Source organism: Sorex fumeus, unplaced genomic scaffold (assembly GCF_029834395.1).
Source record: "Sorex fumeus unplaced genomic scaffold, SorFum_2.1 ptg000061l, whole genome shotgun sequence".
Lineage (NCBI taxonomy): Eukaryota > Metazoa > Chordata > Mammalia > Eulipotyphla > Soricidae > Sorex > Sorex fumeus.
In genome coordinates this window covers 5,863,834-6,005,500 of record NW_026606118.1, presented here as the reverse complement: position 1 = coordinate 6,005,500, position 141,667 = coordinate 5,863,834, and the positions used below count along the sequence as shown (strand labels likewise).

The 141,667-nt window shown below is 53.3% G+C and overlaps 1 protein-coding gene across 2 annotated transcripts; it reads left to right on the top strand.

The window, feature by feature from the left end:
- The first annotated feature begins 66,008 nt into the window (after positions 1–66,008).
- Positions 66,009–141,330, top strand: SNX9 (sorting nexin 9). 2 transcript variants are annotated; one of them, XM_056125920.1, is made up of 18 exons: positions 66,009–66,108; positions 100,089–100,175; positions 100,889–100,963; positions 101,964–102,089; positions 110,919–111,072; positions 112,569–112,719; positions 116,577–116,661; positions 118,832–118,957; positions 119,050–119,167; positions 126,561–126,691; positions 129,893–129,996; positions 131,669–131,772; positions 133,801–133,878; positions 135,067–135,143; positions 136,776–136,865; positions 137,602–137,716; positions 138,575–138,666; positions 139,674–141,330. In XM_056125920.1, the coding sequence occupies exons 1-18, from the start codon at positions 66,097–66,099 to the stop codon at positions 139,719–139,721; spliced, it is 1,773 nt and encodes a 590-aa protein (XP_055981895.1). In that variant the 5' UTR covers positions 66,009–66,096; the 3' UTR covers positions 139,722–141,330. The 2 variants fall into 2 exon arrangements, with proteins under 2 accessions (XP_055981895.1, XP_055981894.1); XM_056125919.1 differs by having other exon boundaries at positions 110,916–111,072.
- Positions 141,331–141,667: the final 337 nt, after the last annotated feature.

Genomic DNA, 141,667 nt, shown 5'->3' with positions numbered 1-141,667 from the left:
AAGGGCCAGTCAAATGTGCCCATTGTTGGAGATGAAACGAATTTTGCTTTTCTATATTCATTTCCAAATGGCTGGAAGGAAAATTCACCGTCGCTTGGGGAGGAATAAAGGGTGGTAAACCATTCCCTCTTCTGGAGAAAAATATCCTGATGCATCCCTGTTGTACATGTTTTTGCTCTGGGCCTTTCCACAACCCTCACCCGCTCCCCACTCCTGGGCTGGGCTGCAGTGAGTCGGCTGTTGTCCTCTGCTGCCCCATGAGTCAGCCTTCTCCTCGCTGCCCCGGTTACTTCATTGCAAAACGAGGCAACAATAATACTTCCCACCCTCCACAGGATGCTGGGGCCATTAGCAAGTGAATAATTTTAGAGCACACTCACATATAAAGCTCCATGTTACACTGACAGGAGCTCCCCAAAGGAAGATTCTTTTATGAGCATCAGCCCACTGACTCTGGTGACTTAGAAACACCCTGTCTGGGTATGACTCTGCTGTCCCCGGAGTGGGAACTCCTTCCCAGCCAGAGGCTTGTCTTCCTGCACGCGTGAGCTTCCAGATAATATTCTTTTTTGTTTTCTTTGTTTTGGGCCATACCCAGCAATGCTCGCGACTTCCTCCTGGCTCCGTACTCAGGGATCACTGCTGGTGGTGCTCAGGGGACCAGAGCTTGTGCCAGGAATCTAACTGGGATCAGTGGGAACAGACACGAGCCATCCCCTCCCTATAATTGCTATATCTTTGGCGCCCAGGGCCTACTCGGTCCTCTGTGGCACCACGGCACTGAGACCATGGAGTTGCCAACTGATCTGAGTTTGATCCCCAGCACCCCCTAGGGTCCTTCAAGCACCGTCAAGAGTGATCCTTGAGTACAGATCCAGGAGTAAGTCCTGAGTACCATGTGTGTCCCCCAGACCAGACAAAAATAATTCCACTAGGGTACTCTGCTTCCAGTGATTCATGTGGTTTTGCTAACACTGGTTAGCCTGGGGTGGGCAGCATTTTAGGATCACCGCTTTAGGACTGTCAGCACCTTCTGCCCCGAAGGCAGAGCTGTTCATGCTGGGTGGAATGTCTCCCCAGTGGCAATCCTGCTGCAGGGACACCCTCGGGACACCGAGTCCTCAGTCACAACTCACAGTCAAGCAGGGTTCTCCCATCTCTGTGTCTGTATAGACCGACTGAGAGTAAAGCTGAGGAAACAGATGCTGGAGGAGTAGCACCCACGCTTTCTTTCTAAGACGGGAGCTCTTACAACAGTCATCTTTCGAAGATCAAGAAGATGGTTCAAAGTGACCTTTCCACGTGGCTCAGTCTAGACATCTGGTCTACCACTGAAAAAGAAGTGCCCGGGGGGGTTCTGCTGCCAGCTCCCAGCAGCAACCTACTTGGGGACACTTCGAGGTGACCATGCAGTCTCCTCTCTGTGAGGGCATTTGTCTGTTGCCCTCTCCACATCTCTGCTGAAGCCGGCACTACCCAGAGCAGGGAGTACGTGCCGCTGGACTTCAGAGCTGGCCTTCAGTAATCTCTGGAATGGGAGCACTGTGGACCTTAGCCGCTCATGATGACAAAGTCATTTCCTGGTCTCCACTCAACCCCAGGTATGCCAGGGGACAAACGTTTTTTCATAATGAGAGCAGTGCTGAGAAATCCTAAGTGGGCCGGAACAGGGAGGCGGTGCCTTGACAGGGGCTTGCTACTTCCTTTGTTTTTCTTTTCCTTGCAACTTCCTGATTCTTCCTGTCCCTTCAAGGCAGATGACGTCAGCCTTTCTGGCTGGAGCAAGATGGAAGGCACAAGGACATCAGAACACGTGTGTGTGTGTGTGTGTGTGTGTGTGTGTGTGGTGTATAGCATGTGGAACTAGTCTTTGGAGGTAGATGATGCAGTACAGGGTTACCTGTAAGTGGAGTATGATACATTAAAAACACAGATCTGGAGAGATAACACCTGAGTGAAGGCCCTTGCCTTGAACATGACCGAGCCCAGTTTTATCCCTGGCACCAATCCCCTGAGCACCACCAGTAGTGATCTCTGAGCACAGAGCGAAGAGTAAAACCAGAGCACTGCCTGGTGTGGCCCTCTCTCACCTAAAAACAAGACAAAACATATTATAGTCACAGAGAACTGCTTAAAAATTGCAAGAAGATTGAACTAAAGAAATGAAAGGAGGAGCTGGAGCAATAGCAAAGCAGGTAGGGTGTTTGCCTTGCACGCGGCCAACTTGGGTTCGATTCCCAGCATCCCATATGGTCCCCTGAGCACCGCCAGGAGTAATTCCTGAGTGCATGAGCCAGGAATAACCCCTGTGCATCGCCAGGTGTGACACAAAAAGCAAAAAAAAAAAAAAAGGAAATGAAAGGTGAGATTAGTTCAGCAGGTAAGGCAAGGCACTTGCCTTGTATATGGCTAACCAGGGTTCGATCCCCAGCACCACATTGCTCTCCTAAGCACTGCCAGGAGTGATCCCTGAGCACAGAGTCAGGAGTAAACCCTGAGCACCACTAGATGTGCCCTCCCCACCCCAAGAAAGGAAAGAGAAAAAAAAAAGGAAACAGGAGGATGGAGCGATAGCACAGCAGGTAGGGCGTTTGCCTTGCACACGGCCGACCTGGGTTTGATTCCCAACATCCCATATGGTCCCCTGAGCACTGCCAGGAGTGATTGCTGAGTGCATGAGCCAGGAGGAACCCCTGAGCATCGCCAGGTGTTACCCAAAAAGAAAAAGAAAAAGAAAAAAGAAACAGTGAACGATTTCGCATGGAATATTACTTATTTATTATTTACTGCAAAGTAAGGCAGTGGGGAGGAAAGGGGGGGGAAATGCAACTGTTGAAAAACAAACAAGAAGCTACTCCACAAGTGAGCCTAATTATATGCTGCCTTGGACAGAGGGAGCAGAGAAACAAAGGGGAGAGGCGAGAGATGCCGGAGCCACCAGGCCTGTGCCTAGCAGGGGTGGGGCCATAGACTGTGTTCCCCCATACACTGGATGTGGCACTGGTAAGAGGAAAGTTTCCTATGTAAACACAAAGGCATCTGAGGTGCATTAGTTTTTGATAAAATAGACTCATATTAGAGTTCAAGGCACAGAGTATTGTTAAGGAGAAAGGAATGTTTGTCATCACCAAAGGATAAGTCTAACACAGATGGCACCACACAGAGAGCTTCCTCCTGCATGCGGCAAAAGGACAAAAGAAAGCAAGGCAGAAGCAGACGGATCCCCTCCTGTCAGGGACCGAGAGAACCAGAGAGCTTGCCCATCAGCTATGAAGGGTGTGGACTGGAACGACACTGTGACCTCATAGACACCTGTGAAGTGCCACGCCCATGGAACCAGAGCTCCTGAACCCGACTCCCAGCCTTCAACATTCACCAAGAGTGACCACAGGCAGAGACATAACACCTCTCCGTATGTTTCAGAAGATTGAAATTGTAAAGTAAGTTTCTTTATGAATGAGTCCAATTAAAGATCAGCCACAGTGAGACCTAGGAAAGCCCCGAATATTTAGGAACTTAAAAAATTCTAAGTAACTGCCAAGTCAAAGAAAGAATTTTAATATCAACGAGAAAAATTCCAAACTGAATGATAATGTAAATGTGACATATTAAATTGTGGGTGCTTGTGATTTCCGAAAGAAAGTATGGGGGCACGCATGGGGACTCGAGCGTTTGATAGCTGAGAGCCACCTCCCCAGGCCGGACGACAGCAACGGATGGATGATGTACCGGGGAACCGAGAAACAGGGCCTCAGGCTGGTCGATAGTCAGTTAATTTCTCTCTCCTCCTGAATGTAGTCCGATCTCTCCCCTTATAGCACAGTTGTGGTTGTAGTTTTGGTCATAGTGCCAATCATCATAGTTCCATCATCCTAGTCTCCTCGTAGACCTGAGTCCTCTAACCCTCTTCCCCCTTACGACACAGTTATATAGAAAACTATCAAGGGTGGGGTACACACAGGTGGGGTTGAACACTGTCACAACAACAAACAGAGGTAAAGCCTCTCCTTCAGAGGAAGTTCTAGGAGATTAACTCAAGGACCAAATCTCATCTGAGGGTTCAGCACTCCAGATTACTAGGATCCTGCTCAAGGGCAGGATTCCATCCAGGGTTTATTGCTTTCTCCTTTCCTCAGCTAGTAATTCATTTAAACATTCCTAGTGAATTTACTTCCAATATGCCAAACACAGTAACAAGTCTAACAATATTACTGGACACACTCGAGCAAATCGATGAACAATGGAAGGACTGACAGTGACAGTGGATATTTCTAGTCATTTTGTGTGAACACAGTAAGAGTAATCTTAAAGGTTGGCTCTTCCTGGAGACATCTCACTATATATCCCAGACCACAGTTCTCAGCCCAGTTTAATCTTTTCTAACCCCAGCAGGGTCCTTATTCAGTTACTTCTTTTTGAGACAGGACAGGGTTTGTTCCATGACCACGCTCTTAACTTATTACACTTACGGCACTTAGCTTGTCCCCTTCCAATGCCAGGGTAGTTGCCGCTTGCCCTGGGTCCATCCAGTCCCTTCGTTGGGACCCTGCTTTTGGAGTGCTAGGAACTAAGGGTAGCTGAGGTTTAAGTCAAGCAAATATGGATGGATGCCCAGGAGTAAATACTATTTGGAGTCAATTAAATCTGATGTTACAAAAGCATCAACTGTCTTCCTGTGACTATACATAAAAAACATTGCTAAACCATGCAAGTGACAAAAAGGAAAGAGAAAAGCAATATAGTATTATTGGTATTTGTGGGAATGCCTCAATAAACTTAAGCTCCCTTCGGGAGGAGCAAGGACAACCCAACGTTATCCAACAGGTGCGCTATCTAAATTAGTGATTAGATAGAATTGCAAAAAAAAAAAAAGTAAAACTTCAAAATCTTATGTTAGAAAAACATAATTAACTGTCCAAATATCAAGTATGTAAGAAACTAGAAAAAGTAAGATAAGTCAAAAGGAAAAACAAAAGAAGAAGAGTAATCAATAAAGTTGAAATAGAAGCCAGAGTGATTGCGCAGTGGGTATGGTGTTTGCCTTGCATGCAGCTGACCCAGGTTTGATCCCCAGGATCCCATATAGTCTCCTTAGTAGCATGGAAAATAATTCCTGCGAGAAGAACCAGGAGTAACTCCTGAGAGTTGCCGAGTGTGCCCCCTACCAAAAAAAAAAGTTTTTAAAGACAAAAAAATAAATAAAAGAAAGGAAAAGAAAAAAAACACAGCAAAGGACCAGAGAGATAGAACAAGGGTTGGGGTGCGTGGTCTCCCAACCTGGGTTCAATCCTTGTTCCATAAGCCCTCCTAAACAGTGGCCTTAAAGCATCACCATGTGGCCCTGCTTGTCCCCAGTACCACAGGACTCAATCAACACTGCACCTCTGAGTGGTTATCACGTATCACTGGAAGAGGCCCCAGGACCCCTGAAGGCTGGCTTGAGAGGCACCCTGTCAAAAAAGAGAAAAAATTTAATAAAACAAAATAAACTCAGAGAATATACACAGGATGAAATAGGAAACTAATAATCCTGGATCTATCAAAGAAATTAAATGTAACCTCAGGGTTCCTCAGGTTCACAGGGTTCCTCTTATATATTCAATAAGGAATAATTCTCATTTCACACAGACTCAGAAAACAGGTAAATAAAGCACACCCCACAATTGCTATGTGCTTGAAATAACCCAACATTAAAACCTGTCATAGAGCTTATAAAAATAAAAATTGTGGGGTCAAAGTTATGGCTCAATGGTCTGAAGGTAAACTTTGTACGCTGGAGGCCCAGATTCGAACTTCAGCACTGCATGGTTTCCAGGCACCAACGGGGTGATCTTGAAGCAGGGAACCGGAGAAATGGAATGAAGCATGGCTTCCCTGAGAATCTTAGCCCAGTGCTGGACATAAGTGGTGGCAATGGTGGCAGTGAGTCCCCATTAATTGGAACTGAATCTTGAGTTATAACATTAAAAAGCTAGGGAGAGGGGGGTGGAATAATAGCACAGCTCCTAGAGCGTTTGCCTTGCACGCAGCCGACCTGAGTTCGATTCCCAGCATCCCATATGGTCCCCCGAGGTCACACGGGCAGTGCTCCTCCTCCTCCTCCTGACCGCGCTCAGGAGTGAATCCTGGGGTGTGACCTCAAATTCAACAAAACAAAATAATAAAATTTGTGACTACAGATAAGAAGGTAATTGTGAGGAAATGAGTTTATCATCTTTCAATAAAAAATTTAGTTTTTTTTGGGGGGGTGGGGGTCACACCCGGCAATGCACAGGGGTCACTCCTGGCTCTGCACTCAGCAGTTACTCCTGGCGGTGCTCAGAGGACCACATGGGATGCTGGGAATCAAACCCGGCAAGGCAAACACCCTACCCGCTATGCTATCTCTCCAGCCCCTAAATTTAGTTCTTTCTCTCCACCTGTCACTTTGTTTCTTGACTGGGTGACCCTGGAATAGCTGTGGACCAGAAGCGCCAAGGTCACACTTCCTAGGGTGGTTAATAAGGAGATAATACCCTAACATGCTGAAACATTGGTTGGAACAGAGTAAGCACTCAAGCCACCCTGGTAGTGAGTATTTTAACTTAGTGTAAGTCATACCTTTCATATAGTAGGGTTAGGGCAGAGTAACAGAAAATCCAAAATAATTGTCTTGAATCCACGAAAGTTGTGATTCTGCTCATTTCTGGGAAGACTCTGGGCCTTGTGTCAGCGAAAGCAGAGTTGCTATGCTGGGCAGACCCAGGCTCCTCCTGACTCTCAACTGGAAGGACGAAGTGCAAGACAAGGGAGAAACTCCATGCCCTCTCTCTTAAAACACACACACACACACACACACACACACACACACACACACACACACCCGTTGCTTTGCCATTGGGCAGATCTGAATCACATGACCATGTGCTGCAAGGAAGGCTGGGAGTTGTAGTCATTCTCTGACTCCCCTGGGCCTTCCCTTAAGAAACAGGAAAAACAGGTATGGGGGGTGGGGGTGGGGGTGGGGGTGGAGGTGTCAGTAATCTGGAACACTTGTTTCCTCAAACCTGGCTATTGAAGTCAAAGCCTTTCATCTAGCCCAGTCTGCTCAGGGCCAGTGTAAAGGAAGGTGGCTGGAGGAAGAGAGGCAAGCCGGACCGGGCAAGAGTGAAGGACAGGACAGGGTCGTGGGTTCTGTGAGGTTGGCAGGCGTCTCTGTTCTGTTCCCCTTTCCAGAGGATGTGACACACTCTCCTGTGTCCTCCCTGGCTGCAGTGGGCTGTAGTCCCCGAGCTCGGGGAATGGAGAGTGAAGTTGAGGGATCCTCGGCCTTCCTCTTGACCCCTTCGCTCTCCAGTGGCTGCCGAAACCTGCTGTTCCAAAGGGGGAAGTGGTGTACTAAAGTTTCTTTAGAGAAGGGAGCACCAAATAGAGGGTGTTGGGAGGATCCTCCCAGGGTGGGAGAAGCATGCTGAAAGTAGACTATAGACCGAACATGATTGCCACTCAATGCCTCTTTTGCAAACCACAACACCCAAAAGGGGAGAGAGAGAACAAAAGGGAATGTCCTGCCACAGAGGCAGGGTGGGAGGGGGGGGGAGGGGGGGAGGGATACTGGGACCCGTGGTGGTGGAAAATGGGCACTGGTGGAGGGATGGGTACTCAATCATTGTATAACTGAAACCCAAGCACAAAAATTTGTAAGTCTACAATTGTACCTCATGGTGTTTCGCTAATAAAAATTTTTAAAAACCCAAAAAAACAAAGGGGGAAGCGGTGCTTCCCATCCTGTCCCATCCTGGGTGTGTCTGACACCCAGCAGGGGTCAGGGCTTCCTCCTGGTCTGGGCTCAGGGCTGGCGGGTGAAGGGGATGAAATTTGGTGCCAGGGAGCAGCGCCAGTGCAAGACAAGTGCCCTGCCCCTCTACTACTTTTCTTTTTCTTTCTTTTAGATTTTGGGCAATACTCACTCATGCAGTGAGTCTAAATTCAGAGGTTACTCCTGGCTCTGCACTCAGGAATTACTCCGGACCGGGTTCGGGAAAACACTATGGGATACAGAAGATCAACCTGGGTTAGCTGTGTGCAAGGCAAACACCCTAGCTGCCACACTATTGCTCTGGCCCCCTGTGCTATTTCTCTGCCCCATCCTGATCCTTTGTTTGTGGGCAAGGGAGGTAGATCCTAGGAAAGGATCCACACTTCGGCCTCACCCACCTCGGCCACCGGTGCTCACGGAAATGCCTGGCCAGTTTCCGTCAGTCCCCACCTCAGTCCAGGCCGTCAGGGTCTGCTGCCTTTACCTCACAGAAAAGAATTTCAGGAGGAGGCAAACGAGTCACTCAAGGTAGTTTTTACTGAAACAAACTTGCTTAGAAAAATGTGAGAGGAAAGAAGGAGAGGAAATGTGTCCCAGAGAAGAGACAGGCTTCTTCAGGGTGGAAACAAGCTGGCAAAGAAACGCTGAGACAGCAATTGAAAGAGGGCAGGAGAGGGTTCAAGGGAGGACTCGGGCTTGAAGCATAAGCCTCGAACGGTTTTGGGAGAGAGCTTTTATATAATTCTTCCAAAAGTTTTTTGCGTACAAAAAATTAATCCAAGCACCATCCAGGAAAGCCTTGCACTGATGGTCTCACGTAGTCTCCTCCCCTGCATGGCTGATGGGCTCCTCATGACGTCATAGATTTGTCCTGTATCTTCTCCTTCCCGAGGGGTTCACCTTTATCTGGTGGCACCTTGGATTTCTGCATCCTTGGTGCCTCTGTTTCTCCTCTTCAAAGAGCTCAGGATTTGTGAGTTTTTATTTCATCCTCATGCCCTGGGCTACTTCAGAGGTCGGGGTTCTCTTTTTTTTTTTTGTGAGAGAGTAAAGGACAACTTTAATGTACATACATATTACCTTGATATCTTGTTCAAATGAAGATTTTGCTTCAATAGTTCTTGGACAGAGCCTGATCATTTGAATTTCTACCAAGATCTCAGATAATACCAATGCTTCATATCTGATCCATGTTATGTTTAACAAGAAGCTAGAACACACTGAATTATACCCCGGTAATATTTCACAATTAATTCATGAAAGCTGTTTCAAACCCATCATGCATATTATCATCCCCGCAACCGTGTGAAGTAGGTATCATTGTCCCCATGTCACGAAAATCAATGAGGTGACTCATTTGTACAAAATCAGAAATCATTTTGGGCTAGCCCCCAAATGTTTTAACTACAAAGCGCATGCTTTTTTGCCACTGGAAACAATGGCAAAATTTTGTTCTCACCTCTGGCAGAATTATTATAGTGATTTGAGGAGCTTGCTTTGAGGTTTGGGGTATGGACCACACCTGGAAGTACTACTCTTCGATTGTCGATTGTCGATTGTCGATTGTCGCTTAGGGTTGTTTACTGGTGGTGATTGGGGGACCATACCCTGCTGGAGACTGAATTCAGGGCTCTCAGATGCAAAGCAAGTATTTCAGTCCTTTATATACCTAGCCTAAGGAGTGGTTTTTATTTATTTTTTTAAACGTAGTAGTACTGCTATTTATTCAGCCACTGATTAGCTGATTGAATTGTGCATGGGGGTTCTCTTCTTAAATTGCATCATTCCCCAAAAATACATCCCCTCCCTCTCATCCCTACAGCAGTCATCATTCTCTGGATCTCTTTGGGAAATCCTGGAAGGAGAACAAATTTTCCTAGTGCCACTGTGACAGACACGCTTTGGGTTGTGACTCTGGGAGGTTTGGATTGGGTTTTGAAGTCAGTCACGTTAGTTTTGTTTCGATGCAGCCAGTGTTGAGTTTTTCGATGAGCCTCTCTGGGACTCCTGCAGCTCCAGCTATGCGGCTGAATTACTTCGACATCATCTATAATTCTTCACCTTTCCGAACTGCATCAGCAGGGCGGGTTCGTGCACTGAGTCTAAATTGCTGATGCTAATCTTCAGTCCTCCCCCAATTGCCTTCCGAAGAAATGTTTATAGTCTGAATACATCTTGTGGAAATTACTTTCCCTAACAGAGTAGCAAAGAGTGAATTTAGTGGCTGTCAGCAGCTGTCAACCCGTGCTTCTGGGACTGCAAACAGTCCCCTGTCAGATTGACAGCCTCCGAGATAACCAGAGGCTAATGTTGCAGGCAGATGGATAGAAGGAGCCTGGCAGTGCACTTTGGGGAAATAATCAAACTTGAGGAATCACCCAGCCCCACTGCCTGGTCAAAGGGCACTGCCAAAAGGTGTGAAGACCACATCCTCTCTCACGAAGATCCTGAGCTCTTTGGAGAGGAGAAATTGAGGCACCACCCCAAGGGATGAGATTAGGAGACCATCAACAAAGCAAAGCTTTCCTGTGACAATGCCCAGATTCTTTTTTTTTTTTATTAATTTTTCTTTTTATTTTTAGTGAAACACCATGAGGTACAGTTGTAGATTTACAATTTTTTGTGCTTGGGTTTGATTATACAATGATCAGATACCCATCCCTCCACCAGTGCTCGTTTTCCACCACCATGGATAATATCCCTCCCACCCCCATCCCTCCCATCTCACCCTGCCTCTGTGGCAGGGCAATCCCTTGTGTTCTCTCTCTCCTTTTGAGTGCTGTGGTCTGCAAAAGAGGCTTTGAGTGAATGCCCAGATTCTTTAAAAAAAATTTTTTTTAGGATTAATTTAGGATTTGATTTGTTGTTTCTTTGTTGGTTTTGGTTTTGTGGTGGGGTTTGGGTTTTTTTTTTTTTTTGGTTTTGCGTTCCTTTGGTTTTTGGTTTGGGGGGTTGCACCCATCAGTGCTCAGGACTTACTCCTGGCTCTGCACTCAGGGATGACTCTTGGTGGGGTTCGGGGGACCATATGGGATGTCAGTGATCAATCCCCAGTCAGTTGCGTGTAAGGCAAATGCCGTATCTGCCGTACTGTTGCTCCAACCCCAGATTCACTTCTGTGTGTGCAGAGAACTTCAGGGGGAAAAAAAATGGAGAACTTAATGTCTTTTTGCTTGCTTGCTTCCTTCTTGCTCGCCTTTTCCACTCTGGAAAGCCCATGTTCTCTCTTGAACACACATCTCTCTCTTTCCCTCTCCCTCACATCTTTCTAAATAAATTTCGGTCATTTAAAAACTAGTTTGCTTCACTGAATTGCCTCCTCGTGAAATTCTTTCCTGGGAGGGAAGGCGACAGGCCCTGCATTGGCTGTGCCAAGTCAGTTGAACCAAGGCAAGGACTTTCCTGGAAAGTCCAAGGGAAGGACTTTCCTGCAAATAAAGATTCCTCACTCCAGCCTGAGTCTCTTCCTCCTCCTCCTTCTCCTTCTCCTAATCCTCCTTCTCCTGCTCCTTCTTCCCCTCCCCGCCTCCTCCTCCCCCTCCTCCCCAGCACCCTGTCTGCTGTACTATCTCTTCCATACCTTGTATTCTTCTTTATTTGACGAGGAAATTTCTCTGGGGAATGAGTAACAAAGGTCTTAATACTGAGAGCTGGCTAGCCATAGCAACATAAAGATTTGTAGTAACAGGGAGTTGTTTTTTTTTTTTTTTAATTTTTGGGTCATACCCAACAGTGCTCAGGAATTCCTCCTGGCAGGGCTGAGGGACCTTATGCGGTGCCAGGAGTCAAACCCAGGTCGGCCACATGCAAGGTGAGAGCCCTCCCCACTGTACTGTTTCTCTGGCAACAGTATTTCTGACTCAGATGAATTTCATGAAGATGAAAAACATAAAGCTAACCTCGTGTCATCCAACAAAGTTTTTTTTTTATTATTCATTCACGGCAGAGTCTGGCAAACTCCCCGTGGCGTACCCAATATGCCAAAACCCAGTAACAATGATGGGTCTCATTCTCCTAACCCTGAAAGAGCCTTGAATATGGCACTTTAAAATTTCAGGGCTAGGGCGAAGGAGACGTTACTGGTGCCTGCTCGAGGCAATCAACGAACAACAGGTTGATCATGATCGTGACTGTGATTCATTCATTTAGGGAGCCATAGCAGCAGTGCTCAGGGGTTACTCCTGGTTCTGTGCTCCAGGGTCAGTCCTGGTGGTGCTCAGGGGATTGTGTGGTGCTGGGGACTGAGCGTGGGTCAGCCGTGCACCTAGCAAGCACCTTATCCCTGTACTATTGCTCCAGCCCTGTTCTTATTCTCGAGACCTCAGGGTTTAAGTGACTTCCTTTAGGAAAATAGTATCTGGCATATGTGTGTACATATATAGGTATATATAGATATTGCATTTATGTGGCATGTTTTGGCTGTAACGATAGCACAGCGGTAGGGCATTTGCCTTGAGTGAAGCTGGCCCGGCCGAGCCGGGTTTGATTCCTCCACCCCTCTCGGAGAGCCCGGCAAGCTACCGAGAGTATCTTGCCCGCACAGCAAAGCCTGGCAAGCTACCCGTGATGTATTCGATATGCCAAACACAGTAACAACAAGTCTCATGATGGAGACATTACTGGGCCCACTCGAGCAAATCGATGACCAACGGGAGGACAATGCTACAGTGCTGGTGAGATACTCTTGGTAGCTTGCCGGGCTCTCCGAGAGGAGCAGAGGAATCAAACTCAGGTCGGCCGCGTCGGTCACGTGTAAGGCAAATGCCCTACCACTCTGCTATCGCTAATTTTTTTTTAATATTGCATTTTTCAAGAAGCAGAATATTTTCTTTCTCAAACTTCCCTAACAAGGAAAACATAATAGTTTAAAAATTTTAAAAATAGTAACAAGATAAAAATTTGAAATAAGTCACTTAGCAGAGACTAGAAGCTGAACCTTCTGATGTAATCTGGTACCTAGTTTAGATCTCTAATCAAACACGTGGGTTGAGCCTGTGTGGAATGGCTCAGGGACGGCCTGGGACGCAGAGAGAACCAGGGAGTTTCCTGTATCCTTATTTTTTTCACACTGGTGCCTGAAACATTAGAGGATGAAATTCTGGGGACCAAAAAAGTTTCATGACTTGTCATTGACTTGAAAACAGTTCAGGGGCTGGAGCGATAGCACAGTGGGTAGGGCGTTTGTCTTGCATGTGGCCAACCCAGGTTCGATTCCCAGCATCCCATATGGTCCCCCGAGCACCGCCAGGAATAATTCCTGAGTGCAGAGCCAGGAGTAACCCCTGTGCATCGCCGGGTGTGACACAAAAAGAAAAAAAAAAGAAAAGAAAACAGTTCAGCCAAGGGAAGAAGGAAATGAAGCCCATAGGATAGGCCTTGTACTTGGGAGGCCCTGACATGAGGCCTGGAACCGCCAGACTCAGCAGCACTGGGGGTGACCACCCACCACCAGCACCACTGGGTATGACCCTGGTAATAGTGACCGTCATCATCAGCTCATTCATCATCATCATCATCATCATCTCCATCATCTTCATCATCATCATCTCAGGTCAGTGGTGCTGAGGTGCCTTTGGCGGTGCTGCTGACCCCATGCTGGCGGGGGCTTCACCCTCTCGAGTTGATGGCGGCCCTGCGGCTCTCACTTCCTGGCCGCGGAGCTTGCACACCTTCCTAGTTTGGTCCTTGCCAGGGCTGGCAACCCACTGTGGTGCTCACACACCTCCCGCTGTGGTGCAGCTAGAGATTGCGTGTCATGTCAGGGATGACTGATGGCCAGGCCGCCAGCATCATGCTCAGGACACAGGGCAATGGCAGGAATTAAACTCGTGACCTTAACTCGCAAGGCAGGTGCACCAAGCCACAGCGGTTTTAAATGTTTTAATTTTGATTGATCTCATAGACGAGTCAGGGAGGGGGAGGTGGGCAATGGCTATTCCTGGCCATCTGGACCGGTCTGCCGGTTCTGGGGCCCAGAGAGTTCACTCCGTGTTGGTAGGTGGGCCAGGCGTTGCCAGGCATTAAATCACAGCCTTGTGTGCATGCAGGTGGTACATCTGTGCTCTGCCACGCCCTGCCCCTATCCCAGGGCAATGTGAGCCATGCTTAGCAACAGACCTCACACTGGCCGAGTTCGAGGTAATGAGACTAAAAACATCCTGGTGGGGGAAAATGAGCAGCAAGCAAACAGTTCTACTGACACAATAAAATAACGTACATTTCCGGGGAGCAAAAAGAGCATTTCACAGAGAAATGCCAGGTGTTAAGCTTGTGCAGAATGACACAACTGGAGAACTTGATTGTGACTAGGCAGCCAAGTAGGAATCCACACCGCCGGCCGCCCTGACTGGATGCTGGGACCACGTGTGGAAATCTGGCGGAGACTGAAGTCTTGACCTGCTCTCCACCTAGCTCCCTTAGGACTCTGTACTGAGTTCCAGAACAAGAAAGGTTCGCCTTCCAGCGGAAGCAGCTGGGATGCAAACATTCCCGCAAAGGATGCAAACTTAAGGAACCAGGGTCCTCCCCACCGTGATGCAGTCAGTTGATCTCCCTGACGATATGAGAGAGAGCCGGAGTTGGCGGCAGATCCCCGGCTATCCCCCTGCTAAACCTTACCTGAGTCTAACTGCAAGACGCCAGAAAACCCACGTGGATGGACCTTCTAGAAAATCACCCTCCTGCAATCTTGGACAGTGCTGTGGTCCTCAGAGTTAGGGGTAAACTGAGTCAAGGCCCTGATGTCAAAGGAGAGGCGGCCTTCCAGACACCAAGCGCGAGGAGTGCCTGGCATGCCAGGGGCTCCCTCTGGGCGCCCTGCAGACCCTCCACACAGACATCTCACGGCAGGATGTCGCTTCATCACTGGGTCCTGAGGAGCGTTGGTGGTCACTGATCCTGTGAATTTCCTGGTTTCCTTGTCACTCTGGTGAGTTAGGAGGTGCCCCTGATCCTAGCAATTTCGCACAAAAGTATTCAGGAAGCACAAGGTATTCCAGCAGGAAAATGTCCTTTGTGCTACTTTTAGAGTCTTCCTCTGCACTTGATAAATGTCACATGTATAAAAGCAAGGGGTGGGGGTGGGTCGGCAGACAAGGGGACTGTTTCATGCTGCCGCACTGCACGCTGAAGGATCACAGGTTTGCAGGTTGCACTCTTTTTTTAAAAGCTTGGAAATAAGGAAGAGAAGCAGCTCGGGAAATGCCCCGGAGGCGTTTGTCCTCTGCCTGAGAAGCGTCTGAGCCTGAGGACCCTCTGTCCCAAAGCGGGAATTAAGTCAATTATTCCTGCGTGGTGCAGGCAACTGGGAATTTTTTTTTTTTTTTAGTTTTTGGGCCACACCCAGAGATAAGGGTTACCCCCGACTTTTCACTCAGAAATGACTCCTGGCAGGCTCAGGGGACCATATAGGATGCCGGGGATCAAAACCTAGGTCAGTCGTGTGCAAGGCAAACGCTCTGCCTGCTGTCCCCTGCTCCAGCCCAGTACAACGGGGCATTTGCGGAGACACTTTCCTATTGTCCACCTGAGTGAGGGCCAGTGTCATACTGGAATTGGGCAGGTGAGGGGAAGAAAGGTGGGACTTTCTCTGGTGCTACCCAGTGACAATTACCCTTGGAGCCACCAAACCGCACCTTTGTCAGTCTCTGAACAGAACTCCAGGTCATTCACACATACTCATTTTGCTTTTGTTTGGGGGACACACTTGGCAGTGCTCAGGGCTTCCTCCTGGATCTGTGCTCAGGGGTCACTCCTGGCACTGCTCTGGGATCCTGTGGGGGGCTGGGGATCGAACCCAGGTCAGCTGCGTGAAAGCAAGTGCCTTACGGGCCATGCTGTGTCTCCAGCCACTCAAAATCCTTTTGCTGGCCAGACTGTCCACACTCACCAAATTCCCCAGGAATGTCTCCCTGTGAACTGAAGGAGACAGCCTGTTTGGTTTGAAACTTCACCAAGAAGCTGCTCACAATTTCAGAAAAACGAGGTCGCCGTGAGCTCGCATTCGGCCCCCGTTTTGAACAGCCGACACACACCCCTTCACGGCTCACCTTTGCCATTCTTCTGTGCCACCAACGCAGAGTGATTTGAATCGCCTCTCATCTGCCTTACAACCCAAACTCTAGCAGCTGAGCAGAGAGACGAGATGGGACTACAAAGTTCAGAGCAGCTCTTTCGCCGACAGGGGTAAGCGGCACCCACAGGACTCTGAGAATGTTTCCTCTCGGATTGTCAATATTTCCTCTCCCTGTCAGAGGCATTAGAGACTATGAAAACCAGATCTCGAAAGAGAAGAGTGCAGTCTTCTGCCCCCGCGCCTGACTGTCCTCGCTCACCGGGACCCCTTGGAGGGGAGCGGGTTGAGCTTTCCTCCCCGCCCCGACCAGGGCTCCGGCAGCCAAAGACCTCCAGGACCAGCCACCACCATGCTGAGACCACTCTCCGCACACATGAAGGTACTGGCAGAGGGACAAAGTCACGCGGGTTCCGGGGCCAAGATCTCCAAGCCTATCCGGATTTGGGCCGAGCATCCTCCACCCAGATCCTCCAAATTCCAGTAGGCGGGGGTCACACCCACCAACTGGCCCCCTGGCGCCGTGTAATCCCATCAGTGGCCAAGACTCAGAGACTATAAAAACCAGACCTCTGAACCGCACGGCCGCATTTGCAGCCGCGCGACATTTTATTATGACATCTTATTATCTCATTCCTAATTTGGACAAACTGGCAGGCTACCAAATGTAGCCTGCCCACACGGCAGAGAGTGGCAAACTCCCTGTGGCGTACCCAATATGCCAAATACCAGTAACAATGATGGGTCTCATTCTCCTAAAGAGCCTTGAATATAATCTCAGGGCTAGGATGAAGGAGACATTACTGGGGCCTGCTCGAGGCAATCGACGACTAACAGGATGATTTGTGATTTGTGATTTGTGTCAGAGGCATCTTTGTTTTGTCTCTCAATCATAGGACACTGTGAAATTGCAGGTGGAAATCGTTTGCTGTGGTTTACGATTAATTCTATCTTCCCTCTGTCCATCTCTGCCCTCTGTGGGCTCCACTCACCCATCTCAGAGCTCAGGCTCCAGAGTGAGTTTAGAAAGATTGTTCCAAGGGCTGGAGCAATAGCACAGCAGGTAAGGCGTTTACCTTGCACGCGGCCAACCTGGGTTCAATCCCTGGCATCCCATATGGAACCTCAAGCACCGCCAGGAGTAATTCCTGAGTGCAAAGCCTGGAGTAACCCCTGAGCATCGCAGGGTGTGAACCAAAAAGCAAAAAAAAAAAAAAAAAAAAAAAAAAAAAACCAGAAAGATTGTTCTGGAATTCTCTGTGCACATCCAAATGCTCCTGACAGCACAGTCCCTCTGCTGAGCTCAGCCTCTCCTGGACGCGGACACCAGACACCCTTTCACTTCAGCAGAGCCTGCTTTGGTGCAACATTTCCCAGGTCTGGGAGATGCTACAGCAGTTCACCTCACGCACCAGAGGACCACGGGGTGTGGCCCTGGAGGTCCCCAGTAGTGCCAGGGGGATCCATGTACCCATAATTACTGCACCATCATACCCTCAGGCCCTCCAGTGCGCCGTGGTCTCCTGAGCCTCTCTAGGGAACCCCCACCCCTCTCAAAAAGAGATTTCCCCTTCTTCCTGTCATCATTTAGAAATCACTTTTGCCTCTAAGGGCTCCTAATACCCAGCCTCACTTTTTCCTTTATTGTGTTGTTTCTCCCAAGAGTCTGGTCTTGCTTCTTGTTCATCCATGGCATCTGCTCCTGGCTGGCTTTCCTTCGCCCCTCCTCCGTGTGGCAGCCAGGCCCTCTCTTTATTTTGAAGTCAGATGCGTGAGCCGTCAGAGATGTGTGAGGACATTCACGAGCCGGGGCAACTTCAGGAGGACGCGTTAGGGGTATCTGCTGTGAGAAGCAGGTAGGGGTTGGGGCTGTCGCCGGTGAGACTCTGCATTCCCACACATCAGCCAGCATCAGAGGGAACCCCCGCCGTAGGAAGACAGGACCCCTTCAGAGCCTGGTACAGCTGCAGGCACTGAGGACAGATGCACAGAGTCGCCACAGTGCTCAGTCTTCAAGCACGTGACCAGCCGCCTTACAAGAGGAGTTGCTGGGCTCAGGGGGGACCGTGAAACGTGGGGGTGCAAAGCCGGCCTGCTAGGACATTTTCAGGGCATCGCCCTAGAACTCAGGAAGGGGACAGTGCCCTTGGAAGGCTGCTGAAAGAGGACTTGCCCAGCTGCCTGGGAAGAGAGCAAAGGAGATGCTGCCCAATTCAGACCCTCGTGCCCCTTTGGTGGGGTTTAGGGGTTACCAGCTCCAGAAACAGGATGTGAAGTCCAAGTGTCCAACCAAAGCATCCCAGCGGAGATGCAGGGGCCGGCCTTGCTCCCATCCCAGTGTCTGGGTGGGCTGCACCTTTCCCCAGGGCAGCCCCGGAGGTGACACTGAGTTTTGTCCAAATCTGAAGACCTGCAGAGAACAGAGCCCCAAGAACATTCCACTTCCTTATTACAACCCAGGTACTTTTCTTCGACTCTTGGAGTCCGTGAAACTTTCCTGACTTTCAGTTGCTCTTTTGTTAATGCCAAATCAGTTGGAGTCAGATACCTGAAAGCGAAAACATTAGTTGTTTTTTTTAAAACTTTTTTTTAGTGAGACACCATGAGGTACAGTTGTAGACTTACAAATTTTTGTGCTTGGGTTTCGATTATCCAATGATCAATACCCATTCCTCCACCAGTGCCCATTCTCCATCATTTACATTTTTAAAAAAATTTTTGTTAGTGAAACACCATGAGGTATAGTTGTAGATTTACAAATTTTTGTGCTTGGGTTTCAATTGTACAATGATCAAACACCTATCCCTCCACCAGTGCCCATTTTCCACCACCACGGGTCCCAGTATCCCTCCCACCCCCATCCCCTCATCCCACCCTGCCTCTGTGGCAGGGTATTCCCTTTTGTTCTCTCTCTCCTTTTGGGTGTTGTGGTTTGCAAAAAAAGAGGCATTGAGTGGCCATCATGTTTGGTCTATAGTCTACTTTCAGCATGCTTCTCCCATCCTGGGAGGATCCTCCGGTGCTGGCACGGATGTGGCGAGAAAGGGACCCTCCTTCACTGCTGGTGGGAATGCCGACTGGTTTAGCCCTTCTGGAAAACAGTATGGACGATTCTCAAAAAATTAGAAATCGAGCTCCCATTTGACCCAGCAATAGCACTCCTGGGAATATATCCCAGAGAGGCAAAAAAGTATAACCGAAGTGACATCTGCACTTGTTTGTTCATTGCAGCACTCTTTACAGTAGCCAGAATCTGGAAAAAACCTGAGTGCCCGAGAACAGAAGATGTTATTTTTTGAGTGAAATTAACTGACTATCTTAAAATCTGCCGCAAATAAGGCTGAGAGAGGAGGAGGTGACTAACCCAGGTCCATCTGAGCGCTAATACAGAGGACAGTCCCTGCACTTCCTTTGGAACCCGACTCTGAATCTCCACTAGAGTATCTTTGAGTCTCCCCTGAAACATATGAACTTGCGACACAGCTAGATATAAGCGAGGAGGGGAAGCTGTGGGTGTGGGAGTTTCCAGTCTCTTCAGAGTCAATGCGTTGGGTTGAAAACTACCTTTTGAGTCATGCCCGTTGGACCTTTAAGTCAGCTCAGTTACAATGTAAGGGCTTCTGACTCCAGGAGTCCCGGTTAATAGTTGAGGACCCCCACAGTGATGAGGAAACAGCCCCTGCCCACATTTCAAGCAGGCTAGCACAGGGAATCATGGGCATGACATAACCCTGACGGGCATTCTGGAAGGCCTTGAGGTAGTCCCAGTCTTGCTTTGTAACCTTGGTAACATGGGAGTGTTCTCTAAAATGTACTCATAGAACAAAAGGGAATGCCCTGCCATAGAGGTAGGGTGGGGTGGGGGAATGGGGGGTGGGAAGGATACTGGGACTGGTGATGGTGGAGAATGGGCACTGGTGGAGGGATGGGTACTCGATCATTGTATAACTGAAACCCAAGGACAAAAAATTGTAAATCTACAACTGTACCTCATGGGGTTTCACTAATAAAAATTTAAGAAAAAAACTGTACTCGTGTCCTTGAGGTGGTCTAGAACCTGCTTTGCAAAAAAAAAAAAAAAATGCTTTGGAATTTCTTCTTCTGCACTCTTCCCCATCAGATATTCTATAGACTGCACACTACTTGCCTTTGTTTGGGATCCAGTCCTTGGAGCCTGCGCTCAATTGTGTCCATTGATGAAATAAACAGTGCTCTCACACTTCAAGGTATGCCACTTGCCTTTTCACTGGCTTTGGGTAGAAATTTCTACAACACTCAGAGCAAGCCAGCTTGTTGCTCATGCGTGAGAGTTCAAAAAGTGCCTCAAATAGGGACGAGCTTAAAAAAAGAAAGAAAGAAAAGAAAACAGCGTCAAACCTATCGTATGGCTTTCCACAAATGTCATTCAAACAGTAGGAGAATCATCCAATCAGGAGGAAAAACAACCTAACACGTACATAATTTTGTGGACATGGTTTCAAAACTAAGCAAAATCTATTTTCTTTGAAAAACAATTTTAAAAAGGTTTCTGGCTGGGGAGCTAGTACCAGAAGTTCAGAGCAGAGAGATGGCCTCGCGTGTGTGAGACCCCCACATTCCGTGAGACCCCCACATTCCATCCTGATACACCTACCACACTAAGCACCAGGGTTAGTTCTGGTGGCCCCTAGCATCACACTGAGACTCATACTCCTGGACGGAGAATATTCTAGAGTAGCCTCTGCTTCCTCCCCCCACCGCCCAGCATTGCATTTGACCCCCATAAAATATCAGATGGGGCTTGGGGGATGTGATTGCAGTGGTAGGGCACACGTATGAGGATCTGGGCTAGACCCCCTTCACTGCATGGCCCCTGAGAACTATCACAACAAGAACCTTAATTAGATGCTTAATTTTCTTTTTTTTATTAGTGAAACACCATGAGGTACAGTTGTAGATTTACAATTTACCCATCCCCCCACCAGTGCCCATTTTCCACCACCATGGATAATATCCCTCCCACCCCCATCCCTCCCATCCCACCCCACCTCTGTGACAGGGCAATCCCTTGTGTTCTCTCTCTCCTTTTGGGTGTTGTAGTCTGCAAAAGAGGCATTGAGTGGCAAACATGTTCAGTCCATAGTCTACTTTCAACATGCATCTCCCCTCCTGGGAGGATCCTCCAAACACCCTTTATTTGGTGCTCCCTTCTCTATCTGAACTGCCCTTTCCTCTAGGATACCCGGCTGGCCTCTAAGTTATGGAGTAATCCTCCTGGTGCTGATCTCAGCTATTCTTGGGTATTAATCTCATATTTTGTTACTTTATATCCCCCAGATGGATGCAATCTTTCTATGTCTATCCCTCTCTTTCTGACTCATTTCGCTTAGATGCTTAATTTTCAAACTTAAAAAAAAAACTGTAGTAGGGCTGGGGAGATATACAGAGATTAAGCCAGGTGCCTTGCCTGTGGTCTACTCTGGTTAGATCCCTGGTACCACAGAGCCCCCCAGTATCACTGGGTGCAGCCACGGAGCCTCCCAAGAACTGCTGAGGGGACCCTCGTGTTCCCTAGCACTGCAGCACCACATTCTCAGGCCTGAGCATTGAACCGTCAGCCCAGTTACCTGAGAATTGCGGGGCCTGGCCCCTGAGAACCACTTAGAGGCCCCAAAGACAGCAACGGGCTTTGAGAGATGAATGAAAGATCACCTGAGCCCTAAGTGGCGAGATGGGAAGGAAATGGCAGGGTATATGCTGAAGGACACACTCAGGGGCCCTGAACTGGTAGCATCCACAAGGTCATCAGAAAGCGAAAGACACACCTTCCTGTGCTTAGTGAGCAGGCCTGTGACTGCAATGGTGCAAGCCACAGAGAAGAATCTGGAAGAAAAGTTGGGGTGAACCTTGGTGCTTTGTCTCAGGAGCCCTGTGAGTTTCTTCTCTTTCTTTGTCCTTTTCTGGTGTGTGGGATCTGTTGACAATGAACAGGTATCGTGTTGAAGGCGGGGCTCATTCAGGCAGCCAGGAAGCTTCCGGCTGCCTCTGGTTTACAAGGCAGGTGGGCAGGTGGGCCACCCGGGAAGAAAGGAGGCTGCAGGTGGTGGAGTGTCCCCGCTCCAGAAGGGCCATCCTCTCTCTTGAGGCCTGCAACTGGTTCTCTGAGGCACCACCTACACTGTGGGGAAGGCAGGAGAGATTCCACTTTTCCCTTTAAGCATCACCATCCTAAATCTATGACTCAAGGCCCCCCTGTGTTGGGGGTGGGGGGCAGAGTGCATTGTAACTATTGCTGAAACCTGCATGGCCTTGTAAAAACACAAGTCTGATCATTAATCTTGGTGGAGCCAAGAAGTGTACTCTGAGGTTTCAACAATCGGAATTCTTGCACAAACCTGGCCCTAGTAAGCAAAGACACTTTCCGGGTGAATGCTAAGAAGCCCAGTCTAAGGGAGTGGTTTTGATTTCTCAGAGCCAATAGATCTTTCCACCAGCCCCAGCACCAAGACCTCTTGTATGTAAATGACCTTCAAAACCTGTCTACAGTAACCCCATGGACATACCTGCTTCTTTGTTGGAACTCCATCTAACTTCTCCCTTTGGGGGAACCTGTTGGTTCTCACAGTCTTGCTCAGAAACACCTGACCTTGGTGTTGGTCTCCTCAATGACACCTCCACAGCTGTTTCCAGACGGGAGTTTGACCTGATGTCTAGGAACTGCATCCAGGTCAATGAAGGATTCTCCAACACAGTGGAGAATTGGTTGGAGGCCGGTCACGCACTTGGTTCCTGGAAAAACCCTTGTGAAAATCTACCACAATAAAGCCAATATGGGCCAGAGAGATAGTACAATGGGTAGAGTGCTTACCTTGCACGTGGCCAACCCAGGTTCAATCCCCAGCATCCCATCTGGTCCCCAAGCATCTCCAGGAGGAATTCCTGAGTGCAGGTCCCGAAGAAACCACTGAGTATCATCACTGAGTATAGCAAAAATTAAATAAATAAAATAAAGTCAATCAGATGAGCACCTTCAACCTCTTTGGAGCAGGGTTGGTAGCAGAGAATGAGACAAACACACAAGGACTTTTCAACAAGGACTGGGTCTCCATGGGAGTGCTCATGGGCTCGCCTTATATAATACAGTATTGCTCCCTTCCCTGCCTCCTTCCACGTGGGCTGGTGTTTCAGAGACGAAGACCTTTAGGGTAGTAAGTCAGCACATCAACACTCAGTGTGTACGTCAAGGCTGGGGTGTTTCATGCGTCTTATCAGCAGGCACCCTTTAAGTACAAAGAGAAGTCGCGACAACTTCCTCTTCTATTTCTGCCTGTGTTTCCTCTCCGTCTGAAAGGTCCTAGACCTTCATTCTGTCCTTTCCTGGACACACATCTGCTGCCTGTCATTTATTCTGGTCTTACCTGGGAGCACACCCACTGTCCATATCTATTCTAAAAACCCCCACTGTGTTGTCCAGGGGACTCTCCTGACCTTGGGGTTTGAGTTAGGGAATGTTTTTCACACCCCCTCCACTCCCCCAGTTAGAAAGAGCACCCCACTCTGACAATACACACAAGGACTGCCGGAAGCAATAGGGGAGTGACACAGACTCAAAGAAAGACAGACATGGGGTTCAGTTATTCTCAGCAGCACAGGGATTGCCATGTCGGCAGCAGCCAGGGAGGTGGAGGCTGGAGACCACCTGGACCCGTCACTTTTGTGCCTTCTGTGGCTCCAGCCAGTCCTCTCAGGCCCCCAGTGCTTTCCACTCCCTGCCTCCTCTGTGCAGGGGTGGGTGACTGTGCCAAGTCCTCCTGGCGCCCAAACCAAGTTTCACCCACGACCCTCCCAGGGCCTACATCTTATCCACCACCAAGTCCCAGCTGGGGTTCCCGTCCCCTCTTCCCTGGACTGTGTCTTAAGCTCCAGTCATACTTGTCCCTCCATTCTCCTCCTCCATCTCGGACCATCTTTGATGCGCTCCCAGAGGTGGCCTTCTCACTCACAATGCCTCCCCTGAGTCACACCCTTCGCCCACTTTCCTGGGGGCCACGGGGGATCCTCTGTGGAGACAGGCAGTGCTTGCTCAGAATGGCCAGAGGGGACTCTGGGCAAAACTTGGTGGCATTTGGCTTCAGAGAGAGATACTAAGAGCCCTCACATTGGCGCCAGCACAGGAGGCCAATTATGAGTTGGAAGCTATAGGGTTTCTTTGTTTGGTCTGGAGTCGCGCCTGGCGGTGCTCAGGGGTTACTCCAGACATGTCTGGGGGAAATGTCTGGGGCAATGGGATAGATCAGGGGCCACGGCCCAAGCCACATGCTAGGCAAGTGTGAGGCATCCTTTGTTCTAGTTCTCTAGCGGCTTAAATAAAGCAACTCCTCCCACACAAAGAGGCAAAATAAAGCTTCGACTGACTTTATTTTTCTCTGTGTTCTACTGGGTAAGATGTTCACTGAAGGCTGGAGAGATAGTACTGAGGGGAGGGCACTTGCCTTACAAATGGCCCGGCCGGGTTCGATCCCCAGCACTCCATATGGTCAATCAGGAGTGATCTCTGAGCACAGAGCTAGGAATAGGCTCTGAGCACCACCAGATATGACCCAAATGGAAAGAAAGAAAGAAAGAAAGAAAGAAAGAAAGAAAGAAAGAAAGAAAGGAAGGAAGGAAGGAAGGGAAAAGAAAAAGATTTTTACTCAAGTGACAACTCCAATTATCAAAGTCAATCTTAATATTCCCTTAGCCTGTCTTTGTATGTGCATCTTGCATGGGCATTAACCACTCATGAAACTTTCCTGGGTCTGCCCGTATTCAGGCAGCTGAGCAGTGTATGGAATACCCAGGTGTGGAGGGGAAAGGCAGACGACCATAGCAGAGTCCAGACATACATCAGCTTTTCCTGGCCAGAAGCTTGGAATTCCGGTGAAATTCTGAAGTGCCTTTCCCCAAGACACAGACCCAAGCACTGGGTCATCTGTGGGCTGAAAGTCACTGCTGGAACGTTTGACGGGAATAAGCATCAGAGGATGTGGGTCTCTTTTGTCAGACCTGAAATAAGGAAGGACAAACAGGCAACATAGTGCTGCCTATAGTTGTAATTATTCATTTCAAAAAAGAAAGCTAAAAGTACCCCCCTCCTCCCCCCTCTCCCCTCCCCCCCCCCCCCATCGGCTTTTCTCTGTTATGTATGGTAAACCCATCAGGTGGGTTTTTTTTTCTACCCTTGCTTTCATTCCTCCATCTCCTCTCACACCGCGAGTCACTGACTCACTGCTCTTCAACAGATGTCACAGTTACTCAAACGCTCCAAAATATTTATAAATCAGGAGGAGAACCACATTTGTGCAATGCTATTCCTTGAGTTTACTTTTAGTTCTGCCCCTTTCAGGGGAAACTGTGAAGAAAATGCCAATAAGTCTCTCTCAAAACACCCAACAGAGCTCATTACCCCCTCCCCTTTTTTCGGGCGGGGGCACACCCAGCGATGCTCAGGGGTTGCTCCTGGCTCTGTACTCAGGAATTACTCCTGGCGGTGCTCAGGGGACCATATGGGATGCTGGGAATTGAACCTGGGTTGGCCACATGCAAGGCAAACGCCCTACCCACTGTGCTATCGCTCCAGCCCCGAGAGCTCATTTTTCAAAAATCAAAAACAGATCAGCCCCCCTTCCACCCCCAAATATTCCCACTTCCTCCAGCCATCTCACAGACAAGTCAAAAATGGCGGCCACACAGCCACGTTGAACTGAGTCGGAAGTGGATGGTTCAAGTCAAATGCAAACTACTTTCCAACTATTTTCTCTTTGGAATGGAAACTCAGATTGCCCTGGCAACAGAACATTTGGATGGCCTGGAAATTGGGACCGCTGAGCATTTGGGGGCCCAACTTTCTTCATAGAACAATCCAAACATAATTTGTCTTTGGCTCATGTGCTTACAAAACTCCGCAGGGCATTATTTTTTAACACAGTTAATAATCACCAAGCAGGAGAATGTTGATGAGAGGCTAAATGGCCTTCTCCTCTGCCCCACAGTTTGGCCAAGTTCTGCCCCCACTTCCTCATGCCTTCCTATTCCCCAAACCTTTACAAAGCCACGTAACTCCCTACTGTCTTCTGTAGCCTTGTCCACAGTAAAACACTCTTCTAGGTTCTCTCAACTTAAGTCGTTCCTCAAAGACAAGAGTGATCATCTCCTCTTGGAGGTCTTTGCTGATTGGAAAGCGTGCAGTCTTCCCACCTTGATTAAAGGACATGAAAGCACAGGCATCTCCTTGACTGGGGAAAGGGCAGGGCTATCCTAAAATTCCTGTTTAGTTTGGGTTTGGATTCACACCTTGCAGTGCTCGCTTGCTTGGAAGTTACTTCCAGCTCTCTGTGCAGGCCTACTTCCAGGAGTGTTTAGAGGAAAATATGATGCCGGGGATTGAAACTGAGGCTCCCCCATGCAAAGTTCTTGCTCTACTCTGAGTCGTCTCAAATGAAGGTTGTGTCATTCCCCCCAGGCCCAGTATCTGTAAATCTTAGCTACTGCAAGGCCACTCTAACTTATCTCGAATTCCTTCTAACCTTCATGCTGAGCTGTCATTGTAAAATAAACTTGATTATGTTCCTCTCCTGTTTAAAATCTTTTATTGTTGTGCCGGAGCAATAGCACAGCGGGTAGGGCGTTTGCCTTGCACGTGGCCGACCCGGGTTTGATTCCCAGCATCCCATATGGTCCCCTGAGCACCGCCAGGGGTAATTCCTGAGTGCAGAGCCAGGACTAACCCCTGTGCATAGCCAGGTGTGACCCAAAAGGCCAAAAAAAAAAAAAAATCTTTTATTGTTAATCTAGAATGATGGAAGGACCAAAGCTCAATTTTCAGAAGCAGGGCACACTGAGCTGATGCGGATTCTAGCCCTCCTTGTAATTTCAGAAATTACGTGTCCATTTTTTATTGTTTCCTTTTAGGGCCACACCCGGCAGTGCTCGAGGCTTAGTCCTGGCTCTTCATTCAGGGATCACTCCTGGCAGTGCTTGGGGGCCTTTTGCACTAGCAGGGATTGAAGACAAGCGCCTCACAGAGCTGGAGAGACAGTACGGCAAGTAGGGTGCACATGGTCAATCCCAGTTGGATCTCTGGCAATGAATAGGGGTCCCTGAGTACCGTGTTCCTTGAGTCCAGAGTCAGGTGTAACCCCTGAGCATCGCTGAGTGTGCTTCATCCTTCCCGTCTGAGGGGAAAAAAAAAGAGTGCATGTACAATAAACTTTACAAGGTACAGACACCTTGAGGAGAATGCTGGCCCACTGCAGGATTTCATAGACCCAGCACCTCTCCCACAGTCAGCATCCCCCCTCCCCCTCTCTCAAGTCTCCAACTTGCTAAAGGTGATAAGGAGGAGAGAGAATCTCCCTAAAGATCTTACAGACACTGCAAGAACCACCCGAAAATGTGCTGAACAAGTTTGTGCTGAGTAAGCTGACAGCTTCCGTGGAAGGGGAAATCCCTGTAAAGACACTGAGGCCCACTTTGCTCAGAGAAACCAACTGAGCTTCTGTCAATGGAAGCGGTTGTCTTTGTTAGTGTCCACCAGGGGCAACCCCAGTGGAGACTTTATGAATATTTCAATCAAACCTTTAAGGACAGAGGGCTGGAGAGATAGCACAGCGGGTAGGGCGTTTGCCTTGTTCGTGGCCGACACGGGTTCGATTCCCAGCATCCCATATGGTCCCCTGAGCACCGCCAGGAGTAACTCCTGAGTGCGGAGCCAGGAGTAACCCCTGTGCATCGCCAGGTGTGACCCAAAAACCAAAAAATAAATGAATAAATAAATAAATAAATAAATACCTTTAAGGACAGAGTGATATCAACCTTACATGAGCTCCTCCAGAAACTCAAGATAGAGAGAACGCATGCTAACTCGGGCTGAGCTCAGCACTGCCACCTGGGAAGGAGGCTGAGTGGTACGGAACGTGAACACGTGTGCTTCCTGCAAGACTGATGAAGAATAGGGGCCCTGAGTCCAATAGTACAGCAGGGAGGGTTGTTTGTGTTACACACAGCTGTCCCGGTTTTGATTCCCAGCATCCCATATGCTCCCCCCGAGCCCACCAGAACTAATTCCTGAGCACAGAACCAGGAGTAAGCCCTGAGCATCACCTGCTGTGGCCACAAAACAAAAATTTTAAATGATTGACAGAGAATAATAGAGGTATAAAACAGCGGGATGCTTGTTTTATGTTTGGTTTCATGATTAAAAATGAATATAATTCACCAGATCAAGAGACTAAAAAACTAAATAGTAGTCACGATCACGATCATCCTGTTGTTCTTCGATTGCCTCAAGCAGGCACCAGTAACGTCTCCTTCGTCCTAGCCCTGAGATTTTAAAAAGTGCCATATTCAAGGTTTTTTCAGGGTTAAGAGAATGAGACACATCATTGTTACTGGTATTTGGCATATTGGGTATGCCACGGGGAGTTTGCTAGACTCTGCCGTGTAAATAGTAATACAGGCCTAAAAATATTAGTCTGAACAACCAAGAATAGCTAAGATAAGTAACAGGAGGTTCACTCCATGGCTTGGAGGCCAGCCACACACTCTAGGGGTAAAGGCAGCTCAGATAGAGAAGGGAGCACCAAATAAAGGGTGTTGGGAAGATCCGCCCAGGACGGGAGATGCATGTTGAAAGTAGACTCTAGACCGAACATGATTGCCACCCAATGCCTCTTTTGCAAACCACAGCACCCCAAAAGGAGAAAGAGAGAACAAATGGGAATGCCCTGCCACAGAGGCAGGGTGGGATAGGGGGATGGGGTAGTGGGAGGGATACTGGGAGCATTGGAGGTGGAGAAAGGGCACTGGTAGGACTGGTACTCGATCACTGTATAACTGAAACCCAAGCACAAAAGCTTGTAAGTCTACAACTGTACCTCATAGTGTTTCACTAATAAAAATTAGAAAATAATTTAAAAAATTAGTCTGAATTCAGTACCTATGTATGATTTAAAAAAATAACCCTTGGGGCTGGAGCTATAGTACAGCAGATAGGGTGTTTGCCTTGCACATGGCTGACCCGGGTTCTATCCCCATATGGTTCCCTGAGCACTGCCAGGACTAATTCCTGAGTACAGAGCCAGGAGTAAGCCCTGTGCATCGCCAGGTGTGACCCAAAAAGAAAAAAAAAATCAAAAAACCTAAAACCAACCTTTGATAAATGAGAGCTAGAAGGGACCTCCCTCCAATTAATAAGGTGCAAGAGTGGAAAGCTTTTGGCTGACATCCTATTTAATGTTGGCAGAAAGAACGTGTTAAGGGGTCTGGGATTGCGAGGGCCCAGTATGTGCACCTACATTCATTATGTCCAGTCATCGTTCTGGGGGTCCTGGTCAGTATGAGAATGTAAGAGAAGGAACAAAAGACACATATTAGGATGGAGCAAATAAAACTCCTTATTCACAGACATGATTGTCGGTGTAGAAAATATTGACAAGTCTTTAAAACAGCCTTGGGGGCTGGAGCAATAGAACAGCAGGGAGGGTGTTTGCCTTGCAGGCAGCCAACTCAGGTTTGATCCTTGGCCCCCCTTGTGGTCTCCTGAGCACCACCAGGAGTGATTCCTGAGTGCAGAACTAGGAGTAACTCCTGAGTCTTGCCAGGTGTGGTCCAAAACCCAAAATAAATAAATTTATGAAAATTTATTTTAAAAAAATAAAAGCAACCTGGGACATAGAAGTCTCTTCAGCAGGTCTATAAAAGTATAAGGTCAGGAAGCAAAGATCAATTCTATTTCAATATAGGCTCAGTAAATATTTGACAGATAAAATTTTAAAAAAAACTATTATTTGCAAGGAAGTTTTAAAAGGGAGAAAAACCAAATAAGTATAATGGCCAATGTGTAAAACCAAAAAAAAAAAAAATGAGAATAAGCATTTCTGAGAAAAATAAAAGAAACTCTATTTAGAGTTCTCACCTGGTCTAAAATTAGAATATTTGAAATTAAGATTTCACCCTCCTGAATCGATCTGTAGATTGTAATAGGCCCAGTAACAATTTCGGAAGGTTTGTTTGGTTGGCTGTTTGGTTGGTATTTTTTTTAGAAATCTACTAGCTAACTTTCAAATTTATATGAAAGTGTAAAAAATTTAGATTTAAGAAAACCGTTTTTAGGTAGGAAAAGTTACACAGTGGCAATATTTACAGTCCTTGGCAACCTTTAGGGCAATGTACTGTTGGCAGATGATCAGACATACTGACCAATGGGATAGAGCAGAGTACAAAAATAGGCCACAACATATGTTCCATTGATCTACAACAAAGTTGCTGAAGCAATTCAATGAGGTTTGGAAAAGAATACATTCAGCAGGATCCTTGCATGCAGCCAATTCAGGTTCAATCCCCAGCCCCACTGACCTCTGAACCCTCAGGAGTAATCCCTGAGCACAGATCTAGGAGTAAGCCCTGAGAACTCCCAGGTGTGGCCCCAATACAACCCCCCAAAAAGATATCTGGGGATAGAATCTCTGCATTTCTGCTGGAGCCACAATTTGGGGACCAGCCCAAAATGGTATCTAGTATCAACATATGAAATCCTTCATATTTTCTGATAGGAATTAGTAAAGCAAAAGGCATTTGGCAGGGCCAGAAAGTGACAGTATTAGAGTAGGACACTTCCCTTGCATGTTGCTGACTTGGGTTCAATCCCCAGCAACTACACGGTCCCCTGAGCCCTGCCAGGAATAATCTTTGAGTACAGAGCCAGGAGTAATCCCTGAGCAATTCCGGGTGTGGCCCTGAAACAACTGCACTGTCACTGTCCTCCCGTTGTTCATCGATTTGCTCGAGCGGGCACCAGTAACATCTCACAACAAATTGTGAGACTTGCTGTTACTGTTTTTTGGCATATTGAATACGTCACAGAGAGCTTGCCAGGCTCTCCGAGAGGGGCAGAGGAATCGAACCAGGGTCAGCCATGTCGGCTGCATGCAAGGCAAATGCCTTACCCGCTGTGCTATCGCTCCAGCACAACAAACAAACAAACAAACAAAGCATTTGGGGAGATAGCACAGCAGATAAGACACTTGTCTTGCACTCCAACCTGGGTTCAGTCGGTGGCGTCTCATATGGTCTCCTGAGCCCCACCAGGAGTGACCTTTGAGACCACATCCCTGAGCAACATCAGTGTGGTCTCAAAATAACACCAAACAGAAAGGCATTATTGGAATAACTAGAACCTAAGCAGGACAAAGGCAGTGTAAGGTGATGTACCATGATTAGAGAAGGCATAGCAGGGTCTACCTCGGAAGTTAGAGATAGGGGCTCAGCCAGGACTATGGGCGCTGGGACTCCCCAGCATACCTGCTCTTTTTTAAAGGAAAAAAATCAAAGACGATGGGGCTGGAGTGATAGCACAGCGGGTAGGGTGTTTGCCTTGCACGCGGCCAACCCAGGTTCGATTCCCAGCATCCCATATGGTCCCCTGAGCACCGCCAGGAGTAACTCCTGAGTGCAGAGCCACGAGTAACCCCTGTGCATCGCCAGGTGTGACCCAAAAAGAAAAAAAAAAAAAGAAAAAAAATCAAAGACGATCCCACAGATTTCACTCTTGGGAGTCACCAGTGAACAGTGATGCATTGACCAGTAGGTACTTTGCCAACTACTTGTCTCCAAAATGTTATTGGCTCTCTTTTGCTATCGATAAGTCACCCTACTCTTTAGCAGCTTAAAGCAGTAGACACTTATGGGGGGCACGAGCTCACTGGGTGCTCCTGGTTGAGGGTCTTCTGCAATTGCAGTGGAGCTGCCAGACGGAACAGCAACACCCAAGGGCTCCTCCACGGCTGGAGGATTCACATGAAGACCCTCTCACTAGTGTGGCCGACTTCGAAAGACCCTGCTGCCATGGGAACATGTCGGTGCCTGGCCACGTGGAACCCTCTGAGGGCTGCATGGATAATCCTCTGACAGCACCGCACATGGAAACCACAGTTTTTTTATGTCATCCTGGGTCACATCCATCCAGTTAAATGCAGTTCAATAGGCTCAGCCTTTGTGGAATATAAAATAACATAATATGAGACTAACATCCAAGGACAGTAGAGACAAGAGCCAGGAAGATTGCTCCACGGTTGGAAGCCTGCCTCATGAGCTAGGGGGAGAAGGCAGCTGGGTTAGAGAAGGGATCACTAAGTCAATGATGGTTGGAGGGATCACTCGGGATGGGAGATGTGCGCTGAAAGTCGATAAAGAACCAAACATGATGGCCTCTCATTATCTGTTTTACAAATCATAATGTCCATAAGTAGAGAGAGAGAGAGTAAGAGGGAAATTGTCTGCCATGGAGGCAGGGGGAGGAGTGGGACAGGGTTTGGGAGGGATACTGGGGACAATTGTGGTAGAAAATGTACACTGGTAGACAGATGGGTATTCAATCATCGTATGACTGAAACTCAAACATGAAAGCTTTGTGACTGTATCTCATGAGGATTCAAAAAAAAAAAAAAAGGTGGGGGGTGGAAATAGGTTTGGCCCAACTCAAGAGGCCGGTGACAGAGAGGAGTGAATTTTCCAAGAGATTGAAACTAGGAACAGGAAGGAGGGGTTTAGCCTGACAATCCCGGAAGGATAGTGGATGGTCCATGAATATGTAAGTGACCAATGAGTGAAAGGGACAGGAACAGAGAAAGAGAAGTGAAAATGGGAGGAAATTCTGAGCTGGGTGACACATGTCACTGGGGCGTCTCCTCCCCTGGCCCCTGTGTGCCATCAGTGAGATGGTGGGCCCACTCCCTTTCCCCTGAAGTTTACAGCTAGACTGTGTCCCCGGCTCTGCAGGCGACCAGGCGAGGCTAGGAGTCTCTAAACATAAGTGCCTGAGCCCAGAAGGACAATGTCCAACAAGACCTTTCCCATCCTCCTAGTGGCCTCATAGCATTGAGTGACTGAGTGTGGAATGTGTGGAATGTGAATTGGGTTATATCACTGAGTTTGGTGGTTAATTGCTCCAATAGATAAGAAGATCTCACAGTCCAAGTGATTAGGACCACTTGGCCTTGCCACCAGTAGAATGGAATAGAGTAGCCAGGAGCGTAGCCATGGGGTAGGGGAACACTTTGTAGAGCTGAGAGAGGACAAGGGCTTCCTTAAAGAACAGCGTGAAGGGTGTTTGAAAGTGAATCCCACCCCTAGGCGCATAAGCAAGCCCACAACAACCTCCTGTTAACAAAGCAGTTAACTGTGTCAGAATACAATGACCTGTGTTCTCCTTTACTTCCCAAGAATCCTTTGCGGGTTAGGTTGGCCCTATGACTGCTTCTGGCCAACCTGGCCTGCATAGAAGCGATACATCACTTCCGGATTGAGGTTGTAATGCAGTTAGTGGCATCCCAGACATTTTCCCTCCCATCAGTTGGGCTCGAATGATCTCAAAGAGACAAGATGGTAGGTCAGAGAGAGAGCACAGTGGGTAAGGTGCTTACCTTGTACGTGTCCAACCCAGGTTCAATCCTTGGCACCACATAGGATCCTCCAAACTCTACCAGGATTGATCCCTGAGCACTGTGCCAGGAATAAGCCATGATGAAGATGAAGTTGGTGTTGCCCCATGGGTAGCTTATGTGAGGGGGGGGCAGAGAGACGGTCACTTTCTCCTGATCCGCCTCTGTCACTTCACGACAGGCTGAGAAGGCCAGGACTGATCAAGTCTGGGCACAAGCAGCACATGGACTTGGGCAGCATATGTGCGCGTTTCCTTTGCTCAAGGTGGCTTTGGCAGGGTTTTCCCAGGTTACTCACCTGGGGCTTTCTGGCTAGGCACGAATCCGTTGCCAGGGAGGTTGCCAAGGGGGTGGTTGGGAGTGGCCATGGTCCTCTTTGAAAGTCCTCTCCTGGCCTTCTGTTCACCCTGGAGCTTCTCTCAGAGTGGGGTCCGGTCTTCTCTGGGTCTGTGTTAGTGCCAGGGAGATCTTATCAGGCTTAGACCTTAGTTCTTGCAGCTTCAGGACTGTTGGATTTATTACTTCTCAGAAATTTCATTACCCTGGGGGCCTTTCCTTGTCTACTTGCCTAGTCAAAGCCACAACTAAAAGGACCCTGGGTCCGCAAGTTACAATGGGCACAGACACACTTGGGAGATCTGCCCTGTAAGACTTACTTGTATTAGGCTGTGGGTAGTGAATCATTTTTTCTTGTGGTAAATGCCTAAAATATTAGCATTTAATTGTAATGGAACCTAGGTTCTGAGAACAACACTGGGAGGCAAAACATTTAGGAGAAAAAAAAAAAAGGTGACCTTAGAGTAAGAATTGTTTAAACAAGGAACAAAATTAGATACGATAAGCAGAAAAAAAAAATAGATCAATGAGTTCACTATAAATAAGAAATTCTATTACCTATGGATAATAATAGCATGGGAGGCAAGCCGACCTTGAAAAAAATCATTTGTCACCTGTCCCATATAATTGACAAAGAAGTGGATAAAAAGACTTCCTGTGAGTCCATAAGAAAAAGACAAGCAGAGAAAAGGACCAGGAGAACAGGAAATGCACAGACAAGAGCTCCTGAATAACCCATAAGAAAGCAACAAAAACTCTTACACAATTCTTTTAGCAGGGAGAAAAGAGACTTCCTGGCAAAACCGAGAGCATGCATATTTTGTTACCCAACAGTTCCCAGCCGGAGTCTATACCGCAAATCCTCCAACAACAGGATTTCATTCAACGCCGCCTTTGGTTAGAATGTTAAGAGGAAAAGCGAACTTGATTCCCAGCTGGAGGCTGGTGAGTACAGGCGGCACATTCTCCCCAAGTCTGCGTGGCATCCGCCCACACCCCAAAGACGCGTACATGGGCTTCACTGGCAGGCCTTCATCCCATGGAGTGGGGGGTGGGGGAACTGTGCTCTCTATGGGAGGATGGCGGGTACCCACCTGATGTTCTGAACTGTGGGGGCTGGCCCCAGCCACCCCCAACCGGAGCTGGAATAAACACACTGAGAAATTAATCAGTGAATACAAAGGACCGTTGACTCTTGGGAGCATTTGGAGTGCTCCACTTAGGAACTCGGTGATATTTTTGTGCCCAGAAATACACCGCGGGAGCTGGGTTCCTACTTCTGTTTGCTCACAGTCCGAGACGTTTGCTTTGACCTGGTTTCACTTAAAATCTCACTGTCCAAGAACAATTGACAGTTAAATCAGGACAGACAGGACATGGGCAAGAAAGTACAAATGAGTCCTGTTCAGTTCACTCACCCGCTGACAGCAAAGCCATTTGACAGCATTGTGGGACACTCACTGGAATAGCATATTATAGTGCAAACGAATAAAAAAAAATGGCCACAAATCAATCTCAAAAACATAACAGAGGTCTGGGAGTGCGGCCCAGGAGCAGAGCACATTTCACACGTGTTCCTCCCCCCTGCACCACAAAAACAACCAACATTTGAAAATTAAGTAAATCTCACTATAGGGGGGTGTGGGTGGGTGGACAAAACTTGGGGACACTGGTGAAGGGAAATGTCCACTGGTGGAGGGATGGGTGTTGGAACACTGGATGACTGAAACCTAACCATGAACAGCTTTGTAAGGGTCTCCCTCACAGTGATTCAATAAAAAAAAATTGAAAAAAGAAAATCTTATTTTAAGATATAAGAGAGGCGAGAGCACTAAAATATGGGATTTAGGTGCTTGTCTCGAGCACAGCTGACCTCGGTTCAATCCCCACACTGCAATAGGTCCTCAGGAGGGATTCCTGAGCACAGAGCTGAGTTCAAGTTCTAAACACCATGAGATGTGGCCCAAAAACAAAACAAAACAAACAAAAACAAACAAAAAACAGGCGGCAATCAATGCAATAGCACAACTAACTTGAAAGCTTCACTAAGTAAAACAAGTAAAAGGCAAGAAGACAGCCTGATGGGGGCTGGAGCGATAGCACAGTGGGTAGGGCATTTGCCTTGCACGCGGCCGACCTGGGTTCGATCCATAGCATCCCCTATGGTCCGCTGAGCACTGCCAGGAGTAATTCCTGAGTGCAGAGTCAGGGAATAACCTCGGAGCACTGCTGGGTGTAACCCAAAAAGAAAATAAAAATAGAAAGAAAAGACTGCCTAATGCTGGGCATGAAATGTCTCGAATAGGCAGTTGTTAGAAACAGGAAGGAGAGTTTCTGGGCTGGAGCAGAGAGGGGTGTCCCCCCCATCTGGAGCTGAGCCTCCGTCGGGGTGATGAAACAGACTTGTGTCCCGAAGGCACGGATGGCTGCCCCAGTCCGTGGGTGAGTCCATGGCACTGGGTCAGAGAGACCAGGCACAGCCCCTACGGCAAGGGCCTGGTGTGGGTACCTCACCACTCTAAAGAAATGAGAGGATTTCTAGGAAGGGTGTGCTCAGAGCAGAGAGAGATGAAGAAATCATTCAGGCGGGGGAGGGAGTTAGCACAAGTGGCAGAGCACAGCCTAGATGCTGAGTTTATGCTTGGCACTGCACGGTCCCTGGAGCACTGCCAGGCCCGAGTTCCTTGGCTGAGGCTCCAAGCCCCTGCATTCCCCTGTGTGATCCCTATTTAAGAAGAAAAAAAGAAATCTGGAAGGGTACATGCCAAAATCCCAATGGCTGTTACTTGTCCTCATTTATTTATTCTAATAGCTCACAGTGTGTATATTCTTTTTTTTTTTTTGTAACTGCAATAGTGAAGCGATGTTTTGGCTAACCCGGGTTCTGTCGCCCACACCCCATAGGGTCCCCTGAATCCCACCAGGATTGATCCCTGAGCACAGAGCCAGAAGGCAGCCCTGAGCACCACTGGGTGTGGCCCCAAACAAAGAAGAAAACTGCATTATCCTTGTAACATCGGGCACAATCACGTTCTGTTCAGATGGCCGGTGGGCTTGGCATTGATCCTGTAGGATTTGGAAGAGGCTGAGACAGGGTCCACACACACAAGCCCCTTCCCCTGCCTTCCTGCTGGTTAGAAGTTCCTGCTGGGCATCTTGAGTTTTCTCTCTGTGATCTAAGGACCATGGAGAGCCCTTACAGACAAAAACCATCATATTTCAGTGGGGTAGAAAGGGCTCTCCTGACAGTGGCTCCCTATCACTTTCTGTGGCATTGAAGGATTCGGAATTCTGCATCTCAGGGGTCAGGGTTGGAGTGATAATACACTAGGTAGGGCATTTGCCGTGCATGCAGCTGACCCAGGTTCGATGCTTGACTGGTATAGTTCCCTGCACATTGCCAGCTATGACCCAAAAGCCAAAAAAAAAAGGTTAAAGAAATATATATAATGGAGCCAGGGAGACAGACACTGCCTCTTTCATTTGAACTGAGCTAAAGACATTTGTTTGTTTTATTCTTTGGTTTTCAGGCCACTCCCAGCAGTGCTCCGGGCTTATTCCCTGCTCTGCACTCAGGAAACACTCCTGGCAGTGCTCAGGGGGCCATATGGAATGTAGGGATCCAGCCCAGATTGGCCAAGTGCAGGGCAGGTGCCTCCCCGTTGTACAATCTCTCCCGCCCCTGATGGCTTATTTACAATTTTTATAATTTCTGGGTTTGAGACGGTCACACCCAGCTGTGTTCAGGGCTTACTCTAGGCTCTGGGTTTAGGAATCACTCCCTCGGTTAAGGGGATTAAGCCCCAAATCAGTCACGTGCTGGGCAAGGGCCTTGACCCCAAGACAATCTCCCAGGCGCCAGGGGCTCCAAGCCTTTGGAAGAAGGCAATAACGAGGGTTGGAAGAACGCGTCCAAGAGGAGAGTATCGAGAAGGCATCAGACAGGGCAAACGGAAGACTGGCATCCTCAGCCCAAGGACAGTTAGTTCTCTTTCATTCTTCCTGGAGAACCAGGAACTGCTGATGCAGAACCAGGAACTCTTGTAAACGTCTTACCTCAGCTTCCTCTTTCTTCCCACCGTACCCCTTGACCCCAATCCCTACTGGGAACACTTCTTTTAGGATTTCTACCAGAGCTGTAAATCCCAGATGGGTTTCACGTGGGCACCTTTGTAACGCGTCCCGGAGGCTCAGGCCCACAGAAACATGCTGTGAGTAGGCTTGCTGGCATCCAAGGCCAGGAGGGGAGGAGACCCCCAAGTACAGCGGGGAGGGGGTGGGCAGGTGCGTCTTAGCCTCTGGACTACTCCTCCTCTGCGCCTTCAAACCAAGCCTACACCCTCTGAGGAAAAGCATTTCCTTTCCTCAAATAGGTCAATAGCTTTCATCTAATTATTACTGATTCTTGTCTTCCCAGAGTCACTTTATTCTTTAAGAGATCTTTAGATATTTAATATTTTTAGCTGTTTTAGCTCTTATCAATGTTGCCTTGGTGTTTCAGTGTCCAATGACTGGGCTGGAGTGATAGTACTGCAGGGAGGGCGCTTGTCTTGCACAAGGTCAACCTGCATTCAATCCTTGGTATCTCATATTGTCCGAGGAGCCCCGCTGGGAGTGATCCCTGAGTGCAGAGCCAGGAATAAGTCTTATGCTCCACTGGGTATGACCCCCAAAACAAAGCAAAACAAAACAAGAATCCAGTGGCTGTATTCACACTCTGGGTCCCGGATTCCCTAGGAAGAGAGTGGAGATGGTGAGGTTCTAACCACTGCAATGAAAAATGAAGAAGTCATGGGCTCACCCCATGAAAGCCTTCCTCAAAAAAATAAAAGTCTTCCTATATATCTCAGAGAGCCCAGCAAGCTATCGAGAGTATCTCGCCCGCACAGCAAAGCCTGGCAAGCAACCCATGATGTATTCAATATGCCAAACACAGTAACTACAAGTCTCAAAAATAGAGACGTTACTGGACCCGCTCGAGCAAATCGATGAACAGGAGGACAACATATGTTTCCTACACACAACAGCTTGCAGAACATTCCCTAAGACTAATTTCTAATCACTTCCTTTGGACTCCCGGGTTATAATCTACCCCTTCTTTATGTTTCTAACTCCCCTGTGACAATTTCTGTGCTAGACTAGCTGACAGTAACCACAAAATCCAGGGGGAGCATTTAAAAAGACAAAGTCTGCGACAGTACAGAACAGCAACTGGTGGAACGCAGGTTCCTATGAGGAGCCCAAAGCCTGTGTGCAAGGAGGGGGGAAAGTCAGATTTGTTATAGGAAGTCATAGCATATCCACCACTGCAGAGCAGGGCACAGACTCTTGGCACCTCGGCAGGCTGTCCCGGGTCTCTCTGGCTCAGTCTCTGCTGGGCCGTTTTGTATCAAACAGCTCCTCATAAGGCAAACAAGGCTTCCTTTGCCTCCATGTCAAAAATGGCTCCACTCTGGGGGCTGGAGTGACAGCACAGCGGGGAGGGCGTTTGCCTTGCATGCAGCCGACCCAGGTTTGATTCCCCGCATCCCATATGGTCCCCTGAGCACCGCCAGGAGGTAATTCCTGAGTGCAAAGCCAGGAGTAACCCCTGTGCATCACTGGGTGTGACCCAAAAAGAAAAAAAAAATGGCTCCACTCCAGTTAGCTCCTCCCCTGACTTCAAGGGAATCAAGTCTGGGCTGTGTTCTTGCTAATGGCCTTGTTCCCCATGGCCATTCCCTTCACCCCGAGGAATGGAAGTTTCAACTGACTTTTAACATACAGCTCAAATGCCACCTTCCTTTTGAAGTTACCCAGTTATGCCAGTTCTAAGTGCTCACAATCTATTGTCAGGGCAGGCATCCTGGCTATATGGGCTGTCCAATTTCCCAGGACCTCTGAAGGGCAATGCCCTAGACCGCAGACCTCATGAGGAATGTCTCGTATATATTTTTTTCCAACAAGAGGATGAAAGGATTGGGAGAAGGCTGGTTGGCCTGGAGTCCTTGTCCATGGAGGCCCTGGGTCTGACCCTGTCACTTGGTGGTCCCCTGAGAACCTAGGAGTGATTATTGCCCTGGTGGCCACCAGTACTGCCAGGCAAGAAGCAATACGTTGCTGACCTGAGTTTGGAACTATCAGGCCTGCTCGGCCAGGCTGAGAGTTCCCAGGGTTGACCGCTGAGCCTTTGAGCATTGCTTGGGCCCTACCCGCACCAAAAGAATTCCCATTAGACTTGAGCATTCTAGGCTAACATTTGTATGATACAGCTGCTAAACAGAAATCAGTATTTGTGCATTTACATGTCACGTTATCATCGGTAAATTTAAGATGATCTCAGCCACCTTACTTTCCTTCCCCTTCTGTTGTTATCATTGAGGTCACGTAGTTCCTAGTAGTGTTAATGTTCATGCTTTTGGCATACGAAGGTACTGCACCTCCACCAACATCAAAGAATCCAAGACTGTCCACCACTGTCCTTGGACTGCAGCATGGTCCCTTCCCTCCCAGTGGTTCTGTGGTGAGAGTTCAAGAAATCATCTCCTCTGGCCATTGTCTCCTCCCTGTCTTTGCTTCAGATCCCACATAGGAGTGAGGTCATCCAGCATTCGTCCTTCCCCCCTGACCGATTTCACTTAACACCGTCTAGTTTCATCCAAGTGGTAGCAAAAGACCAGGCTCCACCGTTCCTTGGAACCAAGCAGTATTTCATTGTGCACATAGGCCACAACTTAGAAAGAAATTTCTGTGCACGTGGCTATTGTTTCCATGCCCTGGTTATGGTACTCAGAGCGACAAGGAACATAAGAGTCTGTGTATCTTTCTGAATTAATGCTTGAATGTGCTTGGGATCGACGCCAAGGAGGGAAATTACTGGATCATATGGGAGTTCTGTTTTTAATTTGTTCTGAAGTCTTCATGCTGTTTTCCACAAAGGATGAACCAGACACTGATCCCGCCCAGAGTGAAGGGTTTCCGGCCCCCGAGTCCCACCAACGTTGCCAGCCACCGCGTGCTTTGACCTCTTCTTAAAATGATTCCTTTAATCTTGACTTAATTTGAATCGAGTGCTTTATTAATCCTTCTTTCTTTTCATAAACTATTTAATTGTCACATGTACAAACCTTTATGTAGTTACATAAATAATTAAAATTCATGAATATGTTTATACAGTCTAAGAGTCTTATTTTTACACTTTAAAACGCTATTAATTCTGTTACCCTTATTGACTTTTGTACTACTCTGGCTGTGCATTTTCATTCTATAAATATTTGAATTTTTACGAGGCATTTTCCAGTATTGCTTCAAATAAATATTAATTTATTTTTTGTTAATTTTTTCATTCTGCCTTTCCATTTTTAAATCTGACGTTATTTCTATTTAAAGTTAAAGACCCGGGGCTGGAGAGATAGCACAGTGGGTAGGGCATTTGCCTTGCACGTGGCCGACCTGGGTTCGATTCCCAGCATCCCATATGGTCCCCTGAGCACCGCCAGGAGTAACTCCTGAGTGCAGAGTCAGGAGTAACCCCTGTGCATCGCCAGGTGTGACCCAAAAAGCAAAAAAAAAAAAACCCTTAAAGACCCTCTTCTTTCTTTCTTCCTTCCTTCCTTCCTTTTCTTTCTCTTTCTTCTTTCTTTCTTTCTTTCTTTCTTTCTTTCTTTCTTTCTTTCTTTCTTTCCTTCTTTCCTTCTTTCTTGTTCTTGGATCATAGTCATGCTCAAGGGTTACTCCAGGCTCTACACTCAGGGATTATTTCTGGCAGTATTTGGGGAACATATGGGATGCTGGGGACCGAATCTGGGTCGGCCACATGCAAGGCAAATGCGCTACCCACTGAACTACCTCCCCAGCTCCTACCTCTCGTCTCCTTCCTCTTCCTTTCCTTTCATTTACTTATTTTTGTTTGTTTGTTTCTGGGCCACACCTTGTTGTGCTCAGGGCTTACTCCTGGCTCTCAGGGACCAGGCCCCTAGCGGGCACCCCATATGTGGTGTGCCAGGTACTGAACCTGGGTCAGCTGTGTGCCAGGCCAGCACCCTACCATCTCTTAGCTCTTCCTTAGCATTTTTCTAACTCAAGGCTGCCAACAGCTTCATGTTTGAACTTAAGCTTTTCATTTTATTTATTTTCCTCCTTCAAATTCAGATATTTATTTCTGATTCGAACTCACTACACTGGTATTTTTTCTTAAAGCTTTTTTAAATGTAATGGTGTTTTACAAATTTGAGCACACTGCTGTTAGTAGTCTAATTATATTACCATCATTTGTAATCATTTAGTATTAATTGTTAATAATAGTAGCATTAATAGATATAAATGATTCTATATACTATATAGCATTAAAAGTAACGCATTGCTGCTAGTATATTCTTGTCACATTGATATTGATAATAATATTAATAGTAACATTTCAGGCATGCAGTTACTACACACACACACACACACCACCGTCAGAGTCCTCGTCCCTCCACTTAACATCGCTCATCCCCTCTCTGCTCCCTACCATTCCAAACTTAAATTTCTCTGAATAAATCTTAATTCTTCAACAACTTTGCTATTGAGTGTAGAATTCCGGTTGGTCTCTAGATTGTTTTTTTTAACCACTTTAAAAATGTGTTCTTGGGGCTGGAGTGATAGCACAGCGGGTAGGGCGTTTGCCTTGCACGCAGCCGACTCAGGTTCGATCCCCGGCATCCCATATGGTCCCCTGAGCACCACCAGGGGTGATTTCTGAGTGCAGAGCCAGGAGTAACCCCTGTGCATTGCTGGGTGTGACCCAAAAAGCAAAAAAAAAAAAATGTGTTCTTTTGTTACTTTATGTTGAGACCTCAGCTCTCAGCCATTTCTTGTGTATTTAGTTTCTGTTTTGGCTAAAACTCTTTTCATTATCTCCAAAGGTTAAACTCGTGGTTCATTGTTGTTTCCTGTGAACACTGTGAATGAATCACCACCATGAAATTAATGAACTCATTCATCACCTCATGTAGTTTGAGTCCATGTGTATGTGTGTTGAGAATATTTAGCATCCACTCTTTTTTTTAAGTTCAATTATCTTATTTTTTCATAGTTATGAAGTTGTTCATGATCAGGTTTCAGTCATACAATGTTCTAACACCCATCCCTTCACCAGTGTACATTTCTCACCACCAATGTCCCCAGTTTCCTTTCTGTTCACCCCACACCTCCCTGCCTCTACAGCTCTATGGCAGGCACCTCTCTCTCTCTCTCTCTCTCTCCCTCTCCCTCTCTCTCCCTGCCTCTCTCCTTCCCTTCCTCTCTTTTCTCCTCTCTCTCCCTATCTCCCTCCATCCCTCCTTCCCTCTCTCCCCATCCCTCCCTCCCTCTCTCTCCCTCTCTCTCCTCTCTCTCTGTCTCTCTCCCTCTCTCTGTCTGTCTCTCTCTCCACCCCTGCAAAGTTCAAACTGACAATACCTTCTTACTGACTACAGTCACCATACTATACATTGTACCCCCAGACTCACTCCTCTTCATGCTGAGAGTTTGACCACTCCCTCCCCTCCCCCAGCCCAGCAGCCCCTTTTCCACCCTTGGAATCTGTGGACTCGCTGTCAGATTCCACGTGGATGTGAGGAGGACGCTCTGTTTTGTTTTTCCCTGACTCTCTGTTTCCACTTAGCATGACATCCTCTGAACGCACCCCCATGCTTGCAGATACAAGGGCTTCCTTCTTCTTTCATGGCTATCTAATGTAGTAGGGTCCATCAGCCCCTCTGTCTTGAGACATTCATCTGTCAACCGGTTGTTTCCTATCTTGGTTATTTTACATCGGGCTGCAATGAGCATAGCAACATGGAACTCTCTGAGAGAACAATTTCATTTCTTCGGCTCTGTCCCCAGAAGTGGCAGTAGCACTGTAGCACTGTCCTCCTGTTGCTCATCGATTTACTTGAGCGGGCCCAGTAATGTCTCCATTGTGAGACTTCTTGTTACTGTGTTTGGCATATCGAATATGTCACGGGTAGCTTGCCAGGCTTTGCCGTGCGGGCGAGATACTCTCAGTAGTTTGCCGGGCTCTCCGAGAGGGGCGGAGGAATCGAACCTGGCTCAGCCAGGCTACCGCTGTGCGATAGCTCCAGCCCAGAAGTGGCAGTACTGGCTCATATTTCCTGCTGTCCTATTTGTTCAATAGTCCTATTCTATCGATAGTTCTATTCTATCAGTAGTCCTATTTGTTCAATAGTGCTATCAGTAGTTCTCTGGTTAATTTTTAAGGAACTTAAAATTTTTAAGGAACTTAAAATTTCCCGGACGAGAGCAGTGCAGTCTCTGCCCCCGCGCCTCGGTGTTCCTTCCCGGAGTCCCTTGGAGGGGAGCGGGTTGAGCTTTCCTCCCCGCCCCGGCCAGGGCTACAGCAGCCGGAGACCTCCAGGACCAGCCACCACCATGCTGAGACCACTCTCCGCACACCTGAAGGTACTGGCAGAGGGACAAAGCCACGCGGGTTCCGGGGCCGAGACCTCCAAGCCTACTCGAATTGGAGTCGAGCATCTTCCACCCAGATCCTCCAAATTCCAGTAGGCGGGGGTCACACCCACCACCTGGCCCCCTGGCGCCGTGTAATCCCATCAGCGGCCAAGACTCAGAGACTATAAAATCCAGATCCCGGACGAGAGCAGTGCAGTCTCTGCCCCCGCGCCTCGGTGTTCCTTCCCGGAGTCCCTTGGAGGGGAGCGGGTTGAGCTTTCCTCCCCGCCCCGGCCAGGGCTACAGCAGCCGGAGACCTCCAGGACCAGCCACCACCATGCTGAGACCACTCTCCGCACACCTGAAGGTAATGGCAGAGGGACAAAGCCACGCGGGTTCCGGGGCCGAGACCTCCAAGCCTACTCGAATTGGAGTCGAGCATCTTCCACCCAGATCCTCCAAATTCCAGTAGGCGGGGGTCACACCCACCACCTGGCCCCCTGGCGCCGTGTAATCCCATCAGCGGCCAAGACTCAGAGACTATAAAATCCAGATCCCGGACGAGAGCAGTGCAGTCTCTGCCCCCGCGCCTCGGTGTTCCTTCCCGGAGTCCCTTGGAGGGGAGCGGGTTGAGCTTTCCTCCCCGCCCCGGCCAGGGCTACAGCAGCCGGAGACCTCCAGGACCAGCCACCACCATGCTGAGACCACTCTCCGCACACCTGAAGGTACTGGCAGAGGGACAAAGCCACGCGGGTTCCGGGGCCGAGACCTCCAAGCCTACTCGAATTGGAGTCGAGCATCTTCCACCCAGATCCTCCAAATTCCAGTAGGCGGGGGTCACACCCACCACCTGGCCCCCTGGCGCCGTGTAATCCCATCAGCGGCCAAGACTCAGAGACTATAAAATCCAGATCCCGGACGAGAGCAGTGCAGTCTCTGCCCCCGCGCCTCGGTGTTCCTTCCCGGAGTCCCTTGGAGGGGAGCGGGTTGAGCTTTCCTCCCCGCCCCGGCCAGGGCTACAGCAGCCGGAGACCTCCAGGACCAGCCACCACCATGCTGAGACCACTCTCCGCACACCTGAAGGTACTGGCAGAGGGACAAAGCCACGCGGGTTCCGGGGCCGAGACCTCCAAGCCTACTCGAATTGGAGTCGAGCATCTTCCACCCAGATCCTCCAAATTCCAGTAGGCGGGGGTCACACCCACCACCTGGCCCCCTGGCGCCGTGTAATCCCATCAGCGGCCAAGACTCAGAGACTATAAAATCCAGATCCCGGACGAGAGCAGTGCAGTCTCTGCCCCCGCGCCTCGGTGTTCCTTCCCGGAGTCCCTTGGAGGGGAGCGGGTTGAGCTTTCCTCCCCGCCCCGGCCAGGGCTACAGCAGCCGGAGACCTCCAGGACCAGCCACCACCATGCTGAGACCACTCTCCGCACACCTGAAGGTACTGGCAGAGGGACAAAGCCACGCGGGTTCCGGGGCCGAGACCTCCAAGCCTACTCGAATTGGAGTCGAGCATCTTCCACCCAGATCCTCCAAATTCCAGTAGGCGGGGGTCACACCCACCACCTGGCCCCCTGGCGCCGTGTAATCCCATCAGCGGCCAAGACTCAGAGACTATAAAATCCAGATCCCGGACGAGAGCAGTGCAGTCTCTGCCCCCGCGCCTCGGTGTTCCTTCCCGGAGTCCCTTGGAGGGGAGCGGGTTGAGCTTTCCTCCCCGCCCCGGCCAGGGCTACAGCAGCCGGAGACCTCCAGGACCAGCCACCACCATGCTGAGACCACTCTCCGCACACCTGAAGGTACTGGCAGAGGGACAAAGCCACGCGGGTTCCGGGGCCGAGACCTCCAAGCCTACTCGAATTGGAGTCGAGCATCTTCCACCCAGATCCTCCAAATTCCAGTAGGCGGGGGTCACACCCACCACCTGGCCCCCTGGCGCCGTGTAATCCCATCAGCGGCCAAGACTCAGAGACTATAAAATCCAGATCCCGGACGAGAGCAGTGCAGTCTCTGCCCCCGCGCCTCGGTGTTCCTTCCCGGAGTCCCTTGGAGGGGAGCGGGTTGAGCTTTCCTCCCCGCCCCGGCCAGGGCTACAGCAGCCGGAGACCTCCAGGACCAGCCACCACCATGCTGAGACCACTCTCCGCACACCTGAAGGTACTGGCAGAGGGACAAAGCCACGCGGGTTCCGGGGCCGAGACCTCCAAGCCTACTCGAATTGGAGTCGAGCATCTTCCACCCAGATCCTCCAAATTCCAGTAGGCGGGGGTCACACCCACCACCTGGCCCCCTGGCGCCGTGTAATCCCATCAGCGGCCAAGACTCAGAGACTATAAAATCCAGATCCCGGACGAGAGCAGTGCAGTCTCTGCCCCCGCGCCTCGGTGTTCCTTCCCGGAGTCCCTTGGAGGGGAGCGGGTTGAGCTTTCCTCCCCGCCCCGGCCAGGGCTACAGCAGCCGGAGACCTCCAGGACCAGCCACCACCATGCTGAGACCACTCTCCGCACACCTGAAGGTACTGGCAGAGGGACAAAGCCACGCGGGTTCCGGGGCCGAGACCTCCAAGCCTACTCGAATTGGAGTCGAGCATCTTCCACCCAGATCCTCCAAATTCCAGTAGGCGGGGGTCACACCCACCACCTGGCCCCCTGGCGCCGTGTAATCCCATCAGCGGCCAAGACTCAGAGACTATAAAATCCAGATCCCGGACGAGAGCAGTGCAGTCTCTGCCCCCGCGCCTCGGTGTTCCTTCCCGGAGTCCCTTGGAGGGGAGCGGGTTGAGCTTTCCTCCCCGCCCCGGCCAGGGCTACAGCAGCCGGAGACCTCCAGGACCAGCCACCACCATGCTGAGACCACTCTCCGCACACCTGAAGGTACTGGCAGAGGGACAAAGCCACGCGGGTTCCGGGGCCGAGACCTCCAAGCCTACTCGAATTGGAGTCGAGCATCTTCCACCCAGATCCTCCAAATTCCAGTAGGCGGGGGTCACACCCACCACCTGGCCCCCTGGCGCCGTGTAATCCCATCAGCGGCCAAGACTCAGAGACTATAAAATCCAGATCCCGGACGAGAGCAGTGCAGTCTCTGCCCCCGCGCCTCGGTGTTCCTTCCCGGAGTCCCTTGGAGGGGAGCGGGTTGAGCTTTCCTCCCCGCCCCGGCCAGGGCTACAGCAGCCGGAGACCTCCAGGACCAGCCACCACCATGCTGAGACCACTCTCCGCACACCTGAAGGTACTGGCAGAGGGACAAAGCCACGCGGGTTCCGGGGCCGAGACCTCCAAGCCTACTCGAATTGGAGTCGAGCATCTTCCACCCAGATCCTCCAAATTCCAGTAGGCGGGGGTCACACCCACCACCTGGCCCCCTGGCGCCGTGTAATCCCATCAGCGGCCAAGACTCAGAGACTATAAAATCCAGATCCCGGACGAGAGCAGTGCAGTCTCTGCCCCCGCGCCTCGGTGTTCCTTCCCGGAGTCCCTTGGAGGGGAGCGGGTTGAGCTTTCCTCCCCGCCCCGGCCAGGGCTACAGCAGCCGGAGACCTCCAGGACCAGCCACCACCATGCTGAGACCACTCTCCGCACACCTGAAGGTACTGGCAGAGGGACAAAGCCACGCGGGTTCCGGGGCCGAGACCTCCAAGCCTACTCGAATTGGAGTCGAGCATCTTCCACCCAGATCCTCCAAATTCCAGTAGGCGGGGGTCACACCCACCACCTGGCCCCCTGGCGCCGTGTAATCCCATCAGCGGCCAAGACTCAGAGACTATAAAATCCAGATCCCGGACGAGAGCAGTGCAGTCTCTGCCCCCGCGCCTCGGTGTTCCTTCCCGGAGTCCCTTGGAGGGGAGCGGGTTGAGCTTTCCTCCCCGCCCCGGCCAGGGCTACAGCAGCCGGAGACCTCCAGGACCAGCCACCACCATGCTGAGACCACTCTCCGCACACCTGAAGGTACTGGCAGAGGGACAAAGCCACGCGGGTTCCGGGGCCGAGACCTCCAAGCCTACTCGAATTGGAGTCGAGCATCTTCCACCCAGATCCTCCAAATTCCAGTAGGCGGGGGTCACACCCACCACCTGGCCCCCTGGCGCCGTGTAATCCCATCAGCGGCCAAGACTCAGAGACTATAAAATACAGATCCCGGACGAGAGCAGTGCAGTCTCTGCCCCCGCGCCTCGGTGTTCCTTCCCGGAGTCCCTTGGAGGGGAGCGGGTTGAGCTTTCCTCCCCGCCCCGGCCAGGGCTACAGCAGCCGGAGACCTCCAGGACCAGCCACCACCATGCTGAGACCACTCTCCGCACACCTGAAGGTACTGGCAGAGGGACAAAGCCACGCGGGTTCCGGGGCCGAGACCTCCAAGCCTACTCGAATTGGAGTCGAGCATCTTCCACCCAGATCCTCCAAATTCCAGTAGGCGGGGGTCACACCCACCACCTGGCCCCCTGGCGCCGTGTAATCCCATCAGCGGCCAAGACTCAGAGACTATAAAATCCAGATCCCGGACGAGAGCAGTGCAGTCTCTGCCCCCGCGCCTCGGTGTTCCTTCCCGGAGTCCCTTGGAGGGGAGCGGGTTGAGCTTTCCTCCCCGCCCCGGCCAGGGCTACAGCAGCCGGAGACCTCCAGGACCAGCCACCACCATGCTGAGACCACTCTCCGCACACCTGAAGGTACTGGCAGAGGGACAAAGCCACGCGGGTTCCGGGGCCGAGACCTCCAAGCCTACTCGAATTGGAGTCGAGCATCTTCCACCCAGATCCTCCAAATTCCAGTAGGCGGGGGTCACACCCACCACCTGGCCCCCTGGCGCCGTGTAATCCCATCAGCGGCCAAGACTCAGAGACTATAAAATACAGATCCCGGACGAGAGCAGTGCAGTCTCTGCCCCCGCGCCTCGGTGTTCCTTCCCGGAGTCCCTTGGAGGGGAGCGGGTTGAGCTTTCCTCCCCGCCCCGGCCAGGGCTACAGCAGCCGGAGACCTCCAGGACCAGCCACCACCATGCTGAGACCACTCTCCGCACACCTGAAGGTACTGGCAGAGGGACAAAGCCACGCGGGTTCCGGGGCCGAGACCTCCAAGCCTACTCGAATTGGAGTCGAGCATCTTCCACCCAGATCCTCCAAATTCCAGTAGGCGGGGGTCACACCCACCACCTGGCCCCCTGGCGCCGTGTAATCCCATCAGCGGCCAAGACTCAGAGACTATAAAATACAGATCCCGGAACCGCGCGGCCGCATTCGCGGCCGCGCGACATCTTTTTATCTCATTCCTACTTTGGACAAACTTGCAGGCTGTCGAATGTAGCCTGCCCACAGGGCAGAGTCTGGCAAACTCCCCGTGGCCTACCAAATATGCCAAATACCAGTAACAATGATGGGTCTCATTCTCCTAAAGAGCCCTGAATATAATCTCAGGGCTAGGATGAAAGAGACGTTACTGGGGCCTGCTCGAGGCAATCGACGATTAACAGGATGATGAAATGAAATGAAATGAAAAATGCCTTTCCAAAAGGTTTACATTGCCATCAGGTATTCAGTTTTCTTTTTGATACCCTTACCAATAGCAATCGCTAAAACTCTTTTAGCAATAACACTGTTTTCTATCTACCAGGTACTATCCCAGCAGGTACTAAGTGTTAATTCACTGTGGCTTTGATGATCGACATTGAATACGCATTCATATATGTAATTGGACATTCGAACGTTTTCTTTGGGGGAACGTCTGTTCAGATCCTTTGCCTTTTCTTCAATGAAGTTATTGTCTGGTGTTTTCTATCTATAATGTCTTATATATTAATTCCTCATATATTTTGAATACTAATTCATCAGAAATAGGGTTTGCGAATATTTTCTCCCTTTCTGTAGGTTGCCTTTTCATTTTGTTGACTGTTTTCTTTGCTGTCCAGTCTTTTAGCTTGATGTAGTCACACTTACTTTTGTTTTTGTTTCCTGTGCTTTGGTGTCATATCTGGGCCACAAAAGTAGTCCAGGATTAGAGTGTATGACTTGCCTATGTCTGGGATCTAGGGTTTTGATCCCTGGCACCATAATAAATTACAATCATTTTTAAAAATTGAAAGGCCAGAGAAATAGTACAGAGATTCAAGGCCTTTGTCTTTTTTTTTTTTTTTGCTTTTTTTTTGGGCCACACCCAGCGATACACAGGGATTATTCCTGGCTCATGCACCCAGGAAGTACTCCTGGAGGTGTTCGGGGGACCATATGGGATGCTGGGAATCGAACCTGGGTCGGCTGCGTGCAAGGCAAACACCCTACCCATTGTACTATTGCTCCAGCCCATCACGGCCTTTGTCTTGAACATAACCAATCCCAGTTCAATTCCTGGTACCACATATGGTCCCCTGAGAACCACCAGGAGTGATTCATAAGCACAGAACCAGGAGTAAACCTCAAACTTCACAGGATGCGGCCCCAAAACAGAAAGAGAAAGTCATTGCCAAGACCAGTGTCAAAAAAGTTTTTGTCTCAATGTTTTCTTCTAGAAAGTTTATAGTTTCTGGTCTTCTATTATGGGGTAGGGGGAGGCTGTTTTTGTTTGGGGTCATGCCCACCAGAGGTCAGGGCGTATTCCTGGCTCTAAGCTCAGGAATCACGCCTGCCAGGAATCAGTCCCAGATTTGATATCAAAGCACAGGAAACAAAACAAAAACAAAATTAAGTGTGACTACATCATGCTAAAAGACTCTGTACAGCAAAGAAAACAGTCAACAAAATGAAATATGGGACCATATGGGATGCAGAGGATCAAACCCAGGTCAGACATGTGTAAGACAGGCGCCCTGCCCACTGTGCTATTCTCCGGTCTTTCTATTTAAGTCTTTAAGTCTTCATATAAATATTTGTATGTGCTGTAAGATAATGATCCAATTCCATTCTTTTAGATTCTTACTCATTTTTTAACCAAAATTCCTACATTTTGATGTTGCTGTAAGCCATCATGGTAGCAGGGTGTGCTAATAGTGCCCACTGACCCAAGAACTTAGGTTCTGTTGTGTGTGAGCTGGGCTGCTCAGAACGTAAGATATTTGATTTCTACCAAGGTCAAGAATCAGTTCATTTAACCTACTGAATTTATCAGGCTTGTTTCGTTCAGGGGATGAAGAACTCCTAACCACCACCCCACCCCCATAAGACACGTTTTCAAAAGGATGTGCTATGTTCATTTCTACTTCTCAGACTCCAGTGGGAGATGTTTGAAATATCTGAGGCCGACTCCCTCGTCCAGGGTGCAGTGGGGTCTGAGGTGTGGCCACGGGGTTTGACAGACTCTCCTCACATCCTCTGCCTCTCCCAACGTTCTGTTTCTCCTAGCTCTGACCCCCAGGTTCTCTGAGGACAGACGCTGCCCCTGCTTCTCAGGGCTACCCAGGGAATCCTGCATCCCAAGAAGAACAGGCGGCAGCCCGTGTGCAGATTGATGGCCAGCGGGACCAGTCAGAGGTCTGAGTGTGGGGGCAGGGTCGGTGGCTTCTTCTCCTGGTGATAGTTTTTATGCTAGGGACCAGGAGATAGCACAGAGGTTCAGACACCTTCCAGGCATGTGGGTTGGACCCTCAGAACCACAGGTACAGCTGTGAAGACCCCAGAGCAGGGCCTGAGCCAAGTCACATCCTCAGGTGCTTGCAGTGAACCGTTGGCCGGATTGGCAGAGTGGATGGAGCCAGCCTCTGAGTCACCTAAGCATGACCCCCGGACCTCCCTCCAAAAACAATTGCAGGAGGACACAGCATCTTGTCCATGGCTTTGAGCTCACCTGTCATTGCATCCTGAAGGCTCTCAGGAAATACCTTGTGAATAAAACAAGAACCAGCTAATTGGGCCCAACTTGCCACCAGAAGAGCCCAGTAGTTTCAGAGGCCCAGTGTGTCCCCAACAAAGCCTCGGGCACAGCCTCTGGTCAATGAGCACACGATGGGCAACTGGAGGTGGCGCTTCACTTTCCGAATGTGGACATGCCAGGTGGCCACTAGAGTCGGGCTGCAACGGAGAGCCACGTGTGTCTCCCATCTTTTAAAAATCCAGTTTGGAATCTCTGTGTTTCCACAGGGAAAACGTGTTCCTCATTTGAAATGGGCATTTGTCTTGCAAGCAGCCACCTCTGGATTTAATCCCAGCATCACAGACAGTCCCCCGAGCACTGGCAGGAGTGCAGAGCCAGGAGCAATCCCTGACTGAGCATGACTGGGTGTGGCCAAAAAGAAAAAAAAAGTGAGCTTTTATGCCTTTATTCATTTAAAAAGAAATTTGCATTTTGAAGTTTTCTGACTTTACTGAAAGGCTTATGAGGTGGAGAAGCACTCAGCACTGTAGCACTGTCCTCCCGTTGTTCATCGATTTGCTCGAGCGGGCCCAATAACATCTCCATTGTGAGACTTGTTGTTACTGTGTTTGGCATATTGAACACATCATGGGGAGCTTGCCAGGCTTTGCCGTGTGGGCGAGATACTCTCGGTAGCACTCCGAGCTCTCAAGAGGGGCGGAGGAATCGAACCCGGGTCAGCCAGGTCAGCGGCATGCAAGGCAAACGCCCTACCCGCTGTGCTATCGCTATCTGCTATATGTAAAATAAATAAAATATACAAATTATCTAAATCACATATTATGCCTGTTCAACAGAAACATCATGAAGCTATCAAAATTATAGCACTACTTAACTTGAAACTTTATAACATTGTAGAAGCAAAAGGAGTTTTAGTATGAAATGTAGCTCAGTAGAAAGAAGAAACTAAAAATTGCTCTCAGTTCTCTGATTAGAGGTAACTAACCAGCACTGGGTCGGTGCTTGATGTTTCAGATTTTTTTTGACTTTTTTCAGTACACACGCAGAAAAACGAGTACACATGAGTATGTTAACATTTTTTTTAAAATTTTTATTAGTGAGACACCATGAGGTACAGTTGTAGACTTACAAATTTTGTGCTTGGGTTTCAATTATCCAATGATCAAATACCCATCCCTCCACCAGTGCCCATTTTCCACCACCACAGATCCCAGTATCCCTCCCTCCCCCTGGCCCCCCATCCCACCCCGCCTCTGTGGCAGGGCATTCCCTTTTGTTCTCTCTCTCCTAGTGGGTGTTGTGGTTTGCAAAAGAGGCAATGGGTGGCAATCTTGTTTGGTCTATAGTCTACTTTCAGCATGCATCTCCCATCCTGGGAGGATCCTCCCAACACCCTTTATTTGGTGCTCCCTTCTCTATCTGAGCTGCCTTTTCCCCTAGCGTGTATGGCTGGCCTCCAAGCCATGGAGCAAAATTCCTAGAACTAATGTTGGCCTTTCTTCGGTGTTAGTCTCCAATATTGTTGTTAACATTTCTTTTGAACAGAAGAAGGCAAATGTACTTGTTATTCTTATTGCTTCTGGGAATTGGCTTATGTATTAGCCAGATCACTCTTTTGACTTATGATGGTCATTAGGAATTCTTCTGCGGAGAAATAAGCGTTGTTAAACAGTCAATTTTGTTTCACAAAATACCGCTTCGAATTGTTTTCAGTTAGTAATATATTATAGTCACCTTTCACTGCCAGTAGTATACTTTGGTGCTATAATTTTTTTTTGAACTTTTGGGTCATATCTGGCAGTGATTGGGGGTAACCAGTGATGGGACATACTCCGAGCTTTGTGCTCAGGGATCACTCCTGGCGGTGCTCGGGGGGCCTTTGGGGTGTTGTGGCTAGAGCTTGGGTCAGCTGCATGCAAGACAAGTGCTTTCCCCACTGTATTATTCCTCTGACCCCAGTGTTATAATTTTGATAGCTTCATGATGTTTCTGTGGTATAGGCGTAAAGAGGTGGAGAAGCAGGGGAAAAAAATCTGCTAGGAATTTTACTCCATGCCTTGGAGGCCAGCCACACATGCTAGGGGAAAAGGGAGCTCAGATAGAGAAGGGAGCACCAAATAAAGGGTGTTGGGAGGATCCTCCCAGGATGGGAGAAGCATGCTGAAAGTAGACTATAGACCGAACATGATTGCCACCCATTGCCTCTTTTGCAAATGACAACACCCAATAGGAGAGAGAGAACAAAAGGGAATGCCCTGCCACAGAGGCAGGGTGGAATGGGGGGGGGATGGGGGGTGGGAGGGATGCTGGGACCCGTGGTGGTGGATAATGGGCACTGGTGGAGGGATGGGTATTTGATCATTGTATAATTGAAACCCAAGCACAAAATTTGTAAGTCTACAACTGTACCTCATGGTGTCTCACTAATAAAAATTTAAAAAAAAATCTGCTAGGCCAAGGAGCAGGCTGCGAGGGCTCAGCATAGGGACTTTGCAGTGAGAGGGAGGGTTCCATTCCCGCCACCCCTCGGTGTCCTGAGCGCCTCTAGGAGCAATCTACCTCGTGCCACTCTGGGACACACAAGATTGCCAAGAGTCACCCCAACGAAAGCAAGGTAAAAAGGAAGCAGAAACATCGCAGAGGTGCCCAGTCGAATCCCGGAATGAGACAAAGAAAGAGAACGCGGAGGGAAGGGAAGGAAAGGAGAAGGCGAACCCTATGCCCCAGGGGAGAAACTCAGGTGCGCCCTGAAAAGTCTAAATTAGCCGTAATCACCTGGGGACGGCAAATTAGAAAACTGGCTACACGTCTGAGAACCACAATAACAAGCGAGAGTGAGTCCAGGTCCTAAGTGCTGATAACAATTAAGCTCCGTGAAAGTAGCAGCTGCTCCCATCCACAACATTTATAAATTAAATGGGGAAATACAATTTAGCTACTTTCCCATTTTGATGAAATTTTGTGAAACAATTGGGGGTGAATATATTGGAAAAAATGTATATCATTGTTCCTTATATGTAGGTTTGTTTCTTCAATTATACTCAATACAGATGAAAACAGTTTCTCTAAATTTCCCATTAATATTATGTTTCTGGCTCCTTCTAAGCCAAATCTCATTGGAAAAACATTCCCAGGAATTATAGGTACCAGTAAATACTGGCCATAGATGCACAATATAGAGGCTTCCACTTTAAAATATTCCTCTTACCATGCTGCCAGACCCCGCACCAGGCTGTTTTATCTGGGACACCTCAGAGAAGGGCAGGTGAGGCCCCTCCCTGCCCCAAGGGACCCAGCCCGACAGCCGAAAACCTCCAGAACTCAACTGCCACCAGGCTCACGGCTGCTACCCACACACTCGGGCCGAGCCTCACCCACGAGTGAATCTATTCTTGAACTGCATGGTCTCATACCTCACACCACTCATACTCCAAGAGTAGTGCACCACATTTGATGGGGTTTAAAGTAGGAGGCAACCAATCTTAGAGGGAAATGTATTTTTAAAGACATAGACAGGGGGCTGGAGAGATAGCACAGTGGGTAGGGCGTGTGCCTTGCACACGGCCGACCCAGGTTCGATTCCCAGCAATCCCATATGGTCCCCTGAGCACCACCAGAAGTAACTCCTGAGTGCAGAGCCAGGAGTAACCCCAGTGCACCGCTGGGTGTGACCCAAAAGGAAAAAAAAAAAAGACATAGATATAAGCACACAAGGCTCAAGCTTTAACACATTAGTAATCTCTTATAGATGGGCTTAATGATTCCGGAGTGAAATACAACAATTTTCACACACTTTCCCCTAAGGGAACATTTTTGGAGCATTTTCAGTGGTTTACTCATAGCACAGCGGTAGGGCATTTGCCTTGCATGCGGCCAGCCCAGCTGAGCCGGGTTCGATTCTTCCACCCCTCTCGGAGGGCCTGGCAAGCTACCGAGAATCTCACCCGCACGGCAAAGCCTGGCAAGCTACTCGTAATGTATTTGATATGCCAAACACAGTAACAATAAGTCTCGCAATGGAGATGTTACTGGGCCAGCTCGAGCAAATCGATGAACAACGGGAGGACATTGCTACAGTGCTACTCATTGCAAACAATACAAAACAAATTATTTTGGTTCTGCCTTGGGGTAGAGGTTGAGGTGTCCTGAGTGCCTCCAGGAGCAACCTACCTCATGAGATGGAAACATCCAAAATATGGTGGTGGGAAGGTGTTATGGTGGTGGGACTAGTGTTCGAATATTAAATGTAATCAAATATTGTGAACTGCTTTATAAAAATAAAACAAAATTTAAAAATGAATCACGATCACGATCATCCTCTTGTTCGTCGATTGCCTCGAGCAGGCACCAGTAACATCTGCTTCGTCCTAGCCCTGAGATTTTAAAAGAGCCGTTTCAATGCTCTTTCAGGGTTAGGAAAATGAGACCCGTCATTGTTACTGGTATTTGGCCTATTGGGTTTGCCACGGGGAGTTTGCCAGACTCTGCCGTGCGGGCAGGATACTTTTGGTAGCCTGCCAGGTTCTCCAAAGGAAAAATAAGATAATAAGATGTCGCGTGGAATGCGGCTGTGTGCTTCCAGGAGCTGGGTTTTGTAGTCTCTGCGTCTTGGCCGTTGATGGGAACAACCTGGTGCTGGCGGCAGCTGGTGGGTGTGACGCCTACCTACTGGAAGATGGAGGGTCTATGTGGAGAAGGCCCAGTTCCAATCCGAGTAGGCTTGGAGACCTCAGCCCCGGGGCACGCATTCCTGGGTTCCTCTGCCAGTTCTTTCATGCATGAGGCTCGTCTGGACGTGTGGAAAGTGGTCCCAGCATGGCTGTGGCTGGCTCCGGAGGTCCTCAGCTGCTGGGGCTCTGCTCGGGGTGGGAGGGGGGGAGAGAAACTCAACCTTCCCCCCTCCAAGGGGCCCCGGTGAGGACAGCCAGGAGCGGGGGCAGGAGATTCTGAATAAAATGAATAAATTTTTAAAATTTTTTAAATATCTCTCTTAGAAACTAAACTACGGAGATGTTTACTTTAGAGACGGGGATGCATTTGCCCGTAGCTTACAAAACCACCCATTTGTGAAATCTGTTTTTTCTCCACTGTCATCAAGGCCAGCATCTTGCAAACAAACCTTCGGGCAGTCTCGGGGCCCGGAAGAGAACCAGGATCCAGGTGAACTCACGCGCTGTGTGCAGCAAGAAGGAGATTGCAACCAAGGACAGTTCTCCTGCCACCCACCTCACACGGGGAGCCCTCGGTGGCAGCACTGACCTTTCTGATCAAAGCCTGGCTCAACAGGGCTGCCAGGGACGGAGGGACAGAGGCTGTAATTTACAGGGTCCTGCGGTAAACGGTGGTGACAAGAACAAATGACCTACACATGAACCTGGCTTTGAAGCGGAAGTTTCTCTCCTCTGTGGCTGCAGCCCATGGCACACAGACAAGCCAAATGTCCTTCATGGCCCAGGTGCTGCTGACCCCCGGCCCCTCACTCTCCGCTCCTTTCTCTGACTGAGTACATTTCTGAGGACTCACCCCACACCTGTCCATGACAGATCAGGAAATGGAAGAAAAATCCTAGGGGACAGTTTTAGGGGACATCAGCGATCCTGGAGGCTAGAGGCCTTCCCAGACTGGTCAGTGATCATTCCATCCCAGCCCTTCTCTGTGACGTCCGTGCTGCCCTCCTTCTGAGACACGGGCCACCCCCATCGAATAGGCCAGCACGGTGCCCACTGTAGCCTGGCCCAAGCTCGGCTCTCCCCACTGCCGTGCCTCCCTCCCCGACTGCTCGGATCCAGCCAAGTCCTGAGTCCAACATGCACGAAGCCACTGAATTGTGGCAGTCGGAGTGAGCCTTGGACTGTGCTTGTCCCAGTCAGCCAAGTGCCCGTTTCTGGGGGACTTTTGCGCTCTTGGCCAGTTCCGGGCTGCTAGCCTCGGGGGATGGCTGGGGGCAGGCTCCGACTCCTGGGGTGGACAGTTGGCCCAGCGTACGGCCCAGGGGCCTTGTCCTGTGTCAGCAGGGACTGTCTAGACCTGTCAGACTGCTTGAGGAATGGGGCCCCGTCTCTGCTCTAACTTCCTGCATGCTGGGGTGAGTCACTGAACGATCCCGATTTCCTTCCTGCCCCGGAAAACGGGGCTGTCAGCACTTCCTCAGCCCATGTCCTTGGGCCTGTCACGCAGGACAATGCCCGTCCAAGAGCGCAAAAGTCCCCCAGAAAAGGGCACTTGGCTGACTGGGACAAGCACAGTCCAAGGCTCACTCGCGGCCTCTGAATAATGTATAAAGTGCCACAGCGCAGCAAACAGTGCGGCATTGAGTGGGTTCACTCTTGGACATGCCACTATGTCAAGATCGACGAGACTTCATAAAATATTCTCTTGGAGTCAGGCCACTTCTGAGGAATATTTTCCAAAACCCAATATTATTGAAGAAGGAAACGTGCCAACAAACCACGTGTGGTGTTGTGTTTTGCGTCCAGTGGGATAACGAGGGCCGAACCAGGAAGCAGATGCTTAATTGGTTGGTTACAACAGCCCTGACGCGTTCCTGATTCTATCACAAAGAATTAGCAGGAGTGATAAAACACCCTAACCCTGTACCAGGCTGTCTTCACCAGGGCAACTCAGAGGGAGGCGGGTTGTGTTTCTGTCACCCCCCCCCCCCCCCCCCCCCCGCCCTGCCAACAGTGCCTCAGCAGCCAGAAACCTCCAGCACCCAAACGCTGCCAAGCTCACAGCCGCTCTCCATAGGCTTAGATAAGTCTCACCCTCGAGGAAATCTTCAGAAAAACTCAGGTATGCAGGACCCATGACTAAAATCTCCAAGCTGCTCAGAGCAGGACTGGGCCTCCTCCCTCCATCTCCCAAATTTACCAGCAGCTTGGCAGTCATGCCCACAAAATGTCCCATGGCACCATATAATCTCATCAACGGCCATGACCAAGAGACTCAGAAATAAAACTCCTGGAAGAGAGCAACATAGGGCCTCACCCATGGGTGAATCTGCTCTCTCATCTAGATTTTACAATTCCTGGAATGACCTCTCACACCCTTCACACCGACATACCAAGAGTAGCACACAACATTTGATGGGGATTAACAAACACGTTAGTGATCTCTTATGCAAGGGCTTAATGGCTCCAGGATGAAATACAACAATTGTCACACACTTTCCACGAAGGAAACTTGATTGGACCATTTTTAGTGGATGATTCATAACAAGCAACACAAAACTAATGGTTTCGATTCTGCCTTGGGGGGCACGTTTTGGGATTTGGGGTGGAAACATTTGGAATATGGTGGGAAGGTGCAGTGGTGATGAGATTGGTGTTTGAATATTGAATGTAAGGAATTATTGTGAACAACTTTATAAAAATAAAATTAAGCTAAAAAGAAAGAAAAGAATTAGCAGGAGCTTCTTTTGTGCCTTCTTTTGTGGTATGGCACGGGGAGCAGGGATGAGACCTGGGCACTGAGCCCCCTCTCCTTAACTGCCAGTCTAATGGGGGAGGCGAGCCAGTGGTCACCCTAACGAATGCAAATTGTGCTGTTTGCAGAAGCGAGCAGAGGAGCACTGGAGATTTCCATCAATAGGAAAAAGGTTCCTGAGGATTTCTACCGTGACACTGCGAGGAGCTCAGCTGGATGAACACACAGGAAAGGGTGCTGATGCGAGGGGCTGCTGGAGGTGGGGGAGGGAGATTGCAGGCGTTGGCGACGTCCCCTGCAGGGCTCAGGAAAATGAGACCAAAATCTAAGAAGTCCCTGATTGAGGACCATTGAGAAATTAAAGAGGGCGCCAAAGAGGGCCCCAACAGAGCCCTAAAGCACACGTAGGGTCCTGCGAAGCACAGGACAGCACAGCCGGTCCTGTCCACCCTGAGGAAGCAGAGCTCAGGGCACTAGGAGACAGGGAAGCCTGCAGGGCAGCGCCCGGACTGCATGTCCATGGTGACCGACTATGGAAAAGCTATAAAGCAGCGTGAGGGCTCCTTATGGGAGCGATTTCCCTTTGCTTGATTCCAACTAGGTAGGCTGGGCTGAGATAGAACAGGGCCAGACACTAACCCTGCACAAGGCAAACGAGTTCCATGCTGGCATCACACATGGTTTCTCGAGGCCAGCCCTGGGCACTGGGGAGTGGCTGGGAGAAAAGAAGGAAGGAAGAAAAAGGGAAGGAAGGAAGAGGGGAGGGAGAGAGAGAGGGAGAGAGAGAGAGAGAAAGATAGAGGAAGGAAGGAAGGAAGGAAGGAAGGAAGGAAGGAAGGAAGGAAGCAAGGGAGGGAGGGAGGGAGGGAGGGAGGGAGGGGAAAGAAGGGAAGAGGAAAGAAAGAGAGAGAAGGGAAGAATGAAAGCCCAGAGGTAGTGCAAAGGCTACAGTCCTTACTTGCCTTGTGTGTGGCTTGACCCACTTTCAATTCCCACACCGCACATAATCTCCTGAGCACCACCAGGAGTGACCCCTAAGCACAGCCAGGCATGTTTTCAAAAATAAAGGAGTAAAAATCAATAAAATTTACTGATTTGCTTTGGTCATCCTGAGTCAGGTGACCCCTCGGGATGGTGATTTCTGAAAATGGAACCAAGACCCTGGAGGTCTCTCAGCAGGAGGGGCTTGACCTCTCTGCCCTCTGGCTTTCTTGGTGCCAGTGTCCCGGTGACCTAGAACTTGGCCCTGCAGGTGTGCCAGGGCGTAGGTGGGAGGAGCGTCCCTGACTTTGTACCTTCCTATCAAGCTTGGCTTAACTGCCGTGGGGAGTTGCAGCTTCCCAGCTCACAGGGATCCAGCCAGCTCATCACTTAGAGGGTAACCCACGTTCCAACCCAGGTTCTTCACCTGCATTCAGGCGCTCTCAGTCAAGATCTGTAGTTAGTTATTAAGATATAAACTCATTTGTAAGATAGTTCAGATGAGACCAGGGTGTCACTCAGCAGGAAAGCACTTGCCTTGCGTTTGTGAGGCCCTGGATTTAAACTCCAGCATGAAAAATCATAACAAGAGGTTGGAGCATTAGAGCAGCGGGTAGGGCACTTGCCTTGCACATGGCTGACCTGAGTTCAATCCCAGGCACCCCATGTAGACCCTAAGCCCCACCAAGAGTGATCTCTGAGTACAGAGCTAGTGAGCACTGGGTGTGCCCCCAAAACCAAAAAAAAAAAAAATTCTATGATACATATAAGTAATACATGTAGATTTTTAATAAATCTGACAATAGCATCTGATGAATCTCAGGGATTTTCTAAACATAGCGAGATGTTCATATTTTTCCAGAAATAAATCACATGATTCGTCTTCTTTTCGCCTTTATTAATAACTGAAGATAATAACCACTTGATTTGTTTGTTTTGGGGCCACGCCTGGCAGTATTCAGCAGTGTTCAGTATTCAGGCAGTATTCAGGCTTACTCCTGGCTCTATGCTCAGAGATCTCTTCTGGAAGATTCTAGGGACCACAAGAGATAGAACCCAGGCCATCCACATGCAAGGCAAATACCTTATCCTCTGTATTATCTTTCTGGTCCAGATAGTACCCTTTTTTTTTCTTTACTTCTTTTTTTTATTAGGCTACTTGGTCTTGAATTTGTAAGATGGTTTCAGTGCCATATTTATTGAAATCGTCCTATTGCTAACATTGGTTGCCTCCAGTTCATGGATATTGCAGAGTAATGCATTACAGAGCATCTCACTCATGTGAATATGCCAGCAGAATACATTCCTGAAAGTCAAGATGCTAAGTCCAATAGTCATTTTCAATTTTGTTATAACCAGATTAGCCTGGCTATGGAAAGAAACCTTGATTTCCTCATGTCTGCAAACAGGACAGTAGCGAGTGTCTGCCGCTTCCTACAGGGGCTACAGGCTTCCTACAGGGATGCATCCAGGGAGCGGTATCCTCTTACTCAGAACAATAGGGTTCACAAATGTTTAGATGGCTCTGATTTTGCCATGAATTCAGCAAACACAAAGATTTACAGGAAGTTCTGAGGAACCATGTCCATTTTATTTATTTATTTATTTATTTATTTACTATGTCCATTTTAAATGGGAAATGGAACTCCACTGATGGATGTAACTAGTTGAATCTCTGGAGACCAAAGAGAAAATTTTTGAAGTAACTCACATTTGATATTAACTTCAATGTTTTCCTACCTGAATCAAGTTGATTTGTAGTGGTAGTTCACTTTTTAACATACACATTGCCGATAGTAAAATGAAAACATATGGAGCAGGAGATATCGTATAGGGTAAGAAGCTTGCCTTGCATGCTGCTGACCCCGTTTTATCCTGGTTCCAGAGATGGTTCCTTGAGCACTTCTAGGAGTAATCCCTGAGCACAGAGCCAGGAATAAACTCTGATCACTGTGTTTGGCCCCAAAATAAAATCAAGTAAACAAATACAGATAAGAGATACAGGAGAGTATCATGCTAAGTGAAATGAGTCAGAAAGAGAGGGACAGACATAGAATGACTGCACTCACTTGTGAAATGTGAAATATCATAATCTGAGACTAACACCCAAGGACAGTAGAGACAAGATCCAGGAAGATTGTTCTACATTTGGAAGCCTGCCTCATGAGCTGGGGGAGAAGGCAGCTGGGATAGAGAAGGGATCACTAAGTCAAGGATGGTTGGAGGGATCGCTCGGGATGGGAGACGTGTGCTGAAAGTAGGAAAAGGCCCAAGCATGATGGTCTCTTATTATCTGTATTGCAAACCATAATACTCATAAGTAAGGTAAGGTAAGGTAAAGGCCCTCCCGTTGATCGTCGATTTGCTCGAGCGGGCCCAGTAACATCTCCATTGGAGACTTTGTTGTTACTGTGTCTGGCATATCGAATACTCTTGGTAGCTTGCCGGGCTCTGCGAGAGGGGCGGAGGAATCGAACTCGGGTCGGCCATGTTGGCCGCGTGTAAGGCGAACGCCCTACCCGCTGTGCTATCGCTCCAGCCCTCATAAGTAGAAAGGGAAATTGTCTGCCATAGAGGGAGGGAGAGGGGAGTGGGGGGGGGGATACTGGGGACATTGGTGGTGGAAAATGTGCACTGGTGGAGGGATGGGTGTTCGATCATCGTATGACTGAATGATTGAAACTCAAATGAAACTTTTGTAACTAGCTCACAGTGATTAAAAAAAAAGACAGCTAGTAGGGATTTCATCTCATACCAATGAGAATGGCATATAGAAAAAAGACTGCAAACAACAGGTCTGGGCAGGGTTGTGGGGGAAAAGGAAGCCCCGTTCCCAGCTGTTGGGAAAGCCGCCTGGCTCAGTTTCTGTGGAAAACAAGTATGGCTGCTAGAGTCCCCATATGACCCAGCAACGACGTCTATCCTCCAAACGCAAAAACATTAAATTTGAAACTATACCTATGCACAGCCATGTTTGTTGCAGTGCTAGGCACAATAGCCAGGAGAGAGAACCAACCCACATGTCCAATGACAGATGAATGGAAAAAGACATGATGTATCTACACAACGGGAGATTACAGTTGTAAGAAAGAATGAGATCATGACATTTGCTGCAATGTGCATGGCACTGGAGGGCACTGTGTTAAGTAAAATAGGTCAGAGGGAGAACGAATACCAGATGATCTCATTCAACTGCAGCATCAAGAGAGAAAACAAGAGAAAGAATCAGATGAACATCAACCCTTGGCCTTTGATTGCCGGACTGAGATTGCTAGTCTCAGCAAGGGTGAGGAGGAGACTGGGGTGTGTGTGTGTGTGTGTGTGTGTGTGTGTGTGTGTGTGTGTAGGGCGAGGGGGAGGGGCCTGGGAAGGACACAAACCAGAAGTGACACAAGGACAGTGGGGGAAGGTCTTGGGAATTTGGGTGGTGGTGAAAAAAAGGTGCAGTGACCTCAAACATCAAAACCACAGATGTTAACGCTTTGTAGCCGTTACCTAAACTAGATTAACGTAATAGATGCTGGATTGATTTTTCAGTGAAGCACTGTCTTCCAAAGACGGGTGAGTAAGTAATCCCACTCCTGGGCCTTATCTGAGGAATCTGAAAAGACTCATTCAAAGGGCCATCTGGACCCCTCCTCCACGTTATTCACAGTGCCAAAACCTGGGGTCAACCTAAATACCCACCCTCAGAGGACCGGAGAAAGCAGCTGTGGTACCCACAAACTCAAAGGGTAACTGCTCTGCATTCAAAGGGATGAAATTGTGCTGTTCAGGAGGGGAAAGGGGATGGAACAAAGGTGCCGGGTGTTCAGAGGACTGTGTCAGGAAGTGAAAGACAATTACCAGACAGCTTCTCTTCTAGGTGGAACAGAAACAAACCAAAGCCCAATAAAAGCCTCCTGGTAAAACTAGGGGGGTTACCAGAGTCAAGGGGTGGGGGTGGGCAGAGCAGAGGGGTCTTTTTGGTGGAGCGATGACTCTGCCACCTTTGGGATTCTACTGTGTAAATGGGAACTGAGGATGAAGGAATAAAAGAGGTGGAGTGGGGTGAAGGAAGAAAGGGAGAGTAACAGTTAACAGGTAAACGAGGACAGAAAAAAAAAACACTAGGATTTGCAGAGGGAAGAGACTAAGTGACTGACATTGATTCATTTATTTAAAAGCATCATTTCATGGGAGATGCATGCCGAAAGTAGACTTCGGACCAAACATGATGGCAGAGAGAGAGCAAGAGGGAAGGAATGCATCCGCCATTGGGGGGGGTGGAGTGAGGGGATGGGATGGAGGTGGCGGGAGGGATGCTGGGATCATTGGTGGTGGAGAATGGGCACTGGTGGAGGGATGGGTACTCGATCGTTGTATGCCTGAAATGTAATCACAAAAGTTTTTAAGTCTGTAACTGTATCTCACTAGGATTCATTACAAATAAATCAATAAAATAAAAAGCATCATTTCATGGGAGATGCAGGCTGAAAGTAGACTATGGACAAACATGATGGCCGCTTAGTGCCTGTATTGCAAACCTGTATAACACCCAAAGGGAGAGAGAGAGGGAATGTGGGGGGGTGGTGGGGGCCGGGGGTGGGGGGAGAGATATTCGGGAACATTGGTGGTGGAGAATGGGCACCGCGGAGGGATGGGTATTAGATCATTCTATAACCGCAATGTAATCACGAAAGTTTGTAAGTCTGTAACTGTATCTCACAGTGATTCATTTTTTTAAAAAAAAGAAATCAAATAAAAAGCATCATTTCCAGCACGGTGATTTACAGTATCTAAAGACTCAAAGCCGGAGTTTCATATAAACCATGTTCCAACGCTACAACGGCTCAGCCCACTGATTCACTGATTTATGAAAATCACCAGGAAGGATGCTTCACCACGGGCAGGCTATGACATCAGCGGACAACGAGTCACTTCGCCACTATGTATTAATGAACCCAACGATCTGGGGGGCGGGGGAGGGGAAAGGAAGCGGCAGCTCGATCTTCCAAACACGTGGTTCATTTGTACTTGCGTGAAAATCTGAGAACCCTCCCGAAGTCGTCAAATTCATGTTTCCAACCCGGTCGGGGAAAACAGTTCTGTTTTTAAGCAGTGGCCCGTTTCAGACGTCCCCGTTCCCAGTCCGGACACCTGTTGTGTCTCTCCCAGGCCTCGGGGACCCGGAGGGATTTTTTAAAAAATATTTTTTTTTCTCTCTCTGTCCTCTCTGCTGCCTTTCGGGGCTTCGGGGCCAGCCGGGCCCAGGGCCCGGGAGCCGGCGCGCGGGGCCGTGTCCTCCACGCGGCCTCCGCGCGGCGCCCGGCGGCCCGGCCGAGGCCCCCGCGGGCCGGAGGGGTTGGGGGCGCGCCGCGCCACCCCCTCCGGGGCGCCCCCCGGGCTTGGAGGGCGCCGCGCGCGGGCGGAACAAAGGGCGCGGGCCGGGCGGGCCGGGCGGGCCGGGGGCGGGCCGGGCCGGGCGGGCCGGGCCGGGGCGCGCTTCCGCCGGCCGCCGCCAGCCGCGGTCCCTGGGCGGCCGGGCAGGGGCGGGGGCCGCCGCCGAGTTTCAGGAACTGCAGCCGCGCGCGGCGGCCACTCGGAGCCAGCGCGGGCCGGACCGCGGGGAGCGGCCGCAGCGGGCCGGGAGGGCCGAGACCGGGCCGCGAGGGGCCGCGGGGGGCCGACGGGGACCGAGAGGGACCGCGAGGACCGACCCCGGGCCGAGGCCGGGCCGACGCCGGGCCGAGACCGGGCCGAAGGCGCCGCCGCCGCCGCCGCCGGGCCCAGCGAGTCCAGCCGGGCCGAGCTCCGCGCGCGCGGCCGCGGGTCCAGCCGCCGACCATGGCCACCAAGGTGAGGGGCGCGCAGGCCGCGGGCGGGGAGGGCCCGCCGGACCCCCCGGCCGGACCCCGCGGCCACCCCCGCGGCCAGGCCTTGCGCGGGGCCGGGGGGCGCGGGGGGTGGACCTGGCACCGCCGCCTTCGTAGGTCGCTATTGGGGGCGGGGGCGGTCTTAGGGTTGGAGGGGGCGTCATTGATATTGGAGGGGGGGTTATTGGAGGGGACGGGATTGTTGGAAGGGGGGTTATTATTATCGGAGGGGGCGTTATTATTATCGGAGGGGGCGTTATTATTGTTGGAGGGGGCGGTATCGTTAGGACTGATTTATTATTGCATTGGCGGGGGGCGACCCTGGCAGCTTTCCCCCCCTGGCCGCTGCGGGACGCCGCCGAGCGCCCCCCGCATCCCCGGACCCCCGGTTGGGGGCCACCTTTTTGCCCGTGACTGGGGTGCCCGCTGGCGTCCGGCCCCGAGGACGTGGCGGGACCGGACTTGGACTCGGGCCGGGCCACGGACCCGGAGCGGGGCCCCAGCCCGGCGCCCCGCGGAGGGGGCCCCCCGCCCAGTGGCCAAGGGCCTGTGGGGTCTGCGCCGTCCCCCCTCCCCGGGTCTGCGCCCCTTCTCTCTGGGTGCCGGCCCCCTGAGACTCGCGTGGCCGTTGGGGTCCCGGGGACGCCCCTCGGACAGAATCAGGACACTCCAGTTCCGTGCCCCCGGTGTGCAGGTGGTTGTTAGTTTTTAAGAAATTGTGTGCGCGTGTGTGTTGGAGGGTCCACACCTGGGCGGTGCCGGGGCGTCCGACCCGACCCGGAGCAGCGGCGCGCGGCCAACCCTGCCGGCTCTGCCCCTCTTGGTCCTGATTGACTCTGGAGTGGCCCCCCTACCTCTCCAGGGCACGGGTGGCCTGTGGGGACGAAATGATGCCCCGGCTCAGGTCTCATTGGCCAGTGGATGCCACTAGCTGCCTTTTCCATGTGGGTTTCTTATTATTATTATTTTTTTTTACATTTTAGTATTATTTTTTGTTTTGATTTTGGACACCCAGCAATGCTGGGGGGTTAGTCCTGGCACGCAGGAATTGCTCCTGGCGGTGCCCCCGGGCGACCCAGTGGGATGCCAACAGTTGAACCTGCAAGGCAAGCCCTTCTGCACTCTCTCCAGCACCCTGTTGTTTTTTTTTTTCTTTTTCTTTTCTTTTTTCTGGTGGGGGACACACCCGGCAGTACTCTGGGCTAACTCCTGGCAGTGCTCAGGGGACCATTTGGGGGAGCCAGGGATTGAACCTGGGTCTGCAGCGCACAAAACAAAACACTGTGCTGTTGCTTGGCCCTGGCATGGATCTTTCTGAAGCAAAGGTCAAGCCCAGGGTCTCTGAGGAATATGACTTTGTGGTCCGTTGCCAAGCATGCCGGCAGTCACTCATCACAGGTCCTGGGCTACTCTCATCCTGCAACCTTAAAAGCTGCTTCTCCGGGCTTCTCTGCACTGGCCTTTTAAGCGGCTCTCCCTCCGCCCCTGGATGAAAATTGTATGTGACTGTGATGTAGAAGCGTGGTGGTGCTTCCCAGGTGCTTCAAATTTTCTTTCTTTCTTTTTATTATTATTATTATTTTTCTTTTTGGGTCGCACCTGGCTATGCTCTGGAGTTCCTCCTGGGCTCTGCTTTCAGGAATTACTCCTGGTGGTGCTCAGGGGACCCCATGGGATGTCGGGGATTGAACCTTGGTCAGCTGCGAGCAAGGCAAGTGCCCCCTCCGCTGTACTATTGCTCCGGTGCCAAGTTCTTCAGTATATTCAAGAATGAAAATACTCTTTCTTTGTTTTGGGGCCGTACCTGGCAGTGTTCGGGGCTTACTCCTGGCTCAGTGCTCAGGGATCACTCCTGGCAGGGGCGCAGATGAACACAGGGATGTTGGGGATGGAACCCAGGCCGGATCTGTGAGCCATGAGGGCCATAGCCACTGTACCATCTCTTTGGCCCCAAAGAAGCTCTTGTTGATAAAGGACCTTCCTAGGGGCTGGAGAGATAGCACAGCGGGTAAGGCGTTTGCCTTGCACGCGGCCAACCCGGGTTCGATTCCCAGCCTCCCATATGGTCCCCTGAGCACCGCCAGGAGTAACCCCTGTGCATCGCCAGGTGTGACCCAAAAAGCAAAAAATAAATAAATAAATTAAATAAAAAAGTACCTTCCTAGGTTCCTAGTCCCCTAGCTCCGTGAGCATTGTGTCAAAGTCCTCCTGCCCAGTTTCCCCATCAGACTCCCTCCTTGCCTGGACCAGCTTCTGAATGGTCTGAGTTTGGGCTGGGCAGATTGTAATGGGTGAGACGTGACCGCAGTGTCTGGTACCATCAGAGATGCCTCTTGTTGCCCAGCCGTCAAGAGCGGAGAAGCACCCATGGGGCTGGCTCTTAGCCGAGTGCCTCCCTCTGCACGGTCCAGAAGGTGGCTTAACCGTTTTCTACCAATTCCCTTAAATAAATAAATTAATTAATTAATTAATTAAATAAAAGCCCCCAAGAGCCAAAAATTCCACTGGTTGTTCACAGTAGGAACTGCTGGTTCCTTTTAGAAGGAAAGCCTTTCCTTTAATGGGACGGGCCTGCACTGCTCAAGAAAGTTAATCAGTAACTGCATATTTTACAAGAATCATCGGTTCCTCGCTGCTAATAATTACTCCGGAGACTGCTGAATTCAGCTGTAAGTGCAGACTCCCTCTGAGCCCTGCGCTCTCCCAGGCTATGGCGCATTGTCTTGGCTTCTATTAGCAACCTTGGAAGCTTGTATTTTACAGTCACACGGTGAACTTAGGCATAAATTTAATGTTAATTAAAGGATCAAGTCTTGGAAAAGAAACTCCTCCCCTCTCTCCATAGATTTCAAAAGGGACATGAAAAAAAAATAGTTAATGGAAGCTAATCCATCATATGTGCTTGGTTGCGGTTTCCATGTCAAAGTTAACACGACTTTGGGTCCTTTTGCGCTTACAGAGTCACTTCTAGGAGTCATTGTAATACGATTCTAGGTGCCCCTGATGGTTTATTTTGAAGCATATTTTTTTTTCTTTTCAGCTCCACTGTCTGAAGTTTCACACTTACATATGCATGTCAGTGTGTGTGTGGGCGTGTGTTCTCATGCTTGGCTGAATTCAGTAGTTGTGGAACATTCAAAATAGTTCAGAAATGAAAGAATTGCTGGACTATTCCATGATAAACATTAGTGCTTAGCGCAAGCACCTACCCAGCCCACTCCTGACCAGAGACCTCTGTTGAGGCCAGAGAGATAGCACAGCGGGTGGGGCACTTGCCTTTGCATGAAGCTGACCTGGGTTTGGCCCCGGCATCCCATATGCCCCTCTGAGCACCGCCAGGAGTGATTCCTGAGTGCGGAGCCAGGAGCCCTGCACATTGTGGGTGTGGCCCTAAAATAAACACACCAGAAAAAATAAATAAGTGAAAGATCTTTCTCAAGGTCCTTAGAGATTTTAACCTGTGGATCCTTAGAACTGATCTTACCTGGGGGTGGGAAGGCTCTTGGGGGCCTTGGTGGAGGGAAGTGCTCTGGGGGCTACGTATGCACGAAACTTCACTAGGGAGAACGATCAATATTCTCGAAGTGCCCAAAATAAGAGATTCGAGTTGCTTTTAAAGGCCGTGTGGAAAATGTTGATCATTCAGCTTTGCTTAACCGTAGTAGTAGTGCTTCTAAAAGTATCTTAGGACAGATGAAAAAGCATAAACATTTTGCCAAGTTTTCTGCCGTGCCATTTTTACATCAACCATCTGAAAATCACATCCCAGTTTTCTACATGACGTGCCTGCCCACAACTCCTCACGCACGCACGGGGAATTCCTGGCTTCTGGAATGCTCTCCCGGACGCCTCCCGGGCCTCCCCTGGGCCGGTTCTCCTGAGTCCCGGTGCCTCTGGTGCGTGGCTGTCCCGAGTGCACCCCAGTGGGCCACGCTGCGTGGCTCCCCTCACCAGCCAGGACAGGCACCCCGTGAGGCTTTATTACAGGAAAGAATGCTGGGTTTTCGAGCCTGTTCCTCCCTCTGGGGTTGGAAGAACAAAAAGATAGTCCAGTGAGATTAGTGACTCTTATCTCCAACTATAAACTGTTGTTCTTTTCCTTGTGGACTTTAAGTAAACATTTTCTGAGAAGTACACAGGCCGGGTGGAAAGCCACATGGCAGGGCAGGGGTTTGCAGGATTTCCAATCCTGGAAGAATTCAACCTTACTAAGGGTTCCGGGGAGAAACGAGGCTTCTGACTCGTTTTAAAGATGTTACAGATGTAAAGAGAGAATGGAGCACCAAATAAAGGGTGTTGGGAGGATCCTCCCAGGATGGGAGAAGCATGCTGAAAGTAGACTATGGACCAAACATGATTGCCACTCAATGCCTCTCTTGCAAACCACAGCACCCAAAAGGAGAGAGAGAGAACAAAAGGGAATGCCCTGCCACAGAGGCAGGGTGGGAGGGGGGAGATGGGGGGGGGGGGAGGGATGCTGGGACCCGTGGTGGTGGAGGATGGGCACTGGTGGAGGGATGGGTACTTGATCATTGTATAACTGAAACCCAAGCACAACAATTTGTAAGTCTACAACTGTACCTCATGGTGTTTCACTAATTAAAATAAATAAATAAATAAATAGAGTCTGGCAAACTCCCCGTGGCGTACCAAATATGCCAAATACCAGTAACAATGATGGGTCTCACTCTCCTAAATAGCCTTGAATATAATCTCAGGGCTAGGATGAAAGAGACGTTACTGGGGCCTGCTTGAGGCAATCGACGAATAACAGGATGATGAAATGAAAAAATGAAAAATAAATAAATAAAAATAAAGATGTTATAACAAATTCCCTGCTTCTGACACTTTCAAAAGGAGTGGTAGAAGTATGTTGATTTCCATAAATACAGGGTTTTTCTCTTGATTGGGGGCAGGGGGGCGTGGTGGAGAGGTTCACTGCCCATGATTAAATCCAGGGCACGGTTCAAGCAAGGCAGATATTCTGCCACTGAGCCCCAATGCCTCTCCCCCCACCCCACCCACTCTTCATATTTTGTAATGATTTCTGGCCTAATTGGAACCAGGGAAATCTAATCCTAACATACCTGGAGGCTGGAGAGACAGTACAGCAGGGAGGGCACTTGCCTTGCCTGGGGCCACCCAGTTTCAATCCCAACATCACCTCTGGCTCCTCAGTCCCTTCTAGGAGGGATCCAGCCCAGAGCCAGGAGTCAGCCTGAGCACGGCTGGGTGTGGCCCTCAACAGATACTCTACGTGAAATTTCGTGAAGTTTCTTTCGGCTAACTTCAGCACCCAGCACGGTCGGTTTTCAGCTACCCCAACCCCGCCTAGAGAGCAGAAGCCTGCCCTCATAGACGCATGCAGTTGCGTGGATGACCGTGGCAGTGAACCGATCCGTTGCACTTAACTGTTTCTTATTTAATGCTGCTTGCTGCCGCCACGTTGGAGGTGTGGAAATGGCGGGTTCTAGAAACATGTCTTGGACAGGGGAGAGGGCTCAAAGAGCTGGAGCTTCTCTGAAGTTTAGAATCAGCATTCTCTTTGGGTGCATTAAGCCTTTTTGATTCTCGTGAAGTGATCCCTCATTGTGCATTAAAAGACAACCTTGTCTAATGTGGTTTTCACCGGCTTCCTCTGGCTGAGCACTTGCCACTGTGTAAGTTGAATTTGACCATTTGATCTGTGTGGTCTGGCCAGGTGCTGTCATCTTGTTCACACAGAAGTTCTTGTTTCCGGCCACCACCTTAGGGATTGGCTGGGGGCTCTCTTCCTCTTCCTTCTCCATCTTTCCCGCCCCCTCCACCCCCAGCCTCAGCTTGTTTGTTTGTTTTTGTTTTTGTTTGGGGGCCACGCCTGAGTAACTCAGAGGTTCCTCCTGGCTCTGCACTCAGGAATCTCTCCTGGAGGTGCTCAGGCGGCCCATATGGGATGTCGGGGATCGAACCCAGGTCGGCCAGCGTGTTACCTGCAATACTGCTGCTCCAGCCCCAGCCCCTTTGCTCGACTCTCTGAAAGCTCCGTCTGTATCTCTCTTTCCTCAGTGGATGTCACGAACATGTACGTTAGTATGTCTAAGCCAAAGTCCAAAATCACTCTGTGTCATTGCCCTCCTGAATTACAGAAAGAACTTAAAACCTCAACTCTATAGTCATCTCCCCTAAGACTGTCACGTGTCACCCAGTGGTTAAGTTTACATTATCTTCCACTGATTTTCATTTTTCAATATCTAATATCTTATATGTAATCAGATTTGACCATGTCTTTGCTTATTATTGCTTTGTACATTTTATTATTTTTTTAATGTAGGAGTACTGCTATTTATTCAGCCATTGATTAAGCTGATTAAATTGGACATGAACTCCACATTACTTATTTTTTAAAAATTTTTTTAAGTTGAATGTCTGAGGTAGACCATCACAAAGCTGTTCATAATTGGGTTTCAGTCATTCAGTGATCCAGCACCCATCTGCCCACCGGTGTACATTTCCCATCACCATGTCCCCTGTTTCTCCACCACCATCCCCCAATACCCCACCTCCCTGCCCCCAGCCTCCCCCTATGGGAGGCACTTTCCTTCTTGCCTTCTCTCTCCTTTTCCTTTTGTGTGTTACGGTTTGCAATACAGGTGCTAACATGGTGTTTGTTTAGGGCATTCGGTATTTTTATGGGGACGGTAAGGCTGGAGTAGCTTTTCAATTGGGTGGCCGCGTTGGGGTTGTGGATGTGACTGTTGAGACTTCTGGAAGTACAGGAAGGTGAGGGAGGGTAGCCCATCCCGATCCCGAGAAAGCCTAGAGATTTCAGTCACAAAACTCTCATGCCCGAACTTTCAGCAGATTGTGTTTTGGTGAGGTCCGTCCTGAGATGGTGGAGTCAGGCCAGGGGTATGACTTTGGGTTGTGGGAGCAAGTGGCTGCAGGGGGCTCTGCTTGGGCGGGCACCAGGCTGACCCCGTCCCCTTCCATTAACCCTGGTCATTTCAGCCATGCACGGGTCCGAGATTAACTGCAGCGTTTGATCTCTTTTGAGGTTATTTATGGGTCTCTGAAGCAAGGCCAGTGGTAGTTCACATGGTAGCGCTGGAGTTGGTTCATGGGGGTGACTGCCAGTGCTTCCATGAGTATTGGGAAGTGGGGGGAGGTAGCCCATCCCGATTCTGAGAAAGCAAAGCCCAGAGATTTCAGTCACAGAGGTTTGTGCATTTTAGTCCTTTCTGGGAACATTCATTTCCGCTGGGGAAGATCTGTCGCCGATGAATCTCTCGCGTGAGAATTCTGTCCACCCCAGTAGGTGCGTTTCTGGCTGGGGACTTCCTGCGGTGGGCAGCGTTCGCGCTGCTTTTCTCCCAGCCGTGCCCCGTGCTGCTCAGTAGGCCACCCTCCCTTGCTGCGGATGGCCTGACTGCGCCTTGTCCACGTCCTGGGTGTTTCCCGGTTTCACCAGAGTTTCCACGTGTGGGCTTGGTTCCCCCGCGGGTGCACCGGGCTCGGCTCGGGACAGTGTTTTCAGGAGTCCAGCAGAACTTTCAGTGCTGAGGGGAGGCTCTGTGGCTGGCAGCACCCCCTTGGTAGGCGCCTCCCCCAGCTGGCTGTGGTTTGCAACTAAGGAGCCGTGTTTGTAATTTTCATTGAAATAGCTACGTGTGGCTGGTGGCCACTGAATTGCCCCGTGAAGTTCCCGAAAATTCCCCCCTGCTTAAGCATTTCGCGAATGCTGCCTCTTCTCCATTCTCTTGGAGGGTCCAGCGGACACCTGCTTTTCTGCCTCTCATGTTTTCTGTGTGTTGCGTCCTAGGCTTGTTTCCTTCAATTTTTTCGGCTCTCACCCAGCTGTGCTCTTGAGTCACTCCTGACCCTGTGCTCTGGGATTCCTCGTGGCAGTGCTTGCAGGGGAAGGGACCTACGTGGTGCGGGGGGAAGAGCGAAGGCCGACCTCTTTGGTCCAGCCTTTCACTCTGTCCTCAAGCCTCGTGCTCTTTTGTGCATGTGTTTGGTTTTATTTCAGATCTGCTTGGCCACTCTTGGTGGTTTCTCGTCATTTGCTCTTAAGTCTTTTTTCAGTCCCCTTAAGCGTATTCTACATTTAGTTTTTTGGTCAGTTTCACCGCTGCGTGGAATCTGGCTTGAAGCCTTGTTTTCTCTGTGACTGTGCTTTTATTTTTTCTCTGAGTTGCTCATTGGAACATTACGGGAGGGCATGTTGACGGAATACGTTGGTCGACGTTCCATTCGCCGGGAGAGTTGGTCTGGCTTCGGCCCTTCTCCCAGGACTCTGCATTCTCGGGAGCGTCGGCCCTCGCCTTCCTGCCCTCATGCCTCCTGGACGCGCTGGGAGCGAGCGCTGGCCGTGTGGCATACTAAGTGTTCTCTCTTTGACCCTCCGGGTCCCAGTCCAGCTGGACTGGAGTCTGTCTCCACGCTCCGGCTGGACTCAACCGCCTGGACTCTGGGTGCCCTGGCGTGGGACCCTGCCCGAGGGTATCCGCTCTCACTTCCCTTTCACCTCTGAGTCCGCGTGTCCCTCCGTGCCACCCTGCAGCCTGTGTGTCTCACTGCGGTCCCTGCTGCCTGCCACCTTACATCTGCACACCCGAGCGGGGCTGCGAGGGGACGCGGGGTCACGTCTGCACCAGGGACAGGAACAAGCTGCTGGAAGGGTCTGGTGGGAGCCAGGTGGGCACAACACACCCTTTCACTTCCAGCATGTGTCACAGACACACACACACACACACACACCCTTCCCATCCAGTGCGTGTCGCACACACACACACACACAGCCTTCCCATCCAGTGTGTGTCAGACACACACACCCCCTTCCTATCCCGTGCATGTCACACACACACACAAACACACACACACACACCCTTCCCTCCCAGTAGTGTCACTCACATATACACACACATACACCCTTCCCATTCAACACACATACACCCTTCCCATTCAGTGTGTCTTATACACACACACACACACACACACACACACACCCCTTTCCCATCCAGTGCGTGTCTCACACACACACTCCACTTCCCATCCGGTGTGTGTCTCTCTCTCTCACACACACACACACACCCTTCCCTCCCAGTACGTGTCACCATGTCATGTCACACACACACACACACACACCCCTTTCACATCCAGTGTGTGTCACACACCCCCTTCATTTCTCTTCCAGTGTGTGTGACACACACCCCCTTCCTTCATGAGAAACTGAAGACGGCGGATGTTACTCACTGTGACTTGCTTCTTGGAGCTATTTTTAGTGTCTGAACCCCCAGCCCTGGTCTCAGACCTGCAGAGGCGGCCTGGGAGGTGCTTCAGGGCCCAGCCCTGCCCTTGGGGGGAAGTTCAGAGGTTGGGGCATGCCCAGCGCTTCAGCCCGGATGGTGTCGGGGCTCAGTGCCTGACTCAGGGGCATGGGGGGGGTACTGCGCCTTAGGACACCCGTGTCCAGGCCTGGCCTGCGCCGGGAAGCAGGTGGTGGGTGGGAAAGGGGGGGAGTAGGGGAGACTTCCCAGTGCAGTGCTCCTGAGAGCCTGGCGAGCAGCGGGGCTGTCTGGGACGTGGATTTACTGGCGGAGCCTTAACGCATGTCCAGCCCTGCAGAGACAGCGTGTCCAGGCCAGTCTGGGGAGCCCAGCCTCCAGCTCATGGACACCAGCAGCTCCCCTGTGCAGCTGGACAGGACTGGGTCTGGGATGGGAGTGCTGGCCTGCAGGGGTGACCCCCCCCCCCCCAGAGACCCCACTAACAGTGCCCAGAACTTCTTGCTCATCTTTTACCCGGTTCTGTAGCCTCGAGATTTAGAGTACTGAGGATGTCCTTCTCTGGGGGTCAGGAAGGGAGCTGCCCTCCCACTCCCGCTCTTTTTTTTCCTGGTTAAAACATACGGGTCTTCAGCCAGTTCTCACCAAAAGGTGCCCACTCGTGACCACCCTCTTCTTTATTTTGTTTTGGGTCACAACCACTGATGCTCGGGGGTTACTCATGGCTCTGCACTCAGGAATTTCTTCCTGTGGTGCTTGGCGGACCATATGGGATGCTGGGAATCGAACCCATGGGATGGGCCGTGTGCAAGGCAAACGCCCTCCCCTCCCCGCTGTGCTATCGCTCCAGGCCAGGTCAAGTGTCTTGACCTCTGTACTATCTCTCTCTGCCTCGCCCCCTCCTGCTCTTGCCACCAATTCCTCTTTTTTTGCTCGGTGTGGGGGGGGGGAGGGGGAGCGGGGGAACACCTGGTGATGCTCGATGGTCATTCCTGGCTCTGCACACAGGAATCACCCCTAGTAGTGCTTGAGGGATCATATTGGATGCTGTGACTAAACCCGGATCGGCTGTGCATAAGGCAAGCCCCGCACCCACCGGACTCTCTCTGTCCCTCGTTCACATTCTTATGAGTGAGCACATCGCTTGTGCTGCTGCTTTGTGTCCCGTGAGAGTGATAGGTGCAGGTTCTCTAAATGCAAGGATTGTCCCCGTATTCTCCACGGGCAGGGCCCTTTAGGGATTTCTGCTGTGGAGTGGTCCAGGCCCCGGCAATGAGCACCCAGAATTGAGCTCTTTTTAAAGTGCCTCTGGACTTGTGGGTGACAGTTGTGTGTCCTGAGTTTTAAGCATCAGATGGGGAGACCCTAACTGTGCCAATCACCTGGAAGCTCATAGTCACCGACTGGGAAAGAGCCTGGGTCCAGTCCTCGGGTTACCCTGAAGCCTGTGGGCTGTCGAATGGGAGCATACCAGCATCGTAGGTACACACTTGTTTCTCATGTAAAAGTCTCACTGGTTCCGGGGTTGCGGAGGTCAGGAGCTCGGGCCGTGTTCTCAGGAGTGTCCAGATGCTGTCGGCTGGGGCCTTCCGAGGCTGCTCTCCGCCGGCCCTTTGGATTTTGCATGAAATGCCGCTCCCTGCAGTTCTTAGTTGTTCGGGTGGAAGTGGTAGGTGCTTACTACCTTTCCCGTTGTTTTTAGTCACCCAGCAAACCTGCCGTAGGGTTTTGTACCTCATCACGATTCACAGGAATCAGTCCAGGTGTATCTTGTATTATTTGTCCCTACAGTGGTTGTGTAATCAGGGCTGGGGAGATGGCTCGATGGTGCTTTTCACGCAGGAAACCAGGGTCTGATGGTCCCCAAGCACTTCCTGGTGCGGCCCCCCAAACAACGCACACACACACACAGGCGAGGGCCACGGACAGCATCCTGTATTGCCGTGGTTTGGAACAGGCCTGCCCTTAGGGTGTTGCCATCTGCAGCTCTTTTCACTGTGTTCATTGCCACCTTAGAGAGAGCCCAGGTTAGTTCTGGATCAATTTTCCCAGTGGGGGAGCTTTTAGGGGCTCCTCACATCCAACCACATTTGCGATAGGTCTTTAGAGAGCGTGCTCACTGTTATGGGTAAGACCTGTCGAAAGTACCATGACTTCTTAGTATACCTTTTTACTATCAAAGTTCTTTTCTTTCTCCGTGTAGCGTATGTCATTGTCTTTTTGTCCGACGGTGGGGGACTGCGTTTTAAGTAATGTGTTAAATTTCAGGTCATCAGCATTTCTTTCTGGTTCACAGCAGACGTTGCAAAAAGTTTTCTTGGCTTGATTTTCCTTGGGCCGTGTATTTTGAAGTGTTGTCACTCCTGATGGAGCGGCAAGTGCACGGAGTCAGCCTTGCACGCGTGTGATGCTGGTGTGCTGGTTGCAGTGTGGGGGTGGGACGCCTGGGGCTGGGGGTTCCGGCCCAGCCCAGGAACTGGGGAATGTGACTCTCGGTTGGTCAGGGGAAGAGTAGCGCCTATGCCAGGCTGCTCCCCCCGGCCTGACTCAGGTCACCACCTCTCCTCCAGGGCTCAGTGACATCTGAGGGTAGGGTAGTGATGGAATCCTGGGGCCTGGGGGGTAGGGGCCTATCCCCTTGGCCCTGGCCGCTCAGTGCCTGACTGTGCCCTATTGGAGTTGGCAGCCGGGGCCTCTGACAGCCTCACGGCTGTGGCAACCTGAGAATGGCCGGCCCCCTCCATGCTGCCTGCCCTGATCTCACCTTATTTGGGAGCCTGGAACCTCAGGCCCCCGGGCCCTGCCCTTGCAGATGTTTCCAAACCAGGCTCCAGTTCTCTGTTCCCTACAGCCCTGTCGTGTCTCTCCCGAGGCAGAGCCAGGCCTGAAATGGCATTCCAGAACATTCTTTCCAAGGGAACCTGGGACTTCCACGCAGAGGAGGGATGGTTGGGTGGGTGGGGTACTGGGGGGCCCAGGTGGACCCCCGCCATGCAGGGAGGCAGATGGGTTTCTCTGAGCACGTCCTGCTGCTGCTTTTCCAGAACCGCTGCCTGGTCCCTCGATCCAGCCCCCGGTGTGGGTTCACCAGGCCTTGGGGTGCGGGTGTGGCTTGTACCCACGCGTGGCGGCACCTTTCACACGTTTTCGCACCTTGGGAACAAGGCGCTGAGGCCTGTGGGGGCGGACCCCTAGGGCTTCACCAGCACCCCTGAGAACTGCCGCCTACTAGCCCCGCGCCCCAGCCGGGGCAGAGCACGTTCGAGGGAGTCCGTGTCCCACACTCACCAGCTCACGCCCCCAGCGGAGGGGAGCCGCCCGGCTCTCTAAGCAGCACAGGTGCCAGGAGACCGTTCTGAGGGCCCTGAGCAAGCGTGTGGGGGTGATGGGAGTGGGGGCCCCCCGACGGCCTGCACCTGCCTTGCTTAGCCGGAGCAGAACTGCGGGACGTCAGTGTTCTGTTCACTTGGGCCTTGGCCTCGCCTCAGTTTCTCTCTTCTTGAGACTTAGTTGGTAGTAGCTGGTCAGAGTCACGCTGCGAGAACCCCACTCCAGGACAGTGGGTTTGCAGCGTGACTCTGATCAGGTTCAGGGCCACGGCGGCGGAATTGTCGGCGTCTATGCGCAGTTTCCTGCTCTGGTGGGATTCTCACTCCAGGCCTTCTGATGGTGCTGGAACTCTGCAGGACCACCGCTGACAGAGGAGGGGCAGAGAACGGGTTTGAGTTACTCTTCGTCCAACAGACCTTCGCCTAGGTCAGGTGGTCATTCCCAGAGTGCAGTGTGAAGTATTCCTGCTCGGTGACAGGTGCTATTCCCAGGGGCGCGGAACCTGGGTGGGCACTGTCTCAGGGCAAGGTGCTGTCGCCCCGGCCTCACGGATAGTGGCCCTCTGTGGGGGCGACCTAGAGAACGGGGCCGGAACGTTCCCACCTGCTGAGGAGAAACCGCGCCATCCTGGGTTACGGCTTGGGGAGTCTTTAGGCTTTTCCTAGTACAATTAAGTGATTTTTAAAATTTTTTTGAAATAAATAGATTTTATTTGGAGGTTTTGGAGCGGAAGAGAGTGAGAGAGTAACGTACTCAAGAGAGAACACGTGCTTCTCTGAGGGTGGAGAAAGAGCCCCTACAGACATCCTAGCATTAGACAGAAAAGCATGCAAGTACACATCTCAAGAGGGGAGATGCGGGCGACACATGTGCTCAGCCCGCATGTGCTCGGCCACGTGGGCGCAAGCAGCACAAGGGCTCAGGCAGCATATGCGCCTTAAGTGATTTTAAAAAAAATGTGAACTATGGGGCCGGAGAGATAGTACAGCAGGTACTTGTCTTGCCTGTGACCAACCCAGATTCAATCCCTGACACCTCTGTGGCCCACCAGGAGTGACCCCTGAGCACAGGGCCAGGATAATTCCCCTGCATCACCGTGGTCACCCCATACGAGCCTTGGCAGTAGGTGCTGTGACTGCAGCTCACACACGAGGTTTTCAGGGTGATGGGGGTGTTAGTGTGGCGAGGGTGCACGTGTGTGTCTGTGTGTGTCCGCATGTGTCTGCGTGTCCTTTCATGGACACCCGCGCCCTTGGCAGACCAGGCCCTTCCCCAGCAGGGGCTAGAGTCCAGGAGGGGGAGGGGAGAGAGAGAGAGAGAGAGAGAGAGAGAGAGAGAGAGAGAGAGAGAGAGTGTGTGTTCACAGCTGGGTGGCCAAGGTGTGGCCTTCACTTCAAGATACTACCTGTGGTTTAGGAAACTGCTTTAAAATATTTGTGTAGGGGACTGGGAGGAGGTGACGCGAGACGCCCTGAGTCACCGGGTTTGACCCCCAAAGTGCAAAATAACCAAAGCTGGAGAGAGAGCACCACACAGGGTATGCAGGAGCCCGGGTGATCCCAGCGCCACATGGCTTCCTGAGCACTGTTGGGTGTGACCCCTAAGCAGAACGAATATCTGGTGAGAGATTGCAAAGGAAATACACTTGCCTTTTAATTTAAGATATTTGAATATACATTTATTAGCCCAGCAAGCTACCGAGAGTATTTGATATGCCAGACACAGTAACAATAAAGTCTCCAATGGAGACGTTACTGGGCCCGCTCGAGCAAATCGACGATCAACGGGAGGGCCTTTACCTTTTACCTTTATTTATTAGCCAATCCTTTGCTAGAAAGCCAAAATCTTTTGTGGAGATGAACCCTGATAACCGAGTTATAAGTGATCTCTTGAATAGTGTCAAGATAACTTTCTATTCTTCGTTTTTAAGAATTTAAAATTTCAAAGAATTTTTTTAAGAATTTAAATGTTCAAATTTCATCAATTAGGAATCCTGTATATTTTAAACAATTCTCTGGGCCAAGAAGTGTGCTTGCCTTGCCCACAGCCGATCCTGGTGTGATCCCCAGCGTTTGCGTATGGTCCTCTGGGCCCCACCAATAGTGTAGTGCTTCCCTGCATGCGGCAAACCCAGGAGAGGGCCCTGAGCACAGAGCCAGGAGTAAGCCCTGAGCCCACCAGGAGTGATCCCTGAGTGTAGAGCCAGGAGTGGTCTCTGAGCACCCCCAGGAGTGAGCCCTAAGCACAGGGCCAGGAGTAAGCCCTGAGCACACCTGGGTGTGACCCTCCCCCCAAAAAGAATCCAAGAAAGGGAAATAAAACAGTGTTATAGTTCTTACATTTACAGGCTCTTCAGCATCTCAGCTTCTGCCTCGAAAGTCAAGGAACACAAGAAAACCTGAGTTCTGTGGGTGGCGGTGAGGGGTCCCTTTCTTGGCGCTTTGATCCAGCTGGGTTTGGGGCTGACTAAAATTCGCCATCAGGGTAACTCTGGGGCATAGACGAGTCCCGAGCCCGTGTTTCTGCCTCTCTCACTCCCAGCAGCAACCCGTCTTCCTGGGGAGCGGAGCTGCCCCACGCCTGCCTCTCTGTGGGCCTCTCACCCCGACATCTGCCCTGTGATTCGTCCTTATGCTGGGTCGGTCCTGTGGCTTGGGGCCTCCCAATGTGTCCCCAAGGGTGGTGCTCGGCCAGCCCGGCCTGCGGAGCTGGGACCGACCCCAGGAACCCCGTTAGCTGAAACAGCAGAGACGCCGCGTGAGGCAATGCGTCGGCCCCTCCTTCCCGGTGCCCTGGAGACAGAGCACCTCCGGGGGTGCGGGCGGGCCCCAAGGCGCACACTCTGTCGTCTGTCGTTTCCTGCTCCTGCGTCTCTGTCCGACCGCGTCGGGCTCCTCCTCCGGTCCCTGCAGCACTGCCAGCACCGTCTCCGTGGGCAGTCTCGCCCCAGCCTAGCTCCCGTGGCGCGTGCGCCAGGCCCGGCCGGCTGCTCTGGTGCCCTGCGTTTGTGGCCCCGGGAGAGCTGCGTCTGCACACACCCCGCGGTGAGGGAAACCCGCTGCTCACGTGAGCCAGGCCATGGCTGCCATCAGCAGGCACGGGCTTCTGCTTGCAAGCAGGCCACATTCACAGCCACCAGCCGCTGATCATCCATCGTGACATTCTTGACATTGTCACTGGGGGCCACACCCAGTAGTGCTCAGGGGTCACTCCTGGGGGGTGTGGGTCTGGGAGAATTTGCCAGGCCAGGGATTGAACCAGGCCCGGCCACGCGCCAGGCAAGTGCCTTAACTTCTGCATTATCTCCCCTGGCCCACTAGAAATTTATTTTCAATCACTTAATCACTTAATCACTTAACTTCCCGTTAGTCGTCGATTTGCTCGAGCGGGCGCCAGTAACGTCTCCATTTGTCCCTGTCGCGTGCTAGTGTAGCCCAATGGCATCTGTTCGCTCCGGGAACATGAAGAGCCTCAAACCTCATGATCTTGACGAAGAAGTCTGACCATCTGGTAGGTGGGCGGCCACGCGGTCTTTTGACATCCCGTGGAATCCAGTCAGTAACAGCTCTAGTCCAACGGTCGTCTTTAAATCTCATTACGTGACCAGCCCATCTGATTTTTGACACCTTGGCAAATGAGACAGCGTCCCTGATTCTTGATCGTCGACGGATGTCAGAACTCCGGATTCTTTCTCTCATTTGAGTGAAACGTGATATTCCAAGCATAGCTCTTTCTATTCTTCTTTGGGAGACCTGAATAGCGTTCTCATCTAGTTTGCGTAGGGCCCAGGTCTCTGAGGCATATGTTATTTTCAAACAACATTTTTTTTTTTAAACATAATGCAAGTCCGTGTAGGGTTGTGACCTGCTGCTTAAGTAGCTAGGATCTAGATGACCTTAAACAGAAAGTCGTTTGGGGGTTAAAAGATCTGTGTGCGTGCACGCACGTGAGGCGTCTCATTTCAGTCCTGTGAATAGACTCCCAGGACATGGACTTGTCACCGTCATTTCTTGCGTGTGACACCCAGGCCCTGGGCATCCTCCTGGTGTGGCTGGCCCCCCGGGTTGTGGTGGCTTGGCGTGGCTGTGTTTTCGGGGCAGTCTGGTTTGGAAAGCGGGAAAATGCGTGATAAAGACGAAGGACCAGGAACAGGGCAGGTGGACAGTCTGTGAGTGAGGTCTGTGCTCTTTTTTTCTGTCTGGGTGAAGGAAGGAAAGTCTTAAGAGTTTGATCGTTGAATGCTCAGCATTGAGGCACCCTCGGGAGCATGCCCTGGGACCCGCCCACACCCCTGGGCACCGGGAAGGAGGGGCCTTCGTGTCCCCTCACACGGCCTCTCTGCTGTTTCAGGAGGCCTCGATTTTTTTTTCTTTTTGTGTCCCATCTGGCAATGCTCCGGACTCTGATGATCGGACCCGTGGTTTACGCTTCTCTGCTGAGCTCCCAGCCCAGTTGTCTGGGGCTTTGCAGAGGAGTCCGTCAGCTAGACCTGCCTGTACCCTGACCTGGGCCTTTGGTCTTGCCCTGCAGTTCTCAGCGCAAGTGTCCCCCGCTTGGAGGGCCAGCCCGAGGCCCCCTCGGGGAGGCTCCTCCCCTGCCCGTCCCCCAGAGCCGCCTGGCAGCGTGGCCTTCCCTTACCGCTGGGCTGATCCGCTGGCTGGCCCGTCGCCTCCACCTGAAAAGCCACCAGCACCCCCCATGGGCTTCAGGTTGCCGGACAGCTGTGGGCAGAAGAGCCTGGGTGCTGGGGGAGGGATGTGCGCCCCAGCCCTGGTAGAGGTTCAAGAGCTGTGCAGTAAACGTTTGGGACAACCATTGGCATTTCGCGAAATGAAATTCAGTTCGTGAACTTGGGAGATTTACGGTTGCCCGAGAAAGTATTCCTATTCTTTCTGCTGGGGCACTGAAACTAAGCTGGGTGATCGTTCTTTTTTTTAGGGGGGAAGGGGTTGAGGAGGCCACCGCCAGCGGGGCTCGGGTGCCAGGGCTCACCTGGGACGGCAGCACGTCAACCAGTGTCTCGGCTCCCAGATCGTTTCTCTCGCCCACAGATCGGTCATCTCAAGAACATCACACTTGTCATTTCAAAAGTGAAATTGCCAAATTCAATTTCCGTGGAAATTGCAGTGATTTGTGGGCTTAAGCACCCGAGGCTTGTCAGAGGGTGGAGGTTGTGCTCTGTCCTGGTCTGCGACCCGGAGAATGACTGCTGTGCTGTGGGCAGCGGGCGGGCGGGGGGCAGCACACGGTCAGCAGAGACCCCAGAGCCCCCCGAGAAAGGGCAGTGGCCACCGCATGCGTCAGGGTCGGGCCCTGTGGCCTCCTCGCCTCTGAGTGGAGGTAGGAGGGGGGACAGAATCCTGTCGGAGGACGGGTCAGCACAGCTGGAATCTGACACTCACTCAGGCTGTGTCCTGCCAGCCTCAGGGACCCTTCACACCTGTGTGATGTGTGATGGCCATGGCCGGGAGCCCAGGCCTGCCCCCAGCTTGCAGTCCTTTGGTTTTTTTTTTTGGGGGGGGAGCACTCCCAGCCATGCTCTGGGCTTAGTCCCGAGGGTCTGTGCCCAGGGCTCACTCCTGGCAGGCTCAGGACCAGGATACTGGGGATCGAACCCAGGTCAACCGCATGCAGGGTGAACGCGCTCCCCACTGTAATGTCGCTCTGGACCCCAGATTGCAGTCTTGAGTCTCAGTCTTTTATTGTAGAAGAGAATTTGGACATTGGTGAGGGGATTGGTGTTGAAACATCGTATGCCTGAAACCCAAGTGCCAATGACTTTGTAACTCAAGATTACTAAATACAAATTTAAAAAGAAAAAGATTTTCCAGAAGCCAGGTGTGGAGCAGAAAGTTTTATGAGAGAGAGAGAGAGAGAGAGAGAGAGAGAGAGAGAGACCCATCTGAGCAAGTGTGCGGCTTCTCTGGAGTGGGGAGAGCGCCTTTCCTGAGCCAGCCGGCCACAGAGCTGGGGTGCAGGTGCGGCGTGTCCAGTGTGTTTGTGTGTGTGGTCGGGGGGGCTGTGCCCTACTGCTCTGGGAGGCGGAGTCTGTGGGAACCCTCCCACTGCTGCCGTGGGCCTGTCCCCAGGGCAGAGTGCAGGTGGCCGTTGTCAGGAGCAGGACTTTGAGCCCTGGGCGCCTCCGCGTCTGGGGTCCAGCCCCGGCTCCCTGGGGAGCGCCCTGTGCCCGCCTCCTCTCGCGCTCCTATCCCATCTCTGAACACTTCTAGGCTTTACGACTTCCTGAAGACGCCTAGGACCCCGCGCCTCCCAGACACTCTGCTCTGTCCGGGTGGGGGGCTCAGTAGTGTCCAGACAGCACGTGCCCACGTCCGGGAGGGTATCACCCACAGAGAGGGAGAGGGGACTGCCCTTGAGGAACCTGGGTTCTAGTGGCTGGCAGGAGGACAAAGGGCAGAGTCCAGCGCCCACGTTTCGGGAGTTTCTCACGGTGTCGGCAGTGACCAGGACGTCCACAGGGACAGGCTGGGTTGGACAGTAGCCGGCCAGGTGACTGGGCAAAAACTTGGCCACGGTCAGGCAGAGGAAATGTGCACAGATGTGGCGAGTTTGTTTCATGGTTGAAGAGAAGCCTCAGGCCAGGGAGTGTTTGAGGTTGAGAGAATTTTTCGCGTGTGTGTGTGTGTGTGTGTGTGTGTGTCTGTGTCAGTGTGTCTTTGTGTCTCTGTGTGTGTATCTGTGTGTCTGTGTGAGTTTGTGTGTCTTGTGTGTGTAGTATGTGTCTGTGTGAGTCTGTGTGTGAGTCTGTATGTGTGACTGTGTGTGTGAGTGTGTGTGTCTGTGTGAGTCTGTGTGTGTGTGAGGTGGGGGCAGGGGGGCTGACCCAGCAGTGTCAGGGCTTACTCCTGGCTCTGTGCTTGGGATCACTCCTGGTGGTGCCGTGCTGGGATTGAACCCCCGCCAGCTGTCCCCCTTGTGCAAGGCAAGGCCCTCATCAGCAGTGCTCTCTCTCCTTTTGGGGCGTGGCTGACGTGTCCTTTAAGCGCTGCTGGTGACCCAGACAGAGGCTGGAACAAGAGGGACATCCCTTTACCTGCTTGACCCAGAACTTACGTAAAATCTTCTCCAAAACTTGTATAAAATCTTGTCCAACACTAGAACCTGAGTGAAAACTTGTCCGACACCAGAACCTGGATGATCTCCACTACCGGGGGCCTGAACCCCCGACAGGCAAAGTGTTCCCAAAGGGCCACAGGTATGTGCTCAGGCCAGGCACGCAGAGGGCCGCCTGCCCAGGAGCACGTCACTGCTAGACCCCAAACACTGGGCACCCCTGTGACCCTGTACTTAAAACGTTGGAGCGACAGGGAACTCTAGGGCCTAGGGAGTCCAGTGGTGGTGGGCCGTTGGTGTCCACATGTGAGGTCACCTTGGGGTGCCATCTTGGTGACCTCACAACCTTGCTGGTGAGCGCCTTATTGGATCTTGCTTCACAGGACCCCCCTTAGAGGGCTTCCTGTGTGTGTGTGTGTGTGTGTGTGTGTGTGTGTGTGTGTGTGTGTGTGGTTAAGGGGAGTCCCCCACCCCTGACCTTGCACGTGGAGCATACCAAGGGGGGCTGCCCTTCCCCCAGGCCGGGGCGGGCACAGGACCCTGCCCCCACCCTCCCAGAGATCCTGAAGACACAGTCGTGCTGGGGTCCAGGGCACTGTCACCTCCAGGTGTCCCCTTGGCCCCCAGCGGCTCCAGGCCCCAACTCTGAATGCAGATTCTCAGGCGAGCCCCTCCCCTGCTAAACTAATGGCTGCTTTTGCCTCCCAGACAGGTGGGTGGGGCCCACCCTGAGCCACACCCACCCCCTGGGCACCTCCTGCTTGCCTCTTGGTCACTCACAGGTGCCCCATCACCAGCCTCTCGGGACCCTGAACTCCTGGTCAATACCAGAATCTGCTCAGCTGTGGCGCACAGGTACCCCTGGGACCCCGCTCTCAGGAGCGTCGCCGAACACGTGCCCACTGGCAGGGTGCCAGACGACAGCCTGGCCATAGCGCTATTGTGGCTTCCGGGTGTTTGCAGAGGCGGGTCCCTGCCTGCCCGCCCCGGTGGCTCCTTGGGCCTGTCTGCTGGTGCTGCAGCTGCTTCTGGGCATGAGTGACCCTGAGCCCCGGCCCCCCTCCCCCCACCCCGTCACCCTGGCCTGCCTGGCTTGGGCAGCACCGCTGCTGCCCAGCACTGGCACACACTGGCAGCCAGGGTGACCCAGAGCAGGGGGAGGAAGGCAGTATTGACACTCGAGTGGGAGCAAATGGACGTCAGAGTCTGTCCACGAGGCCGCTGGAAGCGAAAACGGCCCTTTTGAAAGGGTGAGCGCGAGTGAGAAACCCCTGACGGGAAGGAGCGACCAGTGAACAGGGTCAGAGTGAGAGGGGAGAGAGCCGAGGACACAGAAGGCTTCAAACATCAAACAACTAGATCATGAAGAAGTCGCACTGTCGCACTGTCTTCCCGTTGTTCATCGATTTGCTCGAGCGGGCACTGGTAGCATTGTGAGACTTGTTACTGTTTTTGGCATAGCAGATAAACCACGGGGAGCTTGCCAGGCTCCGCCATGCAGGCGGGATACTCTCCGTAGCATGCCAGGCTCTCCGCGAGGGATGGAGGAATCGAACACAGGTCGGCCATGTGCAAGGCAAACACCCTCCCCGCTGTGCTAGCGCTCCAGCCCCATAATTATGGTTGAACTTTGAGGTGAAGGCCAGGGCTGGAGAGAGAGCTCACCTGGCAGGGCAGATGCAAAGGTCCTGGGTTTAATCCCCAGAGCTGTGTGGCCCCCAAGGACCCCAGGGTGAAGCCCCTTTCTCCACCACATCCCCCCGGCTCATGCTGGACTGAGCACTCCCAGGAGAGGCCCCAGGGCCTGTGGCACTGTGGTGCAGCCCCTATAAAAACAAGCGGATGATGGAATTGGAGTGATAGTACAGCAGGTAAGCCAGTGCTTTGCACGGAGCCAACCCAGCTTTGATCCCTGGTACCCCCGAGGGTCCCCCAAGCCGCATCAGGAGTGATCATTGAGCACAACGGGGTGGGGCCCAGAACCCAAATATCACTATCACTATCACCCCGTTGTTCATCGATTTGCTCGAGCGGGCACCAGTAACGTCTCCATTCATCCCTGTCACATGCTAGTGTAGCCTGGTGGCATATTGGGGGCTCTTCGAGGGTCAGGGGAATGAGGACCATCATTGTTACTATTTTTGACATATTGAGTACGCCACTGGTAGCTTGCCAGGCTCTGCTGTGCGGGCGGGATACTCTCGGTAGCTTGCCGGGCTCTCCGAGAGGGATAGAGGAATCGAACCTGGGTGGGCTGTGTGCAAGGCAAATGCCCTACCCACTGTGCTATCACTCTAGCCCATGAAGAAGTAAAGAAACAAAAACCCCGAGCTGGTACAGTGGGTAGGACACTGGCTTATAGCCAAGCAGGGTACGATGCCTGGTACCGGAGGGATCCCTGATAACAGAGCCAGGAGTGAGCTTTGAGTGCTGCTGGGAGTGTCCCCTCCCCCCAGAACCTTGAGGGACAGGTCAGTTAGCAGGAAAACAGAACAGTCAGAGCCCCCCAGCATAAAAGCCCAGATCTACATGTCCTTACTGGCGATTTCTAGCAAACCTTCGAAGATGACCACTGTCTGTCCTGTCCAAACTCTTCTAAAACAGCTGAAGAAGAGGGGGTTCTTCTAAATACCCATTACCAAAGGCCAAAGGGACCCAAGCAGGCAGTACATCACGAGGAACGACAGGCCAGTGTCCCAGTGAGCCTGGGCAGGGGCCCTCAACAGAACCGTCAAGACTGAATTCAGCAGCAAGTTACAAAAGGATCATACATCGGGACCAAGTGCAGTTGATTTCAGCACTGCAAGGGCATCGGTTGAACATACGTGGATTAGTGAACGACTCGTCAACAGGAAGAAAGTGATAAAAAATTATACGATCCTTTCAATCAACGTGGAGGAAGCTTTTGGCAAAATTCGGTGTCCACGTACTCTAAAAGCTGTCACAGTGGATATAGAAGGAACATGGCTCAAGAGTAAAGATCATCTTCAACAAATCCAGTTAACATGCTGTTTAATGATGACCAACAAGGCCTTTTCCCTAAGCGCAGGCCCAGAAACACATTCTCCCCTCTGTTACTCAACCAAGTACTGGGTTTCCCAGCCGCAGAGATGAGGCCGGAAAAAAGAAGGAGGTCCAGTTAGGGGAGGGAGAGGTAAAACTGTCACTGTTTCCACTCATCATGGTGGTTCACACAGAAAACCTTCGGACTCCACCAAAGAGCATGAGAAATAGTGCGGCAGTGCCCATGGCTGGTGGTACAGTTAACCTATGCAGACCTGTTGCATTTCTTTGGAGAAAAGCATGGCCTTTCATTCACATGGTTTCTTTTCCAGCTTTTGGTCGTCTGAAGAGAACTGTCTCACCTCGTTTTTAAGGGGTGCTTTGCTGGCTCTAGGGTTCTAGCGGGCAGCAAGGGTCACTTTTCCACAACTGCCAGATGGATTTGAAGTGTGTCATCTCAGCTGAGAAGCCTGTGGTCACGGTTCTTTCCGGGCCCGGCCTTGGCTGCCTGTAAGGGTCAGCCCTTTGCCCTGGTGTCCTGTGGTTTGATTACGATGCCTCTTTGCAGATCCATGGGGTTTTTTTTTATTTGGGTAATTGTTTTGTTTTTATTTTTTCGGCCCTCCCGCCTGGCAGTGCTCAGGGCTTTCTCCTGGCAGTGCTGGGAACGGGATGGGTGTGGGGGCGGGGGGACCAAATATGGTGCCAGAGATTAAACTAGGATCAGCCACATGCAAGGCCCGTGCCTCCCCGCGAATCACCTCATCAGTCCCTCAGTGTTTGTGAAATTCAGCCAGCCTCTCAGGGCGGTGGGCTGCAGTTCTCACAGACTCAGAAAGGTTTTTGCCACTTCCAGAAAATTATGTCCTGTCCGCTTCCCAGCCTTGTGGGATTGGGGTCACGTGGTTTTCCTCCCAGCCCCCAAGGCCTTGCCCGTTTTTTTCAGCCTCTTCTTGCCCTTCAGGCAGGCATAGCGCAGCCTGATGCTATCCTCGGTCCAATTCTGCTTCTCCTGGGGCGCTCCGCGGGGGGCTCTCCGCCACCCTGCCGCCTCCCTGCTGTTTGATCTTGGTTCGTGGAGTTTTGCCACGGGAGTGCCACGTCTTGCTCACTCACGGAATACGGTAGTTTTCTCATTCTCTATTCTCTCCGGCCTGTCCTCGTCACTAAGTGCCTGCCGGAGCAGTTTTGTGTCCCGGGGCCCTGGCTGGGGTCCCGCTATGCTGGGGACAGAGGCCAAGGGCCAGCGGCGTGAGCTGCTCTTCCGCCGACTCCCCGTCAATTTGGGGTTTCTCAGGTTACCCATAAGGTCTAAGTGACAGTGGAGAACGTCCTGGGGTCACCCCACGTTACCCCCAGTGGTACACCCAGGAGCTCTGCCCCTGGCGCACCTGCCTTCTCTTCCGGCGTCTGAGTTGAGTGTCTGCATCTGCGCGAAATGCACACGGAGGGTTAGTGGGGCTCTTGTTCGATGCGACCGATAAAGTCCTTCGTGAGGGCAGTTTCTCTTAGCGTTTGACATCAAGGGGTCATCATCCTCAGCCGCGTTGCCGGGGTACTCAGGATAAAGTGACTGGGGAGTTCAAGTGGAAGAGTCGTTCGTTGGCAGCGATCACCAGTATGGAAAAAAAAAATGGGACCACGTTCAAGCAGGAATTCTCTTTTTGGCACCGTGTAGCCTGAGGTTTTTACTTACAGTTCCGGGGTGTGTCCTGGGGTTCAAGTCAGAGATACTTTGGGCCGTCCTCGAAATTCTGCTGAGCTGGTGGTCCAGAGCCAGCCGGATGGGTTTCAGATCGTCCACACAGAGCCCCTGCCCGGCGATTTTTTTTTTTCTTTTCGGGTCACACCTAGTGATGCACAGGGGTTACTCCTAGTTCATACACTCAGGAATTACTCCTGGTGGTGCTCAGGAGACCATATGGGATGCTGGGAATCGAGCCCGGGTCGGCCGTGTACAAGGCAAACGCCCTACCCGCTGTGCCATCACTCCAGCCCCTGCCTGGCGATTTTTGTTGCTAAGAGCGAGCAGGTCTTGTCCAGGTCTCTGTCCTTCTGTAAGGGAGCATGCAGAGGGACAGGGGACCTGGTCAGAGCGTGGCCTGGCCTCCCGGGGAGGGCCTGCTTCTGCCTTGACTTTGGGTTTTGCTGCTGCCGGGACTCCCGCCCACTCCCCGCGCCCCTCACCGTCCCACCCACCATATTCTGTTTTTCTCAGGTTGCTGTTTAAGGAAAGTAGGGATTTGGGCCAGTTTATTGTAAATTATTTGTTTCTTACTCCATGGTGGTTATTGTGACTTGTCAGAGGGCTGGGTGCAGGGACCCCCGAGGGTCGTACGACCATGCACGCATCCCACACCAGGTGGGCTTCTGGGTGACCAGAGCCCCGTGCAGGACCGCACAGCCGCCACTGGTGGCAGTCAGTGGCCTGAGCCCTGAGACTCCTTCCAGAACTTTCCAGAGTTGTGGTCCAGAGCACTCTAGCATAAGGAATGCGCCGCTAGGTGCACGCACCCCAGAGGTCAGGGACGTCTCCTGAGTCCGGGGGCCACATGCTGGTCTGGGGCTCTGCACGCACACGCTCCCCGCATCCCTGCCCTGGACGGCTGGGGAACGGAGTGTGCAGCACTGGGCCCAGCCGGGCTGGTGTTACCAGGGATTCCCTCTCACTCTGGGGGCGCTGGGGAACATGCCCAGACGCTGTTCTGGGGGTTGCCAGTTTTCTCCCGCTTGGCTCTGGGGTTGGCTGGAGGGGGGTGGGGTGGGGGCTGCTTGCTCGTTTTCTTGCTTGTTTACTTCAGTGCACAGGTCACTAACAATGAGGAAGCAGCGAAGCTATTTTGGTTGGGGCCGGGCTGTTTCCTGAGGCTGGCGCAGGGCGTTGCCGGGCATGGGAATGCCGACTGGGGGGCAGGGCCGGGGGGCAGGGCCGGCCTCCAGCACAGGGCCGTCAGCTGAGGGGCTGCTGCTTCTGCCAGGCTGGGGGACCTGCTGCCAAACAGCGTGTCAGAGGCACTTTGCAGCCTTTGGCAGAACGTTTGCTTTTGTTTTTGTTTTAGCTTATTATTACTTATTTTGCATGATGTGGCTTGTGGTTGTGAGGGGTCCGTAGACATAGCAGTACTCAGAGTGGAGCACAACTCCAGGAACGTGTGATACTATTGAGATTCTGTTTGCTGGGGCCGGATCGACAACAGTACTGAGGGTGGGGCACTTGCTGTATCTGGCCGACCCGGGTTCGATCCCCGGCACCCCAGAGAGCCCCCCGAGCCTGCCAGGAGTGATCCCAGAGCGCAGAGCTGGGAGTCAGCCCTGAGCACCGCCAGGTGTGACTCCAAAGCCAAACCAGACAAACCAGCAAGATTGTGTTTTCCAGTCTTTTGAGTCAAACTTTGAAGCGTTTTCTTCTCTGTTATGCGGAAGTAGGGAAGGGAAAGTTCCATATTCTTTGTTGGATTTTTGGAGGCTTCCAGGAAGAGCTCCCAGGCCAGCAGAGAGCTGCTCAGCGGGCTGAGTCCAGGCTGACCTATAGAAGGCTCCGCCCCCGGCACCTTTGGGAGTCGCCCCTGAGCACTGTCAGGGTGGCCCCCCAAGCCACCCCTGGGGCCTGAGAGATGGTGCCCACGGCAGGCAGCAGGGAGGGTGCCCGCCTTCCTCATGCAGACCGAAGACACCGCCAGGATCTGACCGGCCCCATGTCCCTCCCCGAGCACAGAGCCAAGAGGACACCCCGAGCACAGCTGGCTGCGGCCCCGAAACAAACCACCAGACTCCTGTCGCCTTCCCCAGAGACGCAAATCCTTCCCCTTTGGCCAAAGCCGGGTTTCCCCCGGTCTGCTTCTTACCCTGGCCTGGAGGCCCTTGGCCTGCGGTCCCTCTGCTGTGTGGTCTGGTCCGCTGCTCTGGGGGCTCAGCAAAGTGGGGGGGGGCACCCCTGGCGTCGGATTGAGGAGGGGCCCCTCTCTCAGCATGGCTCTGGAATTGTGGTGAGCGCTGCCGCATCATCCCGTCGTGCAGGAATTCCTCTCCTGGTATCTGCCCATCACAGCTTATTTATTTATTTATTCATCTTAAGCCAGCCAGCAAATGAAAGTAGTATAAATCGTTATGTCTTTAGTTTTAGTTTTGAGTTTTCAGACGCCCCCGCCCCCCCCCCCCCCTCACCACTGTGAATAATGGCTGCATAAAGACGGGGAACCAACCCTAGTCTGCGGCTGCACGGGGCGTTTTTCACTTTAATATATTATACTGTGTTTAGGTTGATTTTTTTTGGGGGGGGTGGTTTTTTATTTTTATTTATTTATTTTTTTTTGCCAAGCAAAGTGAATGCATTTTAATTGGAGGAAAAAGAAAATTCTCTCCCTCTCTTCAGGACTCCAGTATTTGTTGTTCGTATGCTTTGGGACCACACCGCTGTGCCCTGGGCTCAGTCCTGACTCTCCCTGATGAGCTCCCTACCCACTGTACCATCCAGCCCGCAGGCTTAAGGGGTTTGTTCCCGTTTGATGTCCTCTTTACAACACTCCCCTAAGGCTTCCTTTGGCACATTTTATAGTTTCCTTAAAACCCCTGTATTTGGGGGCCCGTCAGACACGTTCACAAGGAGAACCTTGGTGGAGTCTGAGGGGTCTCCCGAGCTCAGCCACTCCCCCAGACCCATCCTCATCTCACACACTGGAGTGGGTGTTTCCAATGATAGAACACTGTAACACACTGTTCTCCCGTTGTTCATCGATTTGCTTCACCGATTTGCTCCAGCGGGCCCAGTGACGGCTCCATTGTGAGACTTGTTACTGTGCATATCGAATACATCACGGGGAGCTTGCCAGGCTCTGCCGTGCAGGCGAGATACTCTCAGTAGCTTGCCGGGCTCTCCGAGAGGGGCGGAGGAATCGAACCTGCGCCGACTAGGGTCAGCTACGTGCAAGGCAAATACCCTACCCGCTGTGCAACCGCTCCAGCCCAAAGATGGGAATCCTTTAAAAATGCTGTCAGGTAGGACAGAGAAGGGACCACTGTGACAGTGGCAGTTGAAGCTGATCACTCTGGGCAAGAACTCAGAGGACCGGGTGCTGAAAGGAGGTTGAAGGGCTATGTGTGATCCCCTTTTCATAAGCAGCATTGCAAGCCACAGTGCCAGGGGGGGGGGGGGGGGGAGAGAGAGAAGAGAGAGAGAGAGAGAGAGAGAGAGAGAGAGAGAGAGAGAGAGAGAGAGAGAATCTGCCTAGAGGCAGGCTGCAGCGGGTGGGTGGGAGTGTGGTGACAAATGTGCACCGGTGAAGGGATCTTGGAACACTGTGTGACTGAGACTTGATCATGAACAGCTTTGTAACTATAGATCTTATGGTGATTCAATTAAAACTTTTTAACTTAAAGTTAAATGCAATCAGGATACCAGAAGTAGGATCTGATTGTGTGTGTGTGTGTGTGTGTGTGTGTGTGTGTGTGTGTGTGTGTGTGTTAGTTTGGGGACTACACCCCACTGTGCTCTGGGCTGACTCCTGGCTCTGCACTCGGGGATCACTCCTGGCATGACTCGGGGACCACGTGGGGTGCTGGGGATCCAACCCAAGTCGGCCACTTGCAGGGCAAACACCCTCCCCTCTACTACCACTCCGGCCCAGAAAATTAAATCTCTAGACGTCACCCAGCTCTGAAATATTCAGATCCTCAGTTTCTCAAGCGTCTTGTTTGGTCGGAATCCGGGTCACGTCTTCCACTGAGGTGGGCTCCCCGCCCCCGCCCCGTGCTCCCCCGCTCCCACCCTCCCCCCCTTGTCTGGCTTTTCTCTCTGGGGGTGTTCGCGTGTCTCGATTCTCTCCTTGTGTCGCTACCGTGCAATTCCATACATTCCTTTGTAGTTTCTGTCGGTTAGCACCAGGATTCCAGGGCTCTTCCCCTTTGGAAATGCATGTCCCCATTTGCCTGGCATGCGTTCCCTCAGCAGGCAGCAGTGACGCTGGCCCCGGCACTGTGCTCAGAAGCCCGCAGTGCCGAAACGGGAGGGAGGCGCCCTCCTTTTGTGGCGCCCCTTCTCATTGCTTAGCCGTTCTCGGGCTTCCCCCTTTTGGTTTTGTTTTGTTTGGGGGCCATGCCAGGCCGTCCCAGGGCTGGCTCCTGGCTCTGTGCTTAGGGACCACTCCTGGCAGTGCTCAGGGAACCGTACGGGGTCGTGTGCAAGGCAGGTGCCCTCCCCGCTGTGCCATCGCCCCGGCCCGGGACTTGCTTCTGTAGCTGTGCTGCTGTGGAGAACTGCAGTGGCCCAGGGAGGGTGGGTGGGATTCTCCCCACTGCGGGCACAGCAGCGCTGATGACCTAGTGATACAGCCGCGTGTGTGCAGTCGGGCCCTTGTCCAGTGTTTGAGGGACGTATTTTTTTTCTGTACGCTGTCAGCAGAGCACTCTGGTATGTTAGAAAAACGGACCCTTCCAGATATGAGACACATGAATTCTTTCTTCCTAAAGCCGCGTTTTCTCTGTGGTGGACTGTTGTGGCCAGGAGCCTGGTCCCCGCTGCCCCGAGGCGCCGTAAGGTCGTAACTGGGAAGCAGGGACGCCTGCTTCCTGGCACCCGGGTGACGTTGGCACTGCAGCTGCAGAGGCTGGCGGGTGGCCTGCAAACCGGAACTGCTTCCCTCCGCCTCCACCGGGAGAGGAAAACCAACCGCGTGGCCTCCAAAGTACAAAACCAACTCGGGGGGTGGGGGGCAGGGGGGAGATGAACTGTGGGCAGGGCAGAAGGCAGCACATGTGTCAGAGGTCTCTGTTTGGCTCACTGGTGAGAGCCATGTTGGACCCGTGTTGCAGACAGTTTGATGTGACCACATCAAAAAAAAAAAAAGAAAACTTCTTTTTGATGGCTCTAATTAACATAGTCAACATAAAGAAGCTTTCAGCTGTTGAGTTTGGTTTTTGTTTTAGTTTTGGGCCACACCTGGTGGTACTCAGGGTCTGTGCTCAGGGATCACTCCTGGTGGCCCCAGGGGACCATGTGTGGTTCTGGGGCTGGAGTCTGGGCTGGCCTCAGGCAAGGCAGGCATCTCTCTCGCACTGTCTCTGTCCTCATCTGCGGAGAATTAGTGGAAAGTACCGTCAGGTCACTGCAGCCTCCTGCACGGCCTCCGCTCGGATGCTTGCTGGGTCTGGCGCTGCCCGGGACTGCTCTGCTGGATTGGAATTGGGGGGAGGGGGGTGACCGGGGTCGTGTGGAAGTGAACGGGACAATTGGTCTTTTCTGTTGTCCGCTGCTTGGGACCTTTTTCTTGGTGGGATTGTTTAACTGCACTTTGTTACACTCAGATTTAAGATTATTCCAAATATTCCTTCTACATTTATATTCCTGCATTCCGTGAATTTCTACTTACATTTTTGTTCACGTTGGAAAATTCTCAAACCTGACTAGTTAAAAAAAAAAGCCTTCAAATGTATCACATTTCAGGATAACAGATAGAAATCCATTTCGGGGAAAAATATTTTTGGAGAACATACCAGTTTTTGCTGACAGTGAGACTTTTTGCATAACAGAAATTAAATTTCCAGCCATTCCCAGCAGACCTTTTCCTTCCCAGACATCAGAAAGTAGGCACCGAGACGTCTGCTGGGGAGGTCTTCCCCCGAACAGCTGTGGGCAGCTGTGTCTGCATGATGTTCTTGGCTTGATTACGAAACACATTGTTTTATTTCCTTCTTCGGGACGTTTAGAAGCAGATGATCACAGGTAATGGGGCGACCGTCCCCTTGGGCAGCTCTCCCGGACTTGCCCCTGTCCCGGACTTGAGGCTGCAGAGGTGAAATGTGCTGAGTTGCACATCGCTGCCTGAGAAGTCTCAGCCAGAAGTTAGGCAGAGGGAGGCCAGAACTTAGGCGGAGAGAGGCTCAGGACCCAGAAGGTCCTTCATAGGCTCCGGGGGCTGCACCTATCAGGACAAATTTTTTTTTCCTTTTTGGGTCACAGCCCGTGATGCTCAGGGGTTCTTCCTGGCTCTGCACTCAGGGGTTCTTCCTGGCTCTGCACTCAGGAATTACGCCTGGAGGTGCTTGGGGGAGATGCTGGGGATTGAACTCGGGTTGGCTGTGTGCAAGGCAAACGCCCTCCCCGCTGGACTATAACTCCAGCCCCCCAGGACGAAATTTTATAGGGGTGGTTTGATTCTGTATTTGATTCAGAATAACGACTGAGCACGCCACAGGTGGGTCTGTGACTTTTGAAATCCCAGAGGAATTTGAACTGCAACTACTCACGCCTGAACCGCTTTGAATAAAGGCAAATCCTCCTGCAGACATGAGTGGCCGTCAGTCAGGCGCTGAGCAATTATTACGTTGTTTCTTCTGAAAAACTTAGGTAAAGGGGACACTGGGAAACAGTAGTGAGCCCTTACAACAACGCAGGTGAGAGTTGGTTACATAAAGCAGGAGGCCGGGTTGGATCCCTGCTGAGCACAGAGCTGGGAGTAGCTCCTGGGGGCCACTGGGTGTGGCCCCCTGTAGAGGGTGACTCATGGGTTAGAATCCGTGCCCCCATGCAGGGCTCTCTCGGGCTTCCGGCCAATGGCCCCTCGTTCCCTTACCCTTCTTAGGGCTTGGACCTGTGTCCGTCCAGAGGTGGGAGGGCCCTGGTGAGGCTGCTGAGGTCCAGTGTGACGTGTGCGAACGCCGTGCTGTTGCTTCGGCCTCACCTTTGCCGTTTTTTGGGTCCCTCACTCTGTGTCCGTCGTACCCCCTCGTTCCGAGGAATGGGTTCTTCACTCCCACGTGCTGTCCCGTGTCATCATGGGTGTTTCCATGACTTACACGCCACCGTGTTCCTCGGGCGGCTTCTGCACCCCTCGCCCGGGCCGTCGGTCGCCTTCCCAGGGTCTCCCCACACCGCCCCATTTGGGTGCTGCTCCCCAGGGCCCCCGAGCTGGGTGGGGCTGGTTGCAGAGGGAAGGGGTGCGGGGCCTCACGGTACTGTCACGGCTCCCAGGACAAGGGGGCCCTGGGGGGGACAGGGTGTGAGGCACCCTGGGCCCTTCATGTGGGCTCAGCTGCCCTTGGCCCTTCCTGTTACCGGTGGGCAAGGGAGAGAACGGCCGGACACTGGCCAGGGGCCTTTTCCGGAATCCTTGTGTGTCCTTGTAACAGAGGCTGGTCGTCAGTGGCCGCGAGTGTGGGCTCGGGCCCAGGTCTGGGGTTGGAGGCCGTTTGTTCCTAGCTGGTGGGTGAGGTCGCGGGGGGCGGGGGGGCAGGGAAGGGAGGGGCACGCGCCCCAGATCTGGGCTGTGAGGGAAGCGCCCTCCCCCAGTTTTGTCCTCACGGACTGATAGGACTGATGCTCTCCCGAGGGTGCATCCGCCACCGCCAGTTCTGTTTGAAAAAGCATCTGTAGGTGTAAAAAAAAAAAATTTAAAAATGTCTTCAGTCGGTGTTGAAATAAGCCCACAGTGTTTCAGTATAGTAGATGTAACCTTGCGGCGCGAAGGGAATGTTCAGTCATGTTTAAGTGAGTCAGGGTTCTCTTTTTGAAATATTCGACTTGTTTCACCAGGCCCTACATGTAGGAAACACGAAGCTGTTTGTGGCGTTCTGTCCGCGTGGTCGGTGGCGTTCGCCGGATTTCAGAAGGCCGTGGGGGGAGTAGGGGAGGGGCAGGGTCCTCTCCAGACCCCTGCCCGGCTGCCCCGTCCCCTGGGCTGTCGCCTCTGCCTGTGCCCCAGCAGCCTCTCTGGGGGAGGGAAGCAGCTGACACTGTTTCTACCTGCCAGGCAGCCCCTTCCTGATTGTCTCTTTGCAACAGTTTGTTCTGAAGCATGCAGAGAAGTTAACTTCACATTCAACACCTGACTGCATGTCAGTGTTTGCTGCCCGATTGCTGCATGTCCCCTGCGAACAAGAGTGTCATTCCCCCCCTCCCCCCCCCCGCCCACGACCCCCAACACACACACACACACACACACACACACACTCTCTCTCTCTCTCTCTCTCTCTCCCCCATCTGACAGAGCTAATGCAAGTGTCCAGCAAGAGCCTGGCTGGCCTGGCTCTGGCCGCGTGGCCCGGGGCCTGGGAATATTTGTCAGGTGATTGCAAGTCCATTGTTCTGTTTGACGGTCCCCATCCGCTGTGTGGAGCTGAAAACGTTTTTGAAAACAAATCAGGTTTCTTACCATGTGATCTCCAGTTTTTCAAGTGTGCTTCCTGTCCCGAGAGACAGCGGCCTGGGGTTTGCAGTGGGAAGTAGACCCTGCGTGTCCGAGTCTCTGCCCGTGCCCACGGTGGTGCTCTTGTGTGTCTGCATCGCTGGGTCTGGGTCCGTGCCCAGGTTCCTCAGTGGGAAGCAGCTGAGGAACTGGCTGCTTCCTGTGAAGATTTCCTTGCAGGAGACTGATTGCAAAAGGCAACAGCTCCCTGGGGCCCCGGGAGGTCCTCAGGAGGGGGGAAATAGATCTGGTACTTCAATCCTGTGGGGAGGCTGCCCCTCCAGAATTTGCCCAGCCTCTGCGGCTGAAGGGTAGGCTGAAGGGTAGGCCGAAGGGTGAGCTTGCACGGGGCCTCTGGAGCTGCTGGCTGTGTGTGTGTGTGTGTGTGTGTGTGTGTGTGTGTGTGTGTGAGAGAGAGAGAGAGAGAGCGCGCCAGAGCGTGTATGTGTGTGTGCGTGCTTATATGTGAGAGAGAGAGCATGTATGCGTGTGAGAGAGCTTGCACAGCGACTCTGGAGCTGCAGACTTGGTGTGTGTGTGTGTGTGTGTGTGTGTGTGTGAGAGAGAGAGAGAGAGAGAGAGAGAGAGAGAGAGAGAGGGCGCCAGAGCATGTGTGTGTGTGTGTGAGCTTGCACAGGGACTCTGGAGCTGCAGACTCTGTGTGTGTGTGTTGATGTGTGTATGTGAGAAAGAGCCAGACCATGTGTGTGTGCACATGTGTGTGTGAGCTTGCACAGGGACTCTGGAACTGCAGGTTATGTGTGTGTGTGTGTTTGTGTGTGTGCGCGCACGCGCGCACGTGTGAGCTTGGATTCTGGAGCTGCAGGCTTTGTGTGAGTGTGCATGTGTGAGTGAGAGCGTGTGCGTGTGCGCATCTATATGTGTTTGAGAGAGCGGGAGCGTGTGTGTGTGTGTGTGTGTGTGTGTGTGTGCGTGCACGCGCCCGCCCCTCCTTCCTCCTGGTGGTCCTGCATCATTTCGGCCTCTCCTCTTCCTCTCCCGCGGGCCGGAGCTCAGGGCTTTTCTGTACTTGCCGCTGGCAGCGTGGAACATCCAGGTTGTTCCCTCCACCGCCGCGTTCCCTTCATGGTTTCCCCTGTTCCTCCCCACAGGCGCGGGTCTTGTATGATTTTGCTGCTGAACCTGGAAATAATGAACTGACAGTTAACGAAGGAGAAATCATCACAATTACCAATTCGGTAAGAGCATTACTACGTTTGATTCCAGTTGTCCCTCGGGCCCATTTCGAGGGTTTTGTTTGAACAGTTGACCGTTCAAACCCACATAAGACTTTTTCCCCGTGTTGCTTGGAAGTCTTGCTGGAGAAGTAAGAGTCTGTTATACTGACACTGGGGAGAGGGAAGTCCCGCCATGGCGGCCGCCTGACAGACAGGCGGCTCCAAACAGACAGGGGGACACCCCAGCCACATCGAGGTGCAGAGAATAAGTTTCTCAGAAGGCCCACTTCCACTCAGGCCCCCCTGCGCGCGTCAGGGTTTGACCTCCAGATCTGTCCTGAGTCCCAGGAACTCTGGGCTGTCGTTATGAATGAGGCCGGTGCCACCCAGAGGACTAGGGCAGTTGCCCACTTCATTCCGCTTTCAGATGGCCAAAGAAGGACTCCAGGCCACAGCAGCTGACCAGCCCCCACCCCCTACTCCCTGCCCCCTGCATGCTTCTTCTCTCCTGGGACACCCCTGGGGGGCCAGCCTGTCAGGCTGCGCTGCCTCCCCAGGAGGGGGCTCCTGCAGGCTCTGGTGGGTTCTGTTGGATGTGGCTCCTACAGGGCTGTGGAGGCCTCGGGTGGGGGTGAGAAGGGCACAGGGTGGAGACTAGGCCCACCGGGTCCCCAAGCACAGTGGCTGCTGGAGCATCACGGATCTCTGATCTCTCTCTCTCCCGACTCCTGCAGGACATCGGCGGAGGATGGCTGGAAGGCAAGAACAGCAGAGGAGAGCGAGGGCTGGTCCCCACGGACTATGTGGAAGTACGCTCCTGCCTGGTCACCTGGGGACACTCTCCACCCCTGCCCCTTCAGAGGATGCGGGAAAGAGAGCTGCTTTTCTAACAACAAATAAACAAATCCGTTTGTTTGAAGTGACCCTGGGTGGTTCCATAAGATACTAGACCCTTGGCCCGACCCGCACGGTCCCAGGCACCTCCCCAGGGCAGAGACGGGCTCCCTGGCCCCGGGCCCACTGCTGGCCCGAGAACTGACCCTCAGAGTCCACGTCACTGTCTTCTCTCTGGGCCCATCGGAGCCCTCGCTCGGGCTCCGCGTCCCGCCCCTTCAGACAGGAGGGTCTTGAATGATGTGATCGGTGCCAGGTGCCAGCACGCCATGTGACAGCTGGCCGGGCAGCCACCCTGCCGGGCACACCCACCCGGCTGACTGCCTCCGCCAGGCCAGCTCCTCGCGCCCCCTGCTGGTGGCTGTGGGCTGCCTGGTGCTGGCGGGGGCCTGTGAGGAGGCTGGGAGGGGGACCCAGGGCGAGACGCGGAGTCCGTGGGTGGTGGCAGGACCAGCTGGGCGCACGCGTTCGGCTCCCGAGTTCCAGCACTGGCCTCTGCTCCGGATGGCCTTTGCCATGGGTGCTGGAAAGACACCGGGTCCGCGTGGCCGAGGGTTGGTGTGTGAGCTCTGGGCTCCTGCAGTCGGCGATTCTGAAGGCCGAAAAGAAGGAGAAAACTCAGAGGGACTAAGTCGATAGCGACATTTACTTGCAGTTTTTTGGGATTTTTATTTTTCTTTTTAAGATTTCTGTCTGCTTCTAGAAAGGCGTGGTTTTTTTGGTTTTTTGTTTGTTTGTTTGTTTTATTTTGTTTTGTTTTGTTTTTTTACTGCAGACATGCCTAGGCTGCCTTTCCTGGGGAGGTGTGCAAACGCCTTCTCCACAGTTGATGCTGGTTCTTGCTTGTCCTTGGTGACTGGGACTCTGGGGTCACCCTAATCTCTGAAAATAATTGTGGTTCTCTCTGATATTTAGATTTTGCCCAGTGATGGGAAGGATCAGTTTTCTTGTGGAAACTCAGTGGCTGACCAAGCCTTCCTTGATTCCCTCTCAGCCAGCACAGCTCAGACCAGCTCGGCCGCTGCCAACAGTAATAACCAGGTAAGGCGGCCCACGTCCCCGGGAGCGGAGCTCAGCGGGGCAGGTTTGCGATGCACTCCGGCTGCTGACGTCCCCGTGTGCACCAGCGCGGGCTGGTAGATGCTTGTGTGGTGTTTGTGGGGTATTAACACTGAGCTCACCTGGGAAGGCGGGCAGAGACTTCCAAGGCCGGTTTTGAGAGGGATGGCGGGAGGCTTCCTGGGAGTTGGTTTTAAGTGAGTGAATGTAGCACTGTCCTCCGTTGTTCATCGATTTGCTCGAGCGGGCCCAGTAACGTCTCCATTGTGAGATTCGTTGTTACTGTGTTTGGCATATCGAATACTTCACAAGGAGCTTGCCAGGCTTTGTGGTGTGGGCAAGATACTCTCAGTAGCTTGCCGGGCGTTCCGAGAGGGACAGAGGAATCAAACTCGGGTCTGCCAGGTAGGCTGCATGCAAGGCAGGCGCCCTACCCGCTTTGCTAAAACCCTAGAAATGTCTTTTCAGTTAAGGTAGGCCATCAGAGAGAAAAGTAGGGTCTGGGGCTGGACCGATAGCACAGCGGGGAGGGCGTTTGCCTTGCACGCGGCTGACCTGGGTTCGATCCCAGGCATCCCATATGGTCCCCCGAGCACACCACCAAGATTAATTCCTGAGTGCAGAGCTACGAGTAACCCCTGAGCATAGCCAGGTGTGACCAAAAAAGCAAAAAAATAAATAAAAAAAGAAAAGCAGGGTCCTATGGCTGAAAACTGGCCACTGGCCAGTCAGCACCTTCCTGGCCCAACCGCGCTCTGACACCCTCCCTCGGGAGGCTGGGCACTTTCTCTGGCAGACATGGGCCCTGTAGGAGCCGCTGCTTGTTGTGGGGCAGTGTTTGTGTGTCGCCCCTAGAGAGCTCCGCGTAAGAAGTGATGCGTGCAGGGCACACTCAAGTGTCCTTTGGGTGCTCTTGAAAGCTGAGCAGGTCCGTTACTGGCCCGGTTCGAGTAGTGCTCCAGAGTGGATGCTTGGAGCACGGCTCTCCGGGCTCTCTTAGGCCGCCTGCCTCTGCGGAGAGGAACGGGCTGGGCACGTGGCTTGTGAACCGTGTCAAATTCAGGAAGCCCGGCGAGCGCAGAGTTTGCTGTCGTCCAACTGAGCTCAGAGTGCTTATTCCTCAGCCTTCCTGCAGTCCCCAGGTCGCTGTCACCATACGCTAACAGGCCTTATGCACCCAGGTAGCTCTGGGGCTTTCTCCCTTGTGGCAGGCGGCGTGGGGGCTGGCAGCGCACTCTGAGGTGCCCAGGGCTTACTCCTGGCTGTGTGCTCAGGGGCCACTCTTGGCGGTGCTTGGGGGGCCCCAAATGGGGAACCAGCTGCATCGAGGCAGATGCCCTGCACTGTCTCTGCACGTTGTGGACAGTTTGTATTACAGAGAGTCTGGCTCAGAGACAATCCAGAGGGCAGAGGTCGGAGGGTCCCCACTGAATCTACTGGCCGGTTTCCTGCATTCTCTGACTGTGACACCCGAGATACAGTCAGAGACGACATGAGAAGCCGTGTATGCAGAGGTGGCCACTGGCCATCCCGGTGCCTCTCCCTCGGGGTCCTCGGCTGAAAGAGCCCTATTACGCCAGTAGGCCAGGAAGGTACGCGGAACCATGGCGGAGGGAAGTGACTACTCAGGAGGGCGTGCTGGACTGTGGTCAAGTGTCAGGCACGGACCCTATCAGTCACAGAACTGTGACCACAGTGCCGGAAACTTATTTTTAAAAGTGCCGGTCATAGAGGCAGGCTGGGGAGGGCGGGAGGGCAACTGGGCACAGGAGTGGAAGGAGGTGGACGTCAGTGAAGGGACGGGTGTTGGATCATTGTCTGCCTGAAACTCTGTCAGGAGTAATTCAGTGACCAAAGGGGGGAATGAACACAAGATGCGACGTGTGTCTGGGTGTGCCTTGGGGCAGTGTCAGCCCAGACAGACTCAGACAGCTTTCTTTTTCACCAAGTCAAACTCAGTGGCCCCACTGAGCTTTGAGTGCCACTTCAGAAGCAGGGGCCAGCCTGGGTGACAGCAGAGGTGACAGACCGCCCGGGCTGAGGGGACTCCAGCTCTGGCCCGGGCCTGGCCCCGTGTCGACGGCTCTGGGGGGACGTGGGTCTTTCTTCTCCGACTGCGCTCTGCAGGTGCTGCGTCCCTTCTTTGGGGACCCCTTCCCGACCCGTCCCTCGCAGCATGCTGATGGCTGTGACGGAGCCGTCCTGTGTCAGGCGGTGCTCCCAGAGCTGGAGAGCTCTCTCAGCGAGAGCAAGTGCTCCCGTTTGTCAAGGCGCCTGGTGCTCTCAGAACCGGCCTGGTCTTAAGTGAGACCCCGGGTTGGCATCTGGCAGTTCTGACTATGAATTAAAGGACTGGTTAAGTCACTTGAATTGCGGGGGGGGTGGGGGGGTGGGAGGGGGGAATAGCCAGTGAGAAGTCTTAGTGCTTTTTTGTTTTGGGGTCTCTCCAGCAATGCTCCGGAGACCGGGGGACCCAGCCAGGGAATCTCGGCTGGCCGGGCCCGTGGTACAGTCACATGTCGTCTGGCTGAGAGCCTGTGCGTCAGTGTGCTGGCCTCTCTCTGGCCCCGGGACCAGCTTCGAGTGGATTTAGTCTGTTTTGAGAACTGCCCTATTTTAGCAGACTCTGCGAGTTTTATATCTTCCGTAGGGATTTTCTGGAGTCAGTGGAGGCTCCTTTTAGACTTAAGTGGTATCTTCTGAGCAAAAAATCTTTTAAAGATAAGGACTGGAGAGAGTACAGTGGGTACGGCGCTTGTTCTGCACACAACCAGCCTGGGTTAGATCCCTGGCACCCCATAGGGTCCCCGAAGCCTGCAGGAGTGAGCTCTGAGCACAGAGCCAGGAGTGTCCCTGAGCCGAGAGCCAGGAGTGAACCCTGAGCACAAAGCCAGGAGTAATTCCTGAGCACAGAGCTAGGAGTGAACTCTGAGCACAGAGCCGGAAACCATCCATGAGCCGAGAGCCAGGAGTCATTCCTGAGCACAGAGCCAGGATTGAGCCCTGAGCCCTGCTGGTTGTCACACCCCGCAAAAAAAAAAAATATTTTAAAGGTGGGAAATGTATAAATCCTCCCCCTCAGCCTCCCAGAGACGGGCGCTGCTCTGACTTTGTCTCCCCAGAGTTCCTGTCGTCTGAGTTGCTGCCGTCCGGGCAGAGACCAGCCCTTCTCACTTGGCGCTCCTCCCCTTTGAGATCACGTGTCCCTCGGTGCCCACTTGGAATCTGCCTGCTGCGCAGGGACAGGCCACCGCCCCACCACATCTGGTGCCCCTGCTGTGCCCCCCCCACCCCCATCCCAGCACCCTATGGGGACCCTAGCGCCGTCTAGGGGCAACACTGGACAAGGGCCGGGTGGGGCCAGTGAGGCACATGTCCAGATGCGGTGGTCCTGGGTCCTGGGGGCTGCCCCTGATATGGATTTCGGGGCGGGCGCCCATTGCTGGAGGCCGCCCTCCTTGTGGGCGCAGCAGAGCGAATGAATGTCAGCCTGTGAAGCTGCAGCTGGCAGCCACGCCGTCGTGTCTGGGTGCCTTCGTATGACCCTGCCCTGGGCTGGGTGTGGGCCTGGGGGCCTCTGTGCTGGGCCCGGCAGCCCCCCAGCGCTGTGCCACCAGGTGTCACCAGGAAGGACCCCTACCACCCCACCCCCATGGCAAACGAAGAACATACACACATACACACACACACACACACACACACACACACACACACACACACACATTCCTGCAGGAGAGTATCCCTTGGACCCTTGGGAGTAAGGAAATGCACAGACTCAAGGCGTCACACACACCACGCACTGCCCCCGTGAGCGAGGCCTGCGGGTCCCTCCCATGCACGCCCGTGGCCCTGTGTGTGCAAGTCACCTGTCACAGGGACAGGCCTCTGTTAGGGGCGTGCGAGTGACTCCTCAGTAGTGATCGTTTGTTCTGGTTCTGTTTGGGGACCACAGCAAAGCGGATGATCCGCTTCAGTCTGCAGTGGTGCTCGGGGCTCACTCCTGGCCAGCTCTGTGCTCAAGGCTGACTCCTGGCTCTTTACTCAGGGGTCACTCCTGCTGGGCTCAGGGGACCCTATGGAGTGCTGAGGCTAGAACCCGGGCCAGCCCTGAGCAAGGCAAGCACTCTCTGTGCTCTGCCATTGCTGTGGTCCCACTTCTCAGTAGTTTTCAACGTACCTAACTGGTCGGAACCAGCTCACACTTTTCCGCTGCTCCCTGAAATCCAGTCCCTCGGGCTGATCCGGTGGCAGCGTCTCACTGTCCCACCGGAAGCAGGTTTCACTCTGAGCGCGGAGGTCTTGGCCGCCATCCGCAGCGGTGAGTGTGTTTCCCGTTCACGCTGTTCCCTCGGAATCTTACCGCATCGGGTGGATCTTTCCGTCCACTGAGTGGGCTCGGGGCGGTCTTGCTGCTGCTTTTTTTTTTCAATTTTGTTTGGTTTTTGTTTTGTTTTGTTTTTCCAAGTGATTTTAAATTCATTCCTGTGAACGCATCCCACTCATGGTGCTTCTGTCCCCAAGTGGGCACTGCCCGCCCGCAGATGGGGGCACTTTCTGTCTATCTGCTTCAGGTTTCTCGGGGGCACCAGGGGGAGGTAGACTGGGTTGGGTCGAGTTTTTCTTGAGCAGCATCCAAGACCCTGAGGCCCCTCCTGGTGGTTCTAGGCCAGTGTGAGGGTTTGAGGGGGCAGTGTGGGCCATCCCGGGCTTCCCTAGTGGTCGTCAGGCCCCTCCATAGCCATCCTTGGCGGTGCTCAGGGCCCACCAGGGCTGAGCCCGGTGACATTCGGGGTCCAGGCGCAGGGACAGAACCAGCCTGGCCTCAGCCCCCACCTGCCCCCGCCAACTTCTCTTTGTGTGCTGGACTGTTCCTCTCACAACTGCTGGTTTGTTTCTGTCCTGGGCGCCTGATGAGGGACCTCAGGACTGCCAGCTGAGATGCTCGTGTGTACCCATGGGCCTCTCTGAGCCACTGAGCATGTCACTAGGCTGGTGAAAGTGGTCCCGGAGTGCAGTGTGGCCAGCAGCCCCCCGCAGCGCTGGGCGGTCCTCATCAGGCGTCCATACACTGGCCCTCGGCCACCTCAGCCCCTGACTCCAGCTCTGCTGCCTCAGGGCATGCAGCCACTTGTCCCCAAGGACACCGCTCCCCCTTGGGGCCCAGCGGTCACCAGCGATAGGGCTCACGTCCTTCGTTAGTGAGGGACCATGACCAGTGCACCCCCCACATTGGCCTGTTCCTGCCGGTCAGCAGATCTGCAACTCCGCTGATGCCCCCCACCCCCGGCCTGCCAGACCCCCATTCAGAGACCCCCCCCCCGGGCGAGGAGCGTGTTCTCCTGTCCCAGAGTCGGCAGCAGCTGGTGTCCGGCCGGGTGGCGGAGAACTGGGGCCCCAGAGATGCCCCCTGGGCTGCCGTGCCTGTGTGGGCCCTGATGCCGGCGGAGGCAGGGCCGTCTGGTCTCTGAAGGAGGCCCGCCCGCCCGCCTGCCCCTCCGCAGGCCCCCGTCCTCACGCCGCTGAAGCTTGACCGGGTTTTCTTCCACGCCTGCATGCTCTCCGCTCGGCTCCTTGCGTGTGCCCCTAACGAGCCTGCGTGTGCCGGGTGCCTGCCCTGCCCGTAACCCGCCGCCCGCCTCCCGCTGGGCTTGGCCTCTGCATGCTGCGCCCGTCCCCGCCGCCTTCTCGCCATTCACTGAGCGACTTTTTCACTTCAAGGTGGATGTTCTGGCTCAGGTCGGCTGCGCTGAAAGTCTCAGCCAGTCACCACCTTCTTCATCTTCTCCTTCTCCTCCTCCTTCCATACATAAGGTAAAGCTCCAGCCTGAGTGCCAGCGGAATGAACCCGGTTCATGCCCCGAGAGCGGCTCCTCCTCTTCCCACGCGCACCAGCTCCCTGCGCTGAGACGGGGCTGGGGCCCTCGGGGTGGGACGTGAGGCAGGTGGCTCCAGCCTCGACTCGGGGGGGTGGGCGTCGGGAGGGGGATGGGACGCCTCAGAGGGTGGTGGCGCCCGCCCGCATGCGGGACGGGGCGGACCTGTGTGTCAGCGCAGAGGGAAAGCAGGGAGCCAGGGAGGGCGCCCCGAGAAGGCGACGGGCAGGTGTGCCTGCCAGGGGACCCCGGAGGTCAGCCAGAGGCCCTGGGAAGAGCCTGAGTGCCGATCCCAGGACAGGCGCCGGAGAGGCTTCCAGTGGGTTCCAGAGAGTTTGTCAGCGGGAGACGAGTTGAAACACGAGAGGGAATGTTCCAGGGGGGAACCCCCAGGACAGAGACGCGAACCATCATCAGATTTGCAGGGAGTTGGCGCGTGGAGACGAGCTCAGGTCCCCTCCGCAACGCAGTCACACAGCGTCTTTCTGGGCAGCTGAGACCGAGTGGCAGCTTGCCAGGCTCGGACTCCAGCCGGGGTTACCCAGAGGGAGGGATGGAGGGAGGGAGCCAGTCAGCACCCGGCTGGGGCCTGGGGCCCCTTCTCTGGGGGTTCTGCCTGGCCTCGCCCAGGATCGCGGGACTTCTCTTGCTCATGCCCCTGTGGCCTAGGTGAGCAGCTCCTGAAGCAGCTCAGATGCCCCGGCATGGGGGGTTTGGTCATCCAGAAACTTCTTCCTGTTGCCAACACACACACACACATACACACACACACCGAACCCCACAACCCCAAGCAGGGTCAACACCCCGGCTTCAGCCCTGCACGTGTCGTGTGCACCACTGTCTGCACTCACTTTGCCCCTGGGGAATTTTTTATTTCAGAAGCGAAGGGCAGAGTCTAGGTTCTGGGGGACCCGGGTGGAGGCTGCTGGGGGAAGCTGCTCCCAGAGAGAGCCCGGGGTGGGGGGGGGAAGAGGTTTCCGCCCTGCCCGCGGCCTAGCTGCCGCCTTGTCCAGGGTCCTGCAGAGGCACGAGCCTTGGACAGCTCAGTGTCATGGGTGACCCTCTGCCCGCTGTCCCTGTTAGAGCTTCCTCCCATGAGGGACAGGCGGGGTCGGGGCCTTTGGTCAATGCTGGTGGTCAGGGGAAGGGTGGGGGAGGGTCAGCCCCTGCCCCCAGCGCTCAGGCCAGCACGGGAGGAGGTTTGGGTCACCAGCCTGCAGGTCTTTTTCCCGGAACCGCTTTTCTTCACGTCACCTTGAGCAGAGGGACTCGGGGGCGGCGCGTGTGCCTTTGGGTGGAGCTCGTCCCTCCCGGGAGCCGGCCCGCCCGGGTTCCACACACAGCCGAGGGGTGGGTGCCCGTGCCTATCCGAGACCAGCAGCTTGTGTCCGGGAATTGTTTATTTTCCAAAAGTACTGCTTGTTTTCCCTGAATTTGTCGGTGAAGTTAAGATAATTCCGAATGAAAACTGATGCGTTTTTGAAAAAACTTGCCATTCCCGTGCCTGGCGTCCAGGTTCCTCCGAGTGGGGGAATGTGACGCCGTGGAGGTTCCTGGGTTAAAGGCAAACAGACGCAGGGTGTCTCGCACAGGCCTCACAGTGCTCCCCGGCACAACTCCTTGGAGCTCCCGCAGCAGCCGGGCCAGCCCTCGGGGTCCCCGGGGTGCAGGGGAGGCCACCACAGCCGCCTCCGGGCCGCTGCGATGCGGAGGAGGAGCCGGACTGTTGGAGGCCGTGGGTGGCCAGTGGGGAGCGCTGAGCCGCCTTCCCGTGTCACTGCACGTCCGAGACATTTCCAGGGAGCTCAGGGGTTAAAAAAAATTAGGGAAGGAGGGAAAACATAAAGCCACACTGGCGAGGGGGACAGAGCATGGAGCTGGCAGGACCCGTGTCCCGCAGCCCTCCTGGAAATTGTGTCCTAAATTTCGCCGGCGATATTAATAGTTAGACAGCGGGGCCCCGGGGAGCTGGGGGTGGCCCGCTGGCAGGGCCACGGGCTCTCGGGGACAGGGTGCGGGCCGTCTGGAAGGCCAGTCGCCAAGGCCCACCACTCTCATGGGCGGTCTCTGAGCCCGGTGGCTTCCTTCCGAGAGGGTCACGTAGATCTACCGGTGCCTGTGGACAGGGGGATGTGGCACATTGGCTGCGTGACCGTCAGGAGCAGGACACTGAGAACCAGAGACAGGACGCTGGCAAGATGCACGCAGGAGGCTCTGCAGGGGGGTTCGTAAACCAGCAGCAGTGCCCGTTGACTGCTGCCCCCTGGGCAGTGCATGCCAGGCAGGAAGCACCCCGGGGCACAGCAGGAGAGGGTCCACACGCCTGCATCGGCAGCACACGGGACGTCTGATGGACACAGGACCCGCGGGTCAGGGTCTCGGCAGGAGGGGCCCTCTGACGGTGGAGGGCTTCGTTTGAAACCGTCTCCTCTGTTACCCTCGGCGTTTCAAAGTGGGGGTTTATCCCCTTCTCAGATAAAAGCCTACTCAGAAATACGGCTGATTGCTAGAAGGCAGGTAAAGCGGAAGAACAGGCCCTCGCCATCAACACATCTCAGAGGCGTCAAGTGTGCGTGTGGCGGGAGCTGGTGTTCGTGGGTGTCCAGTATGGAACCGCCCCAGCAATGAAGAGTGGTTCCAGGGGAAGGTGGGAGGCGTGCGGGTAAGCCAGTTCTGGGCCGGGATTTCTCGGTGCCGGGCTTGAAGCTTCCTGAGCAAACGCACACGGCAAAGTGGCGAATGAGGTCACGGCCGCTTTAGACATTCCCCCCTCACGTTTCCACATTTCACTTACCAGAATTTAACTGTGTACCATTTTGATGAGTTTTACTGAGCCCCCTCTGTTGTTTTCAGTTGTCGCGTCCCCTGTGAGCTGGCTGCCCAGGGTTGGTTTCTGGAAGCCACAGAATTTCTCTCTCCTCCTTCCCCCGAACAGCAGGTCGGCGGCGGCAACGACGTCTGGTCGGCCTGGAACACCAAGGCGGGGAACTGGGACAGCACGGACAGCTGGGGGGCCAAGCCCGAGGGCCAGAGGAGCACTGCCAATAACTGGGACACCGCCTTCGGGCACCCCCAGGCCTACCAAGGACCAGGTGAGTGGGGGGGTAGGGAGCCGGCCTGGGGTCCACTCGGGACCAGGCCCAGGGTCAGCGTGATTACTCCTGGAGGAGTGACGCCGTCCAGCCAGAAGCAGAATCCCCAAGTGTCGGAGGCAGCCGTGGGCACTGCTGCCCAGGGTCCCAGGGGCGGCACTGCGGGGCCAAGTCTCCCTAGGGCCGAGGAGGCTGGGCGGGCAGCTGCCTCTCAGTGGCCCTCTGTGCCCTGGAAGGGCGGCGGGACTGGGCTTGCTGCCCCACCCCTGTATGGCTCCTTCCACCCTCTCGAGCCTCTTCCCCCGACTCGGTCCCTACCCTGTGTGCTTCCCTGTCCTGCTGGGAGCTCAGGGTCTCCCCTTCCGCTGCCCCCTAACTCCCGTCCCCCCCGCCCCCCACCCCACCACCCCAGCCCCCCGCCCCCCACCCCACCACCCCAGCCTCTATCTGAACATTCTGCTCGCTGGCGGGAAAGTGGCAGAACAGACCCTCGTTCTCAACACATCTCAGAAGCGCCAAGTGTGTGTGTGTGGCGGGTGAAAGGACGTGAAGAGCCCGGGGTTGGGGCTGGAGCCATAGCACAGCGGTGAGGGGCGTGTGCCTTGCACGCGGCCGACCCGGGTTCGATTCCCAGCATCCCATATAGTCCCTCGAGCACTGCCAGGAGTGAGTCCTGAGTACGTGAGCCAAGAAGAACCCCTGTGCACTGCCAGGTGTGACCCAACAAAAGTAAAAAAAAAAAAAAAAGCAATAAAGACAAGCTCAGGGTTTCCCAGTGCTGTTCCCCGTCTGAGCTGGTCCCCACGGCAGGAGCTGCAGGAAGGGCTGGGGGCCTCTGGTACTGCCCTTTCCTCTGCCGCCTTCCTTGTGGCCTTGGTCACCAGCTTCTCCTCCACCTGCTTAGGGCACAGGCCCAGGGCTGCTCCTGCCCGACAGGAAAGGACCCGCCCCCGGGGCATCTGCAGACCCAAGCCCAGTGAGCCTGGTCAGAGCGGGGCTGTGAGCCGCCCCTTCCCCTGAGAGCTGCTCTCCTCCCTTCCCTGGTGGGTGGGGTGGGGACAGCGCCCCCTGCCCCCCACAGATCCCCCCAGCAGCACCCGAGGCTGGGGGCACCCAGAGCTATGCCCGGTAGTTCTGGTTTGGTGAGGGAAGCCCTAGTGATGGGGATCAGACTAGAGGCCCCTGCCTGACCCCGAGCTGTGTCCGTGGCCCCTGGGTAACCACTTCCTGTCTCCGTTTTCCCTCTTCCCTTCCCCATGCCCCATCCCAGTCCGTGTCCCTACCCGCTGCCCTTAAGTCCCTTGTTCCTGCACCAAGTGCCCCCCCCCCACCCTGGACTTAAGCGTCCAGTCCGCCCCTCCTCAAACTGCTCCCCCCGGCCCCCAGCCCGCACTCTCCCATAGCTGTCGGGACGAGATAGGCAGCAGGGAGTCACAGGGACAGGCCGGTCACTCCAGTTTGCTTATCGGCTCGTACTCTCCTCTGCCCGCGTCCAGCAACCGGGGACGACGATGACTGGGACGAAGACTGGGATGACCCCAAGTCGTCCTCCCCCTACTTCAAGGACACGGAGTCTGCGGATGCAGGGGGCGCCCAGCGGGGAAACAGCCGGCCCGGTGGTGCCTCCATGAAGCTGCCCCTGAACAAGTAGGTGGGGGTGGGGGTGGGGGTGGGGGGGCTGGCGGCGGGGACCTGTGGGTGCCCGAGGCCTCGCGCCTGGTGATTCGGTCACTTTCATTTGACTCCGGGAGCGGGAAGCTTGTTCTGTCGAGAGCCGTTTTCACGGGGAAGTGGGCGTTTGGTCCTGGGCCTGCCCCCGGGAGGAGGATGATTTAGTGCCAGGGTCCCAGGAATGCCCCGAGATGTCCCCGCAGCGAGTCCATTCAAGGGGTCAGTGTCCAGGCACTGTCATGGTGGCGGGTGTGAGTCCCTGGTGGCCTCTGAGCTTGGGAGCAGGGAAGCAGAGAGTGAGTGGCCGCAGGCTCCCGTGGGGTGGCCAGAGGTGGGCTCGTCCGGTTGAGGCCCCCTCAGACACCACAGACCTTGGCAGAGCTGCACCACTGCAGACACAGCCCAGAGCACTGTTTGCCGCGGAGAGTTCTGGGGAAGGCTGTAGCGACCCCAGTACAGTGACAGAGACAGAGTCCCGCGGTTGCCATGAGGCAGTTCAGGCTTCTCACAGCAGTCCCGGCAGCAGGGGAAAGTCGGGCTCAGTCCCTGCGCTCTGCTGAGCATCACAGGGCCAGCAGAAACCACCACCGCCCACGCACAATCAAACAACATCCAGAGCAGAGGAGACCGTGCGGGGGGCTTGGCTCCCAACCGGGCTTGACCCCTGCACTGCACGGCCCCAGCTGTGGCCCCGCAGCCCCCCTGCGCACCGCCGGACCCCAGACTCCACCAGCCCCGTAGCCTGCAGCCTGCTCTGCCCATAGTTCATGGGAGTGACCCCTGCAGCCAGACACTGTTTGGGAGGCCCAGGAAGATGAAAAAGGATTTTAATTTCTAAAATTGCTGATGGTTTTTCCTCTATGTTTTGGCTTTTGAGCCCAGGGGTCACTCCTGGCAGGCTCAGGAGTGGATGGGATGCTGGGTGGAGCCTGGGCTGGCCACGTGCCCACAAACACCCTCCCTGAAGTACCTTCCCTGTGGTCCCCTTTTCCCTATGTTTTCAATGTATGATTTAAGACATAAAAAGTGTGCTCTGTGAAGTGCAGTGTTGGGTGGGTCTGGAAGGCCTGGGCTGGGCCAACCTGGACTCCGTTTCGAGCCTCAGTTCTCCTTAGTCTATTTAATTAACACCAGGTGATCCCCTCCCCCACCCCCCGTGCTACTCAGGGGTCCCTAGATGATGCCTGGGGCCGCTTGGAGGACCCCTGTCTCCGCAGCCCCTAAGTGATGTGTCTTCAACTGCGCCCTTTCTGCCCTCCCGTCCACACACAGTGGAAGTGGTCAGTGCCACCTCTGCCCATTCTCAAGATCCGGCCGGAGACTCGGCTCTGGGCATGTGCGCCCCTTCCAGAGAACAGACCCTCGGCCCCCTTTGAGAGGGGAAGGTGGCACTTCCCTGGCTGGCCCGTGAGCCTGCTGGCTGATCCTGGGGGTGGGATGAGGGGGGAATGACCGCTCAGACCCTGTCTACAGTGAAGATTCTTCTGCACTAACGTGTCCGGCCAGGTGGGACAGAGGGGACAGACCTGGGTTGCTCGCGGCCTATGTGCTTCTATCTGAGGGCAGGAACCCTCGGAGCTCCTGGGTTCTCAGCACATTCTGATGGCGAGGGTGTTCAGACTTGGGACAGATGATTGTACTTCTGAGCATTAATTAGCTTCACGTGACAGCCGTATTCTACTCGTGGGACATAAGCCTCACATTAGGGAAAAGGATGCAGGGGCCGGACGGATAGCACAGCGGGGAGGGCACTTGCTTTGCACGCACCAGCCCAGGTTCCATCCCCAGCAAACCATGTGGTCCCCCGAGCACCACCAGGAGCGATTCCTGAGAGCAGAGCCAGGAGGAACCTCAGAGCATCGCCAGCTGTGGCCTGAAAAACTAAAAAGAAAAATAAAAAGGGGAAATTTCATACGTTGTATCACCCCATCCTGATAAGATTTAAAGAATAGTTTACATGGGCTCTGTCTTAAATGAATGCATTCTGGAAGTTTGCTGTGATCCCATAAAAATACCAACACAAGAGCAAAACGTGAGCCCTGCTCAGAAGCTCGCAGTCTGCTCAAAGTTGAAGCGCCCCCAGTTTTTCCATCAGCATCCTCCACCAGAAGGGGAGGTAGGTTATTTCACCAACGTCGTCCAGACTAGCTCCTTCGTTAAGTATTTAGTCTGTCCGCACAGCTCTTGGCGCCTGCTGTGACGTGAGTGAACGAGGCAGGTCAACTCCGGGACTGGTCTAGCAGAAGTGCTTGGAATGTTGAAGAAACACTTCGGGACTATCAAGAATACTGTCCGAGAGATATTCACTGTCACTGTCCTCCCATTGTTCATCGATTTGCTCAAGCGGGCCCAGTAACATTGTGAGATTTGTTACTGTGTTTGGCATATCGAATACCTCATGGTGGCTTGCCAGGCTCTGCCGTGCGGGCGAGATACTCTCGGTACCTGGCCGGGCTCTCCGAGAGGGGCGGAGGAATCGAACTCGGGTCGGCCATGTTGGCTGCATGCAAGGCAAACGCCCTATCCGCTGTGCTATGGTTCCAGTCCCCGAGAGATATTATAATGTAATATATACGTATATTATACATGATACACATATTATACATAATATGTATGTACATACATAATACATGTATTATGGGAGGCTGGAGCGATAGCACAGCGGTAGGGCGTTCGCCTTACAAGCGGCCAACATGGCCGACCCGAGTTCGATTCCTCCGCCCCTCTCGGAGAGCCCGGCAAGCTACCGAGAGTATTCGATATGCCAGACACAGTAACAACAAAGTCTCCAATGGAGACGTTACTGGGCCCGCTTGAGCAAATCGATGATCAATGGGAGGGCCTTTACCTTTTTTTTTACCTTTATACATAATACATAACATATATATACATAATACATATATATAATAATATACATATCAGATGGAGTTTTAGTTTGCCAGTCTGTACTAGGCGCTTCACACAGTCTCTTTGTTTAACTCCTGTGTCTCTGTGGAAGATCTGTCTCGTTGGTCCCATTCTTCCCACGGTGGGACCCAAGACGTTGGAGCTGGAATTCAGGCCAGGCCATCAGCCGGTCCCCCTTTGCTCGCTGCCAGCGGGGCTGTGGTCAGGGGCCCGGGAGGAGCACTGGATGAGGGTCAGTGCAGAATGCAGAGGGGACGGCCGCAGAGCATCATCCCCCTGGCTGGATGCCCGAGTGAGGTCGGAAGTGGGGTGCACGGTTTATCGTAGAATACACTCTCTTCCTGTGTGGGCACTTGGCTCTGCGGGTGATGTTTTTGCCTCGCTTATTTATTCAAAAGACAGGACCGCTGCAGCCCAGCCTGGTTTTGCCGCCACGAGGAACAGCTCCTGGGTTGCATTTCCCCTCGTCTGGGTGTTGAGCTGGTTTCTCTCGGTGGGCTGGTGGGCCCCCTTGCTGGGGGGCTCTGGTCCCATAGGTTTCTGGGGGCGTGCTGAGTGAAAAAGTGCTTCTCTCCAGGGCAGTGTCCTTGGGATAGTGGGGGCGTCACTTTCCTCCGGTGCCCCGGGCTCATTTTGTCACTGATCTTTGTGGGGTGACAGTATTGCGGGTCTGGGCAGGCAAACCGAGTGTCCTTAAATATCACACCTTCTGGAGTCGGACTCTCCCGAGCAGATAAAGCCTAATGAAATGGCTTGGTTGGCCGCAGGACCATCTGATGACCTGGTGTTCTTTACCGCTTTCCTACCTCCGGCTCGTCTGCAGGGCCGGGCCAGGCTTAAAGGGTCGCATTGAGGAAGAAGCGTGGGGGGCCTTGTGGAATTCCTGTGAGGGTCACGGGACTCACGGCTCTTCTCTCCATGCTCAGATTTCCCGGATTTGCAAAGCCTGGCACGGAACAGTATTTATTGGCCAAGCAACTCGCGAAACCCAAAGAGAAAATTTCCATCATTGTAAGTGCATTCACATTTTCCGCGTTTGTTTCTAATTGAGCTGTTTATAATATCTCAAGCAAGAAAGTTATTAGTCATTTGGAAACTATTTTTAAACACATTGAATGTTACAAATAACTGTCTTGTGTGTTTAGAGCTCTAGAGGATAGCACTGTAGCACTGTCCTCCCCTTGTTCATCGATTTGCACAAGCGGGCACCAGTCACATCTCCATCGTGAGACTTGTTGTTACTGTTTTTGGCATATCGAATACGCCACGGGGAGCTTGCCAGGCTCTGCCGTGCGGGCGGGATACTCTCGGTAGCTTGCCAGGCTCTGTTTTTGTATTATTTAGGTATTCTTGATTTTTTTTTTTAAATCTTTCAGACTCTGAGTAGTTGAACTAAGAACTCACATAGTATATATTAGTTTAATCATTTTTCTCCTCTGCCGTACCTTGAAGCACCTTTTCCTTGCTCCTTATCGGCCAGCTCTACAGTATTGAGCTGGTAAGCCAATCCAAATATTTGGGTTCCTTCCCACGGCAGTGTTAGCAGAAAAAGGTGACTTCCCACCGAGGTGAGATCAGGCTCCCGGTAAACCAGGTCTGGACAAGGAGTTCCCAAACAAAGCCATTTGCCAGTGCCGCCCTCAGACTGCCTGGTGTTGGCCAGGGCCCCCCTCAGACTGCCATAGAGCGGCTTCATCATTGTATCACACAAGCTCTTTGGCTTCACCCAAAATTTCATTGTTGGCAGATTTTTCTAAGTGTTTTCAGGCAGCAGGTGCCTCGCTGCATCCAGAAACAGGACAGCTGGGCTCACGCTGTGCCGGAGGGTCCGGGGAAAACGGGTCACGGTGAAAGGATACGGGGGGGGGGGGGGGGGCGGAGCCCCGGTACAGCAAGGAGGGCGCTGCCTGGTGTGCAGCCAGCCCGGGTCCGATTCCAGCATCCCACATGGACCCCCGACCCCACTGGGAGTAACCCCTGAGCATCACCGGGTGTGGCCCCCAAACAAAACAGACCAAAAAAGAATTATTTGAATTAGTCTTATGACTTAATCCTAGATTTTTATTGTTTATGCTTGTTTGTCTGGGGGCCACCTGCAGCAGTGCTCAGGGTTGCTCCTGGCTCCTGGCGGTGCTCTGGGATTTTAGGGACCGAATCCAGGTCAGCTGCATAGACGGCAAGTGCCCAGACCTCTGGACTGTCTCTCCAGCCCCTTATTCCGAGATTTTTGAAAAGTTTGCAGTCCTAGAAGCCTCCGTATAGAAGTTGTGACTAAAACCCCTTTTTATCCCTTTCTTCAAAACAGATTTGGAGCAATTCTCTGACTGGTCAAATTCTTTGTTTTGTTTTGGTTTGGTTTTGGTTCGTTTTGGGGTCACACCTGGCAGTGCTCAGGGCTGTCTCCTGGCTCTGCACTCAGGGCTCACTCCTGGCGGGCTGGGGGACCCTATGGGGGTGCCGGAAATCGCTACCCAGGTCAGCTGCATGCAAGGCGAACATACCACCCACCATACTGTTGCTCCAGCTCCTGGTTATTTTCCTTCCTTCTTTGAGGACTTAAAAAATATCGAACACTTTTGTTTCACCTTGCTTTTTTTCCTTAGCTTTAAAGCTCAGTAGAAGAGCAAACCCGCAGCCGACCTCTGGGTTTCTCTGGCGCTTGGTGGCCAGGCCCAGTGGGGGTGGGACAGGGCTAAGTCAGCCCAGCGGGGGGTGCTGTGAGCTGCCCACAGAACAGGAGGGAGGTACGGGGGAGGTGCTGAGGAAAGACCCGTGTCTCCAGACCACCCGGAGAGGGCGAGGTGGGGTCACCCCGAGAGCAGAGCCATAGACGGGGGCCCTCGTGAGCCTTCCAGCCCCTCCACCCCGCTGGACATGCCACCTCCATATCCCGGCCGGCCTCACCCCTCTGAGCCTTCACTCCTCCGCCTCTCGAGGGCCAGCAGAGGAGAGTGATCGGTCCCCGGCAGAAGGTTTGCTCCTTGGGTTTTATTTCCCTGGTAGCTTGGAGGCCACCAGCCTCCGTCCCTGACAGCCGAGGTGCTCACTCGACCGCACCCCTGGGGGCCCCACCCCCCTCCCAGGGAGCCAGATGTGTCGTCCTGGGGAGAACAGCTGCAGGGTCTGATGCCCCTGGAGTCTCCTGCCCCCCTAACCCAGCCCCCGTCCCCGCACGCGGCAGGTCGGAGACTACGGCCCCATGTGGGTCTACCCTACCTCGACATTCGACTGTGTGGTGGCGGACCCCAAGAAGGGCTCCAAGATGTACGGGCTGAAGAGCTACATCGAGTACCAGCTCACGCCGACCGTGAGTGCCGGAGTAGCGCCAGGCTGGGCGGGGTCCCGGGCCTGCCCCCCGCGCAGCCGCCGCCACTGGGCCTCTCTGTCCTTCTCTCCTAGAACACCAACCGCTCCGTCAACCACAGGTACAAGCACTTCGACTGGCTCTACGAGCGGCTCCTGGTGAAGTTCGGCTCGGCCATTCCCATCCCGTCTCTTCCCGACAAGCAGGTCACGGGTGAGTGTGCGACCCAGAACCCCGGTCAGCGCGGCGTTCCCCAAATGGGGGTTCTGGGACGCCCCGAGGCCGGGGTGGGGGGCTCCCCTGGCACGGTTGGGGAGGCGCTTGGCGTCTGCCTGTTTGGAGAAGGCAGATTCCGGGGGCCAGGGGAGATTAACTCCCATCTTTCTGAATGGGGCCCCCAGGCCCTCGTTTGGGAAACTCTGGGACAGTGTGTCCGCTTCCTCTCATGCCGAGCCGTCACCTCGAGACGGACCCTCGCAAAGGGCCCTGGCACAGTTCTGTGAACACAGCCTGGGTGCTCACAATGTCATTGTCTGATTGCGCTCCGGGTTCCCATGACTGTGGGAAATGACCCGGAGACGTAACAGACCCCTCGGCGTGCAGTAGACGCGGAGACGCCAGGAGGCCAGAGCTCAGCGCTGCGTCTTCGTGTAGGAAGCAGCCCGGGTTTCTGCTTGGTCGTTGTGAGTTTTTTCACACTTGAATGTTTATGTGCAGCCTCTCGCCCCAAGGCCGTGTCTCTGCCCTGCCCAGGGCCCTATCTCCAGTCTGGGTGTGATTTGATCGTCAGCCTCACAGGGAACTTGAGCTCATGTTCCCAACTCTCGTCTGTGCTTCCTGGGATAGGAGTTGGGAAGGACACTGAGCTTCCCAGAGGACTTTGGGGAGAGTTCTGGCCTATAGCTGGAGCATTTGTCCGGGTGACGGACGCGAATGAAGGGATGGCCAGAAAGCTCAGGCGAGGGAGGAAACACGGACCCAAGGCCAGTGAGATCCCAGGGAGAAGAGATGCGTAGTCGGTGAAGGGGGATGGGGGAGGGAGCCACAGGGGGGAGGAGTTTGGGGCAGCACCGAGACCCTCATAGCCAGAGGGCAGAGGGCAGGCCACGCCATGACCCTAGCCGCTCTGCCCGTCCCCCTGGCGGCGTCACTCCGTGCCCCGGCTGAGACAGGCACGTGAGGCTTCTTCTGCAAACTCCTCAGCACCTTTCACCTCAGGGCCTAGTTGCTGTTTTCTGAAACGTTCTGCGAAGGGGACTTGCTTTTCTGGGAGTGAGTTTGGTTCGTGCTGTGTCCAGTGTTGTCCTGTGAGCTGGGCTGCTGGCCCAGCCCGTGCCGGGACTCCATGTGTGCTCTGGTGCCCTGTGGCATCATGGGGTCCTGCCCCTGCGCGCGGGCATGTAAAGGGAGGGCCACCCCCGGCCCTTCTCCGAACCCTGTCCTCTCCGTCAGGGACGAACGCGGCCTCTCCGGGGCACGGGGCCCGGCTCTCAGGTTCCAGTGTGGCATTTATTCTGCATCAGGTCCCTCAGGCTGCATCTGGAGCATCAGAGTTCCTGTTCTCCTATACTGCAGTTTGCAATTTTTTTCCAAAAAAAAAAAAAAAAGAGCAGCGAAGCTTCAGGCCGAGAGCCAGCGGGTGCCACAGAAGAGCGGGAGGACACAGCGTCAGGCTGAAGAAGCCGAGCTTTGAGCCTCGCTGGGCCGGGCGCCGAGGAAGCAGCCGGGCACAGAAGCCTCTTTCTTGGCGCTTCTCCCCTGTGCCGCCTGCCCGCGGCCCGACAAGGTCGGCATTATCCGCCCGTCCCCACGCTCGGCCCCGACGCTGATGTCATGGCCCGTCCGCTCCAGGAGAGCCTCGCTCAGAAGCGTGGGGAAACGGTGCCCATCGCTCTCCCTCCTCTGGACCCTCCGGAACCGAACCTGCTGGTCAGCACCGGCCCAGCCCAGCTGCGGCTGAAGCCGAGTGGGAGATGGTGCAGCCGCGTGAGCCGCGGTCACAGGGGAAGGGGACTCCGAGGAGAAAGTCATGGGGCTCACCCGGGGGGGTGGGGGCTGAAGGCGTCCAAACCAGCTGCCTGGTCTCAGGCATGCCCTGGTGCAGTGGCAGCACGGTCCGGCTCCCTGGGAAGTGCTCTGTGAGGCAGGAGGCACCATCGTACACAGGGAAGCAGGGGCTGGGGCATGTGGATCGTCTTCATTAATGGGCCCTCTCCTCCCCCCGCCGACCCTCCCGAGAGACCCTTCACCGCCCACTCTCTTTTTTTAATTCCCTCTTTTTATTTTAACTTTTGTTTTGTTTTGTTTTGTTTTGGGGCCACACCTGCAGATGCTCAGAGGTTTCTCCTGGCTCTGCACTCAGGAATCTCTCCTGGCGAGGCTTGGGGGACCATAGGGGATGCCGGGGATCGAGCCCAGGCTGGCTGCGTGCAAGGCAATCGCCCTGCCTAACCTACTACTATCTCTCTGCCCCCAGACGCTCCCTCTTGACCCAACCCCTCCCAGCTGCAGCCCGCAGCGGCGTGGACGGTCCGTTGTGTGTCTCCGTGCGTTCGCCTCCTTGCGAGCTTTGGCATGAACGGAGCGCGTTGTTTGGCTCTGCGTGGGGCTGCTTTCCTCGCACGGGAGGCGTCCTCAGCCGCAGGCACTTGGCGTGTCGCGGTGGTTTTACTGCTTTTCTTGCTCTGCAGCGTTGCAGCGTGTGGATGGTCTCCGAGATGGTTTTCCTGTTCCCTCGCTGAAGGACATTGGGGTTTCCAGTTTGGGGCAGTTACAGAAAAGCCTGCTGTAAACTTTTGTCTGCAGGTCATCGTAGGCACGTCAGCTGTTGTTTCTCCTGAGTAGATGAAAGTGGAAGGAGTGGAAAGACGGATGCACGTGGTTGATGTCGGTTTAATGTGTGAGACATCGCCCCTCTAGGGCCAGGGATACGGCTCAGGGGTAGAGTGCTCGCCTTGCATCTGCGAGGCCTTGGGTTCAAACCCTGGCACCTGCAGGGGTGGGGAGAGAGCAGACGGTTGGCAGGGGCACCGTGCAGTTCCCATGGGCGCTGGGTGGAAAGTAATGGAAGGTCGGGGGTCTCCACATCCTTTCTCTTTTCTTTGGGGGAGCGATAGCACAGCGGGTAGGGCGTTTGCCTTGCACGCGGCCGACATGGCCGACCCGAGTTCGATTCCTCTGCCCCTCTCGGAGAGCCCAGCAAGCTACCGAGAGTATCTCGCCTGCATGGCAGAGCCTGGCAAGCTCCCCGTGGCGTATTCAATATGTCAGACACAGTAACAACAAGTCTCACGATGGAGACGTTACTGGGCCCGCTCGAGCAAATCGATGAACAACAGGAGGACAGTGTTTGTTTTGTTTTTGGAGGGAACGTAGGGCAGCTCCCAGATAGTGCCAGGAGGCCCAGCGACACTTCCCAGCAGTTCTCAGCTGGCCGGTTGAGTTCAGAGCCCAAGAGACGGGGCTAAGGGCGTCCTGGCCACCAGGGTGTACTCAGCAGTGCTCAGGGGACTCTGGTGCCAGGGAGCAGACTGGGGTCAGTCACACGCAAGGCAAGCACTCTCAGTCCTATCTCCCCTCCCCTGTTTGCTCATGTTATAACCTAACAGGAATATGTTATCTTGTTTGGTTCTGATCAGCATATGGGGTGCCCAGGTCGGCCCCTTGCAATTTGGTTTTTTTTTTTTTTTTTTTTTGGTGCCATGTCTGTTCACCTCCTTCTTTTTGTTTTCTTTGGGGCCACACTCAGTGGTGCTCAGGGATCACGCCTGACTCTGTACTCAGGGATCACTCCTGGTGGTGCTTGGGAGACCGTATGTGCTGCCAGGGATCAAACCCGGGCCAGCCACGTGCAGTTCAAGCGTCAACTCCCGGACTATCCAGCTCCCCGTTCAGATTTTTTGCCCCTTTGTATTACGTTGTTTTCTTGTTTTAATTTTCTGAATTCTTTATTCCGGAAACATCTTCTGTCAAATAATATGTCTTTTTTTGAGGGGGGGAGGGTCACACCCAGCGTTGCACAGGGGTTACTCCTGGCTCTGCACTCAGGAATCACTCCTGGCGGTGCTTAGGGGACCATATGGGATGCTGGGAATCGAACCCAGGTCCGCCGCATGCAAGGCAAACGCCCTATCCGCTGTGCTATCGCTCCAGCCCCCAAATAAGATGTCTTACATGTGATCAAGATGTGGCTGGCGTCCTGTCTGCAGTGCCTGTTGCATCCAAAAGCCTCTGGCCTGTGTGTGTGTTGCCTTTGGGGATCTCCCTGTGGTACTGAGGACGCTGCACTCAGGAGTGATTCTGGCGGTACTCAAGTAGCCGTGTAGGGTCTGGCCCAGGTCAACCCTGCACAGTGTTCAGTGTCTCAGGCCCCCAGAGCTTCTCTGGAAGACCTGTGTGCCTGCTAGTTCCATCGTGGAGGATGCTGGAGGGGTTATGACCGAGGACTCCCCGGAGCCTGGGCTCGCAGTGGCATTTCCTGAGCAGTTTTGTAGCTGTGGGTTTGACCGTGGGTGGGTGATGTGTCGTGACCCCCTGGGAGGGCTGTAAAGCACCCCCCCAGGGTTCCAGCCTGAGAAGATGCACTTTCTCTGCAAGTTCCCTCAGCCTTTATCACCGTTGTCGTCAGGCTGTCCCCATTGAGTGCTTTTCCCTGAGAACTGCTCACACCACAGTTTTTCTTGGTGCATCTTTTTTTATTTTTTAATTGAAGACTAGACTTTTTTTTTTTTCTTTTTGGGTTACACCTGGCAATGCACAGGGGTTACTCCTAGGTCTGCACTCAGGAATTACCCCTGGCGGTGCTCAGGGGACCATGTGGGATGTTGGGAATCGAACCCGGGTCGGCAGCGTGCAAGGCAAACGCCCTACCCACAGTGCTCTCTCTCCAGCCCCAAGACTAGACTTTTTAGAGAAAAAGAGAAAAATATCAGCAGCCCTAAGGTCTTATTTTTCTTCTCTGAAGGTCATTCTTACTGCTCCCTACGTGCTCAGTCACCGTCCTTCCAAGCCAGGCGTGACTGTCTGCACGCATGTCTGAGTGGGGGCCGGGACTGTGGCTGGCCGCCCCCACCGCCTCCTGTTGCAGCTCCGCCTGGCAGCTTTGCCAGGCTGGGGCTTCCGGTTCATCTGCTCCTGAATCGGCAGCATTGTGTGCGCTGGGGAGGCCGCAGCTGCTCCCCACCCCCACCCACAGAGCCTTCACCTGGAGCACGGGCACCCCAGGGAGCCCACAGCCAGGCGCTAGCTCCCTCACAGCGGTGGCAGGCACTGGTACAGCTGCTGTCAGATGGGGGGGGGGGGTACTTCGTTTTGTGGCCTTGGAAGGCTGCCTTGGGTGGTCCTGATGCTCAGGCTTCTACTTGTAAAGCAGAAATACCACACAGGCACTGCCTTTCCGGGGGAGGGTCCAAGCCTGGGCCTTTGCTTTACTGCGCTCCTGGGAAGTCCTAATTCTGTTTTCAGTTAACATAGTTAAGAAGCAACTGGGTGTTAGTCTCCTATTTTGTTACTTTATGCTTGGAGACCAGCCACACATGCTAGGGGAAAAGGGAGCTCAGATAGAGAAGGGAGCACCAAATAAAGGGTGTTGGGAGGATCCTCCCAGGATGGGAGAAGCATGCTGAAAGTAGACTATAGACCAAACATGATTGCCACCCATTGCCTCTTTTGCAAACCACAACACCCAATAGGAGAGAGAGAACAAAAGGGAATGCCCTGCCACAGAGGCGGGGTGGGATGGGGGGTGGGTGGGTGGAGAGGGACACTGGGATCTGTCGTGGTGGGAAATGGGCACCGGTGGAGGGATGGGTATTTGATCATTGTGTAATTGAAACCCAAGCACAAAAATTTGTAAGTCTACAACTGTACCTCATGGTGTCTCACTAATAAAAATTAAAAAAAAAAAAAAAGGAAGAAGCAGCAGCAGCAGCAAATGGGGAGAATGGCTACAGCCCTGAGTTACTTTCCGTAAGATGGAGTCAAATCTGAGCTCTCTGAACAGTCTCACCTTACTCAGAATATCTGTGTATTGCAAGAGCCTTCATAGTACGCCCTGACTGGCTTCCACAGCACACCCTCACTGGCTTTCATGGTGCACTCTCTTTCTTGGGCTTTGCATGGCCACACAGGAACTTCATGATGTTAGTATATAATATTTTCCCATTGAAATAAGATTCATGTTTAAATGTGTTGCGTGCCACAGGGATCCTTAGAGACTTTGATGCTCCACTTTTTCTCTTCACAATTTAAAAGCTTGTTAATTGGGAATTTCAGTCTTATTGTTTTTTCCCATGGGTCTTTGGACAGTCACTGGGTGACTTGTTTTTATTTTATTTATTTTTTTAATGTAGGAGTACTGCTGTTTATTCAGCCATCATTTAAACTGATTGAATTGGGCATGAACTCCACATTACCTTTTTTTAAAATTTTTTAATTAAATATGAGGGCTAGAGCGATAGCACAGCAGTAGGGCGTTTGCCTTGCACGCAGCCAACATGGCCGACCCGAGTTCGATTCCTCCACCCCTCTCGGAGAGCCCATCAAGCTAACGAGAGTATCTCGCTCACACGGCAGAGGCTGGCAAGCCACCCGTGATGTATTTGATATGCCAGACACAGTAACAACAAAAGTCTCCAATGGAGATGTAACTGGGCCCGCTCGAGCAAATCGATGAACAACGGGAGGACAGTGACAGTGACAGTGATCCTTGAGATAGACCATAACAAATCTGTTCATAATTGGGTTTCAGTCATACAGTGATCCAGCACCCATCCCTCCACCAGTGTACATTTCCCACCACCAGTGTCCCGTTTCCCTCCCACAATCCCCTAGACCCCCACCCCCAGCCTCTCCCTAGAGGAGGCATTTTCCTTTTTGCTCTCTCCCTTCTTTTCCTTTTGTGCTTTATGGTTTGCAATATAGGTGCTAAAAGATTATGGTGTTTGTTCAGGGCTTTCAGTATTTTGGGGGGACGGTAAGGCTGGAGTCGCTTTTCAATTAGGTGGCCACTTTGGGGTGTGGATGTGACTGCTAAGGCTTCCAGAAGTACAGGGAGGTGGGGGAAGGTAGCCCATTCTGGCGCCGAGAAAGGCTGGTGATTTCAGTCACAAAACCCGCATACCTGAATTTTCAGCAGATTATATCTTGGTGAGGTCTGTCCTGAGACGGTGGATTCAGGCTGGGGGTATGACACAATTTTGGATTGTGGAATCAGGCAGCTGCCGGAGGCTCTGCTTGGGCAGGCACAGGCCAACCCATCCCTCTCCCCCCTCCAATTGACTTGGTCTGTTCAGCCATGCATGGGTCCAAGCTTAACTGCGGCTTTTGATCTCTTCGGAGATTTATTTATGGGTCTCTGAAGCAAGACTGGTAGTAGCGCTTACGGGGTGGTCCTGGAGTTGGTTCATGCGGGTGATTGCCAGTACTTCCAGGAGTACTGGGAGTTGGCTTGTTTTTAATTTATTAAAAAAAAAAAAAAAAACTACCCCGGGTTACTGCTAAGTAGAAAAATCCTTCAAGAAGCCAGGAGCAAGAAAGGGCTGTCCAGTGGCCATGCCGGTGACCGGGCCTGTCCCACACCCGTCCTCCCTCTGGTCCTCCCCTGCAGGTCGCTTCGAGGAGGAGTTTATCAAGATGCGGATGGAGCGGCTGCAGGCCTGGATGACCAGGATGTGTCGCCACCCGGTCATCTCCGAGAGCGAGGTGTTCCAGCAGTTCCTCAACTTCCGGGACGAGAAGGTGGGTCTTGGCCGGGGTCCGTATCCCTCTCTCTCTTTCCGTGGGCTGTTTCTCGTCTCCCCTGAGCCTGTGGGGCGGCACTTATGGGATGGGTTCCCAGGTGGCCCGGGGACAGAGGGGCGTGACGGCTGAGGAATTCTCCCCACGTGCTGTGGAGATGGCCCGCACTGCCCTGGACATGACCCTCACGGAGCTGGGGAAACGAGGCCCGGCTGGTCACAGCTGGGTGGTTTGTCAGGACCCCGAGAGGGCGCCCAGGGCTTTGGGCAGTCTCGTCTTGCACGAGGTCAACCCAGGTTCAGTCCCCGCACCCTGTATGTTCCCCTCAGCCCCACCAGAAATGAACCCGGAGCACAGAGCTGGAGTAAGCCCTGAGCATTGATGGGTCTCCCCACCCACCCACCTCCACCTCCATACTCCTTCCCTTCCTCCCTCCCTCCCCCTGCAAAAAGGGCAAAGACATACTCTCTGTTCCCATGGAAGACACTGCCAGCAGGTCTGGCTCTCCCTGGAGACCATGGGGAAGTGCTCTCTCTGGTACCTTTGGAAATTACTCTCTCCTGATCAACTTTACTAGACGATTTATTGTATCTTTTTATAGTCTGAAGAGGTTTTCTCTATCATCACAAGCACTACGTAGCCTAGAAAACCATCTAAAGATTGACAGCTTTTGTTAGCTCAGGTACCAATAGCAGATATGACTTCTGCTATGTTCCTGGAAAAAGAAAGAGTTACAAAATTATTTTTGTGCTTAATAAAATCACAATATTAGATAACTTGTTGCAGTGTGAAGAGGTTCACTTGCTCAGACCTTTTGGAGAGTCAGAGTGAATGCAATTCAGTCTCTTAGGGATCAGCGGCACAAGTATCTGGGCCTTCCCTTCAGTGCCCCCTCGTGCCCACAGGTGCAGACCCTCCTGACGATTGGAGGTCACCAGGAAGGGAAGTGGGGGCTGTTCTGTGGCCTCTCCCTGTGCCCTGATCTGCCTGTTCTGGGCCTGGCCCTGGCAGCTGATCTCAACACCTTTTGCGGCAGAGATGTGATACTCAGCACGGCTGGTCTCGCAGATGTGGCTGTGGGACCCGGCCCTGCAAATCTTCGTTGCTAATTTGCGGTTACAAAAACTACACAGAAGCCTCCGTATTCCTTTCCTTCCTGGTTCAAATCCCACAGGAATTTAACATGGGCTTCCTTGGTTGACGTGTCAGGAATCGGATGAGCCAATACTCCTAAAGGTTGGGTGGGTTTTTCGGGTCTTGTTCGGTTTTGGAGTTTGAGCCACACCCGCCCGACAGTACATGGCTCACTCCTGACCCTGTGCTCAGGGATCCCTCCTGGCGGGCATGGGGGGCTGTGGGGATCAAACCCACGTCGGCCGTGTGCAAGGAAAGAGCCTGCCCTGCTGTCCTGCCGCCCCACCCCTGAAGTTGCATCCTGTCTAAATATGAAAACTCAAGCTATTGGTATTTTGATATTAAAAAGAGGGGAGGATGGCAAAGAGACAGCTCAAAGGCTGGATATTGCTTCATAGCCCCTTGGCCCCCAGCACTGATGGGTGAGTCCCTAAAACACATAAAAGGGGCTGGCGCGATAGCACAGCGGGTAGGGCGTTTGCCTTTCACACTGCCAACATGGCCGACACAGGTTCGATTCCCAGCATCCCATATGGTCCCCCGAGCACCACCAGGAGCAATTCCTGAGTGCATGAGCCAGGAGTAACCCCTGAGCATCGCTGGGTCTGACCCAAAAAGGAAAAAAAAACCCACATAAAGGAGAGAAGTGAAGAAAGAGATTGCAGGCAGAGCTCTTGGTTGTGTTGGACTGTGCTTTGGGGCAGTTGGGCTTTGCTTTGAGGGAGTTGGGCTATATTTTGGAGAGTTGGGCTGTGCTTTGGGGCTAAGTCGGACTGTACTTTGGGGCAAGTTAGGCTGTGCTTTGAACTCCCTCTGTGATCTTGGCCAGGCGTTTCCCCTGGAGGCCAGTTTTCTCACCTGCTAAGCGGCAGAGTGGCACCGGACAGCTCTCAGAACCTGGATTATGAGCTTAACGGCAGCTGATCTAGATGCACGGCTAGAGAAGTGCTAAAGATTCTACAGTGAAATAATTAGAAATAAGTTGCTAGTAAGGTGTAGCTAGATGTGGGACGTGGAATATTTATGTCGGCGATAAACAGGAAAAGAGAATCTAATCGGTGATTTACAGTGGCGTAAAAAATTTGATCTGAAGGAACAAATACAAGAAAGTATACAAAAGTCGGTATGGAAAATGGGAGTGTTATTGAGAGAATAAAAGAAGCCCCCAAATAGAACTGCTGTTGCTCTGTTTCGTGGAGCTAACAGAAATGATGTTGGATGTAGAAAATTCAAAGAGCTAAAATAGCCGAGATGGGGCTTGGTGACCCTCCCGGGATGCGTAAGGAAGGCCGGGAACTGCTCAGGGGCTTTGCCCACGGCCAGGCGGGGCCCAGGCAGGGTGGACCAGAACAGAAGCAGGGCGGGGCCGCTCGTCCGTGGGCTGTTGAGTGGAAAGTGTTTCCAGGTGGGAGGCGGGAGGTCTGAGAGGATGGTGCCCGGGAGGATGGGGCTCCACGTGGCATCCACCGTGGGCAGCAGTCCAGGGGCTCACACTGCCCCAGGAAGGATGGCAGAGAAGAGAGGAGCTGGGAGGTGACAGGGAGGACAGATAGGACAGGGACAGGGAGGACGGGACAGTGACGCTGCCGGGCGGCTGAATTGTTCTTTGGTGGCGGGGGGAGGGGTCAGGCCTGTCCTATGGAGGGTCCCAGGATAGCACCCAGCCTGTCCTGTGGGGGTCCCAGGAGAGAGCGCCTGGCCTGGCCTGTGGGGGGTCTCAAGAGAGCCCTGCCCGTGGCACGTCTGTCTGCTGTCCATGTGAGCCCATCAGGCGTGGCCTGGGTCTGCAGTGGGCACTGTGTTCTAGCCTGTCCTGGTTCCTGACATGGGGGTCTTTCTCAGAACCCGGGGGCCGTGCTTCACCCGCCGTGGGTGCGGTGGTTGGCACAAGGAGGGGCAACGCGTCCTCAGCTGCCCCGGGAAGGGCCGGGGAGCCTGGCAGCCAGGCCCCTTGCCGTGGCCGAAACTGGGTTGGCGCTGGGGTGGGTGCAGCGTAGGAGCTGTTGGGCGAGCGGGGAGGGCGGGTTGGACTGTGCCCCTTTTGCTCACCCTCGTCTTTCTTTGCAGGAGTGGAAGACGGGCAAGCGGAAGGCTGAGAAGGACGAGCTGGTGGGCGTCATGGTCTTCTCGACCATGGAACCAGAGGCGCCGGACTTGGACTTGATCGAAATGTGAGTGAACAGGCCCAGCCTGGCTCCCTGTATGGGGCGGGGCGGGTCACCTGCTGCAGTCGCAGTGGGACAGGACACAGGGTCCACTGTCCAGGAAAGCCGGAAAGCCACGTGTGCACATGTGTACATGTGTTCGCACATGTTTGTATACATGTATGTTATGCATGTGTGTGTTCATGTCTGCACATGTATGCATGTTTGCATGCATGCGTGTGCGTGCATACGTGTGTGTGTGTGTGTGTGTGTGTGTGTGTGTGTGTGTGTGCACACTCTAGCCCCAGCCTGAACGCTGCTTTCCTTGGCTGGGGTGGTTCCCAGGAGAGGGTGGTGAGCGTCCCAGAGCGACACACCTGAGTGGTCTCCAGAGTGAAAGCTCGCAGCACCTTGAGCAGAGCACCTCTGTTGCTGTGGGGTTGGGGGTTGTTTTTGTTTTGGTGGGGGGGAGGGGGTTGGGCGCCACCCAGCAACGCTCAGAGGTATCTGTGGCTCTGCACTGGGGAATCGCTCCTGGCAGGGCTCGGGACTGATGCCGGGGACTGAAGCCAGGTCAGCCGCGTGCAAGACAAGTGCCTCTCCCCTTCCCACCCCCCGTACTATCTCCTCTGCCCTGGTTTTGTTTTTGATACTGATTTTTATCATGTGATTTTCATATATATATATGTATGTGTATATATATATATATATATATATATATATATATATAGTCTTGGTTGGAAATTTGGAGTGCTTGTAATTTCTATGTAATGACTAATAGAAATTTGGGGGTCTGTTGTTTTATTTTAAAGAGACATTTTTCTTAGCATAAAAATCAATATTTATGTGTTACCAATAACAGCAATGAAAAAAATTTAAAAGGAAGGAAGGACAGAAGATAAAAATACCTAACAGTGGGCAGATAAAAAGATCTCTCCATGCGGAGAGAAAGTCCGTGTTAGTATGTCGGTTACTGTCTACAGAACCATCTTCTGCTCGTATGCATCACGAGCAAGAATTATCCGTTCACACATAAGCAGCTTCACGTTACAGTCTTCCTGCTGTGATCTGGTTTTGTGTTTGGGCGCTGTGTTGGAATGCGTTTCCTGGGTTGCTAAGTGGCTTGCACGAGCCGAGCGCTGCGGCATTCACCAGCTGTACGCAGGCTTATTTCCTGACCAGGCAGGAAGAACTCGAGCGTATTAATGTTGCAGGGGGTTGACGGCGATCCCGTGATCGAGCCTGTCTGAACCATCCTAGAGGTGGTATTTGAGTCACCTTAGAAATACTTTAGGGACTGGAGAGATAGCACAGCGGGCAGGGCGTTTGCCTTGCACACGGCCAACCTGGGTTCAACTCCCAGCATCCCATATGGTCCCCTGAGCACCGCCAGGAGTAACTCCTGAGTGCAGAGCCAGAAGTAACCCCTGTGCATCGTCGGGTGTGACCCAAAAAGCAAAAAAAAAAAAAGAAAGAAATACTTTAGTTGGCATTGACATGGGAGTAGAGGGGAGGCAGCCAAGGTCAGAGCCAGTGGCAGGCGGTAAGGGGCTCTGGACGGCGGATGGAGCCCGTGTCAGGGGTCACGGGCCGTGGCCTGTTTCGGGAAAGCCAGAGCAGGACGCTCGGACCCAGCCCCACGGGGATCCCTCCCCTTCACCCTCCACGCCGTCTCACACCGCCCCACGTGTGTCCTCAGAGAGCAGAAGTGCGACGCTGTGGGCAAGTTCACCAAGGCCATGGACGACGGCGTGAAGGAGCTGCTGACCGTGGGCCAGGAGCACTGGAAGCGCTGCACAGGGCGTAAGTGGGGCGGGACGTCTCCTCTGCCCACGGGCCATGGGGGCAGTGACGGCCACTGCTCCCCAGGGAACCCGCTCCAGCGGCAGCCTTAGCTCACATGCGGCCCCAGGGACCCTCTGAAGTGTCCAGCGAGCTTGTGCAGTCCCAGGGGCTGGGGCTCTGGCACCTCTGGGGACCCCCCTCCCTGTGTAGAACGGCCTTGTGGTCATTCCCCAGCCCACGACCTGACCGTCAGCCTGGGCCCCTTCGGTGCAGAGCTGCTCACTGGACCCAGCCCTGGCTCTCGGGGTGTGGCCAGAAAACCCATCCCAGCCGCCCCTGCGCAGGGGTTACAGGGCCCGCCCCGACTTCGTGCTTGTCCCCCGTCCCCACCCACCCCTGACTGTCTGCTCGTCTCCCCCCTGTCCCCACCTGCCCCCAATTGCCTGCTTCCTTTATTTATTTATTTATTTTTGGTTTTTCGGTTCAGGGGTTTTTGGGGGGAGGGGTGGAGAAGGCAGTGTTTTGGGGCCACACCCAGCTGTGCTCAGGGATCACTCCGGAGCAGCTCTGGGGCCATAAGAGATTCCAGGGATGGAGCCCAGGCCAGCCACCACAAGGCGAGCATCCTGCCCGGAGACTGTCGCTCCAGCCCCACTCACCCCCACTCGGAACCATTATTATCATTAATATACCATTGGCTGAAGCGATAGCACAGCAGGTAGGGCGTTTGCCTTGCACGCAGCCGACCCGGGTTCGACTCCTCCGTCCCTCTCGGAGAACCCGGCAAGCTACCGAGAGTATCCCACCTGCACGGCAGAGTCTGGCAAGCTACCCGTGACATATTCAATATGCCAAAAACAGTAACAATAAGTCTCACAATGGAGACGTTACTGGTGCCTGCTCAAGCAGATCGATTAACAACAGGAGGACATTGCTACAGTGCAATAAACCATTATTATTATTATTAAACCTTTATTAGCAGACCAGGAAGGAGTGTATGTGTGTCCTCTCTCACGGAGGGTGGAAAGAAGTAGTCATGGAAATAAAACATAACGGGAATGACAGGAAACGGAAGGTGGGGCCTGGAGACGGTGCAGGAGGGAGGCACGAGTGTCACCCATGGTGCCCCAATGCCACAGGCAGTCCTAAGTACCCTCAGGGGAAGCCCTGAGGTGGCCAGCGTCCCCTCCAAAAACTAAGGAAGCTGAAGGCGGGAGAGTCCGTACCTGGCAGTGAGCGTGCCGCTGGGGCCTGGGTGTCGGGCCTGAGATCGCAGCGTCCTGCTTGGGCGCGCCTGGCATTGCCTGGTGGTCCAGCCGGCTGACCAACCTTTCACTGCCCTCGAGCTGCTGTGCCAGTGCCCAGCTTCCGGCAGAAACCTCCGGCCTGTGCGGTCAGCAGCCCGGGAGGAGGCGGTTCCTGGCCTGAGGACACGCACCCCGGTGCAGTGCTGGGGAGCACAGTCCACTTGGACACCTCACTCTGCCCTGTTCACCACGCCTTTTTGTTCCGTTATTCTTGTGTGGTTTCTGGAACATTCCGGAAAGCTCTCTAGCCGGGATGGGAAGTGCTCAGGGACGGTCTCCGAGCAGGAGCCCGGGAGAGCCCGCGGCTGCTTGCCTGTGCCGAGGTGTGCGTCTCTGTGACTGTGCTTGGTGGGAGACGCGTCCCTTCCAGAAGACTTAGCCGAAGGTTGGACACAACGGGCCGTTTTTCCTGTTTCTTTTCAGTTGCTTTGTTTTGTTTCGCGTCACACCCAGCAGTGCTCAGGGGTTCCTCCTGGCTCTGCACTCGGGAATCACTCCCGGTGGTGCCGGGGATTGAGCCCAGGCTGGCTGCGTGCAAGGTTGACGCCCTCCCTGCTGTGCTATCGCTCCGGCCCCCGCAAAGAGCCAGTTTCAGAGAGAATCCTTTTCCTGAGAACCACGGGGGGCGACCCTCGGCGTGAGAGCAGCCTGGGAGTGCAGGCTGATCCGGCCTTCCCCGGAGGTGTTGCTTCCTCCTTTCTGCCCGGACAGGCTAACCATGCGCCTCCCCTTCTCTCAGCCTTGCCCAAGGAGTACCAGAAGATCGGGAAGGCCCTGCAGAGCCTGGCCGCCGTGTTCAGCACCAGCGGTTACCAAGGTGCGTCTTTCTCGATTCTCCGGGCCCACAGACCAGGGTGCTTTCCTCTCCTCTCCGCCAAACCCTGGGGTGCAGCCGGTCCAGACTTCCTGTTCCCGTGTCAAACTGCTCTAAGGTCGCAACACGGGAGTCCGTAACCGCCCCCTAGCCCAGAGGGAAGTCTGCACGGTGGGCACAGTGCCTTCTCCTTCCTACACGAGCCGGCATTGCCCCGCTGGCCCGGCAGGGTGGTCAGACTGCCTCTGTCCCTGTGGTGCCCCGTTCCCAGGGAGCTGCCCGCTCCGTGTCCGTCCCTCCTGTGCAGGGACGAGGAATCTGCCCTGGGCTCTCTCGCGGGGCCGTTCTTCACCGCGAGCAGCATCTCGGCTCAGTCTGTCACCCCGACCTGGCACTGCAGGTGACCGGGCCGCAGTGGGGGTGTCGGTCAGAGCTAGGCCTGGAGCCGGGAGTCATGTGCGAGTCCCCCTCAGCCTCGCTGGACGTGGCATCTGGTGCCTCGGCCAGGAGAGGAAACGTGGGATGCAAATCCAGACGGGGTCCCCCAGCCAGCGGCCCCCCCCCCCCACACCACAGGGAATTGGCAGGAGGGGGCAGGCCGAGGCCCGCTCAGCTCTGAGCAGGGGGTCTCCTTCCCCTCACTGAGGTGACTATCTGACCCCAGGTGCCTCAGCCACCGGGGGGACAACTGCTATCAGGGGCCCGGACGATCAGACAGTGGGTAGGGCTCTCACCTTGCACATAGCTCACCCGAGTGCGGTCCAGGCATCCCACAGAGTCCCCCGGGCACCGCCAGGAGTGGTCCCTGAGCACAGAGCCAGGAGTCACTCCTGAGCACCGCCAGGTGTGGCCCCCAAACCAAAGAAGCCACAGCCTGGTCTTGGGCTTGCCGTGGGGTTGTCCCCGTCCTTTGGGGAAGGAGTGGCCCTTGGTGATGGATGGGCAGGAGGCGAGGACAGGCCGGTCATGACTGGGCGGGGCTTGGCAGTGCCCCGGCGGCTTTCTGTAGCGGCGTTACTCACGGGACGGAGGGAGGAGCAGCCGGCCAGCCATCTCTCCCCTGCCCGCCTGACACTGGGTCTTCCCGGCAGCTCCAGGCTGCAGGGAGCACCCAGTAGGGCTGGGACCCTGAGCCCTCTGCCCAGCCCAGGGAAACATATTTTCAAGTCCGTGTCCTGGGATGCCTTTCAGGTGAGACAGACCTCAACGACGCGCTCACTGAGGCGGGGAAGACCTACGAGGAGATCGCGACCCTGGTGGCGGAGCAGGTATGCTGGCCCCGCGTTCCCTGGCCTCGGGAGTCGCCCCCCACGGCCCCTTTCTGTTCCCACCTGCCTCTGTTTCTTGCATTTGGCAACAGTGTTTCTCGGGCTACACTCAGGTGATGGGAAACTTTCCCGAGAACCCTAAGCTGGGATCCGAGGGGGTCTCCCTAGGGCTCTGTGGGGGACCCTGGAGTCCCTCCTACCGTGCAGATGCCGCGCTGTCCGCCCTCGGCTCTGTAGTACGGGACTCCGGGATGAGGGAAGAACCCAAGGCGGGCCATCCAGGCCGGCGGTCAGGAATCCGATCAGCCCATCCTGGGGCATCCCTTAGAGGGGCAAGAGTTTTACGGTATCTGAGGTGATGCCCTTGGAAGGCAGCTATGCTGGCCACTATACTTTGGACAAACCGGCAGGTTACCAAATGTAGGCTGCCCACAGGGCAGAGTCTGGCAAACTCCCCGTGGCGTACCCAATATGCCAAATACCAGTAACAATGATGGTTCTCATTCTCCTAAAGAGCCTTGAATATAATCTCAGGGCTAGGATGAAGGAGACGTTACTGGGGCCTGCTCGAGGCAATCGACGAATAACAGGATGATGAAATGAAAATGAAATGAGGCAATGCCCTTAGAGGGATCGGCCCCCTCCTAGGACCTGGGCTGGGAAACCGCTACTGCACCAGCCCCCAGGTGGATCCTTTGTCGGGCCTGGAGCCCACACCCGATTCTCTTCGGGCGACAGTAGCTCCCTGGCGGAGCCGGGAGCTGTTCTGCTCTCGGCCCTTAGGCCTGTTCCGGTGGGGTTTGTCTGTTTGTTTGGGGGCCATATCCGGTCATGTTCAGGGACTGCTGAGCACTGATATCCCCGCCCTGTGCTCAGGGATCCCTCGTGACAGCAATCAGGAGACTATACGGGGTGCCTGGGCCTGAACCCCGGTCCGCCCTGTGCAAGGCAGACATCTGGTTCACTGTATACTACCGCTCCAGCCCCTGGAAGCCCAGAATTTTTCATTTTTAATTTTTTCAGATACTACTCTTGAGTGCTTCTGCACAGGAGTGAGTGCAAACACTCGCATGGCCATCGCTTCGATGGTCATTGGAAACGATGGCCTAGGGGCTGAGAGGTGGCCGGCAGGCGGGAGGCCCGGTGTGGGGGCCGGAGCTGGGATCGGCCTCTGTGGGGTGTATACGAACATGCCTGCTTTCAGAGCTGCCAAAACTAAACTCAGGAAACCGGAGAGGTGCAGGCCGGTAGGTTTCTGCGCGCAACCATGACCAGTGTTTTACGGTATCTGAGGCGAGGCATTGAATGCCAGCATCTGGTGTGAGCCCCAAGTACCTGCATGTTTCATCGGCCCACCCAAAGCGGTGACAAGTTGGCACTCAGACTTTACAGCACCCCCGGAGAGTGGGAGGCTGCAGGGGTATGCCCTGGCCTAAAGCCAGGCCGATTGCCCAGACTGCAGGGGTATGCTCTGGCCGGAAGGAAGCCAGGCCAAGTGCCCACGTCTCCCCCGGAATGCGTTTTTCTCATGGCTGGGCTCAGGGCAGTCTCGGATATTTTCACACTTTTGTTTCTCTTCGTTGTCTGAGTGAGTCCCCCTGCCACTCACAGCCGCCCCCTCTCTTGTCGTAGCCCAAGAAAGATCTGCACTTCCTGATGGAGTGTAACCACGAGTACAAGGGCTTCCTCGGCTGCTTCCCGGACATCATCGGCACTCACAAGGTAACACGCCCCGGGAGGTCACTGAAGGCCTGTGGGCGGGCGGGACGGAGCCCCCAGAGCTGGACTCGTCGGGCGCCCCTTCACAGTCGGCTGGGAACAACTTTCAGACTCTTCGAGCCAGGGCTGTGCCTCTTGGCCCAGTGACGCTGGGAGAGGGTTGCGTTTGTTCTTTCAGGGAGGGGGGTTGAGGCCACGCCCAGCAGTGCTTAAGGGGCTTCCCTGGGCTCTGTGCTCGAGACTCACACCCAGTGGGGCTCAGGGGACTGTGCGGGCCGAGGTCTGGCACCCCGGCCTCTCACACGTGACGCCCATGCTTCAGGCTCTCAGCTCTCTCCAGTCTAGTCAGGCAGCCGTGTCGTGTGACCCAACAGCCTCTTCGCTCCTCTGACTGCAGCAAGTTCCATGTCGGTGTTTCCGGCGTTCTTTCACTAGGGGAGCGTTTCCTTGTTCAGTGGCACCCCTGCTGCAGAGTATGTTCGCATTGTTTGCTTTTAAGCTGACAGCCGAGGGCCGGAGAGATAATCCAGTGGGGGAGAGGCTTGCCTTGCACACGGCCAGCCCAGGTTCAATCCCCGGCACCTCTGAGCCCACCAGGAGTGATCCCTGAGTGCAGAGCCAGGAATCAGCCCCGGGCATCACTGGCTGTGGCCCAGGAACCAAACATAAACAAAGAAAAATAAACTAACGATTGATCCTTCTAGCTGGGCTTAGTCTCACTGTATGTCCCACTTCACAGGGAGCAATCGAGAAGGTGAAGGAAAGTGATAAGCTGGTGGCCACGAGTAAGATCACCCCGCAGGAGAAGCAGCACATGGTGAAGCGCGTGGGCACCATGTCCTACGCACTGCAGGGTGAGCGCCGCGGCTCTGTGGCGGCAGGGCTGGGCTGTCCTGGTGGGACGGGGTGCCGTGAGAGCGGGCCGTGGCCAGAGCAGCTGGAGGAGCACGAGGTCATGGACGTTGGCCGCTCACTTGCTCGGGCCCCTTTCCCGGGACCCAGCCGTCCCTGTGTCAGTGTGACCCATCCTGTGCACGCATGGAGACCTCCCTGCAGTGCCATGGGGTCCCGGCATCGAGAGCTGCCCAGTTGGCGCACAGCCTTGGGGCAGGATGTGGCTGCCGGCAGAGTCGCCCGGTGGACAGGTTCCGTTGCCATCTAGAAAGTGGCCCTTGGGGCTGGAGTGATAGCACAGTGGGAAGGGCATTTGCCTTGCACACAGCCGACCTGGGTTCAATTCCCAGCATTCCACATGGTCCCCCAAATACCGCCAGGAGCAACTCCTGAGTGCATGAGCCAGGAGTAACCCCTGTGCATCACCGGGTGTGACCCAAACAGCAAAAACAAATACTGTCAAACACTGTCCTCCCATTGTTCATCGATTTGCGCGAGCGGGCCCAGTAACGTCTCCATTGTGAGACTTCTTGTTACTGTGTTTGGCATATTGAATACTCAAGTCAGCTTGCCAGACTCTCCGAGAGGGGCGGAGGAATCGAACCTGGCTCGGCCGGGCTGGCTGTGCGCAAGGCAAACGCCCTTCCGCTGTGCTATCAAAAGCAAAAAAAAAAAAAAGAAAGAAAGTGACCCTTTACTCTGGGCATCAGTCGCTCTGATGAAAGCCTCTCAACGGCCGGTCCATACTGGGCAGAGACGCAAGGGCTGACCCGGGGTCTCCGCCCGGCGCCTAATTGGTGTCTTGGTTTGGGTTGTAGCCGAGATGAACCACTTCCACAGCAACCGAATCTACGACTACAACAGCGTCATCCGCCTCTACCTGGAGCAGCAGGTGCACTTCTACGAGACGGTGAGTGTGGGGCCGGCCAGCCTCACCCACAGGAGGGCCCGGGGGTGGGAACGGGAGCCGCGTGGTTTGACCGAGACACTTGTCTTGCGGGCTGTTTGGTTTGGTGGCCACACCGGGCAGTGCTCGGGCTTATTCCTGGCTCTGTGCTCAGGGGCCCTCGGAGATGCCGGGGATCCGTCCTGGGTCAGCCACGTGCTGGCCAGCCCCTCCACACTGCAGCGCTGCCCCAGCCCTGGCTCAGACTAGAGCTCTTGCGTGTGCCTGTCTCCTCCTCTCAAAGCCCCTGAGTTCTCAGGAAGGAGTGCAGGGGCGAGTGCTGTGGCTCCCAGGCTCCTGCCCCGCTCGGAGATGTTGGGCACAAGATGACCTCGTGCTGCCTGGGGCCTCCAGCTGGGAGAGCCTGGCACGATGGGGAGCCCCACCCCCAGTCTCTGTGGGAGCGAGGGCTCACAGGCCGCAGCGGAGTCTCAGGGAGAGACGAAAATACGTCCCGGGCCCCGTAGCAGTCTCCAGAAAGTTCCCAGGGTCCGCTTCCCTCCATGCAGCGGGGCCCTGCTGGGGCCAGCCCATCCCAGACTCGCATGAGCCCTGCCGTCGGCACCCATGTCGTGGCAAGCTCTGTGCCCTGACAGGCATCCGCTCACGCATACCCAGGGACAGTTGGGCACTTGTGGCCACACAGAGATGGGCGCCGTGTCCGAGACAAGTTTCCTGCAGAGCTCCACAAGACAGTGTCCCCGGTGGGCTCTGGGCTTCTGGGCCCCCTGATGTCCACCATCGCTGCTGCCGTCTGGTGGCCTTGTGGGGCCCTTCAGAACTGCAGGTCACACTAGTTCTCTGAGGCCGAAATCGGGGGCCGACTCGGAAATGTTGCTCGGGCACAGTGAGGCCTGCGCGTGGGTGACTGCATCCTTGGGGGCGGGGGCCGGAGCCTTGGGAGGCGCAGCTGGGAGCGCCCTGGCGTGGGACGGCCCCTGGGCTCACAGTGTTCACGCTCTTGCCCGCAGATCGCGGAGAAGCTGAGGCAGGCCCTCGGCCGCTTCCCGGTGATGTAAGGGGGAGGCCAGAGGGCGCCCTCGGACCCGGGGCCACTCAGCCCGTCTCCATGAAGAACAGCAGAGCCGCCCGCGGGGATGGCCCACATCTGCCTCTGCTCTCGGGGCCTCAGCGCGGACAGAGGAGGGAGGTCGGTCTGTTCCCGTCTGTCGTCGGAGCCAACAGAAACGGTCTATTTTTGGAAAGTCCTTCACATGACCCAAATTCTGCGTGGAAAATTAGGGGTTCCCCCCACTGATATTTTACATAAATCGGTAATTTATACGTTACCCCCGATCTCCCAGTTCTTACCCAATGTCAGATAGTTACTAATTGCTTTGTTAAAGGTATGAACTCTCCCAGCATAAGCAACTGCGTATGTTTGTATATTTTTATAACTTCTGCAGCCCGTTGGGCTGCCTGTTGGCCAGGAGCGCCTGCCCGCCCGGCCCTGGCACATCTCTGACACAAGTGCTTACAGACGTCTGGGGCCCAGGAACCGGGGGCCTCCGGCGTGCACCCCGAGCTGAGATGCGGTGACCAGGTCTCCGGGCCCATAACCTGGGGTTAACTCTGTCACCCTGCTTGGTGCCTGAGGAAGATGAAGCCCCTCAGGATTGTGGCCTCTCCCGGGCACCCAGACGCCCCTGCGCCTCCCCTGTTCCCTGGTCTTGGGCACCCACACTCTCTCAGCACTCGGACCCGGGAACCGCACAAGGGCGTGATGCCAGTGCCCCGGGTTTGCAGGGTGCTGGGCAGTCCTCGCTCACCCTGGGGCTGCCCCTCCTGTCCTCGCTCAGTGGGCAGCTCTGGGCAGCTGTGTGGGGCCGCCTGACTGGGCAGGGCCCAGCTGTTCTTGAAGGCAGAGCGCAGCAGCGAGTACCTCGGTGAGTGCCTCAGGAGTACTCTAGTGAGTACCTCGGTGAGTGCCTCAGTGAGTACCGCAGTATCTCTGTGAGTGCCTCCGTGAGTACCTTAGTACCTCAGTGAGTGCTTCAGTGAGTACCTTAGTGAGTGCCTCAGTGCCTCCGTGAGTACGTCAGTGAGTTCCTCAGTGAGCGCCCCAGCAAGTGCCTCAATGAGTACTTTTTTGAGTGCCTCTAGGAGTGCTTCAGTAAGTACCTCAGAGAGAGCTTCAACGAGTTCTTCAGTACTTGAGGGAGTACTTCTGGGAGTGGCACAAAGCGAAAGCGAGTCCTGACCTGCCCTGTCAGCTTTGCAGCGGCCCCCACAGACCGCGTCGGCCCGTCTCCCTCCCTCCTCCGCAGCGGCCTTAAACTCCTCTCACTGCTTGCCACCGAAGAACTACATTCTAGAAACTGGGAAGTTTGGGCCAGCACCAATAAAATGAAACCAAAAAAAAACAGGAAATCAAATGAAAATGAGAACATCCTGTTCTTCACTCTCACGGGTTTTTGTTAATGTTTTATAAGTAATTTTCCCTACTTGATTTTTCTTTTATAAAAATCTCATAGAAAGTGTTTATGATACAGCCATTTAATATATGTACAAATTGTAAAGAATATGTATAAATGTTTTACACAAATATAAGCATGGAGAAGCCAACATATAAATAAATTGTTTAAAAAAAAACTGTACAGTAAATTCTCAAAGCACTTTTTCAAAACACTTCTCGGTGTTTTTGTGTGATTTTTTTTTTTGGACCATTGTTTCTTACTGCCAGCTGCTGAAAATAAATAATAAAATATCCCCCAAATTCAACCTCTGGGGGTCCGGAGTGATAGCACAGCGTGTAGGGCATTTTTTTTTTTTTTAGAAAACAAAGTACAAACTTTATTTTGTTTCTTTATAAAGGCACGGTGGCCTCTTGGTTCCCCCCCACACACACTTTCTTAACAAAATATAATAGCTTCTCCTTGAACACAAAGACCTCAAAAAACTGTAAAAAAAAATTGTCTTAAAGTAACAAAACCAAAACAAAAATTGGGGGAAAAAAACAACAAAA

Bases quoted from the DNA above. Each gene is read 5' to 3' on its own strand.
- SNX9 (XM_056125919.1), top strand. The intron at 112,720-116,576 runs GTAGGTGGGGGT...CTCCATGCTCAG, and splicing joins ATGAAGCTGCCCCTGAACAA to ATTTCCCGGATTTGCAAAGC. The intron at 135,144-136,775 runs GTATGCTGGCCC...CTCTTGTCGTAG, and splicing joins CGACCCTGGTGGCGGAGCAG to CCCAAGAAAGATCTGCACTT.